The sequence below is a fragment of the Centroberyx gerrardi genome, chromosome 17 (assembly GCF_048128805.1).
Source record: "Centroberyx gerrardi isolate f3 chromosome 17, fCenGer3.hap1.cur.20231027, whole genome shotgun sequence".
Classification (NCBI taxonomy): Eukaryota; Metazoa; Chordata; class Actinopteri; order Beryciformes; family Berycidae; genus Centroberyx; species Centroberyx gerrardi.
In genome coordinates, this window is record NC_136013.1 from 24,335,776 (window position 1) to 24,466,578 (window position 130,803).

Consider the following 130,803-nt stretch of genomic DNA (forward strand, 5'->3'; position numbering starts at 1 on the left):
TGTCCTACAGCTGCAGAAATGGCAATATCAATCCCCACTTCCCCACTTTCAGAGGCAGCTGGTGCATGACTTATTGATGTGACAAGGCATATGTGTTCATTATTTAAATAACATAATGTGCAGCACTCCCCCCCCTTCGCAGCCCTAATGTAATGGAAGCTGTGGCACTTGGGCTTTGGCGTCATAAATAACCTTTAGGATTGATCTAGTGGGTCACAGGAGGGTTGAGAGACGGATGTGTCGTCAGGGTGGCGGAGACATAGGAAAAGGCCTCCTTCCAATTTTCGCGCAATAGACCTTTTTCACAAACATGGCTGACGTAGGGTATAGTTCAGTTCTCACCATTGCCAGCAATGTTAAAGAGCCAACTTTCTGTCACCTCCGACTGTCTGTGATCACTTATTTTGTGTTTCAACATAATGTATAACACAATACAGGTGTTGTCACGGACATATCTTTCTGTTTCTGTTGTCACCACTACAAAAAAGTGATTTGATCAAGGGTCACAAAATGACAACAGCACAGAAATTACCGTTAGCTTGATTAGCCAGTTAGCATTTTGTGACCCTCAATCATTGCTGGCTATCGACCCTCAGTCTATAGCAGAGCAAATCACTATAGGCTAGTGACAATGCCCCCCAAATTTTGAGATACCCCTACCGGAGGTAGAACAAAACACAACAATGTTTTTCCTCATCTCTAAGGTCTCCCATATATGAAATGGATTCTTGTATAAAAATATTTGACTGCAAAAATGGTTAAATTGATAGATATTGTTATACACCCCAAAACTAAAAAAGAACCAAAATATAGGCTGGCCGTATGGGAGATACATTTACACATGTGTAAATGTAGCTTGCATAGTCAGGGAGTTACATCACTAAATGTATGAGGCGTCCCAAACAAAAGAAAACAAAACATTGACATAATGAAGTCTCCAGTCCAAAACCCATTATTATCATTATCAGGGGTGAGAAGAATATTGACAAATTCAACTCAAACAGAAGTAATGATACTACAGAGAAAATTAACTTGAGTAAAAGTCAATGAAATTTATGAAATGTCCCAAACAAAAGAAAATGAGAAATTGATATGAAGTCTGCAGTCTTCATAAAATACACGCAAATCCAACTAAACTATAAGTTATGCTACTGCAGAGAAAAACTTACTAATATGTGATTGATTTAGCTTGCCTGGCTGAGGGAAACCAAGCTCCACTCATCTGATGCTCAAGGTCATCCTCACAGCAAATCAATCAACTGAATCAAGTCTGAGTTGATCTCATGTAAAACACTTGGCTACTGTTAGGCTACCGGTTGGATCCAGCTGTAGCTATAGCTGTATCGTTGTCTTCATGGATATCTTCATAACCTGACCAGGGCCGGTTTTAGCCTGCTATATTAGGGTGGGCTGGTGCAAATAATAGGTGGGCAACTTGGGCGGTAGGTAGCCCAGAGGTTAGAGAAGCAGACTAGTAGTCCGAAAGTTGCCGGTTCGAATCCCTGGCCAGAAGCACAAAAATCTGGTAAAATGACAGGTGGCAACCGGAGGGTTGTCAGAGTCAAGATCAGATGCATAATTGGGTCCAGAACCTCAATTCCGTGACCATTCTCTGGCTAAGATGTTTTGATGATTGATTTGACTTCTATGGACCTTTTATAAAAAAGGTAGCCCCCAGGTCCCTCCCAAAAATCCAGGGATTTTTTGCCAAATCCAAGATGATGGAAGATGGCCGCTGGCGCCATCTTGAAAAATAAACTTTTGAACCAGAGCATCTAGAATCATGTATGAAGACACTTTTTCGTGTAAGTCGACCACGAGGATTCCGATTCTGACATCAGTTTGACGTTACGACATCATTTTGACCCAGAAATCCAAGATGGCCGCCATCCAGTAGAGTGAAAACGTAACTTTTGAACGGGAAGGTAAGATGTTTTTTAGTGAAAATTGTCTATAAAAGACACCGTCTAAAGTACATTTTACTTTTTAAACTATGTTTGATCATTTATTCTGGTAGATCATGACATTACCTTTCAAATGATGCATAATACAACAAGGTTTAAACAAATATAACTTGCGGCTACTGTTAGGCTACTGTTGTGGTTACTGTCCCTTTAAAAATATTGTGGTCACTGCCCTTTAAGAAAATTGTTGTTACTCCCCGTAATGTAATCCTGAGGTAAAAGTATCAAAATTTTCATGGTATTTTTATCATTATATGTTGCTATTTCCTTAACATTCCCACCCAGTTAGGCAAAAATAAAATTAAAATTGAATCACATTTCATAATCTTAAATTATATTTGTTAATAAAGGCTAATCAAATTTCATATTTGCTAGCTTGCTCACAATCGCTACCAGTTGCTAACTTTAGCTGTCACACACACGCGCACACACACGCACACACACACAGCATTAATAGTGTGTGTGTTTGTTTCATATATATTCATATAACTACACATGCACACACTAACACACACACACACACACACACACACACAGCTAAAGTTAGTAACTTAGCAACTGGTCGTAAGCTAGCTTAGCTAGCTAGTGATTTTGATCACATTTTAACATTGTGCCAACCAACCCCATAACCTGTGCCAACCAATCCCGTGATGGGGCTGGTTGGCACAAATGCACAACATGACTTTAATCACGAATCACCTAATTTTAGAAAACATTTGTGTATAGTATATACAAATTGTATGACATTATCAACATAAAGTACATGATTTAATTAGACTTTTTGGGAATTGCCTCTGTTGAAATAAGCACCAATTCAATTAAACAATACTTACAGTCACTATAAATTAAACTATAAATTACTTCTTGCGAGACCTCCATGCACGCGTCCCTCTGAGCAAACGGTTGACGTTTGCCAAGGTGCCATGCACAGAGAAGCCCGGGGAGGAACTCAAGGCGAGAGCTGCTGAGATGGAGCGGAGCGCTCTCAAGGCAGTGATCGACCTGGTTGAGGTCAGTCAACTTGTGAACCTCCCCAAGTTGCTGGAACATTGTGTTGTCGAGGAGTGTGTGGCCTTATTCAACTCCAACGGCACATACAGGAAGACGCAGAAGAGCAAGCTCATCCAGAAGCTCTCTCTCCAATCTGTAGATCTGCAAGAACCCTATATCGCTCTCGTCGACATGGGCATGATCTGGAGGATGGCAACTCCATCAGCAGAAGATCAGCAGACGCAAGATGGCACCCCATACAAGTGGTTGGACTACGTCCACAAGGTGTCATCCATCATCCTTGCCCGCCATGGTGATGCTGACCGTATCATCTGTGTGAACGACCCGTACAACGCAGCATACTCGACTAAAGATGACGAGCGAGACCTGCGGGTACAGGGTAAGGCACATGTCCCCAACACCTACATGAAATTGGGCGACCCCTTCCCCTCTGCAAGGGGCGGCTGCAAAAACTAATATGCAGCTACCTGACCGACCTTGCACAGAATGTAGATGCAGAGATTGTCTACTCTGTTGGCTCCCACTGCACCAACTTGTCAACCCAGCAACCGATGCAGAACTACAGCTTTGACCAGTCTGAGGCTGACACCATCCTCTTCTCTGCTTATGCAGTTCTGCGCGAGTCAGGCTACAGTGGCCCTGTTGTCATTGATACAGCTGATACCGATGCCTATGTCGTGGCAGCGGTCATCTCGCAGCAGCTGCCCGGTATGCTCTGTATCAAGAGAAAGCAGGAGACGGTCTTCTGCTGTGGCCTGGTGACTGAGGAGATGGCAGACTGTATTGTGCAGCTACACTGTATTACAGGCTGTGATGCCAACTCAGGCTTCTACGGCAAGGGTAAGTCGTCGTGTATGACGAGGTGGCGAAGAGCCCTGTGGCATGACGGCAGCTCTTGCGGTACGGAGATAGCCTTGACCTTGAGGAGGAGGTGGTAGAGGAGCTCTTCGAGTTCACACGACATGTGATCTATGGCGACAAGAAGAGTAGCACCATGGCTGAGGCCCGTGCCGCGAATCAGAGCATTTTCTGTCGAAGTGGAAGTGGAAGAGAATGAAGAACAAATCATTCATCCGTCTCCCTCCAGATGCAGATAGCCTACGCCAACACTGCCTCCGCGCCAACTGCTTGGCGTATCTAGTGCGCCACCCCTCCCTGAAGCGCCACCCCTCGCCACTCGGACATGGCTGGGAGCTGGTGGGTGGTCGCTGGCGCCCTGTCCGCCACACGCGACCTGTTCTCCCGACGCATCTACCTGCACCAGGGCCAGCTGAAGAGAGCGAGGAAGATGAGAGTGAGGAGGATGATGAGGAGGAGGGAGATGATGATGTACAGAGGAGGAGGGGGGATTGATCAGAATCTGATGATTCAGAATCTAGTGAGGCAGAATGCTCTGATTCGGACTGATCATATGACATGTTTTAAGTGGTTTCATTATTCAACTATTCAAGTTACAGCTATTAAAAAGATCTTATTTTGAAGTATAATTAGTTCTCTTGTCATACATTCATCAATTATTTTACTGCAAGAGATCCTTATGGAGGTAGTTTGTTTAAAGTACAGCAGTACCAAGGTAAAATGGATTTTGACATTAACATCTTTTCAGTGAACATAATTATGAAATGACCCCCAAAACATAAATTGCCATTACTAAACCATACATGTTTGGTAGGCATGGATTCGTATTTATAATAGCTATAGTTTACCATTGTTATTCTCCTTCCTTACATACTGTAAAAATGGCAAACCCCAAACACCACATCTTACCTTCCCGTTCAAAAATTACGTTTTCACTCTACTGGATGGTGGCCATCTTGGATTTCTGGGTCAAAATGATGTCATAACGTCAAACTGATGTCAGAATCAGAATCCTCGTGGTCGACTTACACAAAAAAGTGTCTTCATACATGATTCTAGGTGCTCTGGTTCAAAAGTTAATTTTTCAAGATGGCGCCAGCGGCCATCTTGCATTTGGCCCTCTGGCAAAAAATCAGTGGAGGGCAGATTGATTTACCCTAAAATAAAAAAAATCCTTCATCCAGATTTTAACATAATCAACTCCATAACATTTCTTTTCATTGGATGAGCTTAATAAAATTAAAACCTAATCCAGTGAGACTTCTCACCATAGCCAATATTTATAAAAATAGAAGGTAGTCTTATTCAAACTCAAACTGAAAAGTAACAACACTATTATTTTCCATTCTGTAGTAATGATTTGGCCAAAAAGAAACTAAAGTGGATGTAAATATTTCAATAAAGGTGTTCTATTTCAATTTCAACCTGATTCAATTGTATCTTTGTTTCCATATATGAAATGTATCATAAATATATTAACATTATAGACCAGCACTTTTCCTCAAGTGACTTTTCTTTGCAGTAACATTGAATTTGTCAACATTCTTCTCACCACTGATAATGGGTGTTAGACTGGAGACTTCATTATGTCAATGTTTCATTTTCTTTCGTTTGGGACACCTCATACATTTAGTGATGTAACTCCCTGACTATGCAAGCTACATTTACACATGTGATATTGCTGGATTCAGCACAACCATACCTTTCCAACTAGCCCTCATCTATGACAATCCATGGCAGAGTTACTACAAAGTAAATGAGAACATTCTGCATGGATATTCATTTTTTACATTTCCGCTTATTTTAGGTATGTGTTCATAGGTCTATATTTCCTACATGCATAAAGATATTCACATCCAGTTTTTTCTATTAGGTTAAGCAACTTTCTGACTGCTAGCATGTCAAGTCTGAAAGCTCTCGGAGCTTGTATTATTAATCTACATGAGTTTATATGTCTCAACTCCCATACGGCCAGGCTATATTTTGGTTCTTTTTTAGTTTTGGGGTGTATAACAATATCTATCAATTTAACCATTTTTGCAGTCAAATATTTTTATACAAGAATCCATTTCATATATGGGAGACCTTAGAGATGAGGAAAAACATTGTTGTGTTTTGTTCTACCTCCGGTAGGGGTATCTCAGAAACGAAAGCCCTTTTTGACAGTCAGTCACTAGGCTACTAACTTCGTTGATGTTGATGGTTTGACATAAGCCTAGGATTTTCTGTTCCTTAAATCAAGCTTAAAATTTAGTGTAACTTGTTACAAGGGCAACAGCTCCTTAAACTCAAAGGTTTAGTCAGATTTAGCTGGATCGTGACCAGGCCTTTTTAAGTTTACTCATCCATGAACTCATTTCCAGCGAAGGCTGCTCCTTTCCTTAGAAAAGTGCCAATAGATCAAGACACTATTAGCTACAATTAGACAGGCTCTAAGAAGAGAACATGCATTGAGAGATGCCAAGATTTTATGATATGAAAATCGAGAAATGGTTATTTACAGTTGACCACTTGTTTTAATTTTTGATTTGTTCCCATGTCCTCTTTGGGCCAGTACCACTGGCTCTGAGAATTAAGTCAAAAATCATAGGCTGTCGGCTCATTACAGGAAAGAAAAATCATATCCTGCTATTTTGAATAACTTTCACAAATAAAATAATTAAATACATACTGTATATTGTTAATACAATGATGGAATATGGGCTATTGATGCAGTTGTAAATAGCTCACTTGCACATTTAATTTATGCCAATTGCTCTCCCTCTCTATCTCAAGTTGTGGTTGTCCTTTAGCAATGGCTAAATTTTGCTGATTGCATGGCAGTTACCCTTGAAACAAGATACCACGAGGCAAACTTAACATTCAGCAGCCTTGCTGCTTAGTCCAACCGTAACCATAAATCTTACCGCTGATAGACCAGCTCTCTCATTTGACCTCAATACTGCATGACATTCTCCAAGAATATTTCAAAGATTGTCCTAAATGTCAGTATGTGACACCTGGTAATGACAATAGGTAGTTTGCACATACCTACCGTGTCAAATAGAATGAAAGGCCTGATTTGTCAAACACTTCTTGTCATCTCAAAGTTCAACGACATATTATAAGTGCGGACCTTACATCTTCATTTGACAGACAATGCACCATTAATTTTCTGTGTATGTGCGGTGTGTGATATGTGATATTCCATTCAATTGTGGGACTTCTCTATAATAACCAGTTATTTCATTGGCAGGCAAATGGAACTGCTAAACTGTTAATCATTAAAACGTAAAGCTCATGAAGCTTACTTAATGACTCATGAAGACATAAAAAAAAAAAATAAAAAAAAAATATATCTGAATGTGACGTCACTTTGTCTACGTTTGGCTTGGTTATCCACGGGAAGAAGAAAAATACATCACCGTTTTTTTTTTTTTTTTATCAGTGTTTTAGGGAGGATTTTTCCTTTAAGTTCAGTTTTCAGCATTGCCTAACGTTAAGTCTATTGAAACACCTGTGTGGTAAATGGTTAAACATATCTGTTTTTAATGTAAAGCTGCACTAACAGTTGCTTATGTTCTATGCTAACTAGCTTGCAAACGTAGCTAAATATCATTAGCATAACATTAGCTGTTGTGTGGGGAACAGTAGGTCTATTTTACGTTGGGTAAAGAAAATCTCACAGGCATCCATGTTTTTTCCCTGGTTTTTCTGCAACACAGATTGTAAGTATGACCTACCAGCTGGGAATTTCTGATTTCTGACTTTGAATGGAACGTAGCACGAGATGAGATGCGGCTGTCAATAATGACAAATTGGGATCAATATCCTCAGAACAGCTCACACAGAAAGAGACACAGAGAAACAGAGAGAGAGAGAGAGAGAGGTCACAACCTTTGAATGTCTCCATGTCAGTCTGATACACTCAAAAAAATGAATCATGGCATAGTTTATTATTAAGTGTTTGCATCTATTTGATTTTATTTAAATAATCATATTTTCAAAATGTATTTATTCAAATTCCTTAGAATCAGCATAAATCTGTTAATTGTGAAAACAATTAAATTTAATCAGTTAAAACGTATGAACATCGTTTAAATATGGCTAGCTGTGGAACAAGCAAGATTCAATTAGTTAAAATGTATGAGATTGGTTTCCATATAAATTTCGGGAAATGAAATCGTTCAGAAGTGGAAATGACATCAGAGTTCTCGCCACCTGTCCGCCATCTCACCTCAGAGCATCTCGCGGACTGGACTGGTAAGTTACATCTGCACTCATCCTATATAACCTGCCAGTTATCAGTCTATGTACGTATGTTTTATTAGTGCAGTTGATATCGTATCACACTAATATCATTATATTGACTATCAAATCCAATAAGTCCATCATTGCAAACATGTTTGTCTAGTCTACTAGCTAACTTAGCTACGTTAACTCGCACATGGTGCTAATATCAGCTAACTTTAGCTAGTTAGCTATTTTTCTCATTAGCCAACATTCCATGTATTACTAATTAAAACAAGCCAGTAATTAAAAATAGGCGACGGACTTTGCTATTAACGTTATCAGCCCGATAGCCTCATAAGCATTTGACCAATTAACTAGCCCTGTTCATGTCCAGCAACAGTTGCGAGACACACCCGCAGACTACAGGTTAGCTTCAGACACAGATGGCTCAAGACAGCCAGGTAAGACCGGGGGCTTGACCACCCGCTTCGTGTGCCAGAGCCTCTAACTTGGTTATTGTGTGTAGCTCCACTCGCTAGCACCACATGTCGTAATGTGAGTTGGTGCTAATCGCGAGCCCGTTAGAGGGCTACGCACATACTCATAGAACTGAAGTTACATCCAAGTAACTACTATCTACATTTTCCTACAGTTACCATTATTAAAAATATTCTTATGTGACCAATGGTCTCCGGTTCTGCTTACTAGCCCAAGTACTGCACAGGAGCCGGGATGGATGGAGCATTCACAGTGGTTTATTCTGTAATAGTGGGACACACACACAACCACAATCGGTTGGCATTAATGGAAAGTTGGTCTGCTATTCGCTCCAGCTTGAGCCACAGCATGAGAATTCTACTCTGCTGTCTTTTACTTTTACATTGTGACCGTATAGTGGTACATTGATTATATATTAAAAAAAAGATAACTTAAAAAAATAAAAATATTTTAACTGTACAGATATTTTATATTATCTATCTACGTAATAGTGTCAATATAATAGTGCAATACTATTAATACTATTACATACAACTACTATAACAATATCCAGTACTACATTCTTATAACATAAACATACAATTCTTGCATTAAAACAAAAGCATACATATCCCTGACTCTAAATGCTCCGTTTTACAAGGAAACAATACATTTGCTTTGCTGCCACCTTCTGGTGGTTACCGAAAATAACAGGCACGTAATACGTGCAAGTCTTGGCAGTCTTCACAAAAGGATTTTCACCCAATTAACTGGCGATCTACATAACATATAATACAGCACTTCACATTTTAACATATGAACATACCTGTAATAGTGGGACACACACACAACCACAATCGGTTGGCATTAATGGAAAGTTGGTCTGCTATTCGCTCCAGCTTGAGCTAAAAGACAAGGTTGCACATTAATAGACTATCACGTGTGCTTCAGAGCTAGTTAGCGGCTAGCCAAAATGCGACATGTTACCATACTTTCAATCAGCAAATGTGCACGTAGCGACAGAACTGCGAAACGACTTGCATTGTATATAAAAAAGAACACAAACGGTAAATGCTGATAGCTTCCACACATCGTATGACAATGCAAATCACTTTTATAGATCAATTTAGATCTGAGCGGGCGGGAGACCAACTTACCCACAGCATGAGAATCCTACTCTGCTGTGGGTCACCCACAATGCCCTGCATATAATACAAAACACAAGCCTTGGATTTCCGCTATGCACTTTCATTAGAAAATAAAAATGAAGAGAGAAATTATGGTTGGTGGTCCCAAATTAAACAGGAATTGAAATATATACATAAATTATTTATTCATACTGTTACACTTAGCCCATTTTATTGCAGCGACAACTTAATTTCAAGTGCTTGTAGGTTTATTAGTTGCAATTTGAAGAATTGACGATGGCATTAACCGGCCTTTTGTAGCATGTACGCGCGCGCGCGCACACAGCAGTGCAGCTTTTTGGCGGAGCAGAGAAGGCAGAGCACGGAGGACAGATTGAAAACTGTTCATGGGGTTGGGGAGGGGGTAAAATTCTGCTTCCTGCACTTTTCCTAGATTAAGGAAACGGATTATAGTGAGAATTTGTGGTTAATCTTGAGATTCATATTCTGTAGTATCATATCAAAGTGATCTCAAAAACTGTGTGCATATGGTATTTGGAAGTTTCTCATTGATTGTAAAATATATTGTGTGGAGATCACTGGCTCACAATTTAGAGCAGGCCTACAGTGTAATTAGGCATGATATGTTTTGAATTATGCAAAAAAATATATATATATGGGCAACTGTAGTTGAAAAACAAAATGTCAACAGTTTGCAAATGTTAACTACACTAAAAGAGTGGTGCAGACTTTTTCTATTCCAAGGTTGATTGGAGTGGCTGTATTTCTGTCAACTATAAATATTTTACTTGATCAAAAGCATAAACTACTGCAGTCAGTATATAATGAACAAAATTTTGGTCTAAAGGATGACAGTACTATTCAAAAAATTCTGTAAAAAATGATTTTGTGATTTCATAAGCAAAAGAACATCACACAATTATAGAATTAGATGTTAAATGCATTTAGTTTCTAACTAGAACCATTTGTCTTTTACAGATACCTAATTCTTTGAAACATATGTTCTCACATCAAATTGTATGCCGGGGCAACCTCTTAGATCTAGTAAGTATGTAGGCTACAAAGACATTGATTTATAATACACAGAAAATTCAATACATCAGATGACGAACAAATGAATCAACATAAAAAGCATAAACATAAGCATAACATGCCTAATGCATAGTTCAAAACATTTTTGCAGTGTTTGATCTAGGGTTTGATATGGTTTTGCAGGTAGTGTGCTGTAAATCATATTTGCATTTTTAAAAAAAAGGAGCTGGCTGTAAGTGTTTTAATGTTTAACTATCCAGCTGTAAGACAGCACTTGTTAATGACCCCACAACTGATAAATTGTTCTTTGTCTTTGTTCACAGATACCGTATGCGAATGTGGCCATGTAAAGTGTGTGACATTTCATTATCTACCAGGTATGAGTTGCTAAAACATTTTAGGCTGAAACATATCCACTATGGCCGCAAATGCCGGTATCCATGTGTATATGCAGATTGTCCATGTACATTCACAAGTTGGAAGAACCTTTTGAGTCACACATATCAAACACACAGGAAGCTAGAAACAGCACATGTTCAGTTAACTACATTCTCATGTCAGACGTGTGGATGTGAGGAACTTTCAACTGAGAAGGAATACTTTACTCATGTAAATCAACATCTTAGGCAGTATGAAACCATAACTTGTATGTTTGAAGGATGTATGTTTCAGACAAACATATATGGTACATTTAACTCGCATAAAAATCGGAAACATAATCCCCACACTCAAAGATTTTAAGGCAGGTGTTGTTAAACTCACTGCTCAGTCTAACGAATCTGGTAGTCCTGTAGATGATAGCCCCTCATCTTCTGCAGACATAGATTTTGGTACTCTGTCAGATGCAGATAGTGATGTTGATACTTCAGAGGACCTTCCAAAAGTAGTAGAACAAAAAATAGCCTCAATTTTATTGAAGTTGGAAAACATTTTTCATGTTCCATCTACAGCAATTGATGAATTGCTTGATGAACTACACTACCTGTTAAGTACTGCGTCTGTGCCTGTAACTTGTAGCAGTCTTTCTGAATTATTCAAAAACAAAAACCTAGAAGTTGATAGCTTAATTATTAAGGAACTAGCTGATATACTGTGTAGCTGTGCAGCTTTCGATACTGTAGATCACTGCATTCTGATTGAAAGGCTTAGGCAGTGGGTGGGTGTCTCTGGGAGCGCCCTGGACTGGTTCTCCTCCTATCTCTCGGATAGGAGTTTTTCTGTGTCGGTTGGTCCCTACATGTCTGCAACTGCTGCCCTATCCTGCGGTGTGCCCCAGGGTTCTGTTTTGGGTCCTATCTTATTTGCTTTATATATGCTTCCCCTAGGACTGATTATTAGCAAATTTAAAGGTGTTTCTTATCACTGCTACGCTGATGATATTCAGCTGTACATCTCTTTTAAGCCAGATAAGACTGACAAAAAAAAAACTGTCTGTTTTGCACGATTGTCTGAGTGCCATTAAGGACTGGATGGCCAACAACTTTCTACAGCTTAACGCAGACAAGACTGAGGTTCTTATTATTGCTTCAGACAGTATCGTTTCCAAGGTTGCTCAGTGTATTGGGTCCCTTTCCTCAACTGTACGGTCTAACCTTAGAAATCTTGGTGTTATTTTTGATCAGGCTATGTACTTTGATCAACATATTAAGTCATTGTCCCGTACATGTTTTTTCCATCTTAGAAACATTGCCAAACTCAAGTCTGTTGTGTCACAAGCTGAGTTGGAGATGATTATTCATGCCTTTATATCATCCCGCCTGGACTACTGTAATTCCCTTTTCACCTGCCTCAGCAAGTCATCCCTGGATCGTCTACAAATGGTCCAGAACGCTGCTGCAAGGCTGTTGACCAGGTCCAGCAGGACGTCTCACATCACACCCATCTTAGCTTCCTTACAATGGCTTCCCATCAAGTTTAGGATTCAATTTAAGGTTCTTGTAATCACATATAGAGCCCTGCATGGTCAGGCACCTGTGTACATCTGCGACCTACTCCATCCCTACATTACCAGCAGGTCACTTAGGTCTTCTGACCAGGGCTTACTGGTTGTCCCTCGCTCTAGGCTCAAAACAAAAGGTGATCGAGCCTTTGAAATTGTAGCACCTAAACTATGGAACGCTCTTCCACTGGACTTAAGATCTGCGGTCTCTGTTGACACTTTTAAAAAGCAGCTGAAGACTCATCTGTTCAGACTGGCCTTTGTCTAGCCTCTTGTGTCTGTATTTCTGTGTGTTTTTATGTCCTTTGTTTTTATGTTTTATTGTTTCTTACTATTTGATGGTCTTATTTTAACTATTTTACTCCTGTGAAGCACTTTGTGACTTTGTTCTGTGAAAGGTGCTATATAAATAAACTTTACTTACTTACTTACTTACTAAATCTAATCCTTTGGTGAAAGCAATAGGGAAAGGTGGCCCCCTTGCTACAGCTTTTAAGAGAAAGGAGTACTTTAAGGAATTGTTTAATGTTGTTGAGCCAGTGGAGTTTATTCTGGACCAAAAGAAGAGCAGGACCTTTCAATATATCCCATTATTGCGGTCTTTGCAGCAGTTACTTGGTTCTACTGTAGTGTTAAATAGTGTTATCAATAGCCACAGAACACAGGGAAGTAATACAGAGCAGCTTGAGAACCAGCATTATCGCTCTATAAGAGACAGAGAAAACACTTTCCTGTCAGGTGATGAGTTGAAAATTTGTTTAACCTTATACATTGATGACTTTGAACTTTGTAATCCCCTGGGCACATCACGAAAGAAGCACAAATTGTGTAGTGTATACTGGATTCTGAATAACTTGCCACCAGGCTCTCATTCAGCACTCACATTCAGCAACACATTTATTTGACAGTTTTGTGCAAGAGTGACGATGTAAAGGTATATGGCTATGGTAAAATATTAGAGCCACTTTTACAAGACCTTTTTACTTTAGAAGAGCATGGTGTGTTCATCTCAAAGCTTGGAAAGTTTGTCAAAGAAACAGTCCATAGTGTTATAGCTGACAATTTGGGAGCCCACGGATTGGCTGGTTTTGTCGAGAGCTTCTCTGGGCATTATATTTGTCGATTTTGTACTGCTCCGAAAGAAGATATTAAATCAAAGGATGTTCAGTCAGGTGCTTTTTTGCTTCGAACCAAAGAAATGCATGAAGCACATGTGAAGTCTGCACAGGAAACTGAAACGAATTGCTTTGGAGTGAAGACAGCATGTGTTTTAACTGAACATCTTCACCATTTTCACGTTAGCACAGGCTATCCCCCAGATATAGTGCATGATTTATTTGAGGGTATTGTCCCATTTGAACTGGCACTGTGTTTGAGTATTCTGATCTCTAAGAAGTATTTCAGTCTTGAATGTCTTAACACGCTAATCCTCAAATTTCCTTATAAGTGGAGTGACAAAAAAAATCGATCTCACATCATACCACACAGCTATTCATGTAAGAAGACAATAGGTGGAAACGCCCATGAAAATTGGAACTTAATACGATTGCTTCCATTTCTAGTAGGAGACTTGATACCAGAGGGTGAGCTTGCTTGGAAAGTGATACTAGACCTGAAGGAAATTGTAGAATTAGTTGTGGCACCGGTTCACACTGATGAGACAATTGCCTATCTTGGTGTCAAAGTGTCTGAGCACAGACAGAGACTACTTGAGCTTAACCCAGGCGGAAAGCTTTTACCTAAACACCACTATCTTGAGCATTACCCGCACTTGATTAGGTGCTTTGGGCCTCTTGTAGGTGTATGGACAATGAGATTTGAAGCTAAACATAGCTTTTTTAAACAAGTTGCCCGACACACAAATAATTTCAGGAATATTGCACTCTCACTGGCAGCCAAACACCAGCAATTGATCAGTTATCACATATATTCATCCAGTCTCAGTACATCAAATTTGGAAGTTACAAATGTCTCCACAGTCCAGGTTGATGTTCTGAATAAGGAAGTTGTGTTGGCTCTCAGGCAGAAGTATCCAGATATCAGTCAAGTTCATCTTGCCAAAAATGTCACCACTAGAGGAATTAATTACAGAAATGGAATGCTAGTTACATGTGGTTCAACTGCTGGAATGCCTGAATTCGCAGAGATTCTACAAATGTGCATAATGGGAGATGAGTTGAGTTTCATTGTTCGTTTATTTTGTGCTTGGTATAGAGGTCATTTTAGAGCCTTTCAGTTGACTTCGTCACCGGGTAGAGAGGTTGCCCTGGTTCAGCTTGAGGAGCTGACAGATTGCTATCCGCTTGTGGCCTACACAGTTGGAGCCAGACGTATGGTAACCCTGAAGAGACACATCGTCATCAAAGGTTTGATTTAGATAAGTTACAGTGCCTTGTAAAAGTATTCAGTAGCTTTAACACTTCTCAGATTTTGTTGTGACAGCTGTCCAAATGTGTACATGCTTTTTAAATGTGTACTATCAAAAAAATTCAAATGTTTATATTTTGTCCTGCTGGGAAGCAGGGGCCTATACGTCACCGTGTCAGTTGGTCAGTCTGTCATCAGGTCCAGAGCGGCAAATCTCAAAATCTTATTTGGTGGATCGCCATGAAATTTGGTGACAACATTCATGCTGCCTAGATAAAACCTGTCAATTTAGGTAACCATATGACATTTCCTTTAGCGCCAGCAGCAGGCCAAATTGTCAATCAAAAACACATTTTTGGTTAGTAACCCAAGGAATAATTAAGGGTATACTATGCAGGGTTTGTCGGTTTCGGGAGAGGGAGGGGAAGGAGAGAGAGAGCAGGATGGGAAAGAGAGAGAGAGAGGGGGAGAGAGAGATGGGAAGGAGACACTTATGGGGATAAGAACCTAACAATCATGTTAACACTTTATTTAATAACAAGACTAATACCTGTCCTCTTTGTGTGTTTGTGTCTGCACTCTAGATTGACCAAGCAGGATGGCAGGACCAGTTAGCTTCAGAGTCCTTTTTGGAGGTGAAGACGATGCAAGAAAACTAATCATTGAATCCGGAATACCGACATCTGTGGATGAATTGGTCTCTTGAAATTAAGACTTTCTTTGGAGTGACGGAGCAGTTCAGGCTTCAGTACAAAGATGAAGACTTTGGAAATCAATTTATGAACCTCTTGTCAATTTCAGACATTCAAGATCGAAGTACTTTGAAAGTGGTATACTTACCTTGTGAGGCTACCAGCTCTGTAATCTCCTCAGCTCCACCCACTAAAGATACCTGCTCCACAATCCCAGTGACTCCCCCCAATGCATCTGCCGGCTCATCGAAAGAACCAAATGATTCAGCATCCAGTGACTCCTATAGCAGCAATGATACCATCATATTGTCATCTCCTGAGTCCAAGGTCCTGCTCTTGGCCTGAAGCCTTTGTCGTGCCACGCTTTTCATATTGTGCCGAGATGCTGCTCCAGAAGGGGAATAATGATTTCAATGCGAATGGAATTTTCCTATCTCTTACCCCGAAAGTCAGATCTGATATTCTTGAAGGCCTTCCAGAAGAAATTATCAAGTACACAGCATATCCAAGGGATGATCAGTTTGAAGAAGTTGCTGAGGCCTTGGTACAGACCCACCCATGTTTGCGTGAGAAAGGAACTCGCACTGGGTATTGTGGATGGAAGCACTACATTAAGATCAAGATGATGAACTTCCGCACCAAGCTCAGCCGAGCTGGACACCCAGAAGTCATTGTGAACTCACTTAAGAACAAACAGAAAGGTCAGGGGAAACCAGCTGCAAACATCAAGAAGCCCCGGAAGGCAGAGGTTAATTTCTGTCCAAGCCATCCAAGAGGCTAAACCACAGCCAGCCTAGAGGTGGAAAGGGTTGCTCTATTGACAGAGGTAAAAAAAAGGAGAAAGGACGAGGCAGTGATCAAGGAAAAGATGCAGCGTACCTTCTCATACAGACGACAAGAAGTTCTTCAGGAGCCAATGATTACAGAAGTCCAAAACAGATGGCCAGCACTGTTTGAAGTTGGTGAAGTAAGTGTAGTAACCCATTGGTTTGAAATGTACATGCAAATTGCATTCAGTGTTATACATCTTGTTTAAAGTCAAGTATATCCTGTCTTTTCTCCTCTCTTTCAGGTCAACTTGGAGTTCATGCGTGTAACAACTGTTCCTCTGATATCAAAATTCATGGGACAACTGGACAGATACACTGATGACCTGATGAAGGTTTTCCGTTCTAAAGGAGGATCTGCAGGAAAGAAAATCCGCACCATAATGGCACTGACAGCTAATGTAAGTGTGTTTTTATGTATTATTTTTTTAAGGTGTCAAGCAACAAGCTGCTGGAATTCTTAGGATTTTTCTTTTTCTCCTCCTCCCCTTCCTCCTCCCCTTCCTCCTCCTCATTCCTTCTCCTCTCCTTTCTTTTCTACAAGTTAAACAGATTTGCAGGCCAACAGTGATTTCATGTAGCAAATATGGGTTTGTGAATTCATATTACCAAACATTCACCACCTTCTGATTCTTAGAGACCTTTAGTGATCTTTGTATTAAAGCAGCTTAATACACACAAACGACAAACAATTTCTCTCATGCAAAGTATTTATTGTACAATCAGAAAATGTACATTATATTATACATTATATTTGAGATTATATGAGTGACTATATCAAAGTCATTAGGATAATGTGGTGACAACTAAACATGTCTAGGGAGGGGGTCCAGCAAGTACAGCCCTGGCTGCTCTAGTCTTAAAATATTACTTAATATATTAAACTTAAAATTCAGCATTACTTGAACTGTAAATCAATGCATTGACTAATGTAATTTTCTTTGGGATCTTGTTGGTATGCTTGTTTCAGAATGAAAACATAAACATCAAGCGCGACTGTATCCTGAGGAGAAGTGTCTACCTCAATGAAGACATGGAGACACTCGTCAAAGAATACGTGGTAAGTGTACGTCAACCTACTCTCTTTATATTATAAATGTGTTATGGATATATTTACATTGATAGTTATGTTAATTGTCTCATAGGCATCACAGTCTAGCTTTGCCCATGTGTGTGTAGTGTGCACTGAAAGATTAAACTATACAGCTATCAGTGTGGAGCATGATTGATCTTACAAGCCAAATGAGAAACTTGTCAGCTGTAAATGACCCTGGTAAAGTATAAAACAGTTGGCAGTACAAAGTATGGAAATTATGGATCAGAATTATGAAACACTCAAACCATTATGCTGATCTCAGATTTTGTGTAGATAGGGAAGTAATATGTTATTCCTGACAAATTAAAATAGTAACACATGACTGCAGCAATATGAAAGAAAAATTCTGCAGCAAAAATAAAAAAAAATTAAGAACTGTCAGAAACACTTTAAACATGATGTACCGTATACAAATTTCACTCAAATATTGAAATTTGCAGCAGTTCAACCACTTTGATATGTTTTCCAGCGGGAGATATCAGGGTATCAGGCCAGTTAGTCACAATCACGTGAACATCCTAATTTTCAGTGCTTGCATTTTTAAGCTTGGTTGTGTCCAGTTCCATCAGGATTTTCTTCTTCTCGTTAGGGTAGTTTGAGTTCAAAATCAGTCCAAAAATCTAAAATTGCACTGGCCTTATTTTTAATTCGGATTATAGTCTTCCTGTTTCATAATTTACCAAAGTAATTAACAGCTGACTGTGGGGGAGTATTTGTAACTTTTGAAGGATCACAATGCATGTAGATTGGTTTGTTGGCTTGCAGGTTTACAAAAGTAGCCTACTACTTAGGTGGCAAACTTTCTAGGCATCGATGGTGAGTTGAGGTCATTTTATGAAAACTGTCCAGCTAGACATACGGGCTGGCTGTCTGGCCATTTTTCTAAACTGATGAGTGATTTTGCAAACTCGTTGGTTAGAAAGAAATGGACGGTCAGTTTTCGGGTCTTTCTGGGTTTTTTGTGTGAGGTTTTGAAAAATGTTCCATTATTTTGCATTTGAATGATTCTACATATCTGTAATGTCAGAGTTTGCAAAACAGTGTGCCTTAAAAAATTCTGAATATCACAATGTGACCGGCATTGGGACACAGCTCATTGTTCTCTGTTTATCCTCCAGGACAGCGAACCTAGAGAGGCTGAGTTGGGGATTGTACAGACAACGATGGGCATCTACGTCACTCGGGTGGAGGGTGCCGGTCCTGGAGACGAGCTTTTTGCAGATGTTGGCGTTGTACTTGAAGGCGTGGAAGTTCTGCAAAACCTACAAAGTGTCACCCTTGGACGTGTGATGCTTTTTGGACTGATTTATGCACTTAACTTAAGCTACCCTAAGGACCTCAAGTGCACATTTGAAGTGTTTCAGAAAATCCTGATGGAACTGGACACAACCAAGCTTTCACCAAAAGTCCAAGCACTGAAAATTAAGATGCTCCAGTGACTGAGTAATTGGCCTGATACACTGATATTTCCCTCTGGAAATGTATATCAAAGTGGTTGACTTAATGCAAATTTCAGTACTTTTTTGAGTGAACTTAGATGTAAAATTTTCAACTTGTGTTTTTCACAGTTCTTGATTGTTATATTTTTGCTGCAGAATATTCCTGCACTCGTAATTAAACATGCATGAAAAGTGTGGTGGTGCAAAGCCACTCAACCACTGAGCCCTTATGGCAATGTTTTGGATTTTTAGGGTGGTGGTCAGAAAATTTCAAAAAAATTGATGTCAGGGATTCCTTGAAATGTTAGTGTACTGTAAGCATTCCAGTTATAATGGTTGATTTACCTGTCTACCTCAAGTTTCACACAATTGTTAAGCACAGTTCTTGAGGGAGTTTATCATATTGCTGCAGAAAGGTCTGTTTACAATATATATTCTTTGTGTCATGTAACAAGCAGCAAAGTGTTAAAGGCCAATGGGGCACAGCTGCTCACCTGAGCCTTGTGATGTTTTGGATCCTAATTTCAAAATTGGATCCCAGCAATTGTTAGCCTTCGAAATCATAGAACAGAGTTCAGAAGCCCAGAGTTCCCTTAAATTAGCTTTTAAAATGTTTGCAACGAGTAAATGTTTGAAAATAGAGCACTTTCTTAACCTTAAGAGAGCATTTTCTTTCTTATTTTTTTTATTTATTTTTTTTATAATATTTTTATTGGGATTTTCCCAGAGGGAACTTTCTTTTTTATGATTTGTTTGTTTTTTGCACACAACACAACATGTTTGTATGAGCACTGGTTCTGTGTACAAGTATGTCTTGCTAGCTCCTCTTTTTGTGGTGGTGTGCTGTTATGTCAGTATACCGTGCTGTTGAATGGAAGTGGTGTTGCTGCCTTTGAGTTTTTGCAATGCCCAAACTTGCCTTGATAAGCGTTAATAAATTGTTAAATGTGAAACAAGGTGGTCTGACTGTTATCTTTTTTTAATGTATTGTAGTTACATATTGTTGTAGGTGTGGGGTGAATGGAAAAAAGATTCAAAAATTGGAAATATCTGGTTATAAATTTAAAATACATTGGGTATATTAATAAAAAGTACATAAATTTGATGCATTTTGAGTAAATTGGGTTTATTGCATAAACCTGGTTATTATGAATTTCAAACAAATAGGCTTTATTAATATTGAATACATAAACCTGGTTCTTATGAATTTCAAACAAATTGGATTTATTGATGATAAATATATAAACCTGGTTATTGTGTATTTAAAACACATTGGGTTTATTAGTACTATCACATAAATCTCATTCTTACTTGTTTCATTTATGTTTGACTGACAAATATCCATCACATTAAGTTTATTAGTTTATGTTAAAACTGTGTAATCCAAATGGATGGAAATTTTATATGCAATTAAAATACATAAATCTTAAATATTAGGCCTAAATATTTTTTTGAGTGTATGAGCAGTTGTAGATTGTACACTGGCTCCAGCCTATTACATGAGCGCTGGACAAAATGACATTTTGAGTGAAACAACTTTCACTTCATCACATCCTAGAACAGTGTTACACAGAGTCCATTTACAGTGAAGGTCATGCTGTCTTTATATATGGCACAGGGTGAAAAATAAGAAAGTGAAAAAAAAGAACACTAATAAAAAACAAGAGCAAGTGCTAGCGCTAGCGCTAGTTACATGCTTGCTAGCTGTTTGCGTCTTGGCAACTTAAACCAAATCAGCAATAATAACTCACTTCTACAAATTAACAAGTAATTGCAAAATGTGCAAACAAATGTATTTCAGCATTAACATGATGTAAAATAGCAGCAGGAGTATTTGTAGGAGCACAGAATGACAATGTGAGATTTGTGCATTATGAAAAAGGTGGACAATAATTACAGTTATGTCTAACTGTTAACAAATGATGTATCACCTGACAAGAATTTGGTCCCTTACCAAGCACAAAATTAGCTAAAAAAAAAGACCCAAAAAACGTTCACTATCATTTTCTCAACATGACATATTTTCTGTATGCACAAAACTTTTTTTTCAAACCTAATTTGTAGATTTTACGTGAAAAGCAGCACAAAATCTGACATTTTTGCCATATTTATTTACTTATTTAACAGGTATAATGCACATTAATCAACATTTCAGTTTCCACATCTATGTAAATGTGCTGGAGTTAGCTAAGGAGCTAATTTTCATCCATAGTCCCTAGGAAGGTTGTAACAAACGAACAACAGTACAATGCATAAATACATTACAGGTATTACATTAAAAAAAAACAATGACGAAATATAAGAGCAGTGCCAGAGATGATATTCATAATATGTTGTAAATATTTATTTCAAAAACTTTTTTTTATTTTTTACAAATTCCTCTGTAAATGACCAACTATTTCCACATTGTGGACAATAAAGTTTAGTATTCGTGTTCGTATTTAGTTATTCACAGAATCAAACAGGAAACTGCACTCTATCAACTGAGAAAAAGTGTTCTAACTGCTATACAAATTAGTTCATTTGAAAAATGAAATGAAGGATAAAACACAAAATGTCTGTATTTGTGTCCATATTCAGCATATATAGTTTCATTAAATTTTTGTGTCCTATTCACCTTTGTTGCCCGCCAGTAAATCATCATGTGTTGGTGTGTGAGGGCCAGATGTCAGGGGAGAACAGGCCTCTGTGGAATAGACACACTGTTGCAGAAAGGCCTCAGCTGTGCTTTCCTGCCTGGGCTACTATTTTATGTAGTCCCTGTTGGTTTGTCTCCTCAGTGCCACTTTCACCCCTGATGTGTTAGGCTTCTTTCATTGGGGTCACTGCATGCACACGACTCAGTGTCACTGACACTCAAGATCATGCAAGGCCAAACGTCGTTATACCAGTAGTTGTATTAGTATTATTATGACTATTATGTAGTGCCAGTGATTTTTTTATTATAGCCTGAAGCTGGAATTTATTTGTCCATGTAAACTTTAAAGCTACAATGCAACATTTTTCATGTTGAAATAACAATAAATGAATAGGATATATTCTACATTATCAGTCCGTAATACTGTGTGTTCATGGCAAAATCCCCGTTTGCCTGAAATTGGCTTTTCAATGATGTTGGGGATGTTTTGGGGTGTATACCATTTGCTGTGGGCGTGGCCAGCAGTGAACTGGGTTGTGGCTGCCAAGGGGAAGCTAGTGGCCACAGAGCAGGGAAGTCATAGCAACAACAACAATGGAGGAAAGCAATAAGTCAAGAAAGAACAGCGAAGCTAAACGTTCAAAAACATTGTGAATGTCAGCGTTGCTTTACTCATTGTGGATTGGCTGTGTTTGTCTGCTCCTTCAACCCCTGTGGAGGCTTTACAGATGCTAGACAGGCCTGGATGAATAGGTTAAAATTAAAGAGGAAAACCAAGGGTGCATCCCAAACCTCCACTCCTCCTTTCCTCTATGACCCAGAAATTGGGTCGCTTCATCAATAGCAGATATCTGTTTTTGATGATGCGGTAGCAAATGAACTGTCCTCACTTCCCTCACTACCTCCTCTCTTCTCCTCCACTCCATTCCTTCCCTCGTCTCCTCCAAGTTGACTTCCTGGTAGGAGAGGAGTGCTATTGAGGGAAGGCAGGGGAGGAGGAGGAGTGAAAAAGCTTTGGGATGCACCCCAAGAGATTAGATCCATTAGGTGAAAGTCTGCTTCATGTTGGAAGTGGGAAAGACTGGCAACAAATCACCACAGTGTTTGTGATGCAGGGAGCATTAAATTAACCTTACTTTTCTTTGCTAACAGACCTTTGTCCTCTCTCTCTCTCTCTCTCTCTTTCTGTAATGCTCCATACTGGGGAAAGTGGAAATTCCAGCAACACTTGCAGTACTGAGAACAAACAACAAACAAACCGTTAGCCTACTCCACTTGCTACTTAACATTAGCAACTGAATCGTTAGCAAACATAGCTTATAGTATATTACATACATACATAGAAGCACTGCTTATACAACAATGTCCTTTATTAAAATGTGAGCGTAAAGTTGTCATACAATTATACAAAGATTTAGCTATATACATACATATCTAAATCACTTAATTGCAACGGATTCAAGCGACGACAAAAAAAACGGAATTAAATTCTGGCATTTAGTTCTCGACGTCATGAGAATTTCATCCATACATTTAAAACTCACCTTCACATGGCATACACTCTCAGACCATGTATTAATAGATCCCTAAATCAATTTGAAAATTTGAAAAAAAATTCTCTACTCAAATCAAAACTGGGGCAACAGTGTTTCAAGAAGGGATTCATAATGCAGTTGTGAATTAGGGCTTTAAAATCCATTTTCTGAGCAGAAATACTGAGGTTACATAAAGTTACACGCAATGATCAATCTTAATGTTAGGTTTGGACAGGTAGAGATAAATGCGTACATCACTTTGTACCAGGCGCTTGGCTGAAAAAATAACATAAATGAAAAGGAAAATGTCTCACATATTTAAGATACATCCAATACAGAACTTTCAGCATCCTAATTTGTGTCAAATAGTGTAATATGCAACTTCTGCTGTTAAATAAGCCAATAATACCAAATTGTCCTCAGTTATTGAAGAACAATGAACGTTTCAGCCACAGTGAAAAGACAAACACAAAGATTTCCAGTGAATAGATTTCTGCAGATAGCACTCTGCTTGTCTGAGTAGTAGAGAACGTGGTTAATACCCATGTATTGTTGGATGTACTAGATTAGTGCTTGTCACGTTCATTCGCCATTCCTCATCACAGCGCACTAGTTTCCATGGAAGCAGACGAGAGAGTCAGAATGACCATGACTAGCATACTAGTGTGGTGAGAGTCAGGTCAGAGCCTGCACACATGCACTACGAAGGACCGGTATAATGACTCATAGCAGCAAAGGTGAGGAAAAAATATTGTTTGCTCGGATCCCGGGATTAATGCGTCACACTCGCCCGGGAATTGGTTTGGCTGGTGGAGTAATTCACCTGATGCGTTGGGATGTGTCTTTTATCTCAAACATGCAGTTAAATCTAACCCTATCATTTGATTTGATTTGGGGAATAGAAAAATAAATGATAAAAAAAAAACCAATTAATGTATGTTTGACCCTGATGGATAGCACAAGAAAGCGTTACTTTGAGTAAAACTCTTACTTCCATTGTGGTCCTCGATGGAATGCCTTCATAACAACGATTTGACATACAACACATAACAATAAAAACGGAGATCAAACACAAAGATCATAGGATATACATGGCACTATGATTGGCACTATTATGGTACAATACTATTAAGATGGTACTATCAGATCATTTGTGCTGGACAAATAGGGTTAGTATATATTAAAGGGAGCTGCTTTGCCTTTAACACTAAGGTGATGTGAGATTTTATGTTTCAGCATGGAGGGTTTCCACAGACACAAGGGCTGTTTTACATGGCATTATGAGAGACCACTGGGCTGGCTGGGTGGAGGCTCATCCAAGTGGCAAGGCTAACAGTTGCCATGATAACGGTGCCCACACTCTGCCAAGGGGATGTCCAACCCCCTCCCCATCCAAAGGAAATCCTAATCATCTCTAATCATACACTGAGATGCACCATGAGCAGTGTCAGGGAGGAGGGAGGACGGACAGCGAGAGAAGTGTCAGTCAACACGACACGCCCTACGGAATGACAAACTCACTGCACAAACAATTACATTTACAAGGCATTGGCTTTCACAGTGATATCAGAGGTGGGGGGGTGGGGGGTTAAAAAAAATCTGGCATATTTTTTTTTTTCATCATGAATTGAGATTTTTTTTCTCAATATTGTGATTTAGTATCTCATAATTATGAGATACTAAGTCATAATTATGAAATGCTAAGTCATAATTATGAGATACTAAGTCATAAATATGATGATTGACTTGATTGATGATTGAAAAAATGTGCAGGATGTTTTTCAACAGGTGGCGGAAAGGGACTTCCATACATCACTGATTGGATTTTCACATAACTTGGGGAAATACTTTGTTGTCACATTTTCAGAGTTACTCTAGTAATCTAGTACTACATTTGGGCTGTTTTGACTTTTCCTGACTTAAAAGGACATTAAGTAATCCATGACTTCAACCTCTGTTAGCAACCAGTACGAGCTTCAACAGCATTGACAGGTCAACAGCACAGCCCCCACCCCTCACCGCTTCTGTCCCCTTGAGCTATGATGGCCTGTAATTGACACAGACAATAAAGTCACATTTCACAACAGAGAGGAGTAAGCTAGCTAATTAGAGCAGAGATCCAACAGAAACGTCTAGTGAAATGGTAATATATCACCATGCTAAATACTGGAATAATAATACTGATAATCCAGGATATTTAGATCTCTTGTCCAGAGGGCTTCAATTTGGAACTGCTGAAACAGGTTGTATCTCATGTTTTTCTCACCTTTTTCCACTGGGAACACTGAACACTGAATCCATGATGATTGTTCTTACCATTGTAGCGTGTAGAGTCGCAATTATCAAATCTAGGATTTAGTAAAGGTATGAAAATATGAAACTTTGATAAAGATATCAATTTACACTCCACCACCTTCGTAGATGAAGGACCTTTACTTATACTAATCAGTCATCAGTCTAAAGATCGTGAAATCTTTTCAATACAGGGATTACTTTACTCTGCAAGTAAGGAAACACATAACAACTTCTCTGTAATAAATGGGAATATTTATTTAACTATACAAGCATAACAAATTCAATGAGATAAGCAATATAAGGCACGTATATTGATCACCAGAATGAAGCACGGAAACTATAGACTAAAAATAGACATGAAATGCAATGAAACAAAATAAGAGTGAAAGGGAAATGATAATGAAATATGGGAATAAGAATTGGCAGCAGTAAATGGAGGTATGTATGGATCAATCAACCAGAGAAACGAGGCGGAAAGCTACGGGGCAACTAGACTATAAAAGCCTAACTTTTCCTGATCTATTTAAGTAATTTGAATCTAAGCTGTTGCATCAACTCTCAGCAGTAAAGACGTGGATAATCAGAGCCTACTTTGTTCAGTTGGGAGGTCCTGCCGGGTCGGGTTGTCTGGTCCCGCTGAGCTCTGAGAGACGGGCTCGGCTTGGCCGGTTACCTGGCAACGGCAGACGCTGGAACAGCTGGTCTCTGATGTGTTATCGTCACGTCGAGGCAAGCAGCGCTACCGGCTTTTCACAGCTGTAGACAACAGGCCTCTCTGGATGTGGAACACTACGGCGATGCTGCACCAGTGTTTGACTGCTGGTCTTGGAAGAGTTGACGTTTCTAGCTCTTCTAACTGTTATAAAACTAAATTATCTCGTTCCTAAATAGCTTCGAAAATGATCTTCGCTTGGCCGAGCGTTGATAACTTCTTGACTATTAGAGGCGAGGTTCAAACTTCTTGTACGCGATTCTTAAGTTCATCTGGAGAAGACGTCTCTAACTCCAGGTTCAAACTCTAAGTTTCAGCTAAGGTCGAATTGTAGCTAAATTGTTGGTCTTGGCTTCAGCAGGTTTCTTGGCGAGGGCGGAATGTTGAACAGTCTGAAAACCCAGATAAGAACATTTTATAGCTCTTTGAATTCTCAGGCGTGGTTTGCCATGCAAATCACGCTTCGCGCTCTTTTTCTGTTTACTAATTAATTTCTTTGTTTGAGAAGATTTCACCCCGAACCGAGAGGGAGGGGGGAAAGGAATGCAAGAGGAATCATTCCTCTAGTCTATTTTATTTTGGGATCTATTACTAAGTGATCTTAATAAAGATTCCTTTTAAAAATAATATGTCGGTATTTTACATCTCCACCAATTACTGTTGTCAATTGATCGAAATAATAAAAACCTGTCAACTTACATTCAAACTTATATAGCTAGCACATCAATATAAGGACATCAAATAAACCTTCCTGGTACAATCTGTGGCTATAAAGTCTTCATCAAGTTAACTCATATATGTGACTTGTGTCTCTAACTGCGTGATCAATATGAGAAAAACAATTTAAACATTTAAGACATTTGGATGCACTGACATTTTATACTGACATGTTGCTATAAATGACCACAAGGTGGCAGTGTGGGACCATGAAAATAGGAGAGTGTCTCTGGATGAATATCTGATACACTTCAATCATTTAACGCATCATGGTCTATGCATGTAACTTTAGCTATTGAACATCTTCAACATATATATGGGCCTATAATTAACACATCTAGTATACTTCAAACTACAAAATAGATCCATTAAAGACATTGGGAAAATATAGTTGAAGGTAGGTTTTAAAGGAATGTGAAAAGGGAAGAGATTTATGACTGTCCTGATTCAGAGAGGGGGTAGTGATGAGACTCTGGAAAGTGTCAACAGCAGTCATTGGTTCCTTCGTATTGACACGGTGTGTATTCCCGTTCTCACCCAATGGTGACTGTCCCTTCTGATTAACCAGAACAGTCTGGTACTCCCAATGAAGAAAGGAGGGTGATTCCCTATATTCAGATGTGTGAGAAGTATGGATGTGTGATTGTATAGTTTATTAGTATTCCTGAGTTCTTGAGTCCTTCTCCTCCTGATGGCTGAAAGATAAAGGTCATTAATTGTGGAATGTGTGAGTTTCAAAGCTCTTCGCCGGGTTGGTATCCTGTCGTTAATTTCCTGAGCTGTCCTGTGGAGACATCTCTGGCTGGCATAGACTCAACTCCTTGAGCCATGGACTGTGTCCATTCGACACCTTTATGGCCACTTGTTGTGATAGGCCATTTGGTGTTGATTCAAGAAGACAACAGAAAGGTTGTGGGCTTTCTGCAAATGTCTCCCTGGTATCGCTACACCATACATATAGAAAGGACGTTTCATGAGTTTCATGCACAATGACAAACAAGCACATTTGATGCCACCACATAACACAATTAGCGGTTTTGGTTGACATCTTTTTATAGTCCCATTATGATTAGCGGTTTTGGTTGACATCTTTCGATAGTCCCATTATGATTAGTAGTTTTGTCTGGCATCTTTCTTGACTTCTTTTTAAATAAATGCTGTTGTGTCATCAAGCTCAGGGGAAACCACGCACCGCTATAATGAGCTTCTTATCATTTTGAAATGGAAAGAAATTCACAGCCACCTGGATAGAGTCCTGCTTGAAGCGGATTGGCTTTCACTTTAATGCATCGGGCTGATTTCTCACTCAAGTTGAAAATTTTCAGCTGGAGCGAATGCCTCTTTGCCTAAATTTCTGCAGCCTAGGGCAAAGTTCCATCCATCTCGCTCCGTTCGCCTCCTTCATTTGACTTTGCATGCGTTCATGCCGCCTCTTAAGTTTTTTTGTTCGTTTTTGTGTTCTCTGTACGTAGGGTTAGCCTGTTTCTATCTTAACTGCCAGCCACCCATACTAAGCCAGGAAAGATAATGAGCCTCAATTAAAGGAACAGTTCACCCTAAAATGAAAACTCATCTACTCACCTCCAGGTAGATCTAGGACCTTTTGGACTTGCAGTGCAATCATTTGACTACAAAATACTTAGATTATGCTGCACAAGTTGTTTAGAAAAATTTGATGGTCATTTTATGCCCTTTTTGGGACTGTAAAAAACCAGACCAGATTCACTTCAGTTTTTTGAGAGAAAGCTGGAACTGTGGAGGCTAACTTGCTATGTGTTTGGTGGTCATACGAATGTCACACAATATACCCCGCAAGCAGTTGCGGATGACAAATATTGGTAAAAATCACCTCTTAATCTAGCCCAGCACAGACTACAGTTCCCTTCTACCTCCACATAACATGATTAGCTGCACACATGCGCAACTTGGTCACAGCTCAAGAAATGCGACTAAGGTGTATACATGTCCTAACAATGCCTGGAATTGCATGGGATCTCTAGGCCCTCGGTTTTATGTTGTCTTCTATATTATTAAAAAGATATAATATCGACTGACTATTAAGTCGGTATCTCCGAGTAATTTCAGGCTCTTGAAGTTCAAGAAAATAAATAATCTGACGGAAAATCTCTATCCTGCCAAATCTGTGGAGATTTCAACATCCACATTGATAATCCTGCAAATTCTAAAGCAAATGTATTTATTAGTTAACTAAGCTTTTTGACCTCACCAAAAGAATTTGGGTAATCTGGGACATTTTTACAATTTTGACTTCTGCGACTTATTCCGATATCTATCTAACACATTAGATCAACACGTTAGACCTTTCTGAAATCCCTAAGATGTTTTCTAACCACACCAGAAGAAAGAATGTAGATATACCCAGAGGAGACATGCCACACCTATTAGTGTTCTTTGTGCCAAAAAAAACATTCTGCCTGAATTTGATAATCTGGGACAGGTCACTTTGTAATCTGGGACACTTGTATTAGTCTTAAAAAAGCCTAAATCACCTTACTTTATGCATGCCAAGCTCAATATCACCAATTTTTAAAAAGCATTATGAAAAAATGACAAGGACAGAAAGCTGAATAAGAAAATGTATATTATTCATAGAAATTTCATTCATTCATATAAACATACAAAAAGTCATAATATTTTTTCATAATGAACTAGCCTAAATAAAGAAAATATCAGGAAAAATACTTTCTGTCTCTACACAGGATTAACGGATCTACCGTGTTAATTCATTTAAATTCATTTAAAACATTCTATTAAAATTGTATAACATTTTAAAAAATCAACTAAAATTCAAGCAACAGCAAGCAACAATTAGATTAACGAATTATTCATTCAGTTATTCATTTAAATTCTCCATTCTTTTAAAATTGGGGGTACTCGGGGAACAAACAGTCCTTGCAGGTGAGAGACCCATCATCATCTGTCACGCCATTATCTTCTACACGTTTCGTGATACCAATGGCTGCAGACCACACAGGACAGCCACTCTTCTGTGCTTTTGGGATCGTCTCTGTCCCCATATGCATGGTGGCAGATGGTGCATGGCTCCTCCTTCTTCTTGGGATTTGGCTTTGGCATTGGCCTTGGCCCTGGCTTTGGCCCTTTTCCCTTGCCCTTCCCCTGAACGTAGGCGAAATGTTCATCGCTTGTGAAGTTCATGGACAGCGATTTTGATCTCTTCCGGATGGTGGTTGGTCTTTCTCGGACTGGAACCTGGACCAAGTCCTTAAATGAGACTGCTGCTTCCTGCACGACCTGTACCACTGCCGTCTCCACCTCAACCTCATGTGCCAGAGGTGGTACAGCATCCTGGGGCACTGCCAGTGGGCACTGAAAATGATGCTGCTAAAGAGGGGCATGCATAGGGTGGGCCTCAGGACGGAGGTGAGGAGGGTGCACGGCTGCCTGCACAGGGTCCTGCAAGGGGTGGGCCTCAGGACGGAGGTGAGGAGGGCGCACGGCTGCCTGCACAGGACCATGCAGGGGGTGGGCCTCAGGACGGAGGTGAGGAGGGCACACGGCTGCCTGCAGAAGATGTTGCGGAGGGTGATGGGTTGGTGGGGCACTAGGAGGTCTCTCTTGACACTCTCTCTCCGTCGTTTCACTTGGCGCGAAGAGGGCAGGGCGATGTGGGCTGGGTTCAACGGGTAGATCCCACTACCCCGAAAGCCAGCCATGGCATTTGAAGGGGTCGCTGCCTTGCTCCAGGCCTTTGAAAAGACTGCCAAAAACAAGGTTCTGTCTAGCCTTTTCCCCCCACTCTCCCTGGTGATGGCCCTCCCCTCCAGCCTCCAGAAATGCTTGAGGCTCTCGAAGAGGGCCCTGTCTGTTGGCTGCAGGTAGTGTGTGGTGTATGATGGTAGGCCAAGGACATAGACATTGTTGTCCTTCATTAGGTTTAAAAACTCCACGTTATAAACGTGGGAGCTGTGTCCATCAAGCAGAAGAACATGTGGACGTGGGTCATCTCTTGACAGGCTTTGCAACACGAACTGCCTCCCCCACTCAAAAAAACAACTGACTGTTTATCCACCTGTTGTCAGACATTTTCACCACGGTGTTTGGTGGATACCCCAGGAGCCACTCTGCCTTCAGCCGTTTGGTTCCGCTTCAGGAACCCCTGAAACCAGGCGTAGCCAGCTTTTTGCCTGGTTTCGGAGAAGCCCTTTATCCCTTTTTTTTGAGCGAATTGGAACGCAAGGTTCTGGATATCTTCCATCCTTAGGGGAAACCCCCTTTTCCCAAGTGTCTTTACAAGCTCTGCGAGGACATTTTCATCTTCTTGGGAGATAAAGGGCTTCCTCCCGATTGTGTGCTTGTGGTCCCCTGTGCCTTTGACTCTTCGCTGAAGGGTTGACTTCGGAACATTCCAGGCCCTGGCCAAAAAACGAAGCTGAGGGACGCTACCTGCCTCCACTAGCTCCCTGTACTCAGCTATAGCTCCCTTCATTCTAGTCTCACTCCATTGGTTTAGCTTCTTCCTACTTTTTATTATTATGAAACCTTTATTTAGACAGGTAATCTCATTGAGACACGGGGTCTCATTCTCAAGAGAGACCTGGTCGGGCAACTTCTCTCATTTCCCTCTCTCTCTCTTCCTCGCTCTTTCTGTTGCCCTCTCTTTTCCTGACGCTGTGGTGCCATTGTATTCTGTAATACATTTCATTGAGTTAATTATAGGTCATGGATATTTTCATATTTTAGCTGACTAATGACTCTCACATTTGTACATGATGAACAACTACAAAATACTGTGTGTGTGTATGTGAGAGAGAGAGAAGGATCAGGTATGGCAGTGATGAAGAGAAAGAGAGAGAGAGAGAGAGAGTGCGTGTGTGTGTGTGTACAGAACATTAGCCCCTTTTACACAGCCTGTTCAAGGCGGGAATGTTGCGCCGTTATTCCGCCTCGCCTTCCGCCTTCTGTATAAAACGTACAAACACGGAATGGGGGGGCATTGTTGTTCCGCCTTTAAGCCGGCAGTGGAGGTAGTAACAAAGCCAAATCAACGTCTGTGTAAAAAGGGTGAACCGGCAGGACGGGACAGGGGTGTGACGTTTTGATGACGTGTTATGTGTGCATGTGCACATTTTCAACACTTTAATGCATATTTTGTTGCTTGAATAGATCACAAACATAATTTGATAACAATTAGGAACATTGTCTTATTTATGACAGATTTATATCCTTAACATTAATCTTGTCAGAATCCTATGTCGCTGACCTTGTCATGCAATTCCCAGGGGAGCTTCCTGATTGACAAGTGCCCTGCCCCTTTCTGTGACATCACCCCCATGAAGTCATGTGATTTCAGTCACATGACATCCATGCTAAACCTATAGTAAAAGTCCTGTTGACTAGATTTTGTTGGAACAGGAAATAAACACACTGGAGCTTAGGTGTCCCACATTACCCAATGTCCCAGATTACCCGAAATCACCCTATTTCTGGTCATATCTAGACTTGGTCATATCAAATGGTTGGTTCAGAAATTAAAGTAATCTCTGCTGTGGACGTTCTGTGTTATATGTTCAATCTCCAACTACTTCTGTGTGTTTTTTGATGTGACCCTAGCTATAATTCCAGTCAGCATAGGGAGGATGGTTAGTGAAGGCTACATCAATATTAACACTGCTGAGGCCTTAGAGAATCTAATTCTTATGTCTATCTAATTATGATGTATTAAACATAGTAAACTCCCCCCTGCAAAAGGGTGAAGAAAAGTAATTATGATCCTTCAGTGCTTAGTAATTATAGGCCCAACCTAGTTTTCCTGGGCAAAATACTTGAAAGTGTGGATCTTCCAGCAACTAAGTGATCATCTGGAAATGCACAGTATTGATCTGACAATCAATAGTGACTCCAATAGGCTGTCTGTTTTAGTGTCTCTAGACCCCACTGCTGCATTTGATAGTTCAGATCAGGATATTCTGCGTGGATTGGACTGTCTGACCTAGTTCTAAATTGGTTTAGATAATTTCTAATTTGGAGGAAATTCAGCTGTGACCCAGTGGGCATAACATGTGGTGTTCCCCAGGGGTCCATTCTCGGACCTCCTGTTTAATTTGTATATGCTTTCTCTGGGTAGTGTGATTAGGAAATATTTACATCAGCACGCTGATGACACCCAACCCTACATAGTACTCCCTACACAGAGTTGAGGCTTTAATCCTCTGTATCGAGGATATAAACCTATGGATATGTTTTTCACAAGTAATCAAACTGGAATTACAAAGACATATTTTCAGGTTTGCAAAACTTTCTTACGACCACAGAACCTCAAACACAGTACAAATTCCTTCCTACAAAAAAAACTTTTCAAGTTTCAAGTTTTCAAAAAAGGTATTGAGTAATAATGTGGTAATTGGTAACTACCTCATCACCCTACTGAACCAAGAAATAGAGTAACTACACAGTAAAATCAGTCTAATATTGAGGTATCAAGCCTGACTTTACTTGGCAATACAGTTCCCATGGTGTTATCTAGTACTCTCATCATAAGTATTGGAAAGGCTGGTAAGCAAATGCTTCCAAAGTATTACATAGTAATTATTCAGTAATGATTGCATAACTTACTACATTAATGTAGTACTGTTATCATGCTAATAATTACTCGTTATCACCAGAAATTACCAGCATTTAACTGAGAAATTACACATTATGATTACAAATAGTTACTCATTATTACCAGAAATTACTACTTCGTTTCTGATCATTTCTATGTAATTACACAGTAATTACCCTATAATTTGTGTACCGTAATGTAAAGTGCTACCAATTTGTATCTTACATACCTGCAATACCTAGACCCGCAGACAATATTGGCTCCTCAATCAGCTGTCAGTTGAAACAACAAGCTCCCATTGCTAGGCCTCTTGCTACTAACAAGCAGTCCAAACGGGGTATGTCAAAATATCTACAAAGGGACAGAACACAAGGCTTGTTTACATGGATAATATTTGCAAACAGTGAAGTAAAACAGAGCTTTATTTTGAGTTACAATGGTAATGAAAATTGAAAAAACGAATTTTTCATGCTTAAGTTGAACTCATCGTGAATCTATCTGAAAACACCAAATTTTACATGCGCAAAATTGGCTACATGGCTGCAGTTAAAAACAGCAGGCCTGGGAGTAGACCAAGATCCAGGTGAAACTGGATTGCATGGTTTGTTTCTCTGGTAATCTCTGCACACACAGCAACCATATTTTGCAGCCGCTCATCTGAAATAAATGGGCGTCATAGAGACAAGTGCTGCGTGAAGTATTTGCTAATTCATTGTCCAAACCCCTTAGACCCGGTAGCTATGAATAAAACATGCAATACTTTGTCAGTACCTTGAGCTGAGGTATGCTACCATAGAAACCAGTCTTTCAATTGGCTTAATTGAGTCCAGGCAAGTCATGAGAAAATGTTGCGCATGCTTTGAGGGTTCCATCGATCTCACAAAGAGATAAAAACTTACCAAGAGATAAAAACTTTAATCAGAGTTCCTGCAGTGGGAAAGTGATTAGTAGGTGACAATTGGGGACATTTTTGAATGCTGATTGCATTTTCAGAGTAATGGCAAGTGGAAAGAGTTACAAGATATTTGCAGACCATTTTTTGACAAAGACGTAGAGATGGCATTGACTTGGAGATGTTTGTCAAGCAGCAAAGTGGCTCGACTTTGTGGAAAGCGCAAAATTCATAGAAAGTCAATATTCAGAGAAGAAACTACCACCTGCATCAAATGATAACGAGCTTCAACAGTTTCATCTGCATCTATAATCTCCTCCAGATGAATGTGAGGACTTACTTCCAGCCCACATCTTTCTAAATGTGTCTCCACGGCTGTTATTTTCTTCTTTCTAATTCCTCTGACGGTGTGACATGTTCCTCCACCCACCAGATGAGCTTCGGAGCAGCCCTGCCACCCGGGTAACCAGCCACATTAAAGCAGCCAACTGTTAGCCTACAAGAAAGACGCAGAGAACTTTAGAATATCTTGATTTTAAAAAGGACATGGAGGATTTTGTGACCTCGCCAACAATAAGTATCTGAGAGGCTTGCACAAAAAGCATGGCCTGGTTACTGTTACTCACAAGGAGAGCAACCCATCCTTGACTCCCTTGTGTCTTCCACTTTGTATTAGTTATCCTCTTCACCCATTTTTGTTGTTCTTTTGGCATTGCTGCTTCACTAGATGGTTTTAAGCTGTACTAGGGAAGATTTTCAAGTAAGTAATCTGTGACCTCTGTCAGCAGGATTTACAACAACATTGATAGAACAAGTCTCTGGCGCAACCCCGATCTCTACGGTGGCCTGTAATTGGCACAAACAATAAAGTCACATTTTCCCAATAGAGAGGAGTAAGCCAGCTAATTACAGCAGAGATATAACAGAATCAGACTAATTCCTTTTCTTAATTTTATTTGGCTGAGGACTAGGTTTAATCCATACCCAAGAAACTGGCCCTTCGGCTGAAACTGTAAAAGTGTGTATTTACTTATCATATGGATGGAGCACCTCAAAGGTCTCGCCTGGAATAAAAATTGATCTGCGGTAGCGGTGGGAGACAGCAGGTGAAGTGCGCGGGTCAGAGGAGTTTTATTGGCATGTCAGATACTGTCAGCATCCACTTTGATCACCGGTGCGGTAAGAGACTGGTCCATCTCAGCCGAGGTTTACTTGCTGGCCAAAACAGGGAATGCCCTAATTCTGGGATATCTTTTACCAGTAATTGAATGGAAGAGACAACAAGAGAGACGTAGCCTCCTGTGCATGACCAGATACTGATGGAGGCATAGAAACACTGTCTATGCTCACATATGTACACATAAACACACACACACACACACACACACACACACACACACACACACACACAGAAGGCTTATAGTACTACAGTAAGGCAGATTTCAGGAGAAATACTGCAGTGACAAACTGTAGAAAATGATGTTTGAAAGAGAGAGAGGGAATACAAGGTGATTAGAGAAATACAACTGTAAATAATGAGACAATTCACGATTACTGTTACCTAGTCAGGTTTCTTTTTCTTCTGAATAGAGCAGAAATTTGGTATTACATACTAGATTAGAGGTCAGGACAAACTTTTAATTTGTTTCTGGCTATAAGGAACTGTATTGAGTATCACCAATACAGACAAAATTATCTGACCAAGCAGTGACATGTTCAAATTTAAAATCAATGTAAAGCTAATATTGCCGTTTTTATTGAGTTTTTTATTGAGTTTTTTGGTGTCAAATCTATTATTGTTAAAATAACGCGCTCTCTCTTGTGTTGCATCACAAATCTATCAACCACATCTGGCTCCAACATGGAGGTCCACTGAAAACTGGTTGGTAATAATGCCTAAATATAACAACCAGGCTAGAAAAATAAAGATAGCCTACCCGAAAAAGATTCTTGTGATGTAGCCGTAGATCCACTCAGTGATGTTAGAAGTAAAAGTGAACAGCCTGATATGGTAGATTTGTTTCCAAATGTTGGAAGTTGTAGCTTGACAAGAGTCAGCTCATAACCTGAACAAACTGTTAGCTAACTAGCCAGCAAAGATGTTAATATTAGCCACTACTTACGTTAGCTTCTATTACATTAGTTAGTGTGCAAATCAGATATGTTAACAACAGGACAGTGATGGTTAGGGAACCATATGGTTAGCTAGCTAACAAGCTGAAACACAAAATCAGATGTATCAGTGACGAAATTATCAGTTCCCAGTCAAAAACAGCACAGAAATGAACCATGTCTCTGGAATTCTGTTGAGTCGGCCGAGTCGTTTAGAAACACAGTCATCTGTTCGCAGCCCTTGTTGCCAAAAGAGCTGCATGGGGAGCTCCAATATGGCCGCCAGAGGGTGCGTTATGTGATGAAAGCCCTCTGCAAATAGAAGTTGGACACAAAATGTCACCAAAAAGCTGGTGATGCAGCCAGTTTTTCCATTTGCAACAAGGCAATGCATGTCAGCTTATCCAAGCCACCTTAAACTGCTGGTAACACCTAACTTGCTGGACGGCCATGGTCAATGCACTTTTGAACAATAGTGGACCTAGCTTGAGCTGGATAGTAAACTAAGATAGTGGAAATAAACCTCATGAAAGGAGGGGAAAAATTCAAACAAGTACACTCAACAAAGTTCATCATGTACTGGCTTTTTGTAAAGGGTAAGAAAGTGTAAAGGAAAGCTGTCACGCACTGCAAATGTGTGGAACTTATTGATTTGTTCTTCCATTGGTATTGCAGCAACATTAGGCAGCTTAGCATACTCCCTGCTGTACTAAGGGTGGCAGTTAGAGGCTGACAGGCAATTTTCCTCTCCATTAGTTGCTATTTATTTCCATTTACAGCGGCTGCTACAACTTCCAGAGCTCAAACAGGCAAAGCACAGGAATATCTATGGATATTCAGAATGACAAAGGGAGGTGGGGGGAACAAAGGGTCATGTTTTACGACTTAAGTGTTACTCCATTTTGTAACACTCACACCCAAATTCAGTCAGTTAGAGGTTAACTCATTTGTTTCTCTATAAATGTTTCTGTGGAATCAGAGGCAGTTACTGCGCAATTGTTCGCACACCATTTCAGTGCATATGCATTTATACAACAATATTCTTGTCTTTTCTCTTGTATTCAAGGTTTCTCCAGAATTGATTGTATTCTTGTCAGGGTGGAGAAGCCTCTGAAACAGCAATTAACCATGGGACACTAAAACTCAGTAAATGAGTTCAAAGTTAGTCTAAAATTAGTATTAAATGCACTTTAAATAAATTAATAGTCACATAGCCCTTACATATAATAGCTATGTGACCTTTGTGAACTATCAACACTATCAGTGTGTTGGTATTTTCCTTTGAAATCCTCTGCCAAACCCAAAATACAGCTTCTCACCTGCCAATTTAATGGGATTTAGCTCTAAAATGGATTATGTTGTACACTACTATGGTACAACGTAGAGTTAATGGACTATAAATGGTGTGTAGCGGTGCAGATTTGCCCTCCTACCAGGGCCTGGACATAGTGTCAGTTATTAAACCATCAGTGTTAATGTTATATTGTGGCGACGCACTGTAGGGCAAAATTCATCATACGGCTGACATCCTATTGAGCTGCACTGACATTTTAAGGGCCGTATTTCAACTCTGACAGAGTATCTCAAAGGGAGATGTCAATGGTTGGCCATTAGTGAATTATGACATGCAAGGGGTGTGTGACCACAAGTGCATTTTAATGAATTGAAAGTATTTAAAGTGCTTTGGTCACTATATCCGTTCCATTCCGAAGGATTCCTCCCTAAACCCTACTTCCTGCTCAGGTATCTGTCCAGTTACCTGAAGTCCAGGACTCTGCTGCGACCTGAGAGACAAAATGACCCACTATGGAAGCGACTGAAGACCTTTTAAGAATCCTTAGGCTGGTAAATTTGGTACATAGACAATCCACCATAATCCATCAGGAAACACCTAATTTCAATAAAATCTCAAATTCTAGAACTGGCTCAAACTCTCTATCGCCATCCGCGGTGTATTCTCGCGGAAGAGGATTGTGAGAAGAGGTGAACCAACGATGAAAGTTGGAATTTTATTGAAATAAGTGCCGATTGGTGTATTGGATGCATGCGGAATTGAAGAGTGGATCCTGACGATTTGTAAAATGTCCAAAGCCATGTTCTACCAGGTATGTACCTTTACCAATAAGCAAGGCAACACTAAACTGTCCGATAGACCCCCTCCATTAATAGATTGTTCAGGAGCTACACTAACTTAACAAGAGCTTATTTCAACCGCTCCAATATCTTCTCCACTTACTATATGTTTGAAAGACCAACATTGTCCAAGAATATCTCCCAAGCACTTGAAAGTCTATGAAGTACATTTTTAATTAGGCCATCTTTCTCCATGAAAAATTGTATATCCTTATCCCCCATAATCAATTCCAGAAGGAATTCCATTTGTCGTTTTCATACATCCAGAGTGGGAAGCCAAAAAACGACTCAGATCATTTCTATTAGCGAGTAAAACAAAATATGTGGAGGGGGTGGAGGGGGGTTGGGGCTCTGTCATCCTGCATGCTGCTTAATCAAGCCTCGCTGCATTATAATAAAGTAATTACTCTGTATTTATATATGTCAAATTTAATCAGCATCATGAATTTCAGAGGTGCTGAAAAGCAAACTCAACGCTGTTTACTGTGTCAAACAGCTACTGTGTGAGTGTGATCCAGACTTGTTGCCTGCACACGGCAAAATTGAACCATGGATCTGTTTCAATCAGGCAAATGTAATAGTGTACTTCGTGCTCTGCATTTGAATGTAGTATGCAAAGTATGGATCATGTGGAAGTGTACCAAGCATCTTCAGAGTGCATGACAAAACATTTCTTAATGCTAATGTGTCTTATTTTTGCAGAACGCAAGTATCTGGACACCTCAAAGCTTACGGGTGCTGATAGCTTCACCCATTAAAGTACTATATGAGGCAACTATGAAGTGAAATGTTTACAACGTCCATCTCATTTCTGAATTTACAAGTTACATTAGTGTTTCCTACTCTTCTTTGCAAAGCTGAAATATCTTTGGTACAATACAAAAATGTTTTTCCTGTATTAAAGGAATTGTACCACACTGACTTTACCAAGGCAGAAATAGTAGGTATATCTTAGAATCTAGATTTGACCACTGAAATAAATACATTTTCTGAGGATTGTGCTCTAGAAAGCCAGAACCCATATTCATAAAGCATCTGTGAATACCTGACCAAGGCTGACTGGTCCAGTCTCAAGACATTATACCCATCACTACGACCTAAAGGGGCAATAAGTAAGACTTTTATGGCCCCATAGCAGAAAAATTACCATAATATATCTGCAGGGGTTGATCGGATAATTGATCAATACCAATGACTCAACGATTACAGGTGCTGAGATTTCACTGAGAGAGGTGGATAGAAGTCATAGATTCCTTGAAGAAGAAAACTACTCTCAGATCAGCAGATATATTCCAAGATACAGTACATACATGTGACTTGAATCTCAATATTGGGATTATTTCCCAGAGGAAAGCACTCCCGCTACAGTATGTTCACAGTATGAGGCAACAACTTTGTATGACGAAGAGCAGTGGCTGAAGAACTAAATCATTGAAATTCCCTAACTCGCTGGTATTGTGACGATATTCATTTTACCAACAGACCAGCTGGTAACTCCTCCAGTAACAGGGTGTCTGCAGGGTTCAGAGAGCCAAATTCAAGATTTTTTAATACCTTTTCAATGCCAACTGCATTTTAGACAGCAATGCCATTTCAGAAACTATAAATGAGCAGGATAGGACAACAGGACAACAGAAAATGAATTGTTGAAAGACATGATGTCTAACTGTGTTTAGTAAAGCAGATATGATGCAGATTGTACTACTAACCCTGTTCTGGATTCATCTAAGAGTGGACATACAGGGCTAAGAAACCTGTCATTACACAGTTAGATAATCAAAGTTAGATAATTCATTTTAAAACATTTTCAGACTTATGCAGTACTTTGACAAATACAACAAAGGTGCCTCGTTCTTTCAATGCTTGGCCCCAGGTTTCTCTTACACTCCACCTCATGAAGCTACACACTCCTGTCAACAGTTATCTGTACAGCCATTGGTTACAAAGCTAAGGAATGACTGCCACACTGTGTATGCCAGTGGGACTGCACTTCAACACACACACCTTGATTAAAGAGTGGTTTGTGATGCAGTATGACTCAAATTATGATTAAAGTATTGAAAACCATCTTGTCTCTCATCAAAAGGGTTTCATAATCACATCTCCTTGACCTTAAAATGCACGATCCCGGAGAGGCATAATGGACAGAAGGGTCTTAATGAAAGAAAGGTATAAAGCAAAGCATTCTTAAGAAAATGTTTATTGTCATTAGAAAACTAAGAGTTAAGAACTACGACACGTGCAAAAACAATTGCTAAAATATATCACAGTAACTGCCTTGGCCCAGGAGGAATGGCATTTGAATACAAAAATGCCAAGGAGGGAATATTGTAACCAAACCAACCGCACAAAAGATGGGGAAAAAAAGTTACAACCTTACATTGGAAATGTTTGAATGTTACAAAACCCCATTCACATATCACAGATAACAAAGGACATTCCGATTTGGCATATTCTCCTAATTTGTGCAAACAATGGCAAAATATCACAGCAAGCCACTTCAGGAAGTGCAATTCCAGTGCATGTAATGCATGCTGTGGCTGCAAACTGGCAGGATAACACATGTAGGCTATACAAATGGAGTGTAGTGAATAGACACATACAAACATACTACATACCTGTAGGAAACAGCTAGTGTGCTACCAGTCTCTCCCTATGCCTGTTAGCATTACAAAGTAATTCTTATCATGTTGACAGTGACAACCACCAAATATCCAAAAGTGTAACATCAGGTGTCCTGGTGGCTCAGTTGGCTGAGGCGCATACCATGTAACTACAACATCCTGGGTTCAAATCTGGACTTTCCCCCATCCCAATCTTTCCTGTCACTCTCCACTTCCTCAGATAAAGGAAAAAAATGCCCCAAAAATAATCAATAATCAAAAATAAAAATATGCCTGTAACATGGCATGTTAACAAAAATACAAATGAGATGACTGTATGAGTGTTGTTCCTGTGTAGCCCAGCCTCTCTGTGGGTATCAAAAGAGGCTTTGCAGTTCCCTCACAAATCTATCAACCAGGTGTGGCTCCATCATGGAGGTCTATTGTAGAATTAGCTTTTAGTAAATGTATAAAAATATATAACCACCAGACTAGAAAAAGGGAGCTAGCTGAACAAGATTGTTGTGATGTTGCTGTAGGTCAATTAACGTTCTAAGTAAAAGTGAATAGTCTGATAAGGTAGATTTATTTCCAAATGTAGTGTGACACAGTAAACTGTCTTGTCTTTAGCTCTAGTCTCTACTCCAAAACACTAAGTTGTAGCTTGAGAAGAGTCAGCTCAGTTAACCTGAACTGCTGATTTTGAGCTTTGTTAGCTAACCAAGTAGCCAGAAGGCTATTTTTTTTAGCAAATCAACCGATGTTAGTGTTAACATGAGACTACTGGCCACTACTACCACTAGCCTCTACTAGATACATTAGCTAGTGTGATAATCAGATGTGTTAACAAGACAATGGTTAGCTAGCTAACAAGCTGACATTATCTAAACACAAAACTGTTCACTGTTCAGAAATTAATCATGTCTATTCAATTCTGTTGAGACGGCAAAGTTGTAACTACATTTAGAAATGCCAAACATTATCATTACACACATTACATGACATTAGCCGTTCAGTTAGTGTTAAAGTTAAAGTTTTAAAGTTCACAGTATGAATTTGATGGAAGCCCATTTCCACTTTAAGGTCAACTGTTGCCTCGATATGTGATAATCAGTGGTGTCATCAACACTTCTCTCTTTTAAAATATAAGTCTACTTGACCCTGGTAAACCTGTGGCAGACATTAGGTTCTTAAAGCAATATTTCACAATGGTAGAACCTTCACCATTTTTTGCACATACGAGTTCAGAAGGAGTCAACCTTCCATATTCCTTCCATATCCACTGGGGATCTGCTGTCACCAAGTGCATTCAGAATTTTTGGATATAAGGACCGTGGGCCCAGAATGAAACAATATCATAATGCTGTTTTTTTGCAGTTTAGTTTTTGCAGCTAAGTTAACTTTCCGCGAATACACAAAAGATTAAAAGATAATGTTCAACCAAAGTGAAATGTCACTTTAAGTGACTAGTGTGCTTTGAACCAAATATTAAGCAACATCTTTATTATTATAGACAACCTGTCGATTTGATAGTAACAGTATAGTCATTCCTTCCTCTGGGCGACTGTTCAGGTCTGAATGACTGATGAAAAAACATAAAGCTAACATACAGAAAAATAATCAGCACAGAGGGTGAAAGATATGCATTGTTGTTTTTGTAGAAAATACATTTCAATAAGAGTAGACTGGGCTCAGTCCAACCAATTTACAACATTCCTTATACCAACTAAAATGTCAACAGGGCGAAGGAGGAGGGGTGGAAAAGATGAGAGTGAAGGTAAATATCAGAACTCACTAGGAGTTAAAAACAAGGACAACACAAGGCCTTCTGAGAGTATCAAAAATGACTTAAGCACAACTGGATTCATTTTACAGGGGAAGGTCCTGTTATGTAAATATGAAATTAAATTCTCCGTGTGTAATTCCAGAGGATCAATCATAAAGGACCATGGGTGTCTGTAATTTCCCTTAACTCGAATACGAATAAGAAAAATAACGAAAATTGGTTGGTAATTTGCTCCACATTTTGAACTTTCCTGCTGTTGGTAATAACTACAACTACCGGACCTCCCGCAGTAAAAATAAACCAGTTCAAATACGAGTTAAGACCATTAGGTCCAAATGCTCTGTCTTGGAAGTGACAATGAAATCTCCCCTGTGGAGAGAATATAACTTGTATACTTGTACTGTGATTATATTTCTTCATTTTCTTAAAAGGAAAATACTTCTTTTAAGAAAATATTTCTTAAAAAGGAGAATATTGGTGTTATTTAGTTATAGCCCTTCGGTCTACTTCCAATTATTTTGCAAGGCATGCCATATGTAATTTGATTTTTTAACATTTACTTCTTTTTTATTGTTTTTGAAATACAAACTTTGTGGTGTCAAACCTAGCTTGAAATTAATTAATTTGTAAGGCAACATGTTTTTGAGGGATTATTTCCTGGAGGAGACTTCCATTTCTTCCTGTGGGTTTCAGGTGATTGACAGGAAGCGGAGTGTAAAATAATGCGCATACTGATACAAAAACACTCAACTCAGCACAATGAAATAAGGATAAAATAGAAAGTTTGACCAAACCAAATGAAGGCTTCATGTTTACTGTGATGGATTATCTCGCTCAGTGGAAGTAGTTTTTTATACTGTACAAGAATGAATGACAGCAAATGGCTTCTTCTGAATGGAGGAAAACAAACCCCGATATCTCCAACTATGCTGACTGTGTGCAGACAAACCCATGAATAATGGAAAGGACAGGGGCAACCTCGACCACTGGCACAAACTTAAAAAGAAAAACAAAAAAACCGGCAAACAATATCCAATGACAGTTGATGTCTATGACAGAAGCATTTGTAGAAGCCACAATAGTTGGTCAGACGTTGTGGCCAAGGCAGTGACTCAACAGCTGCTCTGGTATATCAAAGATTACCAGAATGCTAAGGCTCTCCTTCCTTGTTGTAACCCTGGGATCCATTCACCATTTTGACGTCTTCTTTTCCTTGGAGATCTTAGGGTTACTGGTCCTTCATGCTGAGCACCGGGTCCACCAGTCTATTGTGAACGTGCATTAAACCTGAAATGACAATGAGAAGGAAAGGGGAGACTTAAACTCTTAACCTGTGACATTTTCACATAAATTCAGCTGGCACCAAATATCAGCTAATAGCAGATGGTAAAATCAGTAGCATGCTTTTTACCATTAGATGTCAGGCTTTATGCAGATTTGGGTTTGGGGTTTAGTTACTCTTTGTGTTTTGGTGTGGGATCTAGCTCTGTGTGCATCATAATAATAGCCAATCAAGCCAATGACACCCAAGTTTATAGGTAATTTTGGATTGGCATCATTTTAAACTGAGTTTAAATTGAATGATGCAAACAAAATACTCCTCACAATGACTTATCTTTGACCATGCATTCACACTGTAAGCGACATGATCAACAAGTCACCGGAAGTCCATTTATTTCCTATAGAGCTGAACAACTTTTATTTATTTTTTATTTGAAAGCCTCTCGCACCACCCACAATCGGTCAGAATAGAGCGACACATCAACCAAGTTGCTCACTGTGTGTACAAGCAGTAACTGTTTTGTGGAAAGAGCATCAGCCCTAGCGATGGTGGATGTGTGTCTTTGGTACCTTTGAAGTATTTGACTGTTTTGACTCTTAGCTCCAGCGTGGCGTCCTCGTCGCAGACAAAAATGGTGCGTGGATGCTGCTGGAAGGCCGACACCGTCCACATGTGGTTCACTCCCTCCTCTATGGCCTTATACAGGGCAAAGGCTTTGTGGGCTCCGGTGATCAGAATCATCACCTGAGCAAAGGAGAAGAAAAGCTAAATTAGAATACACTAGAATACATTGTTAGCTACTGTTTAGCCCAAGTCAGCGGGGGGGTTTTCACCCCATGTTCAGGGACATGCTAGGATTAATCATAATAACTGAAGTGTTAAATATTGAACTCCAAGTTGAGTGTGGTTTTCAGTCAACTGAGCAGGCCTAATTAGAAGGCCTGTTTAGACCACAAACGCAACCAAAAGACAGAAGAAACTGACAAAGCAACCCAACAGGAAAATGAATTGACTGGATAACCAAAAGGCAACAAAATAATAAGTCTGGATCACTGCAATAGTAACAGGAGGAACAGTATTGTTATCCAATAATGAGTAAAATTCAATTGAAGGACTCAGTGGGCTGGTATGGGCTACAGCTCATGTACTTGAAATGTTTCCAGCAATAATTATTATATTTGTATAGCACCTTTAAGATAATGCGATTCTGAATCCAGCTCAAGGCCTTTGTCTACATGCCCACAATCTGTATAAACCTCCTATTCCTGCAACTGTCTGTACACCTACTGATCAACACTACACTGGTTGTCTACGGGAATCCCTTAACTGAATTGATTCTAATGAGTCATTTTGATCAGATTCCACACAGCGTCCCATGGTCTAAATGCTGTTTCAGAGGCTTTTCAAACCTGACAATAATAAAAATCTGGTGGAAACACTGAATATGTGGAATTTGTATGGTGGGGGTGGGGGGGTCATGGAAATGGTTAAATGTAAAGATACTGAACATTGGTACAAAATATTGGCTACTTAAATCCAAAAATCAGCCTTCAAAACCCCCTGTTAGTTAAACCCCACATGCCACTCAAACAAATTTCTAAAAATTTCTTGTACTTAGCAAATTATGTAACTCTGATAATGCATTTGCTGCCTCTCTTTCTGACCTCTCTGGCGTCCATGACAGTTCCTACGCCCACAGTCAGAGCCATGGTGGGAACCTTGGAGAGGTCATTGCCAAAGAATCGAGCGTTGGCCACGATGGTGTCCTTGGCCAGGGTCTTCACTCTGGTCCTGGAAACCAGGCTGGAGCCTGGCTCATTGAAAGCTATGTGGCCATCAGGGCCAATACCTATAGAGAGAAAGAGAATGAGAGGGAATGTGAAAGATTTAACCTACAGCCACTTCATGAAAGCTTTTACATTTGCTGTTCTAAACACCTGGTGTCTGGTAGCTCTTTCCTGGGAAAGACCTACCTCCTCTGGTGCACAGGCAGTGATGTGTTTTACGTTTTTTGGTTTATTTGGAATAAATAGAAGAACTGGGTAGTTAGCATGAGCAGCAATAGCCACAATAGCTAAACAGACAAAGAAAAGAGCGCCACCTAGAGAAACTCAAACTTCATCAACAGAAAATCCAAGGTAAAAAACGTCATAGTACTGGACACACTGTTTGATTGACAGGTGATCTTAGCAACGATGGGGTCAAAGATGGGGTCAAAATAAAAATAAAAAACACCACAGCAATGAACGCTTAGCACCAAAGTTGCAGCGAAAATAAACAATAAATAAACAAATAAATAACATGGATCTCACAAATTATAATTTTGCGTACAGAAAGTTAAACTATGATAGATGCTCTTGTAGTATGGCTTGATGACATTAAACTCATAAATAAGCAAAGGTGATAACAAAACGGCACCCACCGAGACAGTAAGCACAAGTAAAAAAGAAAACAACTTGAAATGTGACCAACCTCCCACAAACAAATCGATTCCTCCGGCCGCTGCGATCTTCTGCTCAAACGCCTGACATTCTGCTTCCAGGTCCTCAGCATTTCCGTCCAAGATATGAGCATTGGCCGGATCGATGTCAATGTGCTTGAAGACGTTGTTCCACATGTAGGAGTGGTAACTCTCTGGATGGGCGCGAGGCAGACCTAGAGGACAGGAGATGCACCGTCTAGATTGAGGACCTGCACTCGCACAAATCCTGCATCCATAGTACTTTTAAGACTGCACATTCTTAGTCCAGGGCTATCCTTAGCGCAAAAATAAGAAATTGTCCAGGACCTCTTCACCACCTCCACCCCCACAGGACAGAAGAAGACATTTTTACTTTACTGATGTCACCGTAAAAGATTTTGGTGTAATCAAGTACTCAAAATTCAAACAGTTACCTCTTGCTGCCATTTGAGGGCGCCAACGTGCGAAACGGCCTAGTGCAGCTTTAAAGGAAAAATCCACCTAAACACACTTTGGCAGTATATTTTTCTTTTTCCCGTGGATAACTGGCCAAATGTAGACAAGGTGACATCGCATCAAGATATTTCCAGCAGCTATGGAGTTTGACAGCAGAAAATGTTTCAGCGATCTAAAACATCAACCGTTGTCAATCCCTCAGAATCAAAGAGTAAGGGCTTCTTTCTAGAGCCGCCATTTTGCACTGACATCCAACAAGCATACAGGGAGAAATCCATCATAGAAAAGGCAGAGAGACCGTCTGAGGCCCAACTCAATAGTAACTGATGCCACAAGCAGTATTTTCTCAGAAGTGTCATCAAGTCAAATTTAAGACTTAGGACCTTTTTAGTGCCAGATATAATGAAACGTAAGTCTAAATTTGCAATTGAACATGAAAATTAAAACAACTCTATAGATCTGCATGAGCTGATTTTCCACCAGAAAAACAGCATACTGACAAACCACAACATTTTTACAACTGAATTTAAGACTTAAAATCAGGATTTTCACCGTGGCCCTGCTGTACTGTTCCATAACTTTTACATAACTAAGTTGGAGCACTTCCATGACCTAAAAATGTTAACGTTATTTTTCAGCTCAGAAACAGCTGGGTACAGGGGTTACAGGGATAAACAGTCTGGTTTCCACTCCGATTGGGCTGAAAACTACCATCTTATGCAATGAATGTGTGAAACAAGTCTATATTCCCCTGCCAGGTTAGCCGTTTGTAAAGTTCCCTGGCTTCCCCAGAGAATTTATCAAATTCCCTGACTTGTCTCCATGTCTGGAATAGACATCTCAAATTCCATGATATTCAAGAAATTCCATGACCAGTGGGAATACTGTAAAATGTAACTGTATTAAAGAGTTTAGATATGATTATAGACATTTTAAGACTTTTTCAGGACCTGCCTTGTGCCCCAACACGCTCACATGTGTGAGAGATAGAAAGTCAAACAAGATTTATGACAAAAAAGCCTAAAATTGCTAAAGACAACTGTTATATAGTGGTAGCAGTAGTACGCCCTTCAATACTACAAAGTGTTTTTTCCTGTTGCAGCCCTATTCCCTATATCATCTCTGATTAAGAAAGTGTGAAATACAATTCAACTCACCTACATATTCGTCCATGTTAAAGGTTTTCACATACTTGAAAGAGAGGTCCCCACTTCTGTGGTACTCAATCAATTTTTTGTAACAACCATACGGAGTACTTCCTAAAAGAAAACAAATTAGCAAGTTTAGTTTACATTACTTGTAATAATGACGAAGTTTCAATAATAGTTTGACCACTAGCTAGACCAGGAAAGAATTCTTCTGTATATGTCCCATCGTGTTTACCTGTAGGCAGCCCCAGAGTGAAATATTTTTCAGCGGAGGGCTTGAACTGAACGATTCTATTACGGATGTACTTGGCTGCCCACTCGCTGGCCAAGTCGTAGTCCTCCAGAATGACCAGCCTCATTTTGTCGCCTAGCTAAACAGACATGAGTAGTGTGATGAAGTTACAGGAAGAAAAACAGTAACGTCGTTAGTACTATACTCTACTGGCGACAAAAGCTCAATTGGTTCCTGGGTTTGCTGTATTTAGAACACAGTAACCAATGGTCATTCAAAAACTGGCGATTTAATGTGGTCTTGCTTACAGGCAAAGGTATTAACACGTTAAAATATGCCTACGTGCCTACCCTGAACAGACACATTCATTCTCCAATTCGGCATACATATGATCCACCAAGCAGCTGTAAAATTCCAACTTTTACATTAGTTGGCCCACAATCTTCTTTCATCACCATAAACCGTGGCAGACGGTAGCGAGCACAGCGAACCAATCCTAAAAGTTGTTAATATAATGAAACAAGTGCTGCTTGTTGGACCGTATTTATGCCGAACTGAAGTCAGGCTCCTATTATTGCCTTGCGTCATATTTTAAGGATTTTGTAACATTATCGATAGCCAAGACCATATCAAATTGTCAGATTTTTTTAATGAAGTTTGGCGTGACGTTCTCCCCATACGTAACCTATCGGGACTAGGTTAGCTGAGGCTGTGGCTAACGTTAGCGAGCCAAGCTAACTTGGATAGAAGCAGACACTCGCAACTTTAGTTATATGCTTATCTACAGCTAACTATCCAGCCACAGTTATTTAGCTAACCTGAAACCCATTGTTAATAACACGCACTAGATGATACTGCAGTTACTTGTTTTTACCTTGTAAAAATACACTATTTGATGGTCGAGAAGACTTGGAAGAAGTCAATTATTTCAGTACATCTATTTAGTCATATGACCCATTACAAGTCACGTGACTTGAGGTAGGCGGCTCTCACCAATCACGGCACACAATAAGACACACGTGATTGACGATATTTTTTTTCTCTTTTTTTTTTTTAGCTTCAAAATGTATTTGAGTTCTGACAATAATCTGAAATTAATGAGTTTATTCCTAGACTTCCAGAATTCTGACTTAATTACATTTTTCACATGTAGCCCTCCTCTTCCGTAAAGAAAACGAACTAGCTGAAGCAAAAATATTGCTGGGCTCCCAATATGGGACTATACCATATACAGTAGGCTATATGTTACATACATAGCTTCAGTTTACAGGGGAGGCAGCATGGAAATAATGAAAGTGTGATGTTTTGCAAGTAAACCATTCGACATCTCTGCTCCCTTGCATTATTTTAAATATTAGAGTTGTTAAGTGATCTTCTTAATGATACATATAATGATAAAAATCTGTTAATACAGATCATAGGAATTTTTACAATAAAAAACAACCACCAAAGACTGGTGTACTGGGCATCTCCCAGTGAGAGTGAGTGAAACTGTATTCATGTGAAGCAGGGTGGAGCTGGAAAAGCGCATGGAGCTCAATCTTCACTGGATAAATAAATGTAATATAGTCATCCTTATACATTCTGTTTCCAGTGAATTAAATAATAGTGAAATTAAACCATTCCCCATTTTGCTGGGGAGCCCACCAACTTTGAAAACCCCTGAATTAATGATACCTCCATGTACATCACCATCCAAGACACTAGGCGGCCGTATGCGACTCACCATTGAGCCCGGGTGGAGCAGAAGAAGAAGAACACGCTTCACCTCTGCATTGATCAACTTCCTCTTCTTCATTGCAGCTTCAAGCGAGGAGAAGTCGCTTTACCGCAGCAGATAAACATGCCTGGGATCCTGAGGACTATCGCTACCCGCGTGGCCCCTGCTCTGCAGGGACCCGCCGTCACTCAGCGGGCTAATCTCTACACCAGACCGGCCAAGGACGCGCTCGGTCCCGTCGTAAGTCCGCTTTTAATCACCAAACCTCCTTGCGCTAATGCTAATGCTAACTCCGTGGCTAGCTAACGTTAGCGACCGTGCCGCCCTTGGCTGACGAGGTCAAAACCGGTTTGTGGTTACATGCTATTCCTGTTTTCTTATATTTTGCCATAAATGGCAAAATGAAATGTAATAATTGTATAGAAGTCACAGCATGCCTGCAAAAAAACTTCATTTAAGTGAATTTTGGAGTGTCCCCAGTTCAACTTCCTTCACCAAATTTGGCCTAACCTCCCTGTGACATAGACTGCCGTTTAACGTCGGATTTAACCATTAAAAATCTGTCAATGTAATGTTGATTTTCTTATGCAAACGCATACACTTCACAAGTTGATATGAATTAAAACTTGATCCGTGAAATTAATCTGTGGAAAGGCAGGAGCCAGGCTATGTGATTGACCTCTTTGAGTTATTGTACAGTTACTATTGGCCACATAACAATACAGGTTACATCAGTGGTTCTCAACGTGGGGTCCGGGGACCACCAGGGGTCCCCAGCAAATTGATGAATTGTTAAACTTCAGCATTATTTAATTTACAAGAAGTTAACACAATTGGAGAATGTAGAAGAATGACTGTTTTGGTCATAGTTTCACTGTTATATCTCTACCTACAATACATAGTCATGGGATTCTGGATAAAATCACATCTAATAATACAAATATTCTCAGATCTGGGTCAATGAGACAAAATCTCATTAAATGGGGGTCTAATGTGGACTATGGGTCCTTGATATGAAAAAGATTGAGAATCACTGGGCTACATTATGTAACATAATCTGTCCAAAACCCTGTAGCACCCTAAAGTGAGGGGCACTGTGTACAAACTGACCTGTAGCTCTTTGATTCTTCATTTGGTACAGCAAGAAATATCGTAGAAATAACAACTAAATGTTGATAGTCAGCACTTCAGCTTCACAGACATTATAAGCTACGGCATTTCTCCAGCATGTCTAATACTGCAGCTGAAAGTGTCCCACTTCTGATTTGTATTTTTTTTATCCCCTCACATGTGACACAGATGGTTTATAATAAATTCCCATATGGACCACATGGATATATGGTGCAAAATCACATCCCGAGGCATGCAACCTACATGGCACTTGTATTTGGACAATCAAATCAGTTTGTTCGTTCATTCACAACCTTTATTTGAATAGGAAAATCACTGAGGGTGACCCTCATTTACAGTGACGTTGAATGTACAATTATTATGACAAATATTAAAATACGGCGAACAGACAAAGTAAACATACAATGACAGTAATAGCCTAATAGATAAGAAACAAAAGAAAAATCAAAAAGAAACAGTTGAGTAAAAGCAATCAATTAGAAACAGTTACAAATAGAAGCAGTGAGGTTTAAAATCCTATCTTTAAAATGATTAAAAGGAACAAAGGCATCTAACTTCAATAAAAATTGCAGTTCATTCGAGTTGTGTGGAGCATTAAAACAAAAGCAATAAGAAAATCTTGGGATTAGTTTCTCAGGCTGACGTGTGTTGTAAAATATTTGCATGGCTCCTCAGTGACTTAACTCATTGATCCGGACGGCTTTTAAATTCAGAGATGACGTGTGTGATTGTCGTATGTATTTGGATGTATGTGTCACTTGCACGGTCATATGATCACACTTGTTGTTGTGGTATGTTCAAAACAACTGGGAACTAGGAAACTTTGGAACACTTGGAATTTCCTACTTACCACCTCAGAGCGTGAGCCGGGATCAATAATTATCACTTTTTTTTAATCGTCTAGCCCAAAGGCTACCGTGCAATTTTAGCATTAATGTAGAACAACTTAACCTTACAATTTTGCAAGTATCCAACTGTATTAATTGCTTTTATTGTACGCCATGCACAAAGAGAAACTTAAAGGTCTGATTTGCATTTACATGATGTTACAGAACTATGTGTCGGGTCCCAAGTTTCCAATTAGGAATTATGTGTTGGAGGGCCGTTCAAATGGATTTTTCCTATATGGACGTAGGACGTTTCCCAGTTGTCTTGAATGTAGCATTAGCGAACATTAGGATGGGACGATATGCTTATCTCATGATACGCGATATGAAGTTCACAATTCGATACAACCACGATACGATGTAATAAAGTTCAGTGACAACAAAGTATGACTGTGCAGAATTATGGTTATTTCTGAGACAAATCTTTCTAGCAATGGCATTGGCTGCTAGAATGTAAACAATTTAAAAATGTCATTACAAAGTGTAAATAATATCATTTGGATGGAGAGTTTGTGAAATTGTTATGGTGAAGCATCTCATTTGTGATTACTACAGCAGAATAAAATGGAGCTAATATCACCATTCATTTTTCTGCCCCACGATACGTATCGTCCCATTTTTGTATTGCGATGATATTGAACGACGATATATCGTCACATCACTAATAATGGTTGTATCTGAAATTAATGAATGCCACCTCTCTTGTCCAGGAAACTGCCGTTGGACTGGGGATGTTCGGTCTGGCTATCTTGGGACCATCTGGATGGATTCTAGCCCACCTTGAGGAGTACAAGAAGAAAGACTAAGATGGACGTTTTAACTGTCTTTTACCTGGCGTATCCAGCTCACTGTCACACCTACTCCAGTAATAACCCGGGACCATCGTCACCAACCTCCCTGGAATAGAAGACGAACTATGGAACAAGTTTTTAACTCTTCACTCTTCTACCTCTGTGACAGTTTACTCTCTTCCTTTTAGATGTCGGTTTTAAAGAACCTCAGCCAATCGATTGGCTGCGCAACATCAATTGAATATTGAATTGGACATCTTTCCTCATAAGGAATATGTTACAATGATATTAAATCTTATTTAAACAACTGTTCTGCTTGTCATGCCTATATTTTTGTAGCCCTAACATAAAAGTCGCCATTACAAATTACCAGTCAAAATGGAATTATCTTTTCCTGTGTGGGAAATTTGGTTTGTCGACACACTTTAAAATAATACATAACAAATCACATCATATGACACAGGCAAAGATCAGTTGATGGGATCGGAGAGGAAGCCAATGGCTTGATTGAATGCAAAGTAAAGTTACTCATCAGTACAACATACAAAGTTCAGGCCCAAGAAGCTGTTTCATGTGTAAATGAACTCATTACAGTGGTGATAAATGGGTTCTTTTGTAAGTTTTGGTACTCCATAGCAGCACCCAGAGGACATCAGCTCAATCTGCACCCTAAGGGCCGTCCAGGGCACTCAAATGCCAAATGCCTCTCAACAAAACTGCTGATTACTGCTGTTGTAACAATGCGTGGCATCATATCTTATCACAACACTGACTTTGTCATTGTGATGGGATTCAACCTTGGTCAGCAGTAGTAGTTCCAGAGGTATTCACCACTCAACTCTCTGGGAACATCAGTCAGAAATTTGCTTTGGAACTTTAATGCCTAGAATTATTTTGATCTCCCAAATGTCAGTTCTAACATCACAAGAAACTCCTACAACGAGAAATATTCTACTCCCATGGCACCATGTTGCCTCAAGGGGATAATGAAGAACTTGGTATAAAACTGATCATTTTTTCTGTTTGTTTCTTTTTTGGCTCCCTTATGACTGGTTTCAGTAGTAGTCTTCTTCAAAATCATTTCATTGTATAAATAGCTTCTTACCAGGGATATTTTCTGGTGAAATTAAGTTTGCAATAGGCAGTGGGCCATGTTAAACAAGCTAGCTGGAATTTGTGTTTTTATATTCATCTAAAGTACTCCTCCAATGCTTTTTTTCCTCATTTGTTTCTTTCTGCTCCTATGTGCACTAATCACTTTTAAATGTATAATTACCCATTTTGGTTTTTAAGCTCAATTTCAAACCGAATTATACAAATAAAAGAAATTGGGTTGGAGAAAACAGACAAAATTTTAAGTCAAGTTTGATTCTATCATGGCAGATTGGCCTGATATCAAAATCCATTAAATCAGACTTTCAATGGTAGGGGAAACTCTTGGACATTACTGCTTTTAAATGAAAAATTAATTTACAAAAAAATAGAAATAAACTGTCATTGGTAGTGGATAACATGACTGGTCAATTATTAGGTATTTAATAAAAAAGTGCATATTGTCACCATATATCAGCAAACTGATATATTGGGCTGACCCTTGTTTGATTTATTAGGTTTTTATCTGAAAATGTGCTTTTTTGTAGCCTGGCCAGAAAGGAGCAACCTGAAAGAAGACAGTTAAAATGATGATGCCTCAGTTAAAACTATGTACCATCTTTACCATAGACAGTGTGTTGTTTACCATACTTTGTGTTGCATTCAACACTGGTCCTGGAATTTCTGAAATACCATGGAGTTTTGAGTATTCCAGACAGGAATATCAGGGAATTTTACAAATGGTTAGCCCAACTGGAGTGAAAACCAGACTGAAAAACAACATTAATAATCCAGGAGGGAATACAATTCTTATGCCATGGAGGTGCTCCGACGTAGTTATGGAAAGTCATGGAAAAGTCAAGTTTAGTACATCAGGGTCAAGGTGGGATCCCTGATTCAAGGTTTTTGTTTTGCTGTCAGTGTAGCTTGAAAACAGCTGTGGCTATTTACCCACACTGAACTGAACTTGTCTTGGGTCTGGGGTGGTTCATGCCTCAGCTCACCATCAAATTTGTAATGTCCAAGCTTATTGGCCGGAGCCCCTCTTGCAAGAAATTCCACGTGAGTCGTAATCCTCTCTTGTGCAGCCCTGCTGCCCATGTTACGTACAGACAACTGCCTCCTAGTAACCGGTAATAGGGGAGCAGTAGTATGCAATAATCCCTCACAAACAAACCCTCCCCATGTACCTCCCCCACCTCTCAACCAGAGTCTCCAGAAATCCCCCACAGATTTTAGTCAGAAGTGGCATTTTGCAATATTGACCCGCCACATCCCTTTTGTATTGACCGTTCTGCCCGACTGGAAGATCTGTGTAGTTTTACAAGTTCCAAGACTGTTTTTGTGAAGGCTGCTAATTTCATTTGGGTATATATTTCTTTTTGTTTTTGCTTTCTACACCTCTGAAAATGGGGTTGGACTCTGGAGTCAACACTTCGGGTGATATCGTACCGTATGGGGGGGAAAGTGCCTTTTCCCAGCTGGAGCACAACATAGTGGCTGCATATCTCATCACTGCAGGTAACAAAGATAAGACAACCAGTCAAGTTACTGAATGGATTATGAAAACTATTGTGAGTTTTGCCTTTGGCTTGTGTGCTTCTGTAGCTACATGGGACCATTTGTCTGTTTCTATTGTGCATATATGTATATCAAATAAATTGTTTGTAAAAGAGTATATAATGAAATATAATGTGCACCTCAAAATTAGATACTTTTGAGAGGACTTGTGTTCAAATCATTACAAGTTTTTGCAATACAATTAATGCTCTGTAAATCTTATGGCAGGAAACAACTCATGTTAAATTTATAAAATGTATACTTTGATCAAGAGGCAACCGTTTGCACCGTTTGTGTGAGCTATTAATAGATTTAGTTTATTTACTGATCATTTCAGTGTTGTACTCTGGCATTCTAATAATAGTTCAGAAGGATTCATGTGATCTTTAACAGCTGATAATACAGGAATGTTAAGATGCTTGTAGACAGCAGAAGGAAATCAGTTCCAGTGGAATCTTGTCCTGCAGCATTTCTCTGTTGTGTGTAGTATGTAGGGGAGAGCGGGGTAAGATGAGCCAGCTTTTACTCAAAATTTTATCTTGGCAAGGAAAAATGAGACAGAACTAAAACAAATGTTTCCACCCATATTTCAAGACGTTGACTTTCAAACTAACTGGTAAGAATGCAGATAAACAAAAGAAGAATGAAAATACAACTTCTTAAAAAGTGGTCGCTTGGCTCAATTTGCCCCAGGTTGGTGGTAAATTGATCCTAGCAAGTGGGTAAATTAAGCTGCTTGGGGGCAACTGAGCCACTGAATTATTCAGTTTGGATAAAATACAAATAAAGTATTTCTATGTCAGATAAATTTAAAGATGATATTGTCACTTTAAAACATCTTTTTATTCAAACTATTTTTTTGGCTTATTTTTTCAATAGTTTTTCCCATAACATTAATAGTGAACTAGAACAGTAGTAAAATGTTCTTGCATGTCAATTTGCAAACCAAAGTACAAGCCAGAGTTAAATGTGGCATTACTTGACAAGAAAACAAAATTACTTGAAAAGTCTTGAAAATAATAGATTCAAAGCCAATTTTAAAATAAATGGACATTGCTGCAAACTAAATGCAAATATGTTACATAAACAAACTTTTTTTATTGAACAGAGCCCTAATAAAGGTATAGTATATATATATAGTGGCTACCTGTTGGAATTAAACATGTTGAAATCACACATAGGCAACACAAACTAGACTAATGAACATGAAAACAAGATATTACAGGGACTGTGATGGAATGTTTACAACCTTGTCTGTCTACTTAATTCTTACACAACCCCTGGCTGTGAACCCACACCTGCTCAACATTCCATCTATCCAGGCTGCAGGGAAATACAAAATACTTTTGCACACCTGATTCAATTAAGGGCCACACATTCTCATGACACCTTAATTGAATCGGGTCTGCAAGAATAGAGTTGGAGCTAAAAGTTTCTCATCCCTTGAGGACTGGGTCGAGAAACACTGCTCTATAGTGTTCAAAATACAAATCAAATCATTCACAGTTATTCATTAAAATACTTATTACTTCATTAAAATTGTTAATATCAGAAATCAACAGGGGGTAAGTTAAACCACTGGCTGAATTTACCCCTTGGCTTTTGGTTCAATTTACCCCATAGCCACCTTTTTGGAAAGAAAAAAGGTCTACACACTAGTTCACTGCTAACCTTTTGCTAATTAATTCATGTTGTTTTAGTTCTTGGTAATAGAGCGAAATTTTTTTGTATATATGTTTGAATGTAGCTAAATTGGTATTGAGACAAAAGCCATTAAACAATGAAGGTAAAAATGTACTTTTTGTTGCAACACATAGTGTTTACCATTGCTAGGATACAGGGGGTGGCTCAACTTACCCACTGGCTCATCATACCCCCCTCTCCCCCACTGTCATCTAATGCTGTAACTCTCAATGGACAATGGCCTTTCAAAAGAGCCTGTATTAGCCGAGCTTTGGCATTCTCTCCATGCTTAAAAGGCTGTTCTGAGAGCGTTATGTAACTCACCCAAGCCTTGCCAATGTGTCCCATGATGGAAGTTCAGCAAGAATGTCTACTATGAAACCTTGCTTCATTTGAAGACAATTTCAACAAAGCTCTAATATCTTTAAATCACGTTTCTGAATCACTTTTTGTATTTTGCATTCCAGTATTGTCCATTTTATCAAGGCAGTGATACACAGAGCAATTTTGTGGGCAACAATAATGGGCAACATTGCAGATTTACCTTAGCAATGTTGCTTTGATCACATGGGACCTTTCTCACCAGGAAACTTTCAAATAGATTTTTGACCCTGGGTCTGCTTCGTTTTCTCCCAGAACAGTGTCCAAACTATTGCTTGCACCAGGCAATTTGTGAAATCCAGACTGTCTCCTAAACAGCAGCAAGTAAATAAGCTGGACTCACTAATGTTAGATCTTTTCCTCTTTTGTCTCTTTGGTTTCCTTTGGTATAAAGCATCACAGACCGCCCAGGCAGTAGAGAGTAAAATACTATGAAACAGGTGATGGGGCCACAGCTTTGGAAAACCCTGGGACTGGAGATTATTTGGCAGGGTGAACTGTTCTGATCAATGAAATATATTTAAATGCTATACCAAATGTTCAGAAAAGATTCAAAATATGAAACATGCATGAATGTGTGTCCTTATACAACTTGCACAATTTAGAGAAGAGAAACAGGACGGACAAATCCCGTCTTTATTGGTCACATGCAACCATCTACAACACATGCACACGGCGGCTGGCACACACACACACATGCATTTTAATGGCGCCGTGAAATTTGTTCTCCGCATTTTCCCATCTTGGCCCGTCCTTCCTCTGCGGGGCAGGCCAGGAGCGGTGGGCAGCTTTATACAGCGCCCAGGGACCGACTTCTTAATGTTCATCGCTGGTCAGGCGACGATCTTCTTGCATGTGATATTCATCAACAAATAAATGACTAAAGTAATCCAGCAGTGTTCTGCTGTATATTTTGTTCATCATACCCATTCAGTTCAGTAGCCAGCTGGGATATCTGAGGTTTGATAGCCAAAATGATGTTGTGTGTTATGATGTTCAAGTAATATCCTTCATTTTGCTGCTGTTGTGTGAAGTAGGCTACATGCCTACATGTAATGCCATGCTTAAAGGTGCTGTGTGTGGCATTTTTAAACATCAATATATCATTGTCAAATTAATTGTGATACCTTGGTATAGTTACTGTAAAGAAATGAGATCGTGGTTGAAATGATTGGTAGCCTCTATCTCACACCAGTGGTATTGTTAGTGCTAGTTCTCAAAATTAAGACCACATTTCCCATAAGCCCTGTTGCTTCCTGTCCCCTTCCCCTTCTTGAAGAAGATAAACAGGTTGGAAGTTATTTTTCCATCTGCCTTGCACTCCTTCCACTATCTGCCATTGTCAGAAACTCTGAAATCTTACGCTCCGTTTGGTCTGGAAGAACAGCGCCCTCTTCCTGTTTTATGCCATAAAGCAATCCAGCAGATTTCACTCCAAATCTGACCTGGTGGCACACAATGTAAAATGCAGTGTAGAGCAGAGGCTGACAGTCTTCACAGTGATGGTCTCATTTGTTTATGGTAATTATACCAATGTGTCAAAATTAATAAGGTAACAATTTCTTAAGGCTAGAATGCTACATGTAACACCTTTAAAAATCCCCTGAATGATTTTAAAAAATATTTTCTATTTTAAGAGTATCTTACAATGGACCCAACATAATTAAGCTATTTTTCCCAGATCACAAACATGACAAGTAACCAATAATTATTAGGTAATTAGGTAAATAATGGTTCCCAAAAGGTTGTGGTTCCAGTTTTACACTGTAAATGAGGCTAATACAATTGATTTTGTTTTTCAACAGATCTAATGAAGCTTATTGTTAAAAAAAAATATTGTAACTCCAGTAGTCCATTCTATATTTCTACAGCAATAACATTTCAGACACCAAAACATGAGGATCATTTATTTTAAGACCATTTGGTGGCCATTTGACTTTTCCTTCCACACTGTGTTTCATCTTGGCTTTTCCTTTTTTTCAGGTGTCGTCAGTTTAGCTAGCAACATTGTGGTGCTGCTAATGTTTGTGAAATTTAAGGAGCTACGCACTGCCACCAATGCCATTATAATCAACCTGGCCTTCACTGACATTGGAGTGGCCGGCATCGGCTATCCAATGTCCGCTGCCTCGGACCTTCATGGCAGCTGGAAATTTGGCTACACGGGTTGCCAGGTTGGTTAAATGTGAGAGTCTCCCTGCAAACATTTTGATGTTGAATAGATGTTGATATGACGGTCTGCGTCAGTGTTGAAAACCTGTGTAAATATAGCTCCAAAATGAAAGTTGAGACATCCGTAGTCATCCATGGCTGCTACCTGCATCGTTTGGTGAAATCAGGACCTAAAATGATTTGTGATATCAGTTCCAAAACAGTTTCCAAAGCTGTAATATACTGTGAAAATGTTGTGCTCATTTGGTTGATGTTGAAACTGCACGTCATGTGTTGGACTTGGCTGCTTACTGCACATCACTGTCTGTCAAATTCTTGCTAGGGTGTGTTGAGAAGAATCTTTACATTATCCACTATCCGTTCATTCATATAATCCAAATATTCATGCAAAAGGTATGAACACAAGGCATTTCTCCATTAGTCAGAAGTCTTCATCTCTACATGTCTATCAATGTTGCTAAAACTCCAAAAAATGTTGTCACACTGTCACAATTTTAACATTTAGAGAGGCCGCTATCACATGACAAACAAACCCAAAATAACATAATTCTCAGCTGCCCAGAGACTCCGACCAGGTTCAGCTATTCAGCTGTTTCTGTGCAGCAGGCTGCCTGTTTGGATTCTTTTGGCAGATTATGGGCTTTTTACAAGGCCCTGTGTCATTTCACAGCAATATTGAGGCATGTGATACTAATCTAGGTTGAGGAGTTGAACTGGGAAACCCAGACCCAAGCGACTGAGCAAAGTTTAATGTTAAAGCGCAATGGGTTTTTCCTAGAGCTATTGCTACAACTATAAATGTTTTGTACAATCAAAAAGTTTAACCCTAACCCTCCATCTCACACCACTGGTATTGTTAGTGCTATTGCTTCTCAAAATGAAGACCACATTACATTGTTTATGGCTCACAATGTGAAAATCTCATTTGTTATACTAATTCATATGTGACAAAATTCATGTCACAAAATTCATGTGTCAATTTATTGATGTTGAAATGCTGCACATAGCACATTTAAAAACAATTTCTCTACAACACTGTTCACTTTGTCATTAGGCCCATTATCATGATTATGAACTTGCTTTTTTGTGTTTTTGCCTCCAGATCTATGCAGCACTCAACATTTTCTTTGGCATGGCCAGTATCGGCCTTCTGACTGTGGTGGCCATCGACCGCTACCTTACCATCTGCAGACCTGACATAGGTATCTTTTTACTTCTCTGGTACTTTCCGTACATGCATGTTGAACCAATCCAACAAAGATTTGAATAGGTCATATTTTTATTCTGTTTTTTAAGTCTGTTTTGAAGTATGTCTGTTCTGGGTTTATACAAAGACTCTTGAAGGGTTTGGGGTTACTTCTGGAAAATAATTTCTTGCAACTTTCATATCTGTAAGTGATAACACAGGCACTTTTTTCTCAAGTGTTTCTCCAATAGCACAAATTTAAACAAACCATTTACAGCTTCATTCAATCAATCATTCAACCCAATGAAATAAACTTTAACAAAGCCAGTAATTCCAAATTTGGCCTGTAGTTTTACAGTTCGTCATGTCTCCTGACTCATTGTCCATGTTCATGTAATTTTTCTCCATAGGGCAGAAGATGACCGTCCGATCATACACCCTTCTTATTGTGGCAGCGTGGCTCAACGCTGTGTTTTGGTCCTCCATGCCTATAGTAGGCTGGTCTGGCTATGCCCCCGACCCAACTGGAGCTACCTGCACCATCAACTGGAGACAAAATGATGCGTGAGTTATCATCCTCACTTTCATGAGCAGTAGAAGGCATGATAGAGTTGTATGTGCTGTATATGTTCATAGTTTGGTTGAGTTTCCCCAATGCATTTGCACATTTATCCCCAGTCACCATATGTTGGACAGCAACTGTAACTTTGTTTCAAGAATTACTGAGAGTTCACTAACACGCACAAAACAACTACTACTACAACTATTACAATTGCTACTACTGCTACTTCTATTACTAGAAGTACTTCTATTGCTAGAAGTAGCAGTAATAGTAATAGTGCTACTAATACTAATATTACTACTGTTGTACTACTATTTCTGCTACTACTATTACTACAGTTACGACTACTACTACTACTATTACTACTGCTACTACTATGTTTCCCAGTTACTCAAAAAATTGCTAAGAAAAGTGCTAACTAATACTAATGGTAATGCTAAAACTAATACTAATAATACTAAAAGAACAGAAGTCAATGTACCATTCTGTGAATAGACACCATAGCTAATATTCTGCTTTCCCTTCGCAGCTCCTTCATTTCTTACACCATGGCAGTGATTGCTGTAAACTTTGTGATGCCTCTTTCCGTCATGCTGTACTGCTACTACAATGTGTCCGTCACCATGAAGAGATACAAATCCAGCAACTGCCTGGATAACATCAACTTGGACTGGTCAGACCAGATAGATGTTACCAAGGTGAAAAGCAAGCAAAACCAGAGACAGCCATTTCCAGGCCCATTCAACTTCCTTCTTCCTTATTCTTCCTTAGTTATGAGGATACTGCCGCTACCCTAGAACTACCTCATTTGCAATTTTGCCATTGTATGGTTTCACATTGTGATTGGGAGCTAATATGTTCCAGCGTGTTTCGTGAGTTTTGGATCCATTGGAAATGCTTTTGTAAAATATGAGCATCACTCTTGGGGCAGCAAGCAAAGGCGCAATAGGGTGGCCTGGTAGCTACAGATACCGTCCCATGCGTGGCTCTGACCCTTTTAGTGATTTATTATACATCACTGTTCAGTTTACATGCATACATTAGAGTTACATGAATGTATGTGTCAGTAACAAATTCCTGTGTATATGGCAATCTGGTGGAAAAAAGAAGCGCTGAAACTGTTGTACTTGAGAAGTTCTGCCATATTTTTTTCTTCTAGTTTTACTTCTACAAACATTTCTCGGATGCAGAGCTGCTCTGGAGGCAGATATAATCTGATTGGTTGAGTTAAACCTCAATGGCCTGAACCAAATAACCACAGTTTTTCTGGCCAAGGAAGCCCGGAGAAGGGCAAGGGATAAGAAAGGAGGTAGCTAATATTATGAAGCCTATCTGCTATTAACTGAAAAAATGCAGTCTAGCCATACTAAGTTACCTAGGTTAGCTAGTTTGCCTAGCTGACCTTCCAACTTCAAACTAGCCATACTAGCCTATAGCTATCTAGGTAAGCTAGTTAGCTAGCTGCTGACCTTCCAAGATCATAAATGCCATGGTGATGAATGAATGAAAAAGAATAAGGCATTGCTGTTTATATTTTTATTTATATTTATATTTTGACCAGAGTTCCTTCTTTGCCATTCAAATCTGCCAGTTAGCTAACTTCTTTTGCTCCGCCCATTTAGATTTCATTCAACAATTGAGATTATTTCTGCCTCCAGAGCAGTTCTGCCTCTGAGAAATGTTTGTAGAACTAAAACTCCAATCTTCTATTTTTTCGACAATATTCTAAAGCTATTATGCTCTGTGTATGTGGCCGGCAGATGTCCATAGTGATGATCGTCATGTTCCTGGTGGCCTGGTCTCCATACTCCATGGTGTGTCTCTGGGCATCGTTTGGCGACCCCAAGAAGATACCCGCCCCTATGGCCATCATCGCTCCACTCTTTGCCAAGTCTTCCACCTTTTACAACCCCTGTATTTATGTCATTGCCAACAAAAAGTACGTCTTTTCTCTTTATCATAATGATAATGGTTAGTGTGTACATAGTTACTCTGGACTGAAAGTTTTTGATGCTGATTCTGTAATCAACTGATAATAGTACTAGCTAGTGGTTGGATGTTGCACTCAAGGACTTCTGAACTTTTCCTGCAGGTTCAGAAGAGCCATTACAGGAATGATCCGGTGTCAAACCAGGCAGCGAATTACCATCAATAACCAGGTTCCCATGACGACCTCTCAACTCCCTCTGACCCAGTGACCTGAAGCCGCTTCAGTATTACACATCACACTGTATTACTGTAATATCCCCTGGTATTAAAACCCTAGAAGCCATATAAAAAATTACTGCAGGGGCAGAGCATGAATGGCTGGATCTCATGCATTTCAGTTCTATTAGATGTACACTTTAGTTGCTATTATCAATATTATTCTATCCATCTTAGATATTTTTCTTTTGAGTGACTTTTTATATGCTGAGTGGTTTTTACTGTGTAAATTCCACTTTTTGTGGCATTATAGCCATTGTTTTTCTCCCAGGTACTCGGTGGTTGACTTCAGTAACAAACATAACAATGAAAATCTTTCTATGAATCAATTGCCTTCTTCAAATCCTTGACAGAGCCATTTTCAGCTTTCTGCATGCTATGTTATCAACTTGCACTCAGATAAGGCCAAAACAAGAACAGAAAACCCAGAACTGTTCCCCCTCAAATGCTGTATGGTGATGGGAGGTAGTGTACTACTGTCTGCTAATGATACAAGCAGGATTTCATTTGGTGACATTCAAGTTCAGTTCTGACAAGTTCAGTTTCCACCCTGATTCATGCAATGAGCATTTTACCGAACAAATAACATGAAAAGACAAGCTTAAGATAAAGATGGACATGTAGTAATTGTAGTAAAAATGTATTTATTAAAATCTTAATCTTTCTACAAAGTTTGTACTTCTACATTTGCATTTCATTGAGACATAATTTACAAATACAAATGGACATATCATTTCTGTGCTCATGTAAATTGCAACACCTGAGATTTTAAGTAATTATACGTGAATTCAAAAGTGCAGTGTACTGTACAAGTATTTGCGTTTGTGACTTTTGTTGAGGACAAAAGTATTCATACTTCCATGAGTTAAAAATTTGCAAAAATGTATTTAAAAAAGGCAGTAATAAAAAATCCTAAAGGCATTGTCAGATAAGGCATAAGGAAACTCAAGCTCAAGCTATCTAGTCACAAATTACCAAGGAGTTTGAAAGTTTTCCCCACTACATGATAGTTTTGAATTAAGATTCAGTGGTTGCAACTGATTTGCCCATAGAAGATGTCAGTGACATAAATACACATGGAGAGAATAGGCTAAGAGGAAAAACCATGACATTACTTTTTTTTCCTGTAAATTTTTCTGTAAATAGACTGTAAAACTATAAAACTGAAAACTGGTAAATTTTTAATGCTAACAGGTATAGCAGTAGACTGGTAGCAATGATACATAGTTAGCTGTACAGAGTGGAAAATATTGTGCTCAAGCAACCAGAGGGAGAAGTGCTTCCTGACAGTGTGTTCAGAGCGCTGTCAACTCGATCAACAAGTCACAAGAAGTCCATTCTATCACTATTGAGCCGATCAACCTCACAGACTTACTGACATTCCAGCCGTCAACTAGCTTGCCGGCCAAGAAAAGTTGACCAAACCGGAACTTTTGGCAGTACCTTCCTCTTTTTCCTACTGATGTGATGACAATTCCGTACATAAATGGTCTGCCTCATGATAAAAAATGGATCATGATAAGTTGATCACCGCGATCCAGGATTTTCCCTTGCTGGATAATTATTACTTAAAAGAGTACAGGAATAAAACAGTGGCGCTAATGGTAAGTTCTTGTGTACTATTTTTACGAGGGAAATAATTTAATTGGAGCTGAAATATTACATTTTACTACATGGTTACCGTAGCCTATCGAATTTGGATAATGATACAGTGTGTAAGCTAACATCAAGCTGCAACAGTTATTCTAAATACAGCCATACATTACAAATTATATTTCTCCATGGGATGTTATCCTAATCAAAGCTTTGTTGCCGCATGAGACCAAAGTTGGGAACTCCAGCGCTGCCCACAATGTATCAAAAGCATCACTATCAGCGAAAAATTTGTCCAAGCTTTAATTGTTCATCCTATTAAAAGCATGAGGTTTCTGTCCAAGCAGACCATCATCAGATAAAAATACAAAAGTAAAAAGGTCTTGAACAGAAATGAACTGTTCGTAGAACTGAGAAGGAAGAGGGTGTGGACACAGAGGGGGGAAAAAGGGCAAATAATCTAATAATAGGGTGGATAATCTAATATCTACATGTCTTTTTTGAACCATTCAGAAAAAAATCAGCGATCAGGAAATGTACATGGACTTCGAGTGTTTCTTTTGATACATTGGCCATTGAATTGCAGAGTGATTACTGGTTAGATTGTGGCCATTTGTTTGGTTGTTGGCTGGTTTCCACTGTTAATGGCCCTCATTAAAACAAACACAAATTCCACCCAGCAAGTTCATCACCACCCGACCAGGAGCCCTTAAACGAGTGCGCCCTCAGAAATAGAGAAAATGGGACCAGTCCATGAAAAACAAAAGGGGATAGTTCGCTGTAACCTGTAGGTATGCAAATGGGACATAATAGTATCTTAGGCAACGTTGGTTTCCAGCCATGTTCTGATCTCGTTCTCATTCCTCCGGACCCATTCAATGTTGTTCCTCACCGTCTCCAGCGCCTGCTTCCTGGGCATCTCCCCAGCACCGGCATCAGGTGTTAAACTGAAGAAATGTTCCATCTAAAAGACAAGCGCCCATACAGCAGCATGTTGAAATATGTCACGAGATGCCTGAACACAATGCATCACAGGGTTGAAACACGTTAGAGTTGCGTGTCCGAATATGTCTATTCAGTGTCATTTACAATATTTGAGAAACAATACGCTGTTGCAGTAGTGGTGGAGGATAGTTGCAGGACAGATGCAGGATGGGAAACTTTACTGTAGCACTAGAGACAAAATTACTCACAACTAGCGGGGGCGAGCAAAATAACAAAGCAATGGTAGAAAATTGCCCAAAAACATGTTAAAATCAACAGGCTGAATTGAAATAAAGACCGGTCCTAACCTTCCACAGTTGTAGTTCTGTGTTGTAGGTGGTTGTGATGCGATTCAGCAGGCGGCCCAGGTTTCTGTCAGTGATGGTGTATCTGTTATGTAATGGAAAATTAACAGCCATGGTCAATAAAACAACAGCAATAAAATGATAATAATAATAATCATTATCATCATGATCATTATCACCATCATCATGATGTTTTTTAAAGGCTACTTTTTGGTCCGATTGAAAGCTGAAGATACCAGAAGGTTAATTGAAGTTTAATGTATTTTTCATTATAGAAACATTACAAACCTCGGTCTTCTTTTCAAATCACACTTCATTTTTTACCATTTGGCAGCATGTCCTTACAATGCAATACACTGTGTCTTTTGTGATGTCTTTGTGGCTCTTTAGTTTTGTTGTAGGGCATAGTGAATGTGGAAGTATATTTTCCCCAAAACAAATGGTATGTAAACTTCAAGCATAAAAAAGTGATTTGAAAACCCAAACTCAGTTGTGTAAATCTACAAACGGGATTCTAACCCACATTTTGCAGGTACAATCCTCAGTTTATGATTACAAATTACTAATTAATTAATTTATGTCTATCAGAGTGGGAGTCTACAATTTTAATTGCTTGACTTGACTTGGGTTCTGCTGACTAGGGACTTGACTGAAAAGGTTTCTAAAGTCTTGATCTTGTGTTTGTGTAAATGACTTAGATTGAAAGTGATGAGATTTGTTCCACCAGACGACTGAATTTAAATTCTGTTTTTATCCTATTAAAAGCATATTGCATTGAAAAGTCCTAGATATTTAGTTTTCTTTAAGATATTATCTACATTTAGACTTGGGACTTGATTTGAGACTTGTGCCTCAAGACTTGAGACTGACTTGGGACTCGAGCAAAGTTGACTTGGTCACACCTCTGATGTCTATAAATACAGGAACAAAGATATATATAATAAGGTATGCCTGTGTATTATTCCATGTGTGATAACAGCCCAAACCTGAATATTGCTAAAAACTTGCAAGTTGTCTTCTAATGACAAATATTTTTCAATAGTGTTTTTGAAACAAAGTCTGTCACAAGCCCAAGTAAATTGGTGAGAAATTCAGCTTGACTGGACCTGAGCCAGTCGGATCCACTTGGGTCCTATTCTTGCTGTACTGACCTGTCAACCAGGTAATCCCAGTTGAGGGTGGTCCAGTCCCAGGCCATGCTCTTCCCTAGTGGGTTCAAGGAGACGTATCGCACCACGGTGAACAGATCCTGACTCCTCACCACATTCCCGTCTTTAGATGCCTCCAATAGCCTTTGGGAGAGCACAAACTTTATTTTCTTAACATATCCACTTTCATCCATTTCAGAAACACTTATTTTATGTAAAAAAAAAAAAAAAATCCAGCCATTTTATCAGCCCAAATCAAAAAGTGGGGCTGTATCAGAGAAGAGCGTCCAATCTCTACCAATTAAAACACCATAGATTTTGCCAAAATTCAGTTCTGGTATTCCTATGGTCACTGGTGGGAAATCTTCTCCACACAATGACAAATTAAGAGTAAAATCCAAAAAAAGTGAGTGCTCTGTCCAGAGAAAGCTCGACTCCAACGATGGCTGAACCTCTTCACCTCCTCCACCCCACCTCACACTAAGAAGAAGACGTTTATTTGACCGGATTTCTGGGTAATGAAGTCCTTCAAACTCTCAAAAATTCAAAGTTATCTCTCACTGCCACTTGGGGCCGCCAAAGTGCGAAGATGCCTCATACAGCCTTAAGAGAAAATTAAAAACTCACCTTCTTACTGCTTTATACTTGTTCTTTCTGTTAGTTTTGGCAGTTTTTGTGTCACTTTTGTTTGTTCTTTGTTTTTTTAATCATGTCTGTAAAGCACTTTGAGTTGCACTGTATGAAATGTGCTCTGTAAAAAAATAACTTCACTATTTAAAACTTGGCTTTACTAGTATACAAACCATGTACTGCAGGAGAATAAAAATAGCTACCCAAATATGTAATCTCTTCATGGGCAAAAATAGAAAATAAACAATATACAATTAGATGAGTTAGTGTGATTTGTTTAAAAAAAAAAAAAAAATTACAGCATTACAGATAGGCCTTTATAAGAAGCGAAAATGCCTTGTGTCTGCATCAAAACTACAAAATCAAATCCCTTAATTTTATCCCTGAAATGTCCTTAATTTCTCCATTACATAAACATTTAATATCTATTAAAAATGACATAGCTTTAAAAAGGTAAGGTTAGTATCATGGGTTTATAAGGGATTTATTTGTGGGTTGATTCACAGAGACACTAGTAATTAAGATATTTTTCATGCCTTTTGTGCATGGTTTACAGGTTATTAATGACTTATTAATGGAAAGTTCCTGTCTCCCTGAATCTTTCATTAAATTATAAAGTAAGGAGTCAAGATTAAGGGGTGTTTAAGGAGGTTTCGATGGGATCTCGTCCATTAATAACTCCCTTAATTAATTTTAAAGGGGATTTTGCATGAATTAAGGGGGAATTCATTAAATTAATGAAATGGTTATTTTAAGGGATTACTGGTTCGTAGAGTAACCATTCTGAAAAGACAGTAGTCATTTTGTTTACTTGTATAGAAGGTTGATATTCTCCACAGATGCCAGTCCATACAGCAGCTTGTCCTTCTCTTGGGCCAAAGTAGCATCTTTGTACCTCTGGAACATTATATTCCACTTTTCTTCGGTGCCTGAGTTCTTCATCCCGTATCGATAGACCAGCAGTCTCAGGTTCACTGCCACATTGCTGGAGGCCAAAAGATCATCAGAGTTTAATATCAGATCACTGGCTATGTTTATATGCACGAGTACCCCAGCTAATGACTTCACATTGTGGCCATTTTGAACTCTCAGGGTGGGAAACTCTATCCAGAAGATTGGCACAAAACTAGTGTACCTTCAGCACGTAAATGAGGACTTAAGATAGACCAAACAGTTATCAAATTAGCTAGCAATATCAGGAATAATGACTATAACGACTGCTTGAACTTAGCAGGGAAGTTAGTTAGTTAGCTTAGTAGTTAGCAAGCGACTAGCTAGCTACGCTAGACTCTGGTAATGCGATAATGCGGCAAATATATTAAAATGTGAATATCCCTCTGGATTCTTGAGATCCATTTGTTTCTAATATGTTTTTCAGTGGAGAATCTGTGAAATGATAAATGTTTGTATTGGTATACAACAGTAGCACACAGTTGGGTTGTACTTGCTGTTCCAGATAGAGTTTCCCACCCAGTGTTCAAAATGGCTGCCATGTGAATAAGGTCAATAGGCCATGCGCCAGCTGAAGGAAAAATCCACCCTAAAACACTGTTAAAAACAGATATTGGTGATTTTCTGGGTCCATTTTGTTGTTTGGTGGTGTATTTTTCGTATTCCTGTGGATAACTGACCAAACGTAGACAATGTGATGTCATGTTAAGATATTATATTTATAGAGAAGCACTTGCTCTTTGATTCTGTGGGACTGACACCAAAACCTTTACATTTACCGTTGATGTTTCTGCTATCAAACTCCATTGTAGCTGCGCTGGAAATATCTCAATGTGTTAGGTATGATTAGAATTACCAATATTTATTATATATTATACAATAAGCAGATAGATAGATAGATAGATAGATAGATAGATAGATAGATAGATAGATAGATAGATACTATATATTGTAAAATATAGAATTAAAAATACATTAAAAATTGTAAAAAAATACAACTGTGATAGGGGAGCTTCCAATTGACATGAAGAGACTTAACATTATGTCTGTTATAAGAGCTTCTAATAGTAAGTACACTTACATTATACACATTATAAAACATTATAGTTGTATCCAGCATGTAAAGTCTTTTCCAAAGGACATCCCTCAATTTACTGCAATGAATCCACTGATGTGATTTGTTTGAAACAGCATTGGACTTTGGATGTAATGTACTGTTGTGGTGATACCTGAGGCTTCCATCAATCCACTGGTTAAAAATGTGAGATGCTTCATCCAGGGATTCCTGGTCTCCCATCTGACAAGCGATACCAAGGACGGTCTCTCTAAGTAACCTGTCAGACAAATCCAACATTACACGATAGAATCGAAGAAATAGAACAAACATACAAGTGTCTTCCATGAACTGATTATGTACAAGTTGAAAACAAGTCCTGTCTATTATACATCTATGGAATGCATGTATGGTTCAGTGTTACCAACACTGTGTTGGGTTAATTCAAAGCGAAACAATTTTTTGGTTTAAATGAATGAGAAAAAATATATTACTGTTACCAATATCCAGTTCAGAACCAGAATCTATCATAGATTATAACAGACTGAAATGAAGGAGACAGACAAAGCTCTTAAGTCGCCATGCATTTTTTATACTGTCCCTACCTCTCTGTCTGTGTTCCTTCATCTTGCCATCCAAGTTGCGTAGAGATTGCTCGAACATGCTCACGAAATAGTTTCTAGGAAAAAATACAAAAGCGACAGGAGCCCATAGGTTTTATAGAAAATGTGGTATTCATTTTGAGAGACACTAGCACTAACAATACGTGAGATAGAGCCTACCAATGCTCTCTACCATGGTCTCATTTGTTTATGGTAATTATACCAAAGTATCACAATTAAAAGGGCTGATAAGCTAACGTCAAGATGAAACTATCCAGTTTAGAATAGTGCAAAGCAAAATGGTTCCTGTTTTGTGCCACAAAGCATTCCAGCAGATTTCCAACCGCTGGCTCACAATGTAAAATGCAGTATAGAGGCTGCATATCTTCTTGATGATGGTCTTGTTTGTTTAATGTCTCAAAATGAATGTGGTAATAATTTATTGATGTTAAAATTCTACACACAGCACCTTTAGATGACAACAGTATACTGATGTTTAAATCTTTAAAAAGAAGGTATAAAATTCCATTAATTTAAGTTTGCTGACGTGGATTGTTACAATTCAGATGAAGAGATGACACAAAAGCTTCAAAGTGAATGGCTTTTTCTTTGTTTTAAATTCGACAGATGAACATGTGGAAGGCTTAGCAGCTCCCTCACCTGAAACTTAGGGTAGAGTGCGTTGTTGTCTGATAACATAGTCCGAACATAGGCGATAGAAGAGGACACGCGGTCCCAAACTATGTAGTCAGTCTCATTTGTCAGGTACTTGGTCAGGTTGAAGGCATTACCATAATCTATAACATCCGCCCTGATGAGTGAAATGAAAAGTAATGTGTCATCAATTTAAAGTTATATGATAAGGGACATGTATTTTTCTACTGTGTATTTTTGGGTAAGAGCTTACCTCCCAAGAGCAAAAATATCATCAATGTAACTGGTGCGATCAGCTGCATCAAGCTCCTGTTAAGCAAGTGATAAGAGTCAAATGAATAATAATAGAAGAAATGGGGGTTTTATAGTCAAACACAACCAACAATTTCAATACTAGAACATGTTAAAGGAATACATTGAGTTTTTAAGAGATTGTCCCATGGGTCAGCTTTCCCATTAAAGGTCCCATATTGTACACTCCAGTGTTTTATTTTCTGTCTTGAGGTCCATTCAAAGCTGTGTGTGTGTGGTGTTATGTACCAAAAACACTCTCAATCCATCTTTACACGTTCATTTTCCAGCATCTCTCTGAGCCTTACCAAGAACAGGCTGTTTCTGTTGCTGTGTCTTTAAGGCTCATTAATATTAACGACCCCTCTGTTCTGATTGGCTAACTGTTTCAAGAGTGAAACGTGAGACACCGCAGACCCAGCAGAACAGGCAGCAGACAGCTAGGGAAAACTCTCCGGTAATAAACAATGACAACTGCTCAACTGCTCAAAAAAACACTTTGTTAAACTATTATTTCTCACAAAAATGATAATGAGCGAACCTTTGTGACGCCACAAAGTTATGGAAGTCCAAACGGCTCGTTTAGAGGCTCGCTTTTCTAATATGGATTGTGTGGATTTAGTTGGCGACCGTGCATTTTGATACTTTCACCGTGTTTAGATAGACCATCCAACTCCTTTATAATCAAAGAGGCAAGGGAAATCCTGTTCTACACGATATGGGACCTTTAAGTGATGAAGACAGCAAAATCATGCTAACACTTAAGCATATGTTATGTCGAGTGATAGTAGGCTCCATGCTAACACTTTAGCATACACTATGTAACAGCTAAGTTGACCAAGGGGGCATTCTAACAAAAACTCACTATATTGCTTTAACCAGACGTGAAAAATGGAAACAATATCCCACAAATATTCATAGTAATCTCAATATTTTATAATAACATTGCAATTTGGATTGTAGGTGCTCTATTAGATCTATTACCATCAGGATTGCATTACCAAGTGGTTGTCTTGAAGCTGCTGACTAATAGTGCTCCACATGAGGTTATCATGGTTGACTCTGTAGAATCCAATGTGATCATTGTTAACCTTCAGCAGTCCATCCATTGGAGGGGAGTAGTCAGGGACAACAAGCTCTGAACAAACAACAAAGTAATTAGTTATGCATAAAACTTCACTCTGACATTAGCCATTAACAAAATAAAACGAAATTAAAACAAATTAAAAAAAAATAATAATTGAAATTTTTAAAACAAAATGTAACAACTAAATAAATAAATCTATAAATAAAAATAATAATAACAACATAATAAAATAATAAAATGAAAGTCATAATACAATATTCAACATATAAAAATTCATACTGACAGGTAAGGACATTTTTTCCCAATTCACCTGTGGTGCCTCTCCTTAACATTTTTTTATTTTTTTTTTGTAATTTAAAAAGTACTTTTTTACTGGACAGTTCTGTGTAACGTGCTAGGCAAAGAATAGAAAGAGAAAATGCATGACATGCAATATAGGTCAGTAGCCAGACTTGACGCCACAATGTTAGATATTTTGAAGCTAATTTCAGTACTTTGAAGATTATTACATCATTTTTAAGTTCAGCGTACTACCTGTGTTGCTCTTGTCGAACATAACCGACATATTCTTGTTGCTCTTCACAGAGTGCCACTTCACAGGGATCGTCCATTTGTAGCTGTTACAATAACACATTTATTGTTGTAACGCATTGGCATACAAGTCCTACTCAAATACATTCACATCTCCTATTAGGTAAAAGATAGCATCCTCCTGTATTGACACCATACAGTATAACGTACATCAAGTCTGACCTGAGTAAACAGAGGAGTAGATGGCAACCTTTGAATATTTTGCATTGTTGGATGGGTAATGATGTCAAGCCAGGAGGACGCCATCTTTATCCACTTGGTCCATCATTACACAGGTGTGGGAATTCAACCAATGAACATGGACTTTGAGTATCTCTGACCTAAGAGGTGTAGGAGGCTGGCTGGCATCAGCATTGGGATCCAGCAGGAAGCGTTCTTGGGTCAGTTTGGCACCAGTCTCTGAAACAGACAGGTTCAGTACAGGATAACCCATCTGTTTGGTCCATGTGTCCATTACCTCTGCAACTGGCAACCCACTCACCTGGGCAAGAGAATGGAGATTATGTTCAGAGAACTTCATAGACAAAAGTTCAGGGTGATAAGTGATTATTTACAGCAAAAATGACATTGAGAGGTGACAAAAATGATGAAGTTCAAACATACATTTGCGAGAGATGCCCAGAAGTTGGCTGTTTTGGCGTTCTGAAAGTGGTAGTCTTTCAAGTATTTCTGGTGAGAGAAGAAAATAAATGCAGGTCTCCATTATTCGGCTGCTGGAACCTTCACAGTTTCACTTATCAGAGAGGAAAAAAAAAAACCTCAAAAATCCCTCAAGACACTCTTACACTATTAGATCTCATCAATCTGTGATGTTCAATGTATTCCAAGACTTATGACTTAGGACTTGGGTTGTTACTTTTGTGGTGTACCCACTTTCCCTCAACCTTCCTTGTCTACTTCTACTGTAGTTTGTGATTTCCTACATTTCCTAGAATGCCTTTTGACAACCCCCAGAGAAGGGGTGTGAACTTGTTGCTTTCATGGTGGTGTATGGGCATATATAAATAGTTTGAAAGTGTGAACATTCAGCTATGTGTTGGTGGAGAGAGCAATAGCGATATAGTAAGTGTTGAGCGGAGACTGAGCGGAGAGGCTTGTGGCTGCATTGCATTCTGGTCTATTGAGGCTGCTATCAGTGGAGAAAGTAGTCTCTCTGCCTCTTCTACGATGGATTTCTCCCTGTATGATTGTTGAATATAGAAAGAAGCCCTCGCTCTTTGATTCCGAGGGACTGACACCAAAACCTGGCGTTTACCATTGATGTTTTAGATCGCTGAAAATTTTGAATTTGTCCAGTTATCTCCGGGAAGAAGAAAAATACATCACCAGACAACAAAATGGACCCAGGAATGCAAGGTACATTACCAATAGCTGTTTTCTTTAACAGTGTTAAAGTGTTTTAGGGTGGATTTTTCCTTTAATGGTGCTGCAACAATAAGTGTTGTAGCAGCCAAGACAGAAATCATAGCACAACATGCGAAACAAAATCATCTGTAGCGAGGATAAAACTTTAACTCTCTCTGTATGTGTGTGTCTGTACTCCTCTACACAGTATATAGGATATATCAAAGGGCAAGTTGAGGGCTTCAATGTTAAGATGGCGTATTATCTTTGATTAGAAGGGATGGTCTTTGACTTACTCGACAGCCATCTCTGAATTTGTCTCTACCCATCCAGTCCTCTAGCATCCTGAGAATGGAGGCCCCCTAAAGAAGAAGAAGTTACATTACCAAGTGTGTTGTATTGTATTGTATTGAATACATTTATATTTGTTGGTATCTTGAAGAAACCTTGCATACAGTTTTGGTTCTTTTTTTACTGTAATTGACAAATGCCATTGTTCCCAGGGGAAGCAAAGATTTAATGACCCTAGCAATAAAACAGTATGCTGCATTTGTTTTATTGGAGGCTAACCAGAACCATGGTCGTAAACTTTTGTGACAAGCTGAATTTCAAAACATTACATATAATTTTAGAGAACATATTTTTTTAAGTGCATTGTGTTGCATTACAAGCAGATTATACGCCCATTAGAAGCATAGCTATACTTTTCTTACAAGATAATCATCAAACAAAACCACATTTAACATCATGTCATTAAATATACAGTTGCCCCATAAAATATTAATCTCTTACATTTTATGCACATTGTGTTTATTATATCATGCTGTGATTAGAATAATTATCACGCACTCATAATGTGCTGCTATGATACCTGATAAAGCCTTATGAGCACCACTTGAAGTACAGTGTTACCCAAAAGTTCAAACTGGGGAACTTATGATAGCTTCAGTAATAATAATCCATACTGAGCTTTATTTTCATGCCAGCAATTTTGGAGTAAAAGAGTAGGTACCACATTGTTTTTTTTTTTATTTTCTCATTTTGGAGTGAAACTCTCATATGTCGGCTAGGATGAAATAGAAGGCATTGTTGTGGTCATACCTTGCTGTATGAGATGGCATCAAACACAGAGGTAATCTCAGCAGGGGTCGACACATTCACTATAATTGGGTGAGAGGAGAGAAGGGCGTCGTCCACCATGACAGGAAGCACATCGCTGATGATCATGATGTCGCGCTGTAGACCATAGGAAGGGAATAAAATGTGCAAAACCAGCTTCACCGCAACACATTCAATGGGTAAAGTGTGTTAAGCATGTTATCATTGTGGATGGACATCATCCAGTCCTCCCAACGCAACACCGTCCTGTTGTCCCTGTGTCATGTGTGTCTGTACTGTAGTACTATCATCTAGAGGGTTTCCTCCATTAGTTGGGTTGGTTTGTCCAAGTGAGAACAATACCATTTGAACTCTGGTGGCACCAAATAACGACACCAAGACATCTGAAAATGCGAGTGTTAGTCCTCTAACAAGAGAATTGTAGTGCGGTGCATTAGGAGTGAGAACGTAATCCACATCAACTACAGGAAACAACCCCAAAATGCAAGGTTTTATGGGTAAAAGGAGACATGTTGACAGCAGGTACTCATGCTTGAAAAGCCTAGCATAACAAAATGAAGTGAGGGCGAATTGCAGTCTGGACTGATGCTCATATTCAGCTATTTCTTCATGTGTTCCTCACTGGTATGAACACCAGAGATGGTAAATTACAGCAAAGAGCGCAAACAAGTCCATCATGTTTAGCTAAAGTTGCTCCACCTGCTAACATTGGCAAATATCATTGACATAACCTAACTGTTAGCTGTTATCTGTTAGTTGTTGCATGGGGAACATGATTTTACGCTGGGCAAAGAAAATCTGAGCTGGACCACTGGAACACACTGAGGTTGTAATTACGACCTACCAGCTGGGAATTTCTGATTTTGAATTGAATGCAGCATGAGAAGATGACATTTAGTTTGCTGATGTCACTTTACAGGATTTCTGGGTGTTGAAGTCTTCAAAATTCAAACAGGCTACCTCTCGCTACCATTTGGGGCTGCCATTTGGGACTGTAAAAGACCTCCTTTGGAACAGTGTCAGGAAAAACACTTGAACAGAGTGGTCATGCCACTAAAGAACTCACCATTCCCCAGGTAGGTTCAGCTTTCTCCACACCGATGTACTCAAAGAAACTGGCAAAGCCCTCATTCAGCCAGAGATCATCCCACCAGTCCATAGTCACTATGTTCCCAAACCACTGGAGAAAAGACATTTGGCATGAGTTGCTGGAATCTGAACAGAGGAAAGTGAGCGTGTTTCTATGTGTGGGTACAGTAAGTGTGTAAGCTGAATTTTATATTTTAGTGCACACATTCAGGGATTACTGTTTTTTAAGGTGTAGATGTCTTAAAAGGGGGTTCAACGCTGCACCAATTTGTTGATTTCGGAGTCAACACATTAACATTTTTCCCATGGTCCAAAAAAGTTTTTGGATTTGTTGCTAGTCGCTTTTGAGAAATAATGTTGCCAGGGACCTGAAAAGTAGCTAAATCTAGTGACATAGCCAACCAAAGTTAATATCTAAGCCTAGAAAATTCCCACGTCCTACTTACAATGACCACTAGGAGGCTGACCTGAACAATTTTTCCTAATCGGTAGTTCGTATTTTCGGTAAATCCAATATGACATGAAAGCAGCATTAGATACATACCTAGTATGTAGACACAAATAGAGAAAATAAAACACAAACAAATCAACTAATAAATAAACAAATAGATAGCATGAATTATCACATTCACCCAACAGATTTTGTAAAAACTAGTTGTATATGTTTTTACATAGGAGTTACCCTGATAACGCTTCGGTTTGGTCATGACTTTATGGTCTCCTCTCCATTGTGAGAGCCAAGAGAACCAGGAAATGAAATGCCATTCAATATGATCTCCTGTAACTCTCCTGGAACAGTTCATAAAACTTAATTGTCGGCCTCACTACCCCTTATCTCCCTTCACAGTAAAATAGCTGATATCTCGGAAAGAGATGTTCCTGCATCGTTCATCATAAAAAGCTTGAAAGATAACACATAGTGCATTTACAACATGTACAGTGTTGAACTCCAGTGTTTCTATGGCCAATTCCATGGTTAATAACAAACCTATCAAGTGTGAAATAAAGATAGCACTGTGTCATTACCAAAAGAACACTGAGCCAGCTGGATACAACTTGATATATGACTTTTCCATCCTACATGGTTAAATATAGTCACTGAGATAACACTGCGCTAGAGCTGCCTTCATGAAAGTTGTACATAAATGCAAGTCATCATGAGAATGAAGTTTATTATAAAGTCGGAACAGGTAGGCGACTGAAAATGGAAAATATCAGCAGAGTTAATGTATGGACAGTGAGTACTGGAGTATGGCTACAGGCACCACTGTTGTAAACTATTCCTATTAGATTTCCTAGGAATTAAGACCATTCAAAATCAATATATTCACGTTTATTAGCATCATTACGGTAGCATAGCATAACCCAACCCCGAAAGTGCAGCTGAAGCAATGTGAAGGACGATTTTGAGTAGGAGACTTGATGAATATTGGCTAGTTATTTTATTATTTTTATTCTACTGAAGCTGCTGTCGGTGGAGAAATTGGTCTCTCTCCTCCTCTACAATGGATTTCTCCCTGTATGATTGTTGAACGTCTCTTGGTGCAAAACGGCGGCTCTAGAAAGAAGCCCTCGCTCTTTGATTCTGAGGGACTGACACCAAAACCTGATTTACCGTTGCTGTTTTAGATCGCTGAAACATTTTCTGCTATCAAACACCATTGTAGCTGCTGGAAATACTTTGAAGTGATGTAACGTTGTCTACGTTTGGCCACTTATCCACAGGAACAAAATGGACCCAGAAATGCCAGGTACATCACCAATAGCTGTGTGTTTTAGAGTGTATGTTTCCTTTAAACATCTGCTAACCCACCTTAAGGTCTTAGTTTTCTTTAGTTAAAGTTTTAGTGTCCTATGATAGTCTAAATGCTGTTTCAGAGGCTTTTGTACCCTGACAGGAATATATCGGTGGAACCCTACTTCCACCTCTTGTAATTCAAACCCTGGCCTGGTTTTCCAGGCACGGTGGTGTGGTACCTGGTGAACCAGTTCGTGAGCGATGACGCTGGCCACCCGTTGCTTGTTGTAGGAGGACGACTGGCTCGCATCATACAGCAGGTTGGTCTCCCGGTAGGTGATGAGGCCCCAGTTCTCCATGGCGCCTGTACCAAAGTCAGGGATGGCTATCTTATCTGAATCAAGAGAACAAAGGGAGTCCGTTGAAGTGACCTCTTATCACATATTGCATTATTGCATTACTGTTGTTCCATACAGAGAGATAGTGACTGACTCATCAACGAATATTACCAAGGCGTCATAGCCAAATGTCTCAGCTAAGGGGATACTCTCACTAATATTCACTCACTAACATGCTGTCAATGTGCTACCTGCATCTGTTAATGAATACATTGACAAGGTGTATAGAGTTTTACAACACACGCCAACATGTCAGGGTACTTTCTGTACATATGTATGGCCTTATGTTGGGATGGGACGATATATTGAATTTCAATATATCGTAATACAAAAAAAAAAAACAAGCTCTCCATTGAAATTATATTTGTACTTTGTACAAAAATTGTTGTTTACATTCTAGCAAACCAATGCCATTGGCCCATATCGTATCGTATCGCATCGTAGTGTATCGTATCATATCATAACGTATCATATCGTTTTGTGAGATAAGCATATCATCCCATCCCTACTAATAATACTTTTTACATTCTACTTAACATGTTCTACTGTTTAAATTGTTGGTTGCATATGTTAAAATAACCCCAATTTGCTATATTCTTGTTTGTATTCTGTTTTTATCTTTATATTCTATTTTCCCCTGGTGTATCCTATTACTATTTGCTACTGCAATGACTGATAGGGATAATACCAGAAGCTCAGCTCCAGTGTCCTTCTTTCAATAGACTGGACATTTCACACGATAATATCTAAGTCACAACTGCTCATAGAGGCGTAGTGAGTGAGCCAGTTATTTTCCTGTTTTTTGTGTTTAGAAGACTCACTCTGATGCTAAATGTTGCTATGGAGATGATTATGAGAGTGGATTTCTAAAATTACCGAGTTTTGAAATGGAGTAGTTCATGTTGAAATATTCCTCAAAATAGTCAAAGATGACCTTGGTCGTGTTGACTGCATACTCAGCAGTTTCTATCTGACTTGGCTGTGCGTAGATTCTCAACTGCAAGGAAAGAATGAGAGAAAACAAATAGTGAGTGAGTCTGTGTGTGTGTGTGTGTGTGTGTGTGTGTGTGTTGCTATGATTGGATGAATGCCAATACTGATCTCAAATCAAGGTGACCACTATTACAAAAAAAAAAAGATCCTCCATTCCATATGTCATGGAGTTTGTTGAGGGACAAAAAAGATATAAATATACATTATATATGTAGCACCTTTCAAAACAGAACTTGCAAAGTGCTCAACAAACAGACAATAAAAAGAAATAGTGGGGGATATTTAAAATAAAACTAATATCATATACTGTATGCTATATAACTATAAAATAATATTTAATATTTGTATAATATACTTAGATAATATATACTTGATTCAATATTATTAAAAATAATATTTTTTCATTATTTATACAGTATTTATATGTGTAAATATTAAATATTTTAAATATTGTTAGTTTATCCCACAGCAGATGAACGAACTAAAGGGATAAACTAAGCAGAAACGTCTTTATTTTAAAATAAAATACAACAATATTAAGAACAAAAACAAAAAATAAAATAATTAATTCAGAATAAAGTATGGAAATCAAATCATGAAAAGGCCTTTTTGGTTGTGTAGAAGTGATTTAAAGGACGATGCTAAGATCACAGTGGTAAACTCACAGGAATGTTTCGTGAAGATCGTCTTTCCACATGGGCAAACTGGTGCACGGCGAAACATACCAAATAGGTGCTCATTGGAACCGACTTTTGGAAGGAAGTTTTCACTTTACTGCCAGGCATCGGTTGTGGCTCGCCCTGGAGAGGCAGAGGAAAAGGCTAATGGGTTAATGTGGATGTCACTCAGCCTGTAGAGCTGGGTGGTTCCCCTGCCCCCCAAAACAGAGGCACAAGATGGATGCCTCCGCTTTTAGTATTCACAGTGTTCCCTCCTGCCCCAGCTTCTCTCTCTTTGTTTGATCGCAACCATGGGAACTTTGGGGAAATGATGCTACCACAAACTATAGCTGCCATATGAGTCATTATCAGAAGCAGTTTTATTGGCCAAGTAAGTCTGCACATACAAGGAATTTGTAGAAGTAGTAGCATACTGTCACTGTGAAAATTTTCAATTGAAGGATCACATGTTCCTCTATAGGATGGGAAACGTCTACAACACTTTTGAAACCAATTGGATAAACTCAAAAATGCATGGTGATCAAGCTAAAAACAAGACTGTTTTCTTAGTTCCTGAAAAGTTTTGGAGATTTTCACTGCAGCAATATAACAAATTTAGTAGAAATTTAGGGATTAAGTCTCTTTTTTGAGTGATATACAAAGACAGAAGTAGCCTATATAAGTATAAGTAGTATGGTTGCGCTGATAGGAAGCTATGCAAGTCAGTAATAGAGATAAAAGCAGAAATATACAGATCTAGAGTATATTGTACTGGGTTCTGTGCAGTCCTAGAACAGAACAGTCCAAGGGAAAAACATAAAGATGCTACTAATAATGTTGGATGGGTAATAAGAGTAAGTAACTGCAATAACAACTTGAGACTTAATCCATACATGTTAGTGATCCCCTATATTTCCAACCAATACAGTCTACTAAACATGTTCAAATTGACACCAGCATATGTTTATACACTGTTATATAGCTTTATTGTTTTACTGTTTTTATTCAGTAGCTATTTATATTCTATTTTGTGCAAATATTGTATTTTTCCTTGCTGAATCCTATTACTTTTTTACTGCAATGACCCAATTTCCCCACAAGGATCAATAACGTTTCATCTTATCTTACCTTATGTATTTTTAACATACTGAGCAACAAATATATAGTATTAATTCTTTCCCAAAATGGATATACAGCATTTTGGAATGAAACCTCAGTCATACCTCAAGCGGCATGTTGGAGAGAGCTTCATAGGCAGCATCATGAGTGATGGAGATATTGTAGGTGGCCTTTTTGTTGGGTTCATCAAAGCAGGGAAATGACTTGCGGGCATCTGTAGGCTCATGGTCAGTTGCAGCGATTTTTCTAGTGAACAGGTGAAAAGACAAATCATTGCAGAAGTATTTGAGAAAAGGGAAACTAACTGCACAGATGGGGAATGTACTTGAGGATTACATGAGTTATGTTTTTTTTTCTTTTCTTTTTATCAACAGAGGCACCACCTTAAAATTTAACTGGAGCCTGATAGTCTACATTTTATAATACTGGAACAGCAAAAGTTGGACCAGGGTGCACAAAGGTCGCCACCTCTTAGATTGGGAATCATTTGGTCAACAGTACAATACTCAAGACCTCTTCCTTGAACTGGCAAAAGTGGATATTGATGATTAGGAGCACTGTGGGACAGGTATGAAACAAAAAGTAATGATGCATGCACCTGGTCCATTCAACCCATCTATTTCATCTATGTAGCAGGCAGTTTAGCCATGTGCCAAGCTCAAAATTCCTTTGCAGCTGCATCACAAATCTCCTGTCAACCATGTCTGGCTCCATCATGGAGGTAGGCTATAACTGGAAAAATGGCTGGGCACAAAAATGTCTAAATAATTAACCAGAGTAGAGAAATAGAGATATTTGAAAAAGACTGTTGTGGGTGTGGTCAATTCACTAACATAAGTAATTCAGTGATGTTATAAGTAAACATGAGTAGTCTGATAAGGTGGATTTGTTTCCAAATGTAGGTTACTGTGACACAGTAAACTGTCTTGTCTTTGTCTTTAGCCCTAGTCTCTACTCCAAAACACTTGAGAAGAGTCAGCTCAGCTAACCTGAAACGTTAGCTAGCGAACAAGCCAGCAAGCTAATTTAGCAAAGCAACTAATGCTAATGTTAACATGCAACTACTTGGCTCTTCTAATGCTAGCCACTTAGCCTACATATGTTAGCTAGTGTGCTAATCAGATGTGTTTACAAGAAGAGCTGACCAGATACTGTGTTTAGCTAGCTAGCTGACAAGCTGACATTAACACAGGCCGTGTCTTAGGCCTGTTGCCCAAAAGCTGAGGACCTCCAATATGGCCGCCAGAGGGTGTGTTATATCATCTGGAAGCCCTTGAGTGAAGAATTTTTATAGTAGACTAAACTATCTTTAGCACAACTTTGTGTGTGTGTTGTAGTTTTGGAAATATTTTAAAGCAGCAAACCGTACTAGCTGCATTGTATGTCAGAAAGTGAAGGTCGTCGTTGCTTGTTATTATTAATGTTTGGTTCCGCAAAAAGAAATTTCCATCTCACTGGGATTACGTGAATAAGTAAGGGATTCATTCTCTTTCTCTGTTGCGTACACACACACACACACACACACACACACACACACACACACACACACACACACACAAACATAGCCATCAACACTCACTAAAAAACATTAAAGAAAAGTTGACCAGTGGATGTAAATTATTCAACAGATTTTTCCTGTCACGCATTGTACATGAAATCTAATAAAATAGATTCAGAGTTCAAAGTAGCATGCAGCATCAGTGTCAGCATAGTAAATGGGAGTGAATGATTGTTAGTTATTATAACAAAGCTTACACAATAACTATTTCCATAAAGTTTGTCCTCCAGTACAGCTACAAAAAAGCTTGAGCTATTTCCATTTGTAAAGTTGTCTTTTTCTTACAAACTAGAGGTAGACACCGCTCTTCATATGCACATGTAAACACAATTATACCAAAGATCATTGGAAAAACGTACAGCACAACCTTCTTCTGGACTGGGTGATCTTGACAGAAACTACAAACTGGCTTCCAAATGAATCCTCTGATGAGTGCTTATATGCCGAAACACATGAGCCTGATTTTGGCCTTTGATAAAAAATATGTTGTTTTTTTGCAGCAGAGAGAGACAGGAATGATGTGTGAGGAGGATGACATGTGACAAAGATCCCACGCCAGATTCAAACCCAGAACGTTAAAGATACATTAAGATACCAAAACCACCATGTAACTTTTTTAGAGTGCCACCATTCCCATGTTTTTCCATGGATTGGATGAATACCAGCGCTCAACCCTTGTAGTGTGTCATTGCTGCCCTTGCCCACCTTTCCTGTCTCTACTGTCCACTACTGATAATATACACATCACTTTTGTCGCTGCTAAGAAAATCTCACAGAAAAAGGAAAGAGCCCACACACCTCCATGCTCCAACACATCTTTAATGGACGTTTCGAGCACAAAGGCTCAAAAACGTTTATTTTTAAACGTTTTCGTCCTGACGAAGAGCCTTTTGTGCTCGAACGTTTGCTGTGTTGGAGCATAGAAGAGTGCGGGTTCTTGCCCTGTTCTTCTGTCCACGATCAGATAATACAAAGAACTTACTTGGGGACCCCGTCCTCCTTGTAGGTGACCCTGTAGAAACCCACCAGAGACCCGTTGAGCCATCCCTGGAAGTCTAGCTTCAGGATGTACACCTCGCCTGGACCGGTGGCTGCCAGCTCCTGCGCGGCCTCCACCACCACATACTGCTGATGCTTGAACTCAAAGCAGCCTTTCACCGCCACTTCCCTCTGGCCCGCCTGGCTCTCCAGCAGCAGCCTGGGAACGGCACTGACAAAGGTCTCCCGGATGTGGAGCCACAGATGGCGGGTGGGCTTGCTGACCTCCAGACGGACCGCTACGCTGCCCGTGTAGAGGTCCGTGTTCAGGTCGGGTTCCAGATGTAGGTCGTAGTGCTGCGGCTTCACATAGCTGGGCAGACGGAAATTCCTCCAGTCCCCACCGGAGTCACTGGAGGCCTCGCAGGGCCCTCTGTCGGATGGTGGGGGCTGGGTTGGCTCCTCCGTGGTTGGGGTGGTAGCGCTGGGGGTAGTAGTGGGGGTAGTGGTGGGGGTAGTGGTGGGGGTAGTGGTGGGGGTAGTGGTGGGGGTGGTGTCAGACCGGGTGAGGCCCACCCCGAGGCCCACGGCTACAGAGCAAACAACCACCGTCACGCAGATGACGGCCACATGCTTGCCGCGAATGCAGTAGCGCTTCTCTTGCTTCTCGAAGTCCATGCTCTCCACCATGGTGAGAGGAATGCTGCACTTCCCTACAGGTCAGACCCGGACCCAACTTTAATGGAGTGACAGCAGCCGATATTAGGAGGGTGTTCCCAAAAGCTGATCTGACTATTGACAAGAGTTTTCCCCCAGGTAAGCTGTTCTAAAACTGACCTGAAATCAGAGCTCCAGGCTGCGGGAACCTGCCTGGGAAGATTAGCTGCGCGAGCTGATCCGAGCTTTGCCTCTGTGGTAAAGAGGGGTGGAGAGGAGAAAGAGGAGGAGAGGTGCAGAGAGGAAATCTATCACACAGCGGAGGGAATCCCACACATTGAATGAGAGCTTTATTCCTCAAGCTGCTACGGGACAAATTACACCGCCTCCTCTTGTTAAACATCTGTCATTCCCTGTAAATCAACAACCAAGTCAAGGTCTTGGTGTGTGTTCTGTTTTGGCCAGCGTGTGAAAAATGAAGGCTGTTGCTCTCTGCATACGAGAGTTCATGACATTTACATCACATTTTTATGTGTCCATGTCCAATTTCCAAGTATGATCAATGTACCATAATTTGTTCTGCTGACATTGGTGCCGAGACACGTTGGGGAGTAGAAGGTAGAGTGTTTTGATGTGACTGAGCATGTCGTTGCATTTGCCAGCTCTTTGGCCACTGTAATAGTGAGTTGCAATGGAAACGTAGACTTTGAAAGAATAGCAAAACAATGGCTATATTGTTTGTGGCCACTGTAGTGGGATAAACTAAAGTCTTAGAATTAGAGTCCCTTTAAGTTGGGGAATGTTAGGGAGAATGTTAATTTGGCATTTCTCTGGCCAGACACAGACACTACACAGCTAAAAGTTATAGATGCTTTTCATTTGTTTTTTAAGAGACCGAACATAGTTCAGAACATTGTTCTGCCAACAGATGTTTCATTGTTAATTATTTGGGGAGGTTTTTATTCTTTTTTAAGGTTACATAGAAAATACCATTTGCCTTGACAATGAACCTGATGATTCAGCTATTTCTCAATTTACAGTAGTCATGACAGTGTTGTCCATTAACTCAGACTGGCTTACAGAACATGAGGAGAAGAAAAGTTGTTATCAAAGCTATATTCACAATGAAAATAAAGGTAGTACAAAGAGGGGGAAAAAACAGGGTTTCCCTCATTTCTATGTTGATAAATCCATTGCTGGGCTTCATCCATGAATACATTTGCCGTTGTGCAGCCTGAGATCTGTTTTCCATCTGATGTAGGTGCCATACTTTTTGTATCCGCAAATTATAAGCAAGAGGTTCAGGTTTTAACACTAGAGGTCAAACATTATCAACTGACTGCTCTTTTGAATTTTAGAACTGAAATATCTCAGCTTTCAAAATGTCCCTCCACTTTTTTTTTTTTTTGCACAAACCACTAATTAGGTTTTCAAAATCATGTAAGGAAAGTAGTTATAATTTTTTATAGTTATAGTTTTTTTATGGCCCTTAACTGTTTTTAACCAGGTCTGTAAAGCACTTTGGGTTACATTGTTGTTTGAAATGTGCAATATGAATAACATTTGATTTGATTTGTATGTGGTAAATAATTTGATGTTGAACATCTCTGTATGCCAAATTTTTTATTTATTATAGATAATTCAGCATTTTATCTTATTTTATCTTAGTATAGAGCATAGCTTTAATGTGTGTAGAGTGATACAGTTCAAATCAAAGTGAGTAAATAAATGAGTGAAAAATAACACACACACACACACACAAGACCAGCTTGTGCACCTGGCTTGACCCTGAGCTCCTTCCTCATATTGGCCGTTGTATCTTTACTGTCAGCAGTCAGATAAGTCGGTGATAAATTTTATGGCTCTCTCACCTTCAGCCTCCACTAAAAAGATCTGCGTGAGGAAAACAGAAAAGCTCACGCCGTCCTGCGTCATTCCTGTCAGTGTCTTGAAACACAACACGTGGCAACTGAGCTGCCAGCTGAAGTGATTTGAACTGTTTGTTGAGGGTTTAAACGGATGGTGGCAATTTTATGATACTGGGCCTGAGAGTTATCCATACTTAAATCTTTAAATAACTGCATAAGATGCTCCACCCTTATAACCTGTATCGACTGTAAATAAACTGCCAAATTCTATTTAAAGCAATAATCTGTGACATTTTCATATAAATACACTTTCGTTTTGCTACTCTCTATAAACTGTTGCTATAACACAACAGTGATTCAACCTGTATCCAGTTCATGAAAGCTTTTCCATTGTCTGTTCTAAACAGCTGGTGTCTGGTAGCTCTTTCCTGAGAAAAATCCTCTGGTGCACAGGAAGTGATGCATTTTATGTTTCTGGTTTGTTTGGAATAAATAGAAGAAGAACTGTCTAGTTAGCATGAGCAGCGAAAGCCATCATGGCTGAACAGACAAAGGAAAGAGAAACTCAAACTTCTTCAACAGAAAATCCAAGGAAAAAGACGTCACAGTGCTGGACACAGTCTGATTGACAGGTGATCTCTGGGGGAAAAAAACCCCACAGGGATCTTGTAGGTTACCGCTTTAAAAGAGATAAAAATGTTTCTTTGAGGCAGCATAATGTGAAAACCTAGGCAAGATTCAAACCCGGGCAGTACTGCTATACTACCTTAACCTGCTTAGCTGGTAGGGTGGTAGGGTGGTAGGGTGGTAGGGTGGGGGTGAGGGAGGGGGATGGGGGGGGCTCCCACATACAGTGACCGCCGGCCTCCCCAGCTTCGAACCCCGACCACAGGGCGGGCACCCCCGAAACACAAGAGGAGGAGAAGGCAAGACAAGGGGGACAGAGGTCAGGGGACCAGCATTCATGGGTGCACCCGTCTGAGGCAGCCCCCAGACCCTTAGGAGGGAGCTTGCCCATCACAGGTCGCCCATGTTGTGCTCTATGCTCATCTTGGTCAGATTTTTTATTTTTTTTAATTTATTTATGTATTTATTTATTTATTTTTTGGGGTATATATTTTGTATTTATTTATTTATTATTATTATTGTCATCATCATCATTATTATTATTATTATTATTATTATTATTATTATTATTATTATTATTATATTATGTATTTATTTATTTTCCCCTTTTGTATGATGTGGGGATATTTCCCAGAGAGACCCCAGTTCCCCTCATATCACCCCACAACACTCACCCCCCCCCCCCCCCCCCCCAACCCCCCAACACGCAGGGCGGGGCCCGGGCCAGAGACGCCCGCCGCACCCTGTACCCAGGGAGCCCCTGCCAGCATCCCCGGCCATGAAGGAGGGGAAAGAGGAGAGAGAAAATAAGTAGATAAGAAAATAAAATAAAAAATAAAAAATACATTTTAAAAAAAGAAGGAAAGTAATAGCTAAATAATACTAGCTAATTTTAACAAAATAAGTAAATGAATAAATAAATAAATAATGAGGGGGAGGAGAAAAAGATTTATGTATATATGTATATATATATATATATATATATATATATATATATATATATATATATAAAAATAAGGAGGAGATAGTGTTTGTGTGTGTCTGTGTGTAAGATGTCAGGTAAGATTGTTAGTGAGTGTGCTGGTAGCTGTGCATTGGTTCATGTGCTTGTGTGCTTGAGATTCAGATGTTCGGTCAGCTAGGTGGTCTGGGTTGGTAAAGGGAGAGAATGGCAATGAAAAATGAATGATTACAATAAGCGATGGCCAGTCAAATTAATGAAGATCAAACATATTAAACAGATATAATTTAAAGCAAGTGATAGAAAAGGGTGAGACAAAAAAAAATAAAGCAAAGAGTAATAATAAAATAATATAATAATAATAATAATGATAATTATAAATAAAATAAATAAATACATACATACAATAAAATAAAAATAAGTATGAGTATCTTTTAAGTATGTGTTGGTAAATTGGTGAGTTGAGTTGAGGGCACTAGTTCACAGGCAAAGCTGTTAGTAAGTTTAATGCTTTAAGAAGAAGAGGGGTCCAGGTTGCTTCAAAGAGTGGAATTTGGTCTTTCCATTGAGATGTGTTCTGTAAGCAGGTTTAGCCAATGTGTTGTGTTGAGTTTATGTCTAGTTTTCCAGTTCATAAGTATGGTCTTCTTGGCAGTGGCTAAAGCAATAAGTATGGGTCTGGTGTTGTGGTTATTGCATAGTCATGTAGGCGCTGTGTTCTGATCTTATGACTACATGTGTTTAACTTGAGTAAATAGCCTATAGTGCTGTTTCATACTCCATAATTTCTTCCTTTACACACACACACACACACACACACACACACACACACACACACACGCACAGAGAGAGACACACACACACACGTAATGAACATGCAGTGACAATTCAGTGCAGGTATGCGATCATGATGTACCGCATAACCATCAATCAGTCAGCTTGACACAAAAATACAGGTCTGTAAAACAAATAAATTTAAGGCAGATTGATTGGACTAAGTCATTTACCATTGAGTGCAGAGTAACATAGTGTATCTATAGAGTGCCACCTACTGGCACACACACACACACACACACACACACACACACACACACAAAGCTACAAAAAGTTAGGACTTACTGTACAGGAAGATCAATATAATTACCTTAAACCTTAAACCTTGTGATGTTTTGAGCGCTGGGTCTTTAGTGCAGTCCAATGGCATCTACTCATACTAAAGGAAACACTATAGCCCAGTTACAAAAAAGAGAGAAATTAGTTGACCATTCTGTTTTCAAGTGCTGGTAACAGTATCATCCCAATGATTCACATGTCCAAGTGAAGTAATGACACTGATTCAGCAGATCAGAACCATAACTTGTATTGATGCGAACATTTTCAATGTCAAAAAAACAACAAGATGTGATCACAAAAACATTTGAACACAAGTATATGATTGACATTTCTCTTAATATTATGAGACCAAGCAGAAAAGTGGAAAAGTACAATAACAGAGAGGCTATGACCAGTTTAGTCTGGGTTACCTTCAAAAAGTTACTGATCCAAGTTTTAATTGTCAACGTAATTCACTCAAATACTCAAACTGAACATAATCTTAATACTTACAGTTATTTTGAGATTAGTTTTCCTTTGAAATCCAGTGCAGTTAAAAGAACAATTTATTCCAATTTACAGACTATGCTATGTTTATAATCTCGCAATCTAAATAATTCAAATATGTTATTACTATTATTACCATTATTAAACTATGAGGCTGCTATGGCAATACATTCTGAGAAACTGAGGTTCACACAGCCCAGTCACAGCACTGCAGCCTACACTATTACTAATCATTACATCAGTTTTTCCTAAAGGACCATATTGTTAGTGCTGTATGAAAACCTTGTAACTCCAATTTTGGTGATTTTCATGCTTAACTTTGCTTGAAGGATCACATGTTCCTCCAAAGGATGAGAAAATTGTACAAGCCGTGGGCTGATGAAATCCTTCACACCCAATTGGATAAACTCCAAAATGTATGGCCATCAAGCTAAAAAACAAGGCTGTTTTTCTTAGTTCTTGAAAAGGAAAACAAGGTTTTCACCTGACAACAGCAATATGTGATTATGACTCACAGGACTTGTGTGGCAACAGAAAGACTCATGTTCAAGGAAAATTACTTCATTGTTTATTTCACTGCAGAGGTGTGACCAAGTCAACTTTGGTCAAGTCCCAAAGTCAGTCTCAAGTCTTGAGGTACAAGTCTCAAGTCAAGTCCCAAGTCTAAATGTAGATTACCAAGTCAAGTCCATGTCATTAATGTCAAGTCTCAAGTCTAAATGTAGAACAGCAAGTCAAGTCAGAACAAATCAAGAGTCCAGTATCAATTTAATATCTTAAAGAAAACTAAATATCTAGGACTTTTCAATGCAATATGGTTTTAATAGGATAAAAACTTGGTAAGAGCATCATGAGTTTGATTTCTATAATCAGTTTCAACTTCAATAATTTCAATCATTCCATACAAATTCAGAAAACACAATTTAATTCAGTCATCTGCTGGAACAAATCTCATCACTTTCAATCTAAGTCATTTACACAAACACAAGATCTTTTGTCAAGACTTCAGAAACCTTTTCAAGTCATCAAAGTACAAGTCAGAGTCAAGTCCCAAGTCACCAGAACCCAAGTCTCAAGTCTTCTCTTCATGCATCAAGTCAAGTCTCAAGCAATTCAAATTGTGACTCGAGTCCCCACTTCTGTTACACGCAGATCAGATCATACTATCTTTATTAAAATCATCTTGACCTCAGTTGGACCACGTTTCACAATCAAGCAACATACTGTGTCTTTGGTTGAAGTTTAGTTTCTATCTTAACCCATTGTTGAGGTCAACCAAGTGACAATGGAGCCACTAATTTGGATCTCATACAACTGTTTCTGAGCTTTAAGCATTAGCAGACTTTTCTGGGGGTTCAGGTGCAGTCTTGATGGACATCTGGGTCTTTCTCTTTGCATCCAATTGTAAGTTCATTGTGCGCCTTTTGAAATACTTGTTTGTGAGAAACATTTTCCTCACAAGAAGAGGAGCTATCCGGGTCTTGTTAATGGGAGTAGATAGTGTGACATTTTTCAGTATCTGGTTATCCTTCTTGGAGGTGGAGGTGGAAGTAGCAGCTGGAAAAGGCATTGGCTTTTGTTTTTTGTATTTTGATGATGATCTAGGTGGAGTTTTCTGGGACTTGATCTTTGGGGAACGGGATCCTCCGATGACTCCCACCACCTTCAGCTTAATAGGGGCTTCGGATGTTCCTGCCATGTTCCGTGCCTGGCAGCGGTACTCACCAGCATCTTTCCATGATAGCCCATTTAGACTAATGATCGACCAACGAACTCCCACTCGAGGAGAGTCCTGCATAACTAGAACATAAAAAGATGCAAAATCTTAACTTCAATGGCGTACAGTGTTTCCCCTATATCTATTCTAACATGGCAGCCTGCCACTACATCAACCTAACCTTTCCTCACCATACTAAAAATAACAACTTTGATAAGACAAGGTAATACCACTTACAACTCTCCAAACTCTTCGGCAGCTGTACAGAGTTGCCTGATATGTCTTGTTGGCAGCAATCTATACAGAATGACAAACATGATTTGATTGATCCTCAAATTAAATTAATATAATTTCATCAACTGGGAGTGACCTTGGAATACTTACCAGTGTAGCCTGAGGTTTTGATCCAGGTCAGAGTTGGTGTTGGGTAGCCAGTGGCGTCACAGCGAAGGATTACATTACTGCCCAGTGGAGAGACCACTCTGGTGGCTGCAGGCTGGACTGAGGGCCTCATACAGCGGGACAGGTCTGCCTGGGTTAGCAGCGTCCCTGACTGGCCAAGAGACCTGCTGCAAGTCAACAGCTGGTCCATGAGAGCTACAGGACTTCCCAGGGACATGGACAAGGACATCGCCATGGAGATCTGGCAGTCACACAGCCAGGGGTTGTCATGGAGACCTGGGCATCCAGGACAATTGGCCTCATTCACACAGCAGCTATAATTGATTTACATCATACTCAGGGTGGGGGACCTGACAGTGAGGCAGCAGTAAACAGTGGCTCAACCTGTATTTGGACCAAAACATTATATACAACAAAATTATTTTAATATTGTTAAGTGATAAGCAGAGCTGGAGGCCAAATTACCCAACAAAGTCCAAATCAAAGGCTACAGCAACTGAATTAAAGGAAACATCCAGGGTTTTCAGATTCATTTTTTTCTCCTATGAAAGTAGAAATGACATTTGAAATGACATTTTTTTGTTCAAAGATCAGCTGAGTTTGCCTCTGTTAACATCTGCCTCACTGTCCTCCACAGAGTGCTTCCTGAGTAGGCCCTATAACCTAAATGTGTATAAAGGCGAATGGTTAGGGCAGCTGCATTATTCAGATACAGAATGAAATGCCTCTCTATTATTCCAAAACATACTCTACCTAAAACTCTTCTTTGTACAGGGCTTCCCTGTTGTCCTGGGAGGGGGAACCAAAGGTCCAGCAGCTCAGCAGGCAATATTGTTAACCTGGGGGAGAGAAGAGAAGAGAAGAGAAGAGAAGAGAAGAGGAGAAGAGAAGAGAAGAGAAGAGAAGTAACTTAGTTTATTTTATTCTCCAAAAGACTATGGAGTGGTTAAACACCATCATGGAGGACCATCTGAGAATTGGCTGTGCGCAAATAATGTCTAAATAATGACCAGGCTAGATACATGAAAAAGATTATTGTGGTGTGGGTGTAGGTCAGTGTTAGAAGTAAAAGTGAATAGTCTGGTAAGGTAAATTTGTTTCCAAATTGTGACACAGTAAACTGTCTTGTCTTTAGCCCTAGTCTCTACTACAAATTGTAGCTTGACAACGGTCATCACCTGAACAAACTGTTGATTTTTGGCTTTGCTAGCTAGCTAACTAGCTTGCAAGCTAATCCAAAGCAACTGCTGTTAATGTTAACATACATCTAGGCCTACAAGCCACTACTGATGCTAGCTTCTACTAGAAACATTAGCTAGTTTGCAAATCAGAAATGTTAACAATAAGACACTATGGTTAGCTAGCTAACAAGCTGACATTTTATAAACACAAAATCAGTCAGATATCAGTGATGATCAGTTCAGTCAAAAACAGCACAGAAATTAACCATGTCTATTGAATTGTGTTGAGACGGCCAAGTTATACATTTAGAAAAACAATTAGCATTTCACAGCCACTGTCAAGAGCTGAGGACCTCCAATATGGCCACCAGAGGGTCACCTGAAAGCTAGCTACCAATACATAGTCCCTTCGCATACGGACACACCTATTGCTGGAGAGATCGAGGTAGGTGATGTTGGGGAGAAAGAGAGCAGCGTGGGCAGGAAGGCTGGACAGGCGGTTGTTGTGCAGGCCCAGAGTGCGGAGGCGAGGCATGTCCCTCAACCCCTCCCAGGGGAACGCAGACAGGAGGTTCCCGTCCAGCCGCAGCTCTCGGAGGGCCTTCAGGTTGACGAAGCTGCTGGGGTGGATGGACGTGATGGAGTTGTAAGTCAACCACAAGAACTGCAGCTCTGACAGGTTGTAGAAGGCTGCCCTGTGCACCCTGGAGATCGAGGTCTTCTCCAGACGCAGTTTGACTGTGTCGGCCGGGGCGTTAATGGGAACAGCTGAAATTCCAGGGTCACTGCATTGCACCGACCTGACATGATAAACACAATTTGTAAGGTCTAAAGTTTGGACAGATGAAAGTGCCATAGAAGTTTAGCTGATGTGCTTCCTTCTGGATGATAGTGTTCCTTCTTTATTTGATGGAAAGTTGATACAATTTATGCAAACATCTGTAAGCCATGGCTTGATTCCCACTCTGTGTATTAATATCTGTTTTAATACATTATTCAAACACTGCTTGTGTGATAAAGCAGTTAGGAAGGTTGTTTTAGTTGCAGTCACTAATACAATCCAGTAGATTACTCCAACTCACGAATGCAATCTTATTACTTTTGGATGACTTTGCCTCCAAAATCTATAGAATATTATGTTCAACTGGCAATTATTCTAATTTTACGGATGCATTTTGAATCAATATTTACAAGCATGATTGTCAGCATGTGTTTTATTCAAGACATTATTGGATAGCAGGTACCGATTTTGATTGTGACAAGATTAGTGTAATCGTGTTACTGTACACGTGTTACCACTATTACCGCAACGCTGTAAACACGTATGCATGGGAGAGCATATAATTACAATTTTCACTGGCAATATGCAATGCCAGTTGATGACAAAATATTTGTTGACATTAGGTGATGCCATCATCTGACAAACACTGCATTTTTAAAGATTTGTTTACATTTACTTTACAGCAATTTGATGCATACAACACTGTTGGTTCCAACAGAGCTGCACTGATATTACAGCTCAACAATAACCTAAAATATTACAGGCTAAAATGAGTGAAGTCCATGCACCAAAGAAACCCTTGAACAAGGAGGAAGGTAAAATGAACTGAATCAAGCCAGCCTCACTCAACCTGAGCTCTCCTATTCCATTGCTTCCGGAGACGCAGGCACACAAAGACGGACAAGAGTGGACCACCAACAGAGACGACTGAAAGATGTGAACAAGGAGCAGTAGATACATCCTTCACCAGACAAGCTCCGCGTTTTCAGAAGCCCTTTGTTGCTCCATATTCCCAGTCCAGGTCCTGTGCAGCTTCAGACTTTGTCTACAGCGCACAGTGAAAACTGAAGCCCAGATTAGCTGGGATTACGCAGGTTACAAACAGCATTTAATCCTGCGTCTCACTGTCAGAATGAGAAATCACAACATGAAGAGATCAAGCAGCCTGGAATGAACTTGATTGTATTTGTAATTTTATTTGTACTTATTGCATCTAAAAGTGGGAAAAGTCTATGACATAGGGTGGCAATTAATTTTCATACAGCATAAGATTTAAAATAGAAACAAATGATTATATATATTAGTAATGTAGTATATTCATGTCTGATATTGTTCCATAATATGTTTTCTGTTCCTAACCTGTTTTAGGCATTTAAAGTTACTCAGATAGTAGTTGGAGGGGGGGTTGACTGTCACAAAATTAGATTTTTCTGCCCTGTTGAGAAGGTTAAAGGTTATCATTGCATCATCACTTGGAAATTTTGGTAGCAAAATTTTCTCAGACTTTCCAGCTTCATTATCTGACCTTCAGTGGCGTTAATGTGAAATTTCCAAGCAGCAAATAGTTTTTCTGATATATCTGACAGCACGTGAATGCAGGATAATATCCACACTGGTATACATCATCGTCACACTGGTATACATTATGATATTTTATGTTGCGTTCAAGTCCTAAAGGAATAATAGAAAAACACGACGCGCCAGGCGCGCCGTACCATTGGAAAACAATGGTTTTGGTGGCGACGCGTTTCTAGCGACACTTCTCGGTGTGATCGTCCCCTAAGACAATGAGAGTAACAATAACTGGGTAAAAGGCATCACATAAAAGCAAGTCTATAAAAATAGGTGATTTCAAAGTTTTAAAATCGGGGTCCATCACAAAACCAAACCTCAAGTTCCTAGGCCCTAGAAAGTTCATATTTACTACATTTCCTGTAGGATATTAATGCAGCATGGCACGCCTTTTCCTAGCGATTGCAACTGACGTGACCAGGAAGTGGGCGGGCCGTCACTTGCATACTCCCAATCACTCGCATGCCTTGATTTCTGAAAGTTAGCGTTAGCCGACTTGCTCATGTCGAGTTGGCTAGTAAGCTAAGTAGATAATTTTCTCTGACAGTACTCAAAATGTCCGCCGCAGCACCACCTATGAATGAGCATTATGTTGGTAATCGTCGTGAATTTGAAGAGCTAACGTTAGCGAATCAAAGAAGATGGCATCAACCCGTTCACACTGCAAGGCAAACCGTACAGCAGCAGTACCTGGTAAAGTAAACAAGCTAGCTGTTACTGTACTTTAGATTTCAAAGCAATGCTAACCTTAGTTGAGTCATATGAAAGAGAGGATCCGTGTGTTTTCTACTGTCCTTAGTTCATCACAACTTCCATTGTCACTGGGATACTTTCATTGTTGGGCCTAATTTAGCCCCGGTAGCCGTTACAGGAGAGAAAGTCACGCCAAACTCTATTCAAAAATCGGACAATTTAATGTGTCCTTGCATATAAGCAAATGGTAGAACATTACTTAAGAACTTCTACGAATCATTAGGGTCCACTATTTAATTCGGCACAATATGATTCACCAAGCAGCACTTACATTAATCAAATTTCAACTTTTAGAATTGGTTCATACTGCTCGCTACCGCCCTCCGCAGTGTATTTTCTTGGACTGTAGAAACAACAGGCGAAACTGTATTAGAAGTTTAAATATTATTGATATAACTCCTGCTTGGTGTGTTGTGTCTATATACACCAAATTGAATAGTGGCTCCTATTCGTTTGCTAAGGTCTTATTGTGTGTGTGTGTGTGTGTGTGTGTGTGTGTGTGTGTGTGTGTGTGTTTGTTTATGCCCGCAAGCACAACAACATTAATTTGGTAGATTTTTAAATGGCGAGATGTTCTGTCCACATAGGCCTAATCCAGAAGCATACTAATGCTTAGTCTAATTCAGCTAATTGTGTAGGTGATGACAAATTATGTTAACAAACAAATGCATTGTTCATCAGCAATGAGGAACGGGATAGATAACTAGGCGTCTGGCTTTATTATTGTGTTAGTTGTATTTGAATCTAACATTAGTTGACAGTTCACAATGGTGACAGCATTAGTGTATTAAGTAAGAGTGCTACTGCTTGCTTTCTGGTCCTCTTGACTAACAAGTAATACCACATTTTACAACTCACAACCAGTGTTTGACTTCATTATGTGATTTATGCCAGTCTTTGTGTATTCACTGGCATGTAAATGCATGTAAATGTTCCGTGTAATTGACCTGGAAGTAACGCTTTGCTGGAATGCAAGTCATAGGATTTGTCTTATGACTTACGACCTTACCATGGTATCTAACATTTTCTTATCAAATCAGTGTGCAAACTCTGTGTGATTTTATTTTCCTGCCTGTGGTGATATATTTGTATGTGAGCTCTGGCTACAAAAGCCTGCAGATGGAATGTATTCATGGAACTGTGGCCAATTCCGGACACACACACACTGACCATTTTGAAGCAATTTCATTAGCATGCTTTTTAGCTTTTAGAGGTCAGACTTTACACAGATTTGAGTTTGGTTACTCTTTAAGTATCTAGCCTACAACTCCTACAGGTATCTGTAACATTATAAAGCTAGAGGAAGGCTTAGTATTGAAGCCGACATCAACTGAATTAAGGAGGTTTTTGAATTTCAAAACTACTTGTGCTATTGTCAATTTGCATGGACTAGAAGAAAAAAAGTGGATGATTAGAGAGTAACTAAACCCAAATCTGTACAGCCTGACATTTAATGGTAAAAAGCATGCTACTGAAATTGCCATCTGCTATAGGCCCTTTTCACATTCTGTTTCTCAATGCTTCTGCATTCTGCGGTGCATTACAACTTCCTGTTGCCAGCTATGGCCTTCACGAAATCGCTCCACAACCTGCCCAACATTTTTTAATTGTTACATTATGTATCTAGTGCTAGTAACCACTACAATTTTGTTGCTTTTGTTGGATTGGTTTGTCAATAAGTCGCAAAAAGAAACTTGCCACATGAAGTTGTAATGCTTAGCTGTTGACGATGACGATGTGAAAAGGGCCTATTGGCTGGTCTTTGGTGCCAGGTGATGTCACCTTCTATAGAGTACAACAGGTAGTGACATCACCTGGCACCAAAGATCAGCCAATAGCAGATGGCAGTTTCAGTAGCATGCTATTTACCATTAGATGCCAGGCTTTACACAGTTTGGGGGTTTAGTTACTCTTTTAAATTGCATGAAAACAGTACAGGATGAATTATTTTATTGAATTTTTCGGCTGAACGCTGTCCAGAATTGGCCACACTGACGTTGAGTGTGTGGGTAGCCTGACCTGAGCTTTGCCTCCACAGGGTGACAGCAGCAGAACCAGGCCAAGACCCGCTGCTTACCCAAGGGCCCGGCCGCAACCCTCCAGTGACCCCACCGCCCGCTGGCCCCATGTGGACGACCCCACCACCAGGCCTCAACTGGACGACTGCGAGCGGATGGGGACTCTGTTCGGGATGCTGAACAAGTGCCTGCGCGGTATGGGCTTCAGCCAGATGTACTTTGGAGAGAAGATCGTGGAGCCGGTGGTGATCGTGTTCTTCTGGCTCCTGCTCTGGTTCCTGGGCATCCAGGCTCTGGGATTGGTGGGAACTCTGTGCATCATCATCATCTACATCCAAAAGTAATCCGAGCTGACAATCTGAGTCAAGTCTCATGCTGTTTTCTTTGGTTAATGCTCACTCTTCTGGGACTCATTTAGTGGTAATGGACTGTCTAAGGACAGAAATTGTGCTCATAGGGTGGATGGCTGTGGAAATGGCTTTAGCCTGCGGTCGTGATTATGGCCGATGGGCACTTAGGGGATTTATGTAATGGGTTTCAAGCTTTTTTTCAATCAGCGTAACTCCAAAAATGAGGTCAACCAATCAGTCAGGATATTTTCTCAAAGGACGGTGTGGAATTTCTCCTGCCGCAGTAACAAGAGTGATGCTTTCATGCAGTTTTTGGTGTTACCGTGAGGCAGGAATTGTATTGTTAGTCCTGCCCTTCTTGCCCTCAGTTGGTCAAGTTCCCACCCCAACACTTGTCACTCAGCTGTCATCTAGCCTGAGGCTGAGGTAACCGGCATCTGTAAAGCCTCCACAGGCTGTTTTTTCTTTTCATACTGCTTCCCATCATTGTTGCTGTTGCTGTGAGTTAACATACTCTGTGGCCACTCGCCACAACCAGCTCACTGCTGGCCACACCCATATGACACTCACGCCGCAAATGGTTTAAAACATCCCAACATCATTGAAAAGCAGGTTTCACGCAAACAGGGGATTTATGCATGAACATACAGGATCACAGACAGACGCAGACTCATAATATATAATAGAGCAAATTTATTGGTATGTTCATGTGAAAAAAGTTGCATTTTGCGACTTTAAACATGAATTGTGCCATGGGCAGCATGGCCCATTTTAAGCATTATTTTGCAAGGAACGTGTTATATTCCAACTGGCCAAAAGAGGGAGCTGTAGGCTATAGAATATGGAGAAGGGCAGGGGTATCCCAGCACTGAGGAAAATGACAGTAACAATGTACGCAGCTCTGTGTGCAGTATTTCACTTACAAAGGTATGCGGCCTTGCTATGTGCCTCCTATATGAATCCAACGCTCTATCATAAGAAACAAAGCACTGAATGTGAAGACGACAGGCAGACATGTTGATATCTTATAAAAAACCTTAAGCTGTACAACATTCACCCCATGCTGGGTGGAAGTGGAAGCCCTTTTCATTGCATGGGTACGGACATGGGAATGTACCACAAGCAATACAGCTAGTCTCATATTCTTCATTTTTAACCAACCATCCATATCATCATATACTGTATTTCCTCCATGCAACAGTACATACAGTATTTTGTCATTCATAAGGCTACACATGCTGTGAGGAGGCGTAGCAGTTGCCTCCGTTATTTTTTTTTAATTTAATGTCCAGGTTATTTGGCACAAAACGATTTTTGTATCTTTTTATTTAGGCTATACTATAGTTATAGGGCTTTGTTGATTGTTGATAGGATGATTACACTATTAGCTGCAAATTATCACATGAATGAGAAGTTACTACATTAACAGCTGTAACATGCATCAGGCTATTTACTCATAGCCGGCATGTGCCCAAAATACCACAACCAGTACTGCAACTTAAAATAGTATGGCACAAATACTCCAGACTACTGTAGACTCGTGTTTGTATTTTCTGTAGCATTACATGCAAGCTTGCTGAAGCCAAGACATTCTTTAGTGGAACGCTATCAACTGTTTCTGGTATTTGGGCTAAAGCTATCACTGCTCCCACAGTAATGGTAAGGGTGATGGTGATGACCTTCTCAACACTGTAGTAAGCCTTCAATTACCACAGTATGGGTAATTACTATGTGGTTGTTGATGCAGCCCTTGTAATTGTAATATCCTTTTTCATATGTGTGAATACGGTTGTAATGAATTGAATATTGTTGTAGAGAAATACTTTGATTTATGGTGGTGAAAAGACATATCAGTAAGGAAAAGCCAATAGAGAGAATTACAGTCTGTGTGGCCATTATCATTCAGTTGTTTCTTGTAAGCAAAAGCAAGATTCTTACTGTAGGCTGTATCTGGATGCCTTTAAACAACCAGAAATGAGTGTTTTTGTAGGTTCTTGAAAGTAGTAACTTTACTCCCAAAAGGTGTGTGTTCAGTAATCTTTCATTTTGACAAGCATGGCAGCCTAACTTTGGCATTGTTTATTTGTACTGATTGGCAAAGTTAGGCTCAACAGTTGGTTCACTGAATGGCATTGGTCTCGCCAAATGAACAGAACTAAAGGAGAAAACACTCCAGAGTTCTGTAAACTGCTCAGAACATGCTTGGTGTGAACGCACCCGGACAACTTTTTACAACTTTTTTTCTTTGGGTGACCTATCATTCCCAAAAGTCTTTCTAGAACTGACGAGAAGCAGGCTATCAGATCAGAAAAGCACTTTTTTCATTCAGTTTATGTGGGGTTTCATAGATGATTTCACCTCAGAAAGGTGGGCTCAGAAATTAGCCTGGCTGGAACACCAATGGTGTATAAATGAGTAACTTACCTAGTTCAGAGCAGTTCTCATTGACTTTCAGACTACTGATGTAAAACAATTAAATAATGAAGAAAATGTTTCAGCGATCTAAAACGTCAATGGTAAACGTCAGGTTTTGGTGTCAGTCCCTCAGAATCAAAGAGCGAGGGCTTCTTTCTAGAGCCGCCATTTTGTACCAAGAGACGTTCAACAATCATACAGGGAGAAATCCATCGTAGAAGAGGAGAGAGACCAATTTCTCCACCGAAGCAGGCGAGGCAGGTTGAGGGAAAGTGGGTACACCAAAAAAGTAAATTACAACACTTCATCACAAAATAACTGCATTGAACGTCACAGATTGGTGATATAGAACAGTGTAAGAGGATCTGAGGGTGGAAATTTCTTTTAAGTTGAGCATAGCTTATTTTTGTCTAGTCTATTCTTTTACAGCCATTAGTACATTTTACTGATGCCGACAGATCATGTGTTTAGTTGAGACAATGTTAAGAATGTTAAAATGTTCAGGATAAATGATTTTTTTTCTTTGAATGGTTTGGTAATGTCTCTTCCTGTGTAAGCGCTAACGGGACACTAATGTAAAAGTTTGAACATTAAGATTGAAATTGTAGCCGTCACACGATCGGTGTGGTTTTAGTTTCAACTTCACTACTGAAGATTTTCCAGGGAAAAACTGACATATCACGAATCACTGATGGTGGCATAACGTTTACCAATGAATTAATGTAGCCATGCTGCATTTGTCCTCCTTTTAAGAAATTGTTTTGAAAGTTATTTTTAACTTAAATTATTTCTTTGTTTTTAAAGCATTTGCACTGACAGTTTTATGCATAACTAGAAAAATTATTTAAATTTATTGTAACGTATGAATAAAAGTTAATGTTCTTACAAAATGTGTTGTTTGGCTGTCATTGGGTTGTCATTTAGAGTATCAGAAATGTATGGAAGAGGAGTAGGGCCACGTGTGAAAAATGTATTTGAGTTCTGAGAAACAAGTCAGAATTCTGGGAATAAAGTCAGAATTCAGACTTTATTCTGACTTTAAAACTCAGAACTCAAATACATTTTTCACGTGGCCCTAATCCTCTTCCGTAGAAATGTGTTATATCACATGAATATGTAACAGTAAATAACCCACCCCACTTTCCTCTTCCCTCCCCCCTCCCATTTTGTGTTCTTGATAAAAGAAGCCAGTAGTAGACAGAGGAATACCACTCAATTTAAAAAATCCTATGTTCTGGGGCAGTCCAATTAATATTATAACTCTCCCTAAGCAGGAGAACAAAGACAGCTGCCACATCCGCAAATAGCTGCTGACTCTCCTCTTGAAGCTCTCGACTGTTGACATCGGAACTTCATATATCAGCAGGGGCCAGAGAATCCTAGGGAGAATCCCATGTTGGTAGTTCCAGGCTTTGAATTTGCCTGGGAGACCAGATTTGTCCACTGCCCTAAGCCAATTCTCTAGCTCACTGTTAGTGGCTTTGATGGAGTCTGCTGCAGTCTTTGAGGCTGCTGTTGAAGACTTCTCCTAGACTCTTTCTCTTTGACAAAGCCATGAGTATTTGCCCACCCAGTTCAACACCCTCTAGCCAGATTATGTCTTCCAGTACATCTAATGTCAATAGTTCTGTCCTACCAGTCCCTTTATATAGCTTTTCCCTGCAGCCTACCACTGAGTCTCAGGTTCTAAAAGAGCTTATGAATCTGAATCCCAGAAGGCCACCTGGCTTGGATGGTACCTACAATTTCCTTTCCTACAATTAGCTGCCCCTATCATTGCAGCGCCTTTCACACATCTTCTCAATCTGTCTTTCCGTACTGCAGAAATACCCAAGGCTCAGAGAGCTGCCAAAGTGCATCCTTTATTCAAGGGAGGAGATCAGGCTGATCTAAACTGTTATAGGCCTATTTCTATTTGTTCGTAAGTGACCTGCCTAATAAAATAAAGGTTAAATAAAAAAATAATAAAAAGAAAACGCACATACACATTCAGGTAGCATATACACTCAAAGGTGGATTTATAATTTACTGCATAACCATCTGAAAAAAAAAGAGTCCAGCTCTGTTTTTACACATTTTCAGTACAGACTGAAAATGCATCATTAAATACAAACTGCTAAATTAAACTTATGTACAATCACATTTTCTCAGTGGTAATTCGCAAGATTCTCCTTTTTTTTCCCCATCTTTGGTGCCAAATTCCTGTGGTGTTTTTGCACTGCACTTCCTGGAGATCACTTGTCAATCAAACAGGCAGGTGGCGCTCGTCTTTGTCTGTTCAGCCATGGTGGCTATCGCTGCTCATGCTAACTACCCAGTTCTTCTTCTTCTGTTGATTCCAAACAAACCGGAAACATAAAACGCATCACTTCCTGTACGCCAGAGAATTAGCTACCAGACACCAGCTGTTTAGAACAAACAATGTAAAGGTTCATGAACTGGCTGTAGGTTAAATCACTATTGTGTTATATCAATCAGTGATAAAAAAAAAACAACAGATAATCATTTTTATGAAAATGTCACGAATTATTACTTTAAGACATGCCAGAAAAATATCATTTTCTGGGAACATGCTTTCCACGCTTTAGCAGTTTTCGTGAAAATAATGGTCACATTCCAAAGACAGTAGCAGTTCTATTTAAGAAATGTTGTCTCCACTTGAGAAGCAATGGCAAAACTGTTGGCACATGCAATCCATTTTCTTACACAGAAAAAAGAATGGGGAACCTATAGCTGGATTTACACAGGTAAAAACATCCAATCTTTTCATCACTGTATAAACAGAGATAAACCGCATGAAATCTTAATAATTCTTGTTTAGACAGCTATGTCCCCCTTTAAATCTGGCATTAACCTGTCTCCTATCCAAATTGTGTCTATATTTGATTTAATTGACATGCTTTCAGCTCATGCTGAAGGAGGGCATAGTTCACAAAATAGATCCGGCATTTTCAAGAACCTCTTGAAAAAATGCAGGTAGGTAGATTGTGAATTATAACGATCGCTCACTGTTTGTTGTTTGAGCCTGTGTAAATCTAGCCAAAGACATTCAACACTAAGTACACCATTCAATATTTACAAGCATATATTTACATCAATGTACAATATACAGAAGACAAAACTCTGCCCTTCTACTCAACCAGCCCAGGCCCATTTTAAAGATCAGACCTAGGTTTAGGACTGGGAGAAAAAATAAAAACAATAAAAATTGCACTGAGAAAGGTGTTACAGATACAAATCAAATTGCTGGAGAATGTTGGAGAAATCTTTTCATTATATTCAAATTAAAACAAACCCTAAGCATTTGAATATGCCACCCTCCTGACTCTTTGGAAATACATTTTTTCCAGCATCGTGCAGCCTACCAACATTTGTCTGTAGCTAAATAACATAACACAAGTGACAGCTGGCTCTCCATATTTCAGTGCTGTGAGCAAGCAGCTCATCACATTTGGACACTGTAATTATTATTAAGGACAAATATAACAAAACCATTCAGCAGAATACAAAACCACAGAGCCTACTTACATATTCACCCTCACGTAGTTGTTGTATGTGGATGGGAAGCACTACTGCACTTTGATGTAGATGTAGTCAAATGGGATGCCGTAATACCAACCAGGATGTACGCAGATCAGTGTTCATGTTTTCTGTTTAATAGTTGTGAATGGAATTGGATCCTTCCTCTAAAAATAGAAAATGCATTTACCTACCTAACCTATAGTAGGCGTAATTAACTGTCCGACTTCAACTGTTTTGTACTAAAATTTTGCCTTGACCATGAAGTCATGTCCAAATATTGGATAACATAATATGCCATGTTGAAAACCTCATAACTCTAATTTTGGTGTTTTCATTTTTTTGTTTGAATTTAAGGTTTGTGTGGCCACTTACTGGTTGAACACAGGTAAATTAACACCATTCAAAACCAATTGTATGGTCGTCAATCTACTAATGGCTCTTCTGCGGAATTCTTCAAAAATTGATTTGTAGGAGATACAGAACCGTGTAAAATTTGTTTATGTTGGATTTTCCCATTAAATCAAATCAGTGTCCGTTGCCGCCCTCAGACAAAATCCGGCTTGGCTCTGTGAACTTGGCTGTTGCTAGGTAGAACAGGGCGGGGCCAGGCACAAGGGCCAATAGTGGCAGGTCCTGCTCCAGCTTGTCCAATCGGGAGATAGAGATGATACCGTAAGCGTGGAGCAGCCAATGGCTGAACAGGACGACGAGACGCTTCTTCTTAGCTACCAGGTTCTTGAAAGACTGTGGGGGCGGGTGGGTGTACAGAGAGAGAGAAGGAAGAAGAGAGAGAGAGAGAAAAAAAAAGGGGAAATATGATGGAAAGATTGGTTTAATGGACATCTGGATCCCAACATGATAGACAAAGCTAGTCAAAGTCAAGACAGGTTAACATTACTGGTGATGTGCCAAAATTGTTATTGCTTAAAAAATGGGTTTCCCTGGTAGTGTGTTGTTGTTTTGCCACTGCACAAAGAAATTATGCTGGGGGTTAGTAGACTAATGTAATGCCTGACAACTTCCTTATAGAATCAACACCTGTGAGATCAAATACAAGTCTCCACTCATTACAAGGCAACTAGCTATAGGTTACTTTCCGTAGGCTACTTCCATTCTCTGTTATCCTGTGAAGTGTTTTTAAAACGTTTTACCATTTGAATAGCCAGCGATAGAAAAAACAATTCACAAAAAATTGAAATGATTTTGTTATTTTCTTCCCTGGCGTGAAATCGAGGCAAAGACACCACCATGGGAAACAGATTTTTTTAGGGGATGTAAATTTTTCCGTAACACTGGGTTAGCCACAGATCTCTCCTCCACTGACTTCTCGCTTGCTTTCCCTTCGTGTTTCCTACCAGCTGGCATGCTGCAAAATCTAAGATCAGCCTTTTTATTAATGTTGTTACTGAACCAGTGTAGAAAACAGCATACCATAACTGACAGACAGAGTCTGAATCAGACAGAATCTGATTGCTAGCTAGCGATAGCTAAAGTTTGTTAGCGATGCTGTCTCCAGCTGCTTTGTTGTCACCTGGCTGTGGCAATTAATATGATGTCATGCTAATACTATGGATAGTTGGTTATGCTAAATGAAACATAACCAGTTATGCTAACAAGGTCATTTATTAAGCTATTAAATGCATTAAAAATTGCATGTGCAAATATTTCTGTCAACAGGCTTGTCTTATAATATAGTAGTTTGAAGAAAATCTGTTTTTCCTCATTAATATGCAAATGTATGCAGCAATGTGCTCCAAAATCTAATCAGATCATGTACTGTGTAGGGGGAACCTGTGGTATCAGTATGAAGTTTCTATCATGTATTGTTCTTGAGTTATTGTGTTCACAAGAATATGTCTATACACAGACAGGCAGGCAGACAGACAGACGCCACAATGACGACATAATGTTCTGCATACCATGTACCATGATGGTGGGACATAACAATTTGAAGGGGTGTATTGACTTTTTTATATCCACTGTACTGTATGTATGTGTATTTATGCACACACACGCACAGTGAAATGAGTGTTGTTACCTGTATCTCAGAGGCAGACATGTAAACAGCAAGGGTGACCAAAGACAGGACCAGTATGATGTAGGGAAACGCATAGTCTGGAAGACACAATCAATCAATCAATTAATCAATTAATCAATCAATCAATCAATCAACCAACCAGAGCTGCATAGTTCATCTTGAATTGTGATTTTAGTTTCCAAGATTAATAACAGTATAATTTGGTCATATTCAAATGTTTTATGATTTAATCTAGAATGCTCACTGTATGGAATCACAGGCTTTCATTTATGCAACCTGGCTACGGGCCGACAAGATGGCCCATAGGCCAAATGGAAAAATTCAGCAACTTTGTCTTGTAGACCTAGTAGACCAGCTGTCTGCCTCCACAGCTCTTTTCTATTGACTGAACTCTGTTGTTCTGATTCAGTTGGTTGCTTCCAAAGACTTTGAGTCTGACAGACCAAAACCCATTCACAGTACTCCAAATCAAAACCAAAAGGCAAGAAGAACTTGATGTATGTAACGTCAACTGACTTCTATAATGGTTACATTGGCATTATCACCAAGATAAATAATACCAAGACCAATTTATGTACTCATCTGATGGTCAACACTGTTCCCAACAACCATTTAATAGAGCAAACATGCATTTATCTTAGGGTGTTCATGTGCATTAGCAAACAGATATGCTGTTTTTGGGTCATTTTGTCCCCTAAACTATACTAATATTGCACACAGTCTTATAATCCACAGATGATAAACTGCAGTATTAATTAAGTCAACTCATGGTACATTGTATATCGGTCATGAGGTATGAACTTATAAGAAAGTTCCCTACATGTGGTCTCAAACTTAGACCTGGGAGAAGAAAAGTTCTCATCTAAAAGTAATAGTCAAAACGTTTCTAGAAACAAGCTTGGATCGATTGTCAGCGAGGAGTAAGCATGAATCTGGGATGTAGACCTAGGAGCTGAAAACCAGAAATGATGGGCTACAATGATGTTTCAATGAACTGACCCATGCTGCTGAATGGCCAGTGGACTTCTGGGTGTCCCATAGCTTAGTGTTTGACAAAGTGGGTTAGGGAGAGAGACACTTTCTGAGCGGCTTTTGCATAATGATAAACATAGAGGCCTAGAGATACTTTCTACTACTACTGCTGCTACTAGTACTTCTTATAATAATACTCACACAGTAGTCCGCCTCCCACAGCCTGTAGTACAGTGAGGATGGGAAAGAAGTACAGAGCAGCGTAGATGCTCTTAAAGCGATCTGACTTCCCCAGACCACATGCGATCTTCTTCACCAGCAGGGGGCGCAGCAGCATCATCAGCACCAGGCAGAACGCATAGTAGATTAACACAATGGTATAGCTAAGGAGAGAGAGAAAAAGAGGGAATACAATTAAATACACAATGCAATGGGTTACATAATAACATGATGTAGAGAGAGAGAAGAAAGACAAATTGAGACTATGGACACATAATTTCATACAGCAGCTTCCATTTTAAATCCCCTGTCTATCATGGCATTCACTTCACTATAGATAGTTTTCACATGTATCATTGCAAGGTAGACGCATGATTGCAATGCTACAAGCAGGGCAGGAAACAAAATTTTTGTTTGCCATTCCAAAATCACCATCTTTCATTATTTTACTAGCCAATTCACACTCATTCATTCATTTCCAACAGTTGGGAATAAGTAAGTAAAGAAGCAATGCAAATGTAATAACATTGCTCTCAAAAAGGACCACAATGCCCCTGAATATCAGATCAAGGTAGCACAAAAGACAAGTTAAGTTTCTCACCCTGGTCTGGACTAGACTTGGGTGATATCCCAAATTTTATATTGTGATGCCATCCTGCCAAAATATCGCGATATTATCACCGACCGATTATCCCTTGACTACTTACAGTGGGTAGACGGCCTCCTGTGTGCAGTGCAGCGTAGTGACGTAGTCTGGACTAGGGTTATACAGCATGGTGTACCAGTCCGACAGCATCTGGACGCGACACGAGCGGATACTGAGCATCCCCACCGGCTCGCTGACTAGCAAGGTGACCACAGCCGACACGCTGCACTCCAACATGGCTGTGATGTGCTGCAGCAGAGCGCTGGAGCTGAGGACACATGAAATAACACCAGATAAGATAAAACTTGAATTGTTGGGAAATGGTGGGGTTGCAGCAGCAAGACAGCAATCAGATACAGCAAGGAAAAACAGAATATAGCAAGAATGGTAAGAACATAGCAAATGGGGAGGGGTATTAAGCAAAACACAACCAACACTGAGACAAAGAAAAATAAATGATATGTATGATATAAGAATGTGCTAAAAAATGAAATGGTATTTGGTATTTGGTGAGAAGAGAAGAACTGATAACACTGATGGTTGGCAGCCATTTTGCCATTGTCTTTTTAGTATCAAGGACCATTCTGCTGACATCTTGTCACTGTCTGAAACATCAATGGAGATAAGTCTGTGACTTTAATGTGTCACCCTTGACAATGTATTGCACGTTTGTAATGTGAATTTTAATACTGATTGTCAAATAAACTACACTAAACTAAAGCTTTCTATGGTTACAGTTCTGCTACATTATCCCTTCCATATGGATGGAAGCAGAAGTACAGTATGTGTATGTGTGCATCCTTGTCTGTGCGGCCACACCTCTTCTTTCCGGAGTACCACTCTATGAAGAACCAGTGGAGTACCAGCGGCAGCATGGCCATGAAGCCCAGATACAGCCAGTCGTAGAGCTCGGGGGATTCTGTGCAGCGCTCACACACCTTCTGGAGGTTTGTCCGTTCCCCGCGAGGACAAACCTAGCGAGACAGGAGGGAGGACAGAAAAACAGGAGATGGACGTGATTAGGACCAGGCAAGCACGCCATATGACCGTATGTGTTCATGCCTTACGCTTAAATGCTTGAAATTTGTTTCTTCGACAAATATAAATCATGAAGTTGATGCCTATGTATGAATTTCTTTCCAAAGCCTTTGTCTTTCCATCAAGGAAAAATGTGGCGACTTAGTAGTTTTGATTTGTTTAACACTTTTTTGGTCACTGCATAATTCCATTTGTGTTATTTCATAGTTTTGATGTCTTTACTATTATTCTAAAATGTGGAAAATAGTAAAAATAAAGAAAAATGCGTGTCAAAACTTTTGACTGGCAGTGTACGGTACGTATTCAGTGTATTTTATTCAGTTACTTCATCGCACATATGTGTATTTGCGTGTGTGTGGTTTTACAAACACAAAATTCAGCAGTGATCCATTCCTGACAGACAAGAACTGACAACAGGTATTAAGCAGATTAATACAAGGGGTAGTACATTGCAATATTTAAATGAAATGTAACTATTAAAAACTGACTGTAATACAGACTGTAATAAATGTTTAATTGGATGGCTATCCAGAGAGATGTTATTATTTTGTGTTATGTTGTGTAAATTAATCTTATTTTTCTCTGTGTGTACCATACTCATTTTATAGGTATGTGATACCATCCTGACACATACTAAGGAATGATTCTCATTCCCCAAACACCTCACTAGTGCCACTCTGTTGCAGGGAGAGATATTCCAGCAGCACAGGGGACTGAATTAGCCACTAATAAAACTGAACTCTATCTCTCAAACGTATGGCAATGATGAGTACTGAGTCTGTCGTTTTGTACTCACGCCACACTCTTCCTCTACTGATCCATTGACCATTATCCTGCCACAGTACAGGCCCGGACATGTAGAGCTCATGGCCACAGCTGCAACAAGATAAAAACAATTACTATTGCAATAAACAGAAGCTTCTTTTGACAGCTTCAAATGGGGTCTAAAGTCATTCTATTATTCCCATATGACATGAATGCAACATTATGCTTTCTTCACATCAAATGGGAATAACCCTCACAAATTTCCCATATGGAGACAGAGGGGGGAGTAACCAAACACTGTATCAATTGCCTGTAATAGTCTTCTGCATCATGTGTATGTTATTTTGTTTTTGAAAAATAAAATTAAAAAAGAAAACTGAGGTGAGCAGTATTTTCTAGTAGTATTTACTAGTTGAAAGCTTAGCAGAACAATATCTTCTAGTAGTATTTAGGCTACCATCTAAAAGCTGAGGTGAACAGTATTTTCAAGTGGGAAGCTCGTATCTACCATCTTCCCCACATACCTGAATGCAGCATTAAACTAACAACATCCACGTACAAAGAGAGAAAGAAAAAGGAAAATGTATTGGGTGCTAAGAGTGTATCGTTATCTCCACCGGTGGTCGTTATTAAATATCCAGTGTTGATCAAGGTTAGCTAGTTTGAGCTTTAGATACCAGGAAAGTAAACATTTTCACAAAGTCCGCAATTTATCAACAATACAACTTAACTGGTCACTGGTGAAATTTACATGCTTACAGTTATTATTTTAGCTAACTAAAAGCTACGTCATCTAGCTAAGGATTTTGGCTGGTTTAACGTTAGCCAGTCAGCTAGTAAGAGCTAGCTAACGTTAACTCACAATGTAGCTAGGTACAACAATAATGTTGCATACAGCAGCGGTCAAACTAGCAAGCTAACTGGCGTCAGATGACAAGAAAAACGACACAGTGAAGCTACATGCAACTATAACTTACCCATTTTGGCCTAAATAAAGATTAAAAGCAAGAGTGCTACAATATTCCCATTTGGTAATAGATAACCCCTAACCGGAACCGAACTTAACCAAGGTAGCACAAACCGGAAGACAACTGTGCTTTTTTTTTTCCCCCACGTTTTTAAAAAAAAACTTTTTATTATCAATATCAGATATACAGAGATATCCGGAAGCATAAATGCAATAACAGTAGGCTACAATAACAGAAAGTAACAAACAAACAAACATACAACGCCAGGGGTTACAAACAAAAGTGCAAAGTACAAAAAGAAAATGATGCAGTTTAAACATTACATGAAGACGTTAAATTTGGAGCACAAGTTTAAAGTTTTCACAGCTTTTCTATTACATGAGGTAGATAATGTTCTAATGTAGGACTCTGCTTCCTACAAAAAAGGGGTTTAATTTTTAAGACCTTGGATTTACGGATATAAAACTTGACCAGCAATATGATAAGATTACACACAAAATACTCATTTTCTAATTCTTTCCTATAGTTTGTAAATCCAAACAATACATCCTTCAAGCAAAGTACAAAACCATTATAGATAGAGTCCAGCATAAAACGACAGATGCCTTGCCACAGACTCTGTGTGATCACAAGTCCAAAACAAATGGTAGACAGTCTCTGGGTGCAGGTTACAAAAAGTGCATGTTACATCAATATCCTTCTTGAATCTCACCAGAAATGTCTTAACAGGGTAACAGCGATGAATGATCTTAAAAGAAATTTCTTTGACTTTGTTAACCAGTAGATATCTATTAGAAAGAGACCAAATCTTTTCCCAACATATGTCCTGAACAAACTTATTCCAGGTAGCAATTACATATGGGACAGAAACACATTCAGTTTGGAACAAGGTGCGGATTTTTCTGTTATTTTTACAGGAACCAGGCTGAAAACATAATTTTCCTATAGGTGTGTCAACAGGATCAAGCGAAGGTGTCACAGCAGAAGGTAGAGAAACATTATCCTTATAGAGCATGACAACACCAGATAGAATGGCATCAAAGACTATAGCAAATTGTTTAGGACTGACAGGGATCTTATAATGATGGAGAAATTATTGGTACCCAAATAGCTTTCCCTCCTTATTGAATAGTTGACTCACCAATACAATACCATTCCTGAACCAATTTTCAAAAAACAAAGTTTTCTTTTTGTAACATACATCTCTGTTGTTCCATATAAAATATCTATTTGGAGAAAAATTATGCTTATAAATAAGAGACCATGCCAAAAGTGCTTGCTTATGGAAATTTGAGAGAGAGACAGGAATCCGATCAATATTAGTAGAACAAATTTCAGACCACCCCAATTAGATGACATGATGAGAAATAAAATTCCAAACCGAGGTAGGGTTTTTTAAGTAATGCCTAATCCAATTAAGGTGTTGTTTAATGTACTAAAATCAAGAAAATTGAGGCCACCATTATTATAGTTATTCATTTTATATAATGAGTTTTATTTTTCCAAATAAAGTTATAAAGCAACTGGTCGATATCTTTACCAATTTTTTGTCAACATCTAGGGAAATAGCAGCGTAGGTAAGCCTGGAGATACCCTCCGCCTTAGAGAGTAACGTTCTACCCCTTCTCTCTCTGAAGCCATTGATGAAGTTTTTTCCTGGTTTTCTCTAAAATCGGGACAAAGTTCAACTCACATAGCTTTCTGGGTTTTTGTTATGGCTATTCCCAGGTAGGTGACTGTCTCCTTAATTGGAATATTACAAATCGAAGGTAACTCGCAAGCAGAATACCTGAATTATATCAAAAGCAAGAGGAATCTGAGAGGAGTCCTTTAAGAAAAGCGTAGAAAAGTAAAATTACTATTTTAGTATACATACAACAACAATATCAACAAGTTCTCAACACTTTGTGTATACAACTTGATCACAAAAACATGCCAGGGGGACTAAAGGTTAATAATAAAGATAAAAATAAAGAAAAGAAATAGTTAAATAAATATCTTGTAAAGCTTAAGGTGGTTATACGTTTTAACAGCTTTTTTGTTTGTACATTCGGATATTGAAGAAATGTATTGTTTGATATACCGTATGCAGTCTAGTGTAGACAACTGTAACAGGCTGAGACTCACGTGTGTCGTCATCAAGCAGGCGTGACAAAAAATGTTAATTTTAAGAGGTCAACGACCATGCGCAGTGCAGTTGGAGTTGCTAGATGCCTCACTGTTTACATATTAGCTTAGCTTGCTACTTTTACGTCGTTAGCATTATACCTTTCACAGTGATTGATTTCCCATAATTAATTTGTACAACCATACCACCGTTTGTAAACGGAATACTGGGCGATAGTATACAAGTGCATTGGAGACTGCATTTTAGCTGCATTATCTTAATAATAGCAAGATCGTCTTGTGTAGCCTAGCTACTCTTTTCTTGGTTACAGTTACAGTCTTTTACAGGTTGTCAGTGTTCTCTAATGTAACGATATAGAGGAATGAAATACCTGTCTTTGGCTCCAGGGGCTTCATGTCATAATATTCTCTATCTACAGTATCTACTAATTCGAGGAATCTCTGTCTGTGAGTGAGTGAGTGATTGTGTGTGTGTGTGTGTGTGAGTGTGAGTGTGAGTGTGAGTGTGAGTGTGCGTGTGCGTGTGTGTGTGTGTGTGTCCTTTGCATATCTCGAGAACCGTTCGTCCGATCTACTTCACACTTGGCGGGTGTATTGCTGGGGACCCAAGGACGTGCAGTGTCGGATTTGGTGCAATTTGGACACGCGACACGTTCAATATTACTAAACTTTGAATAAACAAGCGAACAGCGCTCTGTGCAGCAGCAGGGCTCAAGCGGTACGGGCACATGCAGTTCTCGAGAAAGCTGCACTACGGGCACGAGCGGTTCTCGAGAAAGCTGCAAGCAGCAATCGGCCCGTTTCGGACAGGCACGTTTTGAACGGCCACTGCACTAGTTTTGTTAAACATTTAAATGACGTTACAGCAGGTGGGAGTGGTTGGATAGCTGGGGTGGGACTCTCTGGTAGACTCTCTGATCCCTGTGTGCTCTGAATCACATGTGTTGCACGTCAGTGAAGGTCTCCGCCTGCCAGCCTAAGCTGTACAGGCCGTTCACGGTTGGTTGTAGTGTATACCTGTTTGTAGTGATAGCTCATAGCTTTAAACACTGAATCTCCTTGAGTGTAGTGGATAACTGGGGTTTGCATCTAGCTGGGGTGGGGTGTAGTTTGGGGGCCGTTGTTGCCTCCCATAGTTGTCTGTGCCATTCAGTCTACTTGCTGTACATTATGAATTTCCAATAAAGCATTGTATTTTTCTATGTGGTTGTTGTGTTTTTGGATATAACCTCAGACCTCTGACTCCGGACCATACCGGTTTAAAGGTGGTGGCAGCAAACGCTACTCGGCTTTACTAAATTGGCTTCAACCCTTATCTTAAGGTTTATCACAATATATTAGCGCCAAAGAGATCAAGCAAAGTACACTGCCTTGGGCTACACCATAATCAATGGTAACAGTTTTTGAATATTCTCCAAGTTATACATACATTTTTCTTCCAGTAATATTCCAGAGAGACCAACCCATTTCTCAAGGCGGTTAAGTAAGATGTGATGGTCAATAGTGTCAAATGTGGCACTAAGGTCCAGCAGAACAAGGACAGAAACACCTCCAGCATCAGCACTCAAATCATCTAGGACTTTCACAAGAGCTGTCTCAGTGCTATGATTTGCCCTGAAGCCAGATTGGAATTTTTCTAGGATGTTATCTTAGATAGGTGTTTACTCAGTTGTTTGAGCACTGCCTTTTCTAAAACTTTGCTCAGAAATGGTAGGTTAGAGATTGACCTGCATGTCAGGTACGATTATGAATTTGGAGTAATAGAAGCAAGTTGCCTAAACGAATGAATAATATAATGATATAACACACTACTTCCATTTGTTTAATTCCAGATACTTAAGATAAGAAAGGGCATGTTTCTAATCAGTTTCTGGACATTGTACCAGTCACTGATGGCAAGGCCACACCATTGTAATGACAGTGAAAGAGGTGCTTCTAGCTTTGTGGGCTTGGGACAGATGGGGCTGCGGTCATGACATGTATGATAATTTAACTTACATGAGTGTTTTTAACCAATAAATGTATGTTGCTTTGTATTGTTTGGCATTACTCTCATCTTAACACAGGGAGCAAAAAGGAATGGCCAAGCAACTAACAGAAAGTTTCCCCATGATTATCGCTGTGGCTTGTGCTGCCCATCGCCTTGCTCTGGTTTGCAAGGATGCCTCAAATGATGTAAAATACATGGCCACTTTCCGTGAGCACCTACAGGAATTGTTCAAATCGAACTGCAGCCCTGAAGAGAGCAGCTATCACCCTGGGTGTTGCTGACTTGAAAATGACGGTACATTACAACACATTATGCTATACAAATGGTACTTATCATAACATGAACAGAAGTGCTACATATTGTTACTATTAATCCTATTTTCAGGAGGTAAAGGACACAAGGTAGCTGTCGCAGCACTTGGCCATCCAGACCCTGCAACAAAACCTCACAGCAGTGCTTGCCACTCTGGTTGAGGAGGCACAGGTTCGGCGATGCCCTATTGCTAAGGGGCTTTACACCTTTTGTGCCACTTACCATTTTGTGGCATCGGTCTACCTCCAAGCAGATGTTTTGCCACATCTGGCACGCCTCTCAATGGTGTTCCAAAGAGAACATGTGAACTTCCTTCACATTAAGGAACAAGTATGTTTAGGTCTGACAGTAGTATCCATGAGGTAATAGCTGGTTGTAAGATAGATACAAACACTAACGACATTTATCATTTCTTTTAGGTGCCCATCACAATCCAGACTCTGAAATAAATTAAAGATGTAGGGGAGACCCCACTACCTGGGTCTTTCTTGTCACAGCTCCACAATGACCTTGATGCTCACCTCAGACTTGGAGCATTTAACATCCGTTTATACATCTCCATAATGAACAGAGTAAGACATTTTTATTTACCAACTCATTTGAAGAGTGCATAAACTATATTCTAACTACATTAGCATTCTAACTACATTACTGCATATAGTACACTCTCCAAAACTGTAAAATAGAAGTAATACATATTTTTTTGTCTTCCTTCATTTATAGGTCAAGTCGGATCTTCGTAACAGGCTCCAAGAGGAGCACTTGGTTGCCTGAGGATTATAACAAATGGCCCAGCATAGAAGAATTCAACTACACAAGGGCTGTACAACAGTTCTTTTCCAAACCTAGAAAGATAAAATTCAGCTTGCACGCTGTGCCACCACTAACTGTAATTGTAATTCCCTCTGGGATGTCTACCACCTCGGGAGCAGGTCTTAACCATACCTCCAGCTATATCATTCCCCATGATGAAGTCAACACCCTGAACCCTGAGGACCGTGCAGCAACCATGAAGAACCCAGAGACCAACTTTGACTGCACATGCACATGATGGAGAGGAGCAGGTACAAAACCCATCTCAATGCCTTGGAGTATGGTGTGGGCATTACAGGAGGATTCTTCACTCAAGGGCAGAACATCAGACAGGATAAATGATTGTGACCCACCAGTGTCTCTTAATATCTGGATAGGCTGCTGGTCCTCAGCATTCCCTGTCAAAGACACAAACCCATCAAAGATGAAAGGCTTAAAACATTCATCGGGCTCCTCCACTGGCCTGTCAGGTGTTACCTGGGAACCTGAGGGAGAGACTGTTTTAATCAAACCAACACCCTTGGGTTGCATAGACCGTGGGGGCTGCTGTTTGTGCCAAGCAGTCAGCAATAACGTGACCAGACTTGTGGCAATAAAAGCATTCACTGTCAGATTTAGGGCTTGGAGGGGACACTTTAGGGCGCATGGGCTGAGAATCCATTTTCAGGGAATTCTCATGAAGGATAGAGGATTCACATTTGCCCACAAATACACTCTTATGTGTCAATGCAAATTCCTCTGCCAAGACCACCGCTTGCTGTAAAGTGGTCACTTTCTGTTTAAGTAGACCATGGTACGCTCTGGTACACAGTTCTTAAACTCCTCCAACAGCATCAACTCACATAATGAGCTAAGGTCTGTGGCCTTACTTGCAAGACACCATCGGTCAAAGAGTGTTCCTTTCAACAAACGTTGTCTGTATGCCTCTGGTACAAGCTCATATGCCCTAAGTATAACAGCTTTGACAGTGTCATACTTTAAACTATCCTCGATAGAAAGGGCTGCGCAAGCGCTCTACCAGTTAACTTGCACTGGAGCAATAAGGGCCAGACATCTTTCGGCCAGTGCAAGGCAGCAGCAATACGCTTAAATGCACTAAAGTATGACTCCACTTCGGTCTCCCGAAACGGAGGAACTAAGGCAATGTTGTTACTCACATCAAATGCTGGCATGGAGAAAGATAGAACCGAAGGAGGGAGCACAACAGGGGGTTCTGTGTTTGATGGCTGGGACACACCAGATCCAGTCCTCATTTGGGACAGCAAATCAAGCTGACGCATCTTAACTGCAGTTTCAGCCTCAAGCCTACAGACTTCTAACTGGAATTCCAGCTCCGCTTTACGCACTTGTGCCTTTTCCTGAGCATCAAGCTGGAGGCGGGCCAAACACACTTTCAACCAGGCATCAATCTTAGATCCCGAGGGAGAGGATTCAGTAGAGAAGGGTTCAAACCGTGACAATGAAAGAGGTGGCTTAACCTCAGCCTGCTTTACAGCAGTACTCACCCCCTCCATGGGAGACTCAGGGCGACTCACAGCCGTGAACACCCCACCCCAGACCATCCGAAGTTGCCTGCTGCTCAGGTAACTGAATGACACCTTTTCTCACCAAGTCATCCAAAATAATGGCCTTTAACTCACTCTTAACAAGAGATCTAGATACAGGAATACCATAGGGCACAGCAATCAAACACAAGTCATCCTTCCTACACTTGTCAAGCTGCTCCAAGGTATGACTACTTAAAAACCCTTCCAAATCAAACACAGCCATTCTTGTCAGAACTACTGCTTATCCCTGAAAGACAGCCACAACTCAACAGGTTGCGTCAAAAAGAGCTATGCTCCTGAACTACTACAAAATATCCTGGACTACTACAAAATATCCCAGACTACAAAAGATCCCAGACGAGCCCCCATTTATGTTACGACCCCTAAAAGTTGTCTAGGGTACCAGGGGAGTAACATAAACTGAGTCCAAGAAAAAGGGAGCAAAACAGGAATAAACTGAACAAAAGACAATTTATTTTACAAAAGGCTCAATCAGTAAGTCAAAGGAAGCTTTAAAAGGCTTCAGGGTGGCCAAGGCCAAAATAATAAACAAAACAACCCACACTGCCTAGAAATAAAATAACTAAACTGGGTTAAACCAAAGGTACAATTGAACTCCCTAACTGACCAAAAACAGGGGAAAAGGGGGGTTAGGTAAAACAAATGGCAGCACACCCCTACAGAGCTTCCATAATATCACAATCGGAGCCACAAAAGAAACAGATGAAACAGGAAAAATAGCAAATGCTACAGCACACACATAAACTAAGGGGATGGCTGATGAGTGGCCAAGTGGCAGTGACTGGAGCTTCTCTCCGGCTTTTATACTGGTCCTGATTGCCAACAAGCTCCAGTGAGGCCACCGCACACACGGGGGGGGGGGGGGGGGGGGGGGTCTGAAACAGAGAGAGACAGACAGCAACACACCTCAAACCATGGCCAGGATTTGGCATAGGCCGTAACAGTTTACAAAGGACATTTCAATCGTAAGACACATTTTATTTTTTAACAAACGTTTTTCTTATTTAACCATGAACAAGCCCTTTCCCTAACCTTAACCAAGTTGTTTTAGTTGCCTAACTACTACTACTTGGTCGGCCTCAGCCGGACTTTCAAAAGGCTGCTCCACACACTCCGATCCGCCATGAGGCTGGCCAGCTTGCTGGTCTTCTCCGCTCCGGTGTCCTTTTTCAGTACCCCGACATACAAGGTCTTCTGCCCGCCGCGCCTCTTCTTGCCGTGAGTTGGTTCCCACAGGAGAACTTGATGGGCCCTGAGCTCCGGGTGCCTCTGGCAATGACCTGCCAGCTGCATTCTTCGTGCTGGTATCTTGTCACCAACCCTTGGGAGCTCGCCGTAAAGGATGGTGTTGTTCACATGTTCCCACCAGGAGATGCCAAGTGCCACCCACAACATCGGGTGTAGCAGCCATTGAGGGACTTCTCGAGGGTGGGGGTGAGGGTCCATGACTCGCAGCCGTAGAGCAGGACAGACTCCACGGTGGCAAGGAAGAAGGAGATTTTGACCCCTCTCGCCATGTTGGAGCCCCAAATCTTCTTCAGGTCATTGAGAGCCTTTTATGCCTCGGCCTTCTGAATTTTGATGTCCTGCTCAGATGAGTTGATCCAGGACCCAAGATATTTGAAGTCCTTGACCTCCTTCAGCTCTCGACCTTCCAGTGTCTTCAGGGGTGCATGCTCAGGTGTGTTGTACATGACAACCTCTGTCTTCTTAGCGTTCAGGCAGAGGCCCACCTAACTGCATTCAGCCTCCACTTGGAGGAGCAGTTCTTGCACCTGTCCCACCTCGTCAGAGAGCAGTGCGATGTCATCCGCAAAGTCCAGGTCTGTCTCCACAACTGCTGGATGGCGTCTTGACCTGCTCGGAATGATGGTAAATCCGAGCTCGGCCTCTCGCCTGACTATGGCTCTCCGCAGTGTGAAGATGATGATGAACAGGAAAGGGGCTAGTGTATCCCCTTGTAGGACCCCTGCTGTAATCATGAACCAATCGGTTTCACCGTCCTGTGTTATCACTTTAGCACGTGTTGGTGTGCATCGACTCAATTGCACGGAGTAGACGGGGTGGTACACGGTAGGCCCTCAAGATTTTCATCATCTTGCCCCGGTGGATAGAATCGAATGCCTTCTTGAAGTCGATAAAGGTCAACACTGCTGATAAGTTGTTGGACTTCACCTCCTCGATGATGCGCCTGAGGGCCAGTATTTGAGTAACAGTGGAGCGTTTTGCTTGGAATCTGTTCTGGTTGTCTCTGAGGTGAGCATCAATGGCACCTTTCAAGCGGTTCAGGATCATCCTATCGTACATCTTTGCAACAATGCACGACAGACTGATACCCCTGTAGTTGTCTGTGTGGGACAGATTGCCAGCCTTGGGTATAGGGATGATGTTGGAGTATGACCACTAGTCTGGCTTGTCATTCTTCATCAGTGCGTCATTACACATCCCCAGCACGATGTCATCCAGGTCACAGTTCTTGAGCACTTCGGGAGGTATGTTGTCTGGCCCAGAACTTTTTCCTTGTTTGAGGGAAGCTCTGACTTTGGCGTACTCTACAGCAGTGAAAGGCCCGTCATTGATGTTCAGGTCTATAAGGATGTCGGGGATCTCCTCATTGGCACCTTCCACTTCTGGAGCACTGCCAATCAGGTTACAAAAGTGAGTGAACCAGGTGGTAACTCTCTCCTCTGGGCTTGTCCCTGCGACTTGTCCCTCTTTTGCCTTCTTGCGCCCTGTGATGTCATTGATGACTTTCCAGGCCTCGCCGTATTTCTTCTCGTCATTCTCCGCCTCTATCCTCTGCACATTCTCCATCAGCTCCTCCTCCTTGAGCCTATTGTATGTGTTGAGGAGCTGCTGCTGAGCCTCCTTCCATGCACTCTTGTTCTCCTCAGACTGGTTGCTGTCCAAGTTCTGGCATGCCCCCTTGACCGCTTTCCTCGCCTTCACAATGTCTGGGTGCTGTGTCCACAGGGACCGCTTGAGCCACTCCTTTTCTGGAACACACTCCTTCCTTGCCACTTCGTTCACTTTAATGAACCGCTCGTATCTCTCTGTGGGGTCCTCTTCCTCCTCTAGCAACTGGAAGCAGTTGCGTACCACGACTGTGTAATGCTCCTGGAGGTCTGGACGAGTCGAGAACAACTTCCAGTCGTACCTGATCTGACTGTTCGGCTTGGGAACCCTGAGGCTAAGCTGCGCCTTCATGGAAACTACCTGGTGATCTGAGCTGACTGTATTAAACGAGTTGTAGGGCTCAGCATTAAGGATGCTGTTCCTCCATTTGTGACGCACCAGGATGTAGTCCAACTGACGAAGCATGCCAGTGCCCCGGTCCTTGAAGGTCCACATCTTTCCTCGTCTCTTCTGGAATTGAGTGTTCGCGGCCAGAAGATCATGCTCGGTCATGAGTTCTGCCAGATATTTCCCGTTCCGGTTTGTGGTGTCATGGTATGTGAATGGTGCATCGTCAGGACCCAGCCTGGCGTTGAAGTCTCCCAGTATTGCCAGGAAGTTGTGTGCTGCTACACTCCTGATTGTGGCCCGTAGATCCTCATAGAACTTTTCGACCACTTCTTGGTGGGTGAGTAGACAACAAGGATGTCAGGAATCTAGGCTGAACCCAAATGCTGACCAGGACGAACAGGTAAGATCAAAATTACAGTGACGAAGAGAAGAAGACTGGTGGTTTGAGCTGGGGTCTTGGGGAGGGAAGTCTGTGGGGAAGGCAGCCAGGTGGAGGTGATTCCCAGGATGAGAGCTGGCTGGCAGGGCTTGGCGAGCAGACGAGGCGGGCAGGCAAACAGGCGTTCCTGGAGACAGGGAGAACAGGCGTAAAGCTGCTGGCAACAGGCAGACTGGCAAACAAGCAGGCAAAGCAGGCAAACAGACAACTAGAGAGCTGGAAGTGTGCACAACAACAAACCATGTATGGCACAACGATCCGGCAGTGACTGGCTCTCTCTGCAGCATCTTTATACTGGAGTGAAGAGGAGTGGTGATGGCTTGATCCGGGACAGGTGTGCTGATTGTGGATGAAGACCAGGTGTGGAGAGAGAGCAGGCAAGGGAAACAAATAGCCAGACAGACAAAAACCAAAACACACCCACAACCAGCAGACAGGTTCACGGAGGCTGGATCGTGACAAAGGATGGTTGTAACTGGATTGCTGTCAAACTCTGCAATGAGGATTCTCTCAGTATGAGGTCATGATCCGCGAAGGGCCTTCCTAGCACGGTGACTGAGTAGCAGCCCCACTCCTCCTTGTGATGCCTGAGCATCGTTCCTCCATGCTGACGATGTGATGAGATACCAACCCTCGATGCGGCTGAATGCTAACGGATCGACATGCACTCGCCTGTGCTCCTGTACTCCCAGGATCTCAACTCCATACTCCTCAGCACAATGGGCCATCTCCTTGGCCCTCACCTCCTCTCTCAACGTGTTTGTGTTGAAAGTAGCCATGATGAACGGCCTCTTACAACGCAGAAGCGGTTTGGACCGAGTGCTGTTCTCGGACGGTTCCCCCCCGTGAAGGTTTATGGAGCCGTCGTCATTCTGCCATCCCTGGATGGGAGGACCAGCACTGCTGTCCGCCACTTGAGTCCTATGGACTCCCGCCACTGGAGCCCGTATAGGATTTGAAGTTAGTTGTACAGCCATATTTGAAAGCCTTATGATGCGAAATAGAAGGGCTTGGCGGGTCGCAAGTCCTCATCCAAGTCCTGGAGAATAGTCGGATCCTCCAGCCTAGTCTCTGTCATGCCAATGACAATCTGGGAGACACCAGGTGGGTAAGACTTCTGTCAAGTCGATGACGAAGCCTTGCTTCTCTTGTAACCCTGAGAGGGGCCCTTTACCGGGTACTGACAGCCAGGGGAGCTGAGCCCGGGACTCGCGTAGGGCAGGGGCGTCATTCCCTGAGGTACCCTCACTACCCGCTACCCACTAACCATAACCTTAACCAAAACCTTAACCAAGTTGTTTTACTTGACTAAACTTAACCATAACCTTTACCCTAACCTTAACCAAACTTGTTTTACATGTTTAAATTTAACCAAAGTCGTACTTGCCTAAACGTAACGTTAACCAACCTTTGGGATGGAGCTCAATTTGTGGTGGAGGAACATATTTAAATTCGTGGCAGAGGAACGTATTTCAATTCGTTGTGGGGGAACGTAATTCAGTTCGTGGTGGAGAAACGTTATTTTCCCAGAGGGGTTCTCCAGGATGGCATTGAGATTTACCCTCATCCTCCTCTCTGCCACCGCCTCCAGACTGTCCAGTTTGTGTCCCACTACAGAGCCAGCCTTCCTCACCAGCTTGTTAACTCATTGGCCATTTGGTGGCTTTGCTTAAAAATAAATTTTATAGGTTGAAATAATGTCGTCTATAAAATGTTGAAATGACGTGGATTGATGTCGTCTATGAGCCGTTGAAACGACGTGGGTCGAAAGACCAACGTCAGCCCCTCCACTAGACGTCGTATCGACCTCCAGGAACAACGCTGATTAGACCTCTGATCGACGTTGAAATGTTTGCTGGGCACACAGTGTCCGTACTTTTGAAACTATTTATTCCAAACTTGTCGGGCCTCAGGATCTTGCACCAAATGTGCCTTCTAAGTTTATTCTAGCTAGTTCGATTTCTAGCATTAGCGGTTAGCTTAGCACAAATTGAAATTCGTACTGTGTTGTTGTTCTCAACAAAGTTGGCACAGTCCCTAGGGGTGTTGTCATTAATGTGCCCACCAAGTTCCAAGGTCATAGGCCACTGTGAAGTGGACATGTGATAGATTGAATAATGTCAGAATCGGATTGGCTAATAACTCAATCATCACGAAAAATGCTATTTATGTTTGGGCATGTCCATGGACCATGCATATCAAATGGTGTCATTTGGACTTATGGTTGAAGAAGATTATCAAAGGTTTCACAGAATTTCCAAGATGGCAGCCAATCTACCCAGACGGACCTTATGGGTCCTTGAGGCAAATTTGTTCAGCATGCAAAATGACACCTATACCAAGTTTCAAGTATCTAGGTCAAACGGGGCAGCGGGGCTGACCGTTTAAGTTTGACTGCATGTTATAGCGCCCCCTGTGGCTGAAGTGCTACCAAACCGCTTGGAGACCTGCTTACCGGGGTGTGCTATGTGTGCGCCAAATTTGAAAAACGTCTACCAATCAGATGCTGAGCTACAGCCAATACCAAAGGGGGAAGAATAATAATAATAAGAAGAATCTGACCAGAAACAATAACACCTAATAAAAAAGAAAATCTGGCCCATATTCCGGGCTGCTAATATACGCATGCGCTGTCCTCGTCCTATATTGCCTCAGGCAGACAGCGTAACCATGGCAACGGCTCTTTGATTCCACCTCTGCCCAACACATGATGTTGTTACCATAGCGACCATCCTAGCAAAGACCTGGAAAAAAGTTGTTTTTATTAAAAAAAAAAAAAAACTACTTAAAAATATATATACATTTTAGCTTTGGATGCTAACACTTTCAGCTTGCCATTTCTCCAAATAAACCCCCTATTTAATGTCAAATATCTTGGCACATTGTAGCGTCTGCTGTTTCAGCATACTAAAATGTTTAATAGCCATTTTTTTTCTTTACCATCAGATACTGAAAATGTCAAGATGGTGTACTGTCTTATGGATTTGGTTGAGTTGACATGGAAATACTAATCATAATTTTGAAAACTAGAAAACTACCCATAATACTGTAGAACATGATGTGATGGTAAAATATACCAATCACAGACAACAACAATGTAGCACTAGACATGCATTTTTTTTAATACACAGGTATAAAGGGTTGATTTTGATAGTAAAGACATTTTACTTATATTTGATGAACTAAATAAGAATATTCTGGTTATTGAATCTTTACATTATATTTGGAAAATATCATATATGCAAACAGGCAAATGAAAACACTTTTTTTTTCAAAATAGAATTTGTGTATTAAAATGGTATATAAGAAACAGTAAAGCAAGAAAACCCCTTAATGTTTGAAGGCTTATGTTGTTGTTTTTTTTATTTAAATACACATAAACAGATTGTGTGTTGTGTGTGTGTGTGTGTTTTTATTTTTATTTTTTTTACCTCTTATACAATGTATCTTTGTACATTTTTTGTATATAATTGCATAATTGAAAATAAAGCATTTTGAAAAAAGGGATTTATGTTTCACTGTAGTATGATGAAATTCAGGTTAGTATTGAACAATTCTACAATAAATATGTAATCAGTCAAAGTGAATCATATCCATCATATCAGAGGTGGACCACACTGACTGGACCAGATCTAATTTTTTTTTATTAAAAAAAATAATATTGGCCCCATTAGCAGACAACCCTATTCATATTCTGCTGTACGGTTGTATTAACTATTAATGGGCTGGACGGTATGAATTTTTTACGCTATATTTTGCAAACACCTTATCAGGTGTTATCATATCATCCTTATATGTGTTATGATATCATCTTACAGGAACATACATGCAGAAATACAGCAGCGTTTGCCATGGCAACGGTATTAAATGTCATTGGAAGCTGACAGAGAGAGAGAGAGAGAGAGAGAGAGAGAGAGAGAGAGAGAGAGAGAGAGAGAGAGGCAGGTAGAGAGACCCTGACAGAGACAGAGCTAATTCTTGTGCTAATTATCTCCACATTAACCAAATTAAAGAACCTCATTACAAAATACAGGAGGAGTGACATTTTTAATTCAATGCCCAAAATATGAAACCATCAGAAAAATATTCTTTCAAAAAAAAAATTAAATTTGAGTTTTTCTTTACCAGCTGTCATACTTGGAGAGGAAGATGATACCATGTTTATATTATATTTTACTAGTTTGTTGTTAATTTATAATATTGCACCTTAAGTTTCCTTTTTTCTTCTGACTTTTTGCATTTTAACAGTCATGCCAATAAAGTATATTTGAACTTGAATTGCAGTTATATTTAAACTTTATGACCATTGTTAGTAGCTAGATTTTAATTTTGATCATTTACTTTTTTGTAATTAATGTGTAATTATGTCTTGATTATTAAAATATTTACTTAATTAGACATTAGATTGTATTTAATCTAATTATCTAATCATAGCCTCTTTTGCATATAGCCTATCACTGTTCTGCTTTGGCAACATCGGTTGATTACCATTCATGCCAATTAATTAATTGAATTTGAACTGAATTGAATTGGATGTAATTGATGTTAGTAATATTCAGTATTTTTTATTTTATTTGTTTTACATTGTTCACATTTTTATATTATTACACGTGTAATATGCTTTGGCAATACAAACGTGTGAATTTTGTCATGCCAATAAAGTATCATTGAATTGAATATAATTGAATTGAGAGAGAGAGAGAGAGAGAGAGAGAGAGAGAGAGAGAGAGAGAGAGAGAGAGAGAGAGAGAGAGAGAGAAGGCAGGTAGAGAGACCCTGACATAGACAAAGAGACCCTAACAGAGAGAGAGAGAGAGGGGGAGAGAGAGTAGCCTACTGCATACAAGTAGAAGAGTTTGTGTTTAGGCTTATTCACACCTGGGATTTTTAAAGCAGTTTTAGGAGCCAATGGGAAGCCGAGAGACAGAAGCGAACATAGACCCCGACCTATTTCTTCTTCTACATCTTTTCTCCTGACTGAAATCAACAGGATGGGAGCCGCATTCTCTGCGACGCTGATTTTCTCCTTTCTTTCCTTCCAGAGACGCTGAACAGAGCTGATGAAAGGAAAACAGAGGAATTGATTTCCTCCGCCGCCTTCTGTTTCCTCCCGAGGGAATTAAAAGAGCAAACCTGAACGACACACGGATATAAGATTGACATTCATGACGATATGGCGACACTGAGCGGTGAACATAACGTGGCTTTTCATTTCTGTTTGGTTTCGCAAAACCTGTGTAAAACGGCTGGGAACATACTGAACGAAGCTGACACATAAAGGAAAACAAACGGACCGACCGAAAAACCTATGCAAAGGGATTGACATTGGTTTATTTTTTTTAGTTTAATAATTTATGTGGAGAGCGATTGAGATTGTACCAAATGAGTAAAACGAGGCAGAGAGGGAGAGTAGAAGCGAGGCCTGTTCGCAACCAAATAACGGATACATAATATGCTAATTTAGGGTCTGGAACAAAGATAACAATAAGAACAAGATATAAATCCGTGTATTCAAGCCAAATATCGACGCCATGACAACAAGATAACTTCCGGGTAAGTTAGGTAACTGTGTGCTAACCCTGTTAGTTCTAATATAGACATAAAATAGAGCAGGCTAAACGTACATACAGATGTTTCCTTTATTACTTAATAAATAATGCTTAGGCGTGCTGTGGTAACGTCAGCCTAAACCCACAATAACTGGGGTTGGTGCTCATTTTAACAGTAAGACAGGTAAACAGATATTAAAACACTACTTCTCACACAAAAATACTATAGAATAGGCTACTATTGCATACTACAGTACGTTCTAACAATAAAGCAACTGCAACATTCCTCAAATTACTATACTACGAATAGTAGCCTACTGTACTACACCATACTATAGTAAATACTGTAGAACTGTGTAGTATAGCCTACTGTGGTACTATTCAAATTGCTACATCTACCATAATACTATAGTAAATACTATTGAATAATGTAGTATACTGTGGTATTTTTCAAATGACCATATTACAGTTCTATCATAATACACTGTACTATAGTAAAATATTACAATCCAATGCTGTTGTATACTGTGGTATTTTTTCATGTGGGCGAACAAAATATTTATTCAGCAAAGCACAAATGTTGACCAAATATAGGTACCGTCAAAATCGAGAAGTATGTATGTAAAGCCTAAATAGCTGACCACCATTACAAATGCAAGCACCTGTCCACAAAGAGAATAAATATGAAAGTGGCAAAAGTGGACAACAGGTGGTTACATCTGAAGAGAATGTCTAAAACATAAAGCAAACTGATTCACAAAAAATAATGCAATGTAATTCCATGGGATATGAATCAGTGTTGGCAATTATACATGACCATCTAAACGGTTATGGGTTTTTTATTTTAAGTTGAATCTATTTGACACAATTGCTAAATCACTATACATGCATTTTTTGTGTTTTGTTCTTTTAGCTCCATCACAGTGTGACTCTAAATCCAGGTAGAAGTGATGAGATGGGTGTATTTGCAACCATCCCTCACTCAAATTCACACTCTGACATACATATATACACTATATACATCTACAATATGAGATATATGAGAATGTATTCCCAACTTTTATCTGCTACAGCAATTAATCGGAATTGACAATATGTGTAGAGTCACTCACAAAGACAATTTCTGACCTTTTTTCACCGGTTAATTAATAAATGGTGTCAAGACAGTGTCAGTCTGCATCTGTAAAAGTAAACAGCAGTAAACAAGGTTGTTTTCAGTTTCAGTTTCACTGTACGCTATCAGTAACTTACCAAAAATAAACAAAGAATTGCACTAGAACAAGAAACTAGTCTGCATAAGGGTATTTCAGAATTAAGTTAGTGTAGGATTTCTCTTCCTCTTTATCTATAATAGCCTCTGAACATGGATTTGTAAAAGGCAAGACTTCCCCATGTCTATTTTTCCCCTCTGTGGATGGATTTTGAGATCGTTCAAATGGAAAAATACAAGCGGGAGAGGAGGAGCTGTCAGCAGCTATGTTTGAAACCAGACCACCGACGCGCACTAACGCTAATCTGAATGGATGTGTGTGAGAGGAGGGATGAATTTCATTTGGTCTTTTTTGCCCTCCATCGATGGATCCGTCTGTTAGCGCGGCCCTGCAGGGCGGCAGTGGCAGCAACTACACCACTGACACCTCCGGTCCGAGCTTCACCCACCAACTAGGCACCACTGCACCTGTTGTTTCAGGGTAATTCCTTCTTTTGTAATTAAAACTGCACTTTGCACGTTGGTGGCCCCAAAAGGCTGCAGGAGGCAACTGAATTATTTGACTGAAAGGGGAAGTGAGTAATTTATGACTTATTTCAGCCTCTACCGGCGACCAGCAGGAATTGCAACAACATTGACTAGGCATGGGACAATATACAGTATATAGAACTTCAATATATCGCGATACAAAAATGTGACAATACGTATCGTGGGGCAGAAAAATGAATCGCGATATTGGCTCCATTTTATTCTGCTGTAGTAATCACAAATGAGATGACTTGCACGTCAATATCACAAACTCTCCATCCAAATTATATTGTTTGCACTTTGTAATGACATTTTAAAATTGTTGTTTACATTCTAGTAAGTCAATGCCATCGCTTGAAAGATTTGTGGCTCAGAAATAAACATAATTCTGCACAGTCATACTTTGTTGTCACTGAACTTTTATTAATTACATTGTATCGTGGTTGTATTGAATCATGAACCCTATATTACGTATCAAATCGCATCATGAGATAAGCATATAGTTCCATCCCTACATGGGACACCAGGTGAATGCAATTAACTAGTTGGTAGGATAGAAAACTACCATTACTCTGGGCCCGAGGACCAGGATTGAGAACCATTGAATTAGATGGTGGTTTTCAGCCCAGCTGTAGTGTAAACCACACTATTCACCCCTTTAGAAAAACACTAACAAACCAGGAAGGAAGAACATATTTAGGCCATGGAAGCTCTTCAACTTAGGTATGGAAAGGCAGGGAAAAGTCATGGAATTTCACATCAGGGCAACAGTGGGAACCCTGGCAAAGGTTAGACTTGAAGAATTAGTTTACGGCAGTGGTTCTCGATCCACTGGTTTAGGGAATCAGTGTCTTGCTTGAGGACACTTCAGTAGGGTGGATGCTTGCTGTCATGGGGGCTTGAACTCGTTGCCTTTCAGTCTCCTGACTCACACTGCCATCCTGCTGCCCTTACACCCAGCATTGCCATTTTTCAATCAACGGAAGTGGTTGGAAAACATCTGCAGCCACCTTGACACTTGATTTATCAATTGCTAGCATATTCACAATG

The 130,803-nt window shown here is 39.9% G+C and overlaps 7 protein-coding genes and 1 pseudogene across 8 annotated transcripts; 3 read left to right on the forward strand and 5 right to left on the reverse strand.

The window, feature by feature from the left end:
* Positions 1-44,082: 44,082 nt before the first annotated feature.
* On the reverse strand, positions 44,083-49,599 carry LOC139909977 (glucosamine-6-phosphate deaminase 2). 2 transcript variants are annotated; one of them, XM_071897159.2, is made up of 7 exons: positions 49,522-49,599; positions 48,651-48,786; positions 48,425-48,526; positions 46,823-47,005; positions 46,015-46,199; positions 44,920-45,094; positions 44,083-44,355 (listed from the first exon to the last, which is right to left on the reverse strand). In XM_071897159.2, exons 2-7 carry the CDS (start codon positions 48,772-48,774, stop codon positions 44,297-44,299), a joined length of 828 nt encoding a protein of 275 aa, XP_071753260.1. In that variant the 5' UTR covers positions 48,775-48,786; positions 49,522-49,599; the 3' UTR covers positions 44,083-44,296. The 2 variants fall into 2 exon arrangements, with proteins under 2 accessions (XP_071753260.1, XP_071753261.1); XM_071897160.2 differs by having other exon boundaries at positions 48,651-48,782; positions 49,522-49,590.
* Positions 49,600-50,436: 837 nt separating this feature from the next.
* Positions 50,437-53,487, forward strand: cox8a (cytochrome c oxidase subunit 8A). The gene is made up of 2 exons (XM_071897165.1): positions 50,437-50,607; positions 53,096-53,487. The coding sequence occupies exons 1-2, from the start codon at positions 50,491-50,493 to the stop codon at positions 53,189-53,191; spliced, it is 213 nt and encodes a 70-aa protein (XP_071753266.1). The 5' UTR covers positions 50,437-50,490; the 3' UTR covers positions 53,192-53,487.
* Positions 53,488-55,677: 2,190 nt separating this feature from the next.
* Positions 55,678-64,010, forward strand: rrh (retinal pigment epithelium-derived rhodopsin homolog). Its single transcript, XM_071897167.1, has 7 exons — positions 55,678-55,789; positions 59,876-60,066; positions 61,167-61,266; positions 61,661-61,814; positions 62,342-62,510; positions 63,573-63,751; positions 63,905-64,010. The coding sequence occupies exons 1-7, from the start codon at positions 55,678-55,680 to the stop codon at positions 64,008-64,010; spliced, it is 1,011 nt and encodes a 336-aa protein (XP_071753268.1).
* Positions 64,011-66,427: 2,417 nt separating this feature from the next.
* enpep (glutamyl aminopeptidase) lies at positions 66,428-85,598 on the reverse strand. Its single transcript, XM_071897166.2, has 20 exons — positions 84,907-85,598; positions 82,471-82,612; positions 81,254-81,388; positions 80,472-80,592; positions 79,437-79,591; positions 77,437-77,550; positions 76,353-76,487; positions 75,548-75,613; positions 74,511-74,576; positions 74,228-74,388; positions 73,851-73,933; positions 73,231-73,367; positions 72,192-72,247; positions 71,945-72,095; positions 71,288-71,361; positions 70,858-70,962; positions 69,489-69,662; positions 68,051-68,191; positions 66,903-66,984; positions 66,428-66,574 (listed from the first exon to the last, which is right to left on the reverse strand). Exons 1-20 carry the CDS (start codon positions 85,590-85,592, stop codon positions 66,428-66,430), a joined length of 2,931 nt encoding a protein of 976 aa, XP_071753267.1. The 5' UTR covers positions 85,593-85,598.
* A 6,343-nt stretch (positions 85,599-91,941) lies between these two features.
* Positions 91,942-95,655, reverse strand: lrit3b (leucine-rich repeat, immunoglobulin-like and transmembrane domains 3b). The gene is made up of 5 exons (XM_071897171.1): positions 95,546-95,655; positions 94,340-94,714; positions 93,487-93,572; positions 92,716-93,009; positions 91,942-92,438 (listed from the first exon to the last, which is right to left on the reverse strand). The coding sequence occupies exons 1-5, from the start codon at positions 95,653-95,655 to the stop codon at positions 91,942-91,944; spliced, it is 1,362 nt and encodes a 453-aa protein (XP_071753272.1).
* A 1,100-nt stretch (positions 95,656-96,755) lies between these two features.
* Positions 96,756-99,713, forward strand: fam241a (family with sequence similarity 241 member A). The gene is made up of 2 exons (XM_071897169.2): positions 96,756-96,960; positions 99,059-99,713. Exons 1-2 carry the CDS (start codon positions 96,823-96,825, stop codon positions 99,380-99,382), a joined length of 462 nt encoding a protein of 153 aa, XP_071753270.2. The 5' UTR covers positions 96,756-96,822; the 3' UTR covers positions 99,383-99,713.
* Positions 99,714-103,820: 4,107 nt separating this feature from the next.
* jkamp (jnk1/mapk8 associated membrane protein) lies at positions 103,821-112,065 on the reverse strand. Its single transcript, XM_071897164.2, has 7 exons — positions 111,981-112,065; positions 111,035-111,114; positions 110,020-110,174; positions 109,262-109,468; positions 108,537-108,718; positions 107,364-107,440; positions 103,821-106,069 (listed from the first exon to the last, which is right to left on the reverse strand). The coding sequence occupies exons 1-7, from the start codon at positions 111,982-111,984 to the stop codon at positions 105,851-105,853; spliced, it is 924 nt and encodes a 307-aa protein (XP_071753265.1). The 5' UTR covers positions 111,985-112,065; the 3' UTR covers positions 103,821-105,850.
* Positions 112,066-121,184: 9,119 nt separating this feature from the next.
* Positions 121,185-123,443, reverse strand: LOC139909976 (uncharacterized; annotated as a pseudogene).
* Positions 123,444-130,803: the final 7,360 nt, after the last annotated feature.

Excerpts from the sequence above, each read along its gene's own strand:
- LOC139909977 (XM_071897159.2), bottom strand. The coding sequence starts at position 48,774 with ATGAGGCTGGTCATTCTGGAGGACTACGACTTGGCCAGCGAGTGGGCA. Across the intron at positions 47,006-48,424 it reads TAACATGGACGAATATGTAG|GTCTGCCTCGCGCCCATCCA; the intron begins GTGAGTTGAATT and ends CCTGTCCTCTAG. Across the intron at positions 46,200-46,822 it reads AATCGATTTGTTTGTGGGAG|GTATTGGCCCTGATGGCCAC; the intron begins GTTGGTCACATT and ends TTCTCTCTATAG.
- cox8a (XM_071897165.1), top strand. The coding sequence starts at position 50,491 with ATGCCTGGGATCCTGAGGACTATCGCTACCCGCGTGGCCCCTGCTCTG. Across the intron at positions 50,608-53,095 it reads AGGACGCGCTCGGTCCCGTC|GAAACTGCCGTTGGACTGGG; the intron begins GTAAGTCCGCTT and ends TCTCTTGTCCAG.
- rrh (XM_071897167.1), top strand. The coding sequence starts at position 55,678 with ATGGGGTTGGACTCTGGAGTCAACACTTCGGGTGATATCGTACCGTAT. Across the intron at positions 60,067-61,166 it reads TTGGCTACACGGGTTGCCAG|ATCTATGCAGCACTCAACAT; the intron begins GTTGGTTAAATG and ends TTTTGCCTCCAG. Across the intron at positions 63,752-63,904 it reads TATGTCATTGCCAACAAAAA|GTTCAGAAGAGCCATTACAG; the intron begins GTACGTCTTTTC and ends CTTTTCCTGCAG.
- enpep (XM_071897166.2), bottom strand. The coding sequence starts at position 85,592 with ATGGTGGAGAGCATGGACTTCGAGAAGCAAGAGAAGCGCTACTGCATT. Across the intron at positions 80,593-81,253 it reads GATCTTCACGAAACATTCCT|TTGAGAATCTACGCACAGCC; the intron begins GTGAGTTTACCA and ends CTTTCCTTGCAG. Across the intron at positions 74,577-75,547 it reads AATTCAGAGATGGCTGTCGA|AAATACTTGAAAGACTACCA; the intron begins GTAAGTCAAAGA and ends TTCTCTCACCAG.
- lrit3b (XM_071897171.1), bottom strand. The coding sequence starts at position 95,655 with ATGTATCTACTGCTCCTTGTTCACATCTTTCAGTCGTCTCTGTTGGTG. Across the intron at positions 93,573-94,339 it reads CTCGATCTCTCCAGCAATAG|GTTAACAATATTGCCTGCTG; the intron begins GTGTGTCCGTAT and ends TCTCTCCCCCAG. Across the intron at positions 92,439-92,715 it reads CAAAACCTCAGGCTACACTG|ATTTTGCATCTTTTTATGTT; the intron begins GTAAGTATTCCA and ends ATTGAAGTTAAG.
- fam241a (XM_071897169.2), top strand. The coding sequence starts at position 96,823 with ATGTCCGCCGCAGCACCACCTATGAATGAGCATTATGTTGGTAATCGT. Across the intron at positions 96,961-99,058 it reads CCGTACAGCAGCAGTACCTG|GGTGACAGCAGCAGAACCAG; the intron begins GTAAAGTAAACA and ends TTGCCTCCACAG.
- jkamp (XM_071897164.2), bottom strand. Across the intron at positions 109,469-110,019 it reads TGGTACTCCGGAAAGAAGAG|CTCCAGCGCTCTGCTGCAGC; the intron begins GTGTGGCCGCAC and ends ATGTGTCCTCAG. Across the intron at positions 108,719-109,261 it reads CAGGAGGCCGTCTACCCACT|CTATACCATTGTGTTAATCT; the intron begins GTAAGTAGTCAA and ends CTCTCTCCTTAG.